This window comes from Mytilus trossulus, chromosome 6 (genome assembly GCF_036588685.1).
Source record: "Mytilus trossulus isolate FHL-02 chromosome 6, PNRI_Mtr1.1.1.hap1, whole genome shotgun sequence".
Classification (NCBI taxonomy): Eukaryota; Metazoa; Mollusca; class Bivalvia; order Mytilida; family Mytilidae; genus Mytilus; species Mytilus trossulus.
Genome location: NC_086378.1, coordinates 4,573,479 through 4,696,708, shown reverse-complemented (window position 1 = coordinate 4,696,708; position 123,230 = coordinate 4,573,479). Strand labels below are relative to the sequence as shown.

Below are 123,230 nucleotides of genomic sequence, written 5' to 3'. Positions count from 1 at the left end.
CCCCAACATCAGACTTCCTCCTAAAAATACACATACAGTAAAGGCAACAGTAGTATACCGTTGTTCAAAAGTCATAAATCGATTGAGAGAAAACAATTCTGGGTCACAAACTAAAACCAAGGCTAACACATCAACTATAAGAGTGAACCAGTAGAACAAGAGAAACACTGCAGTGCAACAAAAACAAATGCCAACATATATAACACAGGCACTAGTCTCAGAATTTATTTTCCCTATATACCTTTATATTACACAAGGAGGTCCTTAACTCGAGCTAGAAAAATTTCAGGCAGTGACGAAATTCCGTTAAATGCCGATTTCTCGACTGTCAACACCACTAACACTTGTTATGTCGTAAATCTAAATCTAAATTCTGAGATGAGTGCCTGTGCCTGAAACTGGGGAAAATATGGTTGGGTTAAACTAGTTTTATATGCATATAAACATCCCCTTTGTCTATCTAGAACATATGATGTGAAAGTAAAACACAACTAGAATTGCCATTGCAAGCAATAGCGGATGTCACCCTTCCCCCAATTGACACTAAGCGGCAGCCATTTCAAAATTGTTGAACAGTGAATGCACATATATGCATGGCAATACATGTTTCTGTAAATTTTCAGGACATTCAGAGCATTTTGAATAATTTGAAATTCTGCTGTTTCCATGGCAACGGCAGCCATTTTGAAAATTTCAAAGTCAAAAGTGTCATCTGTACCTGCCAGTTAACACAAATATCAAGTTTCATTAAGTTTGGAGAATTTTTAAATTTTTTGACATGTCTGCAGTTTCCATGGCAACGGTGGCCATTTTGAAAATTCCAACTCCAAAAGTCTCTTCCAGACTTGCCAGTCACCAATCATGTTAAGTTTCATCAATTTTGGAGCATTTTGAAATTTTTGAAATATTTGATCCTGTATCCATGGTAACATAGTAGTTCCAATGATTGTCAAAATCATACAAAACCTGTATATAGTGGACAACTATATTGTGTAAAAATTTTATGATTTCATGTTCAAGCATACCAAAGTAATTTACCAAACCTGGAAGTTTTTGGAGCATTTTGACCTTTTTGCATTGTTTCCATGGAAACGGCAGACATTTTGGAAATTCCAACGCCAAATTCCACATCAACTAAAGTTGCTCATCGTTATGCTACAGTTTCCAAAAAATTGGAGCATTTTCATATTTTTGAAATTTTTTGAGTAGTTTCCATGGCAACATAGTGGTTCCAATGATTGCCAAAATCATCCCAAACCAGTGTATGGCTGGCACCTACATTGTATTAAAACATGATGATTCTGAGTTCAAGCATCTCCAAATTATTCACAAAAACCAAAAACTGGAATTTTTCACAATTGTTCTGTTTCCATGGAAACGGCAGCCATTTTGTATGGTCTTAGACCCACCTGCAACCCGAAATTTTTAGTTCCTCCCTATGGTGAACTATCATTAAGATTGGTTCCCTTTTACTCCAAAAAAGCTGACGGACAAAAAAAGGTGGAAGAATAATAATAATAACAAAGAAACATAAGAAAAGCAATATGTCACCCGACATTGTCGATCGGGTGACATAATTAGAAATCCTGCTTAGTATACCTAACAACAGGTTGATCACTTACTTCAACACAATTATAAAAGGCAAGCACATAGGATAATTTGGAAAACAGGATCAGAATGTGTTCCTGACTACAAGAAGTAACTACAATTGTTCAAGAAAACAAAAAATCAGATACAGCACCCTTTAAATGATAACATGTTTCATGAAGTATCATGATAATTTAAAAAAAAAACAAGAACATAAATGAAAAAATAAACATTTAATATATGTAAAGCACACAGCTTTGTAATTTTGGTCACCCCTCTCATTTATTGAAGCATGAAATCAATATAACCTTGTTAGTAGAAGGAACAAAGTGTCAATCATTCATCCGGTCAATTACATTAGGAAAAAATTTGTGTTGCAGAGCAAATAATTGAGTCTGATTTTAACTTCCAACTATGCCATTGACAAAACTTTTCTACATGATTATCAAAATAACTATATCCATTTGGAATTACAGACAATCAGCACCGGGGCAAATCGTAATTGGGACAATTTCACAGGTCAATCGCATTTGCAGGAAATGTTTTATTTTGGTGGAAAATTATACCACTGACATTTCTTTTCTACTAGTTAAGGTCAAGTAAAAATAAATGGTCAAGGTTACAGATTTTGGTAAAATTTTGATATAACTTGACTCGTTGAAGAATATTTGAAAATAGATTCTAATAACTTTATCTTTAATTTTCTGAAATGATACTGATTGAATTATTTCACAATAGGTAAACATCGTTGCCAATTTTGTGAGTTTTATGCGACTGTCATACAAATGAGAGGTTTAGCTAGCTATAAAACAAGTGTTAATCCAATATTTTCTACATATGAAAATGCCTGTATCAAGTCAGTAATAGGACAGACGTTATCAATTCGTTAGATGTGATTGAGCTTTTAATGTTCGCCATTTAATTAGAGACTTTCCGTTTTGAATTTTCCGCGGAGTTCAGTATTTTTGTGATTTAAATTTGCACATGAAATCATCGAAGAACGTTTATAAATTTACATATAAATCATTAAAATATCAATTTTTACAGTATAGATTTTTCTTTAAAATTGTAAGTTGCTGATACATCAATTACCGTTTAAACGATAAAAAAATTAGCGACTTCGGGTTTTGTTTTTGTGTGTGAACCAATCCGTTACCTTAACGGCAGCGAAAAACGTCAAAAATCGGTTAACAACGCAACGACATTTCTATTATTTCGACGTTTTGGGGTATCTTCATATCTCTGCTTTAAAAAAAAAAGGATGTATACTGTTTACCACTGTCTTTCCGTCAACCAATCCGTCAGTCCGTCCGTCTATCCCATGAAAATTTTCACCGGATCTTTCTTTTGAACTATATACAAGGATTTTTGACATTTGGTTTCAATGTTTAAATAAATCAGCCTTACCGTATGATGCTTTTTAGATTTATCACTTAACAACTTTCTGTTTACCAAACACTTGTTGTATCATTTTTGGCAGGATAGTCCAGTTAAAAATTTTCGTCACATTTTTCTCAGGAACTAAATTCAAAGATTTCTGAAATTTAGTTTCAGGGTTTTTATATGGGTAAGTCAGCTATACCGTTTGATTCGTTACTCAACAATTTCCTGTTAACCAAAATTTGGGAGGGGGTATCATCAGTGAGCAGTAGCTCGCAGTTTCACTTGTTCACCTAGTGTACCATTTTGATTCATTTCGGTGACTCTTATTAGTTGATCAGCCGTATTTGGCACAACTTTTTTGGAATTTTGGATCCTCAATGCTCTTCAACTTTGTACTTGTTTGGCTTTTTAACTGTTTTGATATGAGTGTCACTGATGAGTCTTATGTAGACGAAACGCGCGTCTGGCGTAATAAATTATAATCCTGGTATATTTTATGACTATTTAACACCACTGGGTCGACATAACTGCTGATGGACGATTCGTCCTCGAGGGGGGGGGGGGGGGGGGATGACCAGCCCAGTAGTAAGCACTTCGGTGTTGAATATCAATTATATGGTAATTTCCTGTTTATAAAACTTTTATTTTTTTGAAAAAACAAGGCTTTTCTTATTCCAGGAGTTGATTACCTAAGCCGTATTTGCTACAACATTTTTGGAATTTTGGGTCCTCAATGCTCTTCAACTTTGTACATGTTTGGCTTTTTAACTGTTTTGATATGAGTGTCACTGATGAGTCTTATGTAGACGAAACGCGCATCTGGCGTATTCAATTATAATCATGGTACCTTTGATAACAATTTAGACGTCTTTTGTTTATTGACACTTTTGTTCTTGAATGTATACCACATTATCTATTATTGCAACGTTTTGAATAAAACACTTATTATTACAGGTCAAGTAAATCAGTACTGAAATACAGATATGAACTATGTTTTACTGGACTGATTTGATATAAAACATCAAAAACTAATGCTTCCTCTTCATGATTATTTATGATTCATTGCCCGATTTAGCTATATTTTTTTCCTTTTTCTGTAATTGTTACTCATGAACGTTTGTATTTGATTTGGATTTACCGATCATTTTGCCTCGATTATCACTGTAAAGACTTTTTTGGTTGGAATGCTCAGTTAGTGAAGAACAATTTGTACTTTTTACAGTTACTATAAATAGACATTCATTAGAAAATAACAAGTATTAGATTTGCACTCTGAAAATATATCAAAATCAAATTTTAATTATGTACATTCTCCCGGACTCTAATTTGCATACATTCTTAAAATTATTAAAACTACATCATACATGTGTTAACGCATTTTTGATTACAGTCACTATGTTTATCCTTCTTCATACAAAATAAGCAATATGTCAACAGATTTCTGTATACTACAAGTCCCTACGAAAGTAGTCTATGCCGTATACTATTTGGTACGCATGAAATAAGTACAAGGAGCATTCATTAGGTAACAACCCATCTGATATTGCTGTCTCGGTGATTAATGTTAGATCATGCAGACATTGTTGACGCTGAAAGATGTCTTGAAGATGATGACTACAAGCGAATCGAAGGTAGTGAATGAATACTTCAGTTGGTAATAGTATAAAGTTTTGCTGAGGTAACCATTGTAGGAGATGATCGTATGTGCGGATATTGTTGACGCAAAAACAAGTTTGTTTAAATTTACTGTGACAAACCAACCTTCTTAGTTGGCTGATGTATTCTTCTAGGTGGTTTAAATGTAAGGTATCTTGCGTAACTTCTATTTCTGAGACAGACGAGATGATTGAGTCACTCAGAAAGGAAATAGATTTGGCAAATTCAAGTACTACGAATGCTTTCTTATAATGACCACAGAGATAAAAATCAAATGCCAAAGAGACCCATCCTGTTACACCCGAAAGCTTTGTGAAAAATAAAGACGTTGATCTTTTTTTCGTATGTTTCCTATACATTTGTTAATTTCTACCATCAATTTCGGAAATTCTTTTCAATGCAAACTGAAAAATTCTTGAAAGAAAAATGGTAAATATTATTCTTACTTTTTTCGGTAAGTTTGTTCTCGTTAAAAGATATATACATTTGTTATAAGATTCAGCAAACGAACTATATTTTACATCACAAAAGGAAAATTCAAAAACTCCAAATAAAGGAAAGACTGCTTTGTCAAACTCTTGATATCCACACTGATGTCGTTGTAAATCTGAATCAAATGTCCATCTGATTAACTTTTTTAAAGAGTTACAAAGAAATAAACTCTCCCATCCGATACCATGTAGAAATGTCATCAAGGCTAGTAATTCGTCCCAATCTTGCTGTGTGAATTGTCTGTCAATCATATTGTGTTGTGGAACGAAAAAATTTGGAATATATCTGTAAACCACCCAATATGTCAATCTACGTAAACACGTAACAAAACAGTATAACAAATGTGTCGGTTTCCACCAAGTTGTATCAATTTCTTCTGATAACCAGAATATAACAGTTTTAAGAAAATACGAACACAATAGATCGGAAATAGTAGAATATTTCTTAATTACATCTTTCAGTAATATTTTTAAAAGAGCATAGCACAACATTTGAGTATGAGTCCAAGTGTGGATAAGTTTCTTTTCGGGTACAGAAAATGAAATTCTCCATTCTAGGGGATGTCCTTTTCCCATATGAGATTTACTTCCTATTGGAACCAAAAGAACAGGTTCATTGGATATTTTGGAAAAAAGGATAGCAGATGGCCAACCTGAGGACCGATGTTCATTTGACCATTTCCTAGCTACAGTCGGCCATTTTTTGCATTTCAACGAATGGGCTACATCAACGGCCCTTGCTGTACTACTTAAGCATGGTCCACAGATATTGCAATGCGGATATTTAGAAGCAAGATTTTGTAAATAAAGATTACTTGAGAAGAAAAGTCCGTCTTCATTTCTAATAAGTGATCTTTTATCGAAGTAATTTTGAGGCTTGTCGTATACTCTAAGTAAAACAAAACCAGGTTGGGCATTTTCATAATCAATGACCAGAGAAAGAATGTTACTGTGATGTAACTTTTTATCCAGTGGTTGTATTGTTTCATGTACGATATGTTCCTTTGAAACAAGCATGATATCAAGATCGCTCCCTGGCATATCAAGTCCTTCGGCTTTACTCCCACTTGCAATTATGCATTTACTAGGGGAGTAGAATTTATTTTGTGCGTATTCGTATGTTTTAAAGAAAAATCTCCTGTACTGCACAACTTTTTCTGATCCGACAACTTCATCACATAGGAACTGGTAAATGTGCTTTGATATGGCTGTCATATCTACGATGAAACAGAGTAAAGCTAATTATCAATGAATTCAATAAAATAGTTATCAAATGTACCAGGATTATAATTTAGTACGCCAGACGCGCGTTTCGTCTACACAAGTTTCATCAGTGACGCTCATATCAAGCCAATCAAGTACGAAGTTGAAAAGCATTGAAGATCCAAAATTCCAAAAAGTAGTGCAAAATTCGCCTAAGGTAATCTATTCATGGGAAAAGAAAAATCCTTAGTTTTTCGATTTATAATTCAAAGTTTTGTAAACAATAAATTTATAAAAATGACCACATATTATATCGATATTCATGTCAACACCGAAGTGCTGACTACACTTTTTTTTTATATAAAAGAGGTAGATCTGTTCAAAAAGGAAAACTTACAAACCTATTGAAATGTCACTTATTCTTGTATATACATTGTATAAGTTGTTAACAAGACCAAATTATTTGTACATTTTTTACGGCAACGTATATAATACATGTAGGCATACTTACATATCAACAATAATAATCGTATATTCTTTGCAATTTGGTAAATTTGTTTATTACATTGGTTGCAATGAATTGCATTGATTTCCAAGTTCAATAAAACCGATAATGCATTTCATATGCAAAATAAACGCGGTTATTTCACTCTCTGACGTCAGACATCATTAAGCGTTGTCAACGGCGTATCAAAACAAATTGTGAATGCGTAGAAAAAAGCTACAAATCCTTACATGTTTTACATTAATTTCTTTAAAAAAAAAAGCCATTTGACAGTGTAAAATATACTACTAGTAATTAAAGAATTCAAGTATCGAAAAATACTTGTGCCCGAACAACACTGATAATTATCTCATGCGCAATTACTTGAATGAGCTGTTTATTAAGAATATGGGGTAGGTCCAAGTTTCTCTTCTTTAATGTAAGTGTTATGTTGTCTGTCTTTTATTGCATTGTCCTTTTCAATACTCACTTCTAAAGTAACTTAATACTCACTTCTGTATGCAGTAACAAAACACACTGTACACCTAATCCTGGTACCTTTGATAACTATTTATTTAAAATGGATTCAAACTGTTCCTGTTATATGTGTTTCTCAAATGGAGATTTTTCAAAGATTATTCATCAGTATCAGTTCCAGTCAAACAGGACAAAATTGGAATGAGTATTTAGCCTTTTAAAAATAGTTAGGAAAACGGTTATCTATTTAAAAATCTTACACAAGAAAGACAAGAACAACCAATGATTTGTTTTCTTTTTTATTTATATCAATGCATTTGATGAAGAACTATGTTCATGAGTAACCACAGCGACCAATAGCTGATGTGTGTCTGTTTCCACATCTCTGTAACTTTTCAGTGAAAATATTTATAATTTTCCGCGTTTCGAAGTATAGAGGAAAATTATTGTACTAACGGTTCTTTCAATATATGTATGGACACGTGATATTAATTGTGGTATCACGTGAATGGTCATTTTGGCGGGTTTATTTCCCTATCAGACCATTCTCTCGCCAACTTTGAACTGGTCAAGTTCAGATTTAATGTTGGTTCATTAATGTTTGATTTTTTTTTCTTGTTTTTTGTACTATATATTATTGGTATTTTTGTTTGCTATTACACATTTTGATGGTATTTTGTTTATGTAAACTTAAGCTAACTTTCAGTATTGTCCAAGTACAACTCTCGAGACGATCTTCCGAGCATTAGGGTTTGGACACAGGTTTCCATATCGACTAAGGTAACTTGGTTGTTGGTTTTTCCTGGCCGGCGGGTTCGTTTATGACGGAGTCAATGTTTTCATTTCGTATTGAAAGCATTGTTTATATATATGTATATAGATATTATTTGCATAAATATTATATTTGTTATGACAGATTATAATAAAATCCGGTGTCCTTCTAGTCTTGTGGGCGATCGGCAATTATAAATTGTGTTTGATATATTTATTGTTATATATAAGTATAGTGTGTACTGTATGTATTACATCTGAGTAATTTAGCATTGTGTTTCAGGAAGAAAGTCATGCTGCATATTTGCATTTTGATGAGTAGTTCAATTTCTTGATCCAAGTATGCTACTGATATATTAAATTCACGCTCTATTGACTTTGTGCAAGTTCGTGATCATTATTATATCAGTAAGCTTAAGTATATAACCATTTATAAAGTATTGTAAACATGAATTTTCTAGAATAGGACAGCATCCAGACTAAATTGTAAAGTGATATGACCTACACTCTATGCTTATTTATTCTTTACCTTTAGGCCTGAGTTGATATCTTGTTCGTCTTTTCGTCAATTATTGGGGTTTTTTGGCCACTGCACTGTCAGTGTTTCTTTGACTTTTAATGTTCCTGTGATATCTTTAACCTTTTGTTTTGTTTCATTGGTATTCATAGAAATTCTCCCTATAAATCATATAATAACAGGCGCGAGACGGTTACTCTGACTTATATCACACTCTTTATTTGCTTTGATTTAGTTTACATAAACGTTTATATCGCAGTATATTAGGCTTTTTTTTTCTTAAAAAAGGCAACTTTGTAATAGAAATTATTTTTAACTTTTAGTCATGATAAGCTATTGTGATGTCTTTAATTGATACTAAAAAGGATATTTTATATAGCAATACATGCTGGTTTTTGATAAAGAACAAATTATTTCATGTTTTCAAGAATCAGTAGACATGCAATGTTTTTTGTGATGTGAAATTAATCACTTTTTATGAGGATATGTAAGTTTTAGTTAGTTTATACATTTGTATGATCATGACAAGGTTCAATGTATTTTGTAGACGAAACGCGCGTCTGGCGTATTAGATTATAATCCTGGTACCTTTGATAACTATTAAAAAGTAAAATAACGACATATCTAACTCGGAGGAAAATTCAAAACAAAAAGTCCCTAATCAAATGACAAATTAAAAAGCTCAAACACATCAAACGAATGAATAACAACTGTCACAATCCGGACTTTGGTATAGTGATCAAGTTTGTATCTCAGATTCTATGAGCAGAAGTTACTATATATATTTGGTTAATTGAGATATTGGCATAGCCATATTTTATTACTTCCAATCATGGAGCTCTAAAAAGAGCAAAACAAGTATATATAGTAACCAGATTCCACTTTCATCAATTAAGTCAAATGCAGTACAGTATAATAAATTATTGTTAGGTGTTATTGTTTGACATGCTTGTCACATCTGACTTTGACCTCCTTTTTAAAGTTAATGAAAAAAGTATAATATCCAAATGTTATAATTAATTTTTAGATATTTACCATGTGACTAGTTATCAAAAGTACCAGGATTATAATTTTATGAAATCAGTTTTTGTAACGTTTATAGATTCTTGTGGCTCACATTTCATATTTCTCTTACTGTATGCTGTATTTGTGTACTGTTACTTGATATTCTGGGGTTTACATGTTGCAATGTACTATCATATTATTCATAAAATGTATATCTATGTCCTGGGCGTTTTTTGCATTTATTTGTTGTGTATCAATATCACGTAATGTTGTTATTTAAGCGGTATTTTAACATTTCCGTATATGCAGGAGGTTTGGCTAGACATAAAAACAGGTTCAAACCGCAATTTGTTCTTTAAATGTTCTTTTCCAAGTCAGGAATATGGCAATTATTATCAAATAGTCCGTTTCTATATATATTGGCGTTTATTTTTGTAGCAGTTTCATTGTCACTGTTATTTGTTTGTTTGTATTCCTCTTAAAGTTGATATGTTTTCCGAAGCAGGATTTATTTCATTGAAACCGATTTATGACTATAAATTATTAAGAAAGAAACTAAGGTTTCAACTCCCTCAGGCAAAGTTGGCTTTAGATGAATTTGGCTATTTATTTTAGGTATTTTTGACATACAGCTCTTCAACGGTTTCGGTACTTATACATCTTCGGATTTCAAATGTTTGGCTTTGAGCGTTCCTGGTGAAGGTAAATCCAGAAAAGCGCTTCGGACGCAAGAAATTAATAACGTGTTGTTTTCAATATATTATATATTGAACTGCGGTATACTAATAAAAAAAACATCGATACATAAGATCCTTAGATAAGTTGGGAAAATGGCAAATCTGTGTAAAAACACTCTCCGAAAATCATTGATTTACAAGTAAATTTTGGGTGCCAAGCTTTTTTTATCACCGTTTAACACCCGTTTAGTCCGTTATACGTCCGGTAGAAATCCGTTTTGTACAGTACTTGTCTGGTTTTTTTCCGTTTTGTATCTGTTACTTGTCTGTTATGCATCCGTTTGAGATCCGGTAGAACCAATTCACCAACGGACATCTACCGGACGCTTAACAGATAAAAACGGATTTGAAACGGATGTGAAAAGGACATACACGGAAGGATAACGTATACAACGGACGCCTACCCAATGTAAAACGGCGAAAGCCAATTGAAATTTCGCGTCAGAAATGCCCTTTACTGATATGTCAGATTATCTTGCGTGTCATGAATATTTTTTATTCGTGATATATCTTTGTGTAAGAGCACGTCTTCGCTACCAAACAGCTCTTATTCAGTCCCGACTCAACTTTAATGTAGCAAATATAAACCTACTAGCTGTTGAAAGCGGAAGAAGGAGAAGACAAAGGATATGGTAGACACGATCATAGCTTAGTCCTGAAAGACGACGCAGCTTTGGTTAATATGACCAAATCATGACCGAATGTAGGCGGGCGGATCGGCAGTCATTTGAACACTTTCTGCGAATGACCACAGAGATGTTCGACGCGATATTGCATCTGGTCGGACCTCGCATAGCAAAGAATAACACCTTTTACAGAAATCCGCTGGAACCAGGACTCAAGTTAGCAATTACACTTAGACACCTTGCTTCTGGAACAAAATATCGTAGCATGCAGAACGGATTGAGATTTCCGCATAACAACCAGGGTTTCCGCTGGCGGTCGCCATTTTCGCAATTTGCGAAAAAATAATAATTGTGGCGATAAAAATTCGTCATTTGCGAAAGAATTTGGCGAAAGAAATATATACAACGATTAATGTTTCTCCATCTTGTTTATTTACTTTTTTCGAGTTTCTCGGACTTTACCCGATCAGACAATACTCGGAATTCACCTTGACCTCATTAAGATACGGACAGAAAATCAATAATCAGCTGATTGCATTTTATTGCTATCGACAACAAAGGACTAATTAATAAAGGTGTTGATTGAATGATATGGTTAAATGGCTTCCGTTAACTGTCACATACAGAATTTATTTACAGCTGTGCGACGCACGTGTTTGAAGCAAATTTTTGAAGTCTCCTCTCCTTTTAAAGATAGTTTAGAAAAGAAATCTGTTGTTGTGACGAAAAATGTTCAAAAGCAAGAAAAATCTCCGATTTAAAACTTGAATACTACTCTAAAGTCGTTTGAGTGATACACGTGTTTCAAGCATAGTTTTTACGTCTCATCCGTTTCACTTACGATGGTCAAGAAAAGAAAACTGTCGTTATGAAGAAATCTATCAAAAAGGTTGGGAACAACCCCTCGAATGAGAGTAACACATGAATTCATGTGAGAAACATGATAAAAGCTTTTGTTTTGTTGTAAAAAACACTTCTCAGTATAAAAGGGCACATCAGTTTTGCACTACGAATTAACTGGTATTATATGGTTATATATTATAAAACATGTCCATTAATTTGTTATATTCCAGGACTTATATAAATCTTCTTTATTAATAAAAGAATAGTGGCACCTTTTGAGTTTGAGAGAATAATCATAGACACAATGGAAAAAAACCCATCTTATTTATGGGAAGGGGGTGGGGGGTAGAAAACAGGTAATTTTTAAACGAAAAATATATTTATTTTACTTGGCGAAAAAAATAATAAAGTGGCGAAAAATATATTGTTTTTGCGAAAGAGGTGGCGAAAAAAAAATTTGACCCAGGGGAAACCCTGATAACAACATATCCGTTTTCATACCAGAGGTACATAATATAAACAAATTCAGAAAATCAACTTAAACTCTAAAAGAATGAATTACCACACTGCTTCTACCTTGATTTTTTTTAATCAGAGTAGTACTATATTTGCACACATATCATGAAAATCAAAACGCAATACAAAAAAATCAACTAGACCAGTTCATTGAGGTGATCCTCGTGTTTAAAACAAAATCAAAAAAAATGTCCTATGTGTTTGGTACGTGTGACCTTCATACCTGTCTTACTGACCACTCTTTCCCAGAAGCAAATATCATAACTAATATACTAGATACCATATCCATCTGACTTGCTCAGTGCTTGTAATCTTTGTTACAAGTCGGGTTCTATCAGTTGTTTGCATGTACTAGTATATTATTTCATGTTTGCCAAGCAATCATTAACGAATATGTTAATGTAGTCATACCATTCTCAAGCACAATGGATGCTTACGATGCACAGCTATGGAATGCATCAGATCTGAAATCTGCAATCGAGGACGGAGACCTTGACATTCCAGACGCCGAATCAATACCACATGATACTGAAGATTTACCGTCCTTTTAAATTGGTAAGTGAACTACTTTGAAAATGGTACGTAGTGGAAAATGAACCAATGAGACAACACTCCAAAATAATAAACAAACAAAACAACAACTACAAATTCAAGGTAAACAAGAGCAGTGCTTAAGGTACCCCGTCTTACAACCAAATTTGGATAAAAATATATATATATATTTCATCAAGTTCGCATGACCTTGATCTTTGACCTGCTGACCAGAAAACCAATAGGTTTTATCAGTATACCACTTGGACGGACGAACAGATGAACAGACGGTGATTCAAAATCTGATTCCTGTGTTTTCGCAAAAGGCAAAGGACAGTAAACAGCAACAGCATCTCCCAACAACTACGCAAAATAAATACATAAGGATATAGCAAAGAACTTTCCGCTTTTGAGAATGTCAGAAGTACGATCATACGTTTGCTTTCTGGATTCTTGATATGATCTTTATCAGCAATCGCCTGGTGCACTGCAATATTTACACATTTAATATGCAATTTCTAGTCTGTTCATTTACAGGTGATGATGAGTTCGGCTTAAGAACATTTATGCAGAAACCGTATGGACACAGAGCATTAGCCGTAGAGGAAAGGATATTCAATTACAGCCTCTCGAGAGCACGTAGAGTCGGCATTATCTCCAATAGGTTCCAGGTCCTTATGAGTACAATGCAACATCATCCATCAAACATTCGTTTGATAATAACAACATGTCTAGTCCTTCATAATCTGATGAGGACTAGATACCCAAGATTATAGAACCGTCTTGTTGAACACGAGGATAAAAATCAAGACCTTGTCCCAGGCGAATGGCGGAATTGACGCCAGATGCGCGATTGTCAGGTTGTAAAGGGACCGAACAGAGACAATAGAGAAGGGAAAAGGGTACGCAATACCTTGAAACACTGGATTAATTCTGAAGCTGGAAGCACTACATGATCTGAGCATAAATATAATGTAACACTAGAAAAGACATATAAATATGTTTATATTTTCAGAGTGTATCCGAAATTCATTAATTAAATTAATTAACTTAAAAGTGCATCTTCATCATGTTTATGAATGTTTATTGCAATAGAAATTTAGGTTTAGAGTTCTAGAGACTACAAAACAAGCGATAGGGAAAAAAAACAATAACAGGAGCAATATATTCACATAACGTTTATTGCTCGTAGGTTTGCATACATCCAGTTCTGAACCTTTATATTTCCACAAACTACTTAGCACGATAGACCAAGTTTATTATATAATCACAGTCAAATAGCAACAGATCATCTTACTGCACACACGTTTTATCAAATAATATACATTTTGGCTTATTTCTCATAACCAGTTCAATATGATAAAAAAAAAAAAATGTTACCAACACTTTTCAAACAAAGACCAAGCATAACGAAGAGAAGTTTGTGAAATTAATCAGAAGCATTCAGTAAAGGCGTTTCTGAGTTATTAAGACTGCACAATGCTGATGAAATCATATCTGGTGTATGTGATGTACTTGCTGTGACGTTTTTGATTTTAACGAACGCAACCTATGTATTACTGGTAAATTATTAAACCAGGGATATCGTTACCATAAATTACTTAAAACCTTTACTAAATTTTTCCATAGATATAAAGATTTGGTTTTGAAGTTTGGTTGTACCTGTAGAAAACTTATTTCAAACGGGATAGCCCATCCTCATTTTCACGGAAATGTTGTTAACCGTGCCCGGAAATTTAGAAATGATCCATGTAAACTTGTTGCTCCTTTAAATAAACTTATTCTTAAAGGTTACCTATTCAACACTAGCTGTGATAAGATCATTGAATATTTTTTTTATCACTAGTAGTATACATATTGACTTTGTTATAAGTAGATTAAAAGCTAACTAAATATCACTAGTATGTTATATACATATACATTTTCATGGATCTACAATCTGTCGATACCTGTAACTTGGCATTGCACAAGGTCATGTTTTTCTCTGGCTGTTTATGACGTCTTTACACTTAATCCATTGTATGTTTAATGTGTACGGATTGATTGCTTAGTCTTAGAGGCATGATTTTTTCAGTATCGTGCGACACACAATGAATGCGGACAAACAGACAGACTGGGATTATACACGATTTGTATATCTACGCACTAGACTTTGGTGGATCCTATAATTTATCAAAATAATATGTACTTAACAATGTCAAAGATGGACTGACAGCAGATCAGATGAAAATATTGTTTTCTGTTCTTTTTGTTCTGTTATTTTATTTAAAGTTACATTTTAGGCCTAAATTTTTAACTGGGGCCCTCGGATGACGAATGTTGATCTTAAAGAATTTGAACCTATCCATCACCCATTTTTCCCTGTCGGTCAGATCTTTGCTCTCGTCTCCTGAACGTCATGAGTGAAGTTTGGTGTTCCAGTCTCTTAAATCGGTGTACTTTCTCTTCAAACTCTCGACTAGAATACATGATTATTCATTAATAATTACATTAGATGTATGTTTCATTATAATACGTTATTCTGATTGGCTAACTAGCAATATCGTGATATTCCTTAATCAATTGCATTACACAATGCAACTTTTCATTCATGATGACACGAGGTCCCACAATAAAGTGCACAGGTAAATGAAAAAAAAATTGATAAAAAGCGTGTTTTCATGATCCTATAGGTAAAAATGTATTATATAAGTATTGAATGCTTTTTTTGTAACTTTATAGGGTTGTTAAAGCGTTGACACCGTGCACACATTGTTTCATACAAAATGTACTTCGGTCGGCGCTTTTACACCCCAATAAATTTACAAAAAAGAGCATTCAATTCTTAAATAAAATTTTAATGTGTATTTTGTCTTTGTTCTTGTCTTATTTTACTGAATAACACAAACCTAAAATGATTCACGAAAAATCGGTCCATTATGAAGTACAACAAAAAGATTTTTTTCATTTTGTGCTGGGTACATTTCGCATCGTAGTATTCTGATAATCGTTTTTTTTCATTAGTTTTTTTTTTATTCCTGGTTTGCTGTCTAAATAAGAATAGAAACATTCTACATAATGAAAATGTTGATGTATCACACAATTAACACGTTTACTCACTGTTCATTTACTACAGATAAAACCAATCAATATCGACTTCATCTGCCTAATCTTGCCAAATTCTATCTTTCATCGACTTATTCTTATATTCTTTTTTTTCTCACAATATTGGATGCTCTTCAACCCATTTTTAAAAGCACTTATGCCTCCTCTTATTTATCTCGTAATCTGGTAGATAATGTCATCAACGGACTTCTACCTGACATTCACGATATGAAACGGATGTTGAACGAATGTGAAACGGACTTCTACCGGACGTTTAACGGATAAAGGTAGCAATACACAGTTAGAAGTTTAGTTTCGCATTATGGCCCCTGTGATTTTTTTAAATATGAAAGTTTTTGAACAATAAAATTGATTTTTAGATAATTGAAGAATAATATAGCCTTCTCAGTGGGTTTATATGAACATTTAGATTGATTTTAACATGTTTTATATGCCATTTCTATGATTCACAGTCCGTATTTTCCTATCCGTACCGTTCATAGGTCCATAAATTATTGTAGTGTTTATCAACAAAGATTTTGCGCTCGATCTTTTTTAATTCAATATTATGGAAAAACGAGCAGAAAGGCATATGATTTTTTTTGGACCACTTGATAGCTATAAACCTATGGAATCAGGAAAGGTATCACTGTAATTCATTGAAATTTTCCTTTAGACCAAATTTTGGAGACTTTTGTGACATGTTCACCCCCCTTTTTTGCTTTATTTTGTATCTAAGACATGCAGATTGTTGCCATGGTTACACCAAAAAGGGATTATATTTCACCCTTATGACCATTAAAAATCAAATCTATGGAAGATTTTCTTTCTACAAGTATATACATGCATAACACACATATAAAGCCTTCTTTGTTAGACAGGAGGAGAAAAAGGGTGTTTAAAAATTATGAGTGTCAATTTTAAGTTTTTTTCCTAACTGTGTATTGCTACCAAAACGGATGATGAACGGATCTGAAACGAATAAATGCCCATTGGAAATTTCACTGTCAAAAATTCTAATTATTGGTATGTCAGATTTCTTAAGGTTTATGAATTCTCATTATTCATAGTCGATCTTAGAGTAAGGGCACGTCTTCACAATAAAGCAGCTCTTCTTCAGACCAGACACTGCCCTTTTGTGGAAATTCGAAGAACAAACCATAACCAGTTACACAGAAACATTTTTAGTTTTTATGCGATTGGAATGTATTATTACTGTGGCCTGTTTAAGTGTCCGTTTTATTTCGTGAGTACATCATTAGACTCCCAACGGATAACAATTTTGTCAACGGACAACTTTTATTGGTATTCGTTAGGCGTCCGTTTGTGTTATCCGGTAAGGTGTTACCAAAGCTTAACGGATGAATAAAGAACAAGTAACAGAAACAGAACTGACGAGTACCGCAAAAATAACGGACGCCTACTGAATGTACAACGGACACTTCATCCTTCAAGAGTTGTGATAAGGAAAATATTGAAAAACGATTTAGAAGAAAAAGACTGGCTGAATATTAATCATTATCGTATTATTGGTCTTGAACAAAAAACTTATGAAAACCCTTTTGTACAGTTCATGCAGTCGATGAAAATATATTTAATAAAATTGAGAATGGAAATGGGGAATGTGTCAAAGAGACAACAACCCGACCAAATAAAAAACAACAGCAGAAGGTCACCAACAGGTCTTCAATGTAGCGAGAAATTCCCGCAACCGGAGGCGTCCTTCAGCTGGCCCCTAAACAAATATATACTAGTTCAGTGATAATGGACGCCATACTAATTTCCAAATTGTACACAAGAAACTAAAATTAAAATAATACAAAACTGACAAAGGCCAGAGTCTCCTGACCTGGGACAGGCGCAAAAATGCGGCGGGGTCAAACATGTTTGTAAGATCTCAACCCTCCCCCTATACCTCTAACCAATGTAGAAAAGTAAACGCATATATACAATACGCACATTAAAATTCAGTTCAAGAGAAGTCCGAGTCTGAAGTCAGAAGATGTAACCAAAGAAAATAAACAAAATGACAATAATACATAAATAACAACAGACTACTAGCAGTGAACTGACATGCCAGCTCCAGAGTTCAATTAAACTGACTAAAAGATTATGATTAACAATGTTTAAGAATAACATAAACGATATTAATTTTATTGTGCCAGATTCAGATACACATTTCTTGTCCTTGATTTGTCAAAAAGATAATGGAAGAGTTTTCCTATCAGCCTGGAAAAGACTTCGGATATAAGCTGTTCAAAGTCTCTGTCCGGTGCTATTTTGTATGTGTAGAATATTTACAAGAAACAACAGAAAGATAAACACATATGTGTATAAAGTAAAATCACAAAAATACTGAACTTAGAGAAAAATCAATTCAGAAAATCCATAATCACATGGCAAAATCAAATAACAAAACGCATCAAAAACGAATGGACAAGAACTGTCATATTCCTGACTTAGTACAGGGATTTTCAAATGTAGAAAATGGTAATGATGTCTGAGTGATAAACCCTTTTTAGGGTAGATCACGAAGAGATTGTTCTCGACAAAAGATGACTAGTTTTGCTGAGGAAACAACTGCCAGATATAATCGTATGTTTGGATATCATTGATGTAAAAATCAGGGTTTTTTTTCAATCTTCTAGGACAGATAACCCTTCGCAGTTTACTGATATTGTCATCAAAGCGCCATAAGGGTGAAGTATCTTGTTTAGTGTATACATGTATGTTTGGTCTACATGTACTTCGTAGCTGATGTTCCCTTTTAAGAAGGTCCTCTGTCACTCACTCATCAAAAGATAAACGCCTGTTTGGTATTGATGTACTGACAACGCCATGGCTAAAAATGAAAGAAGAAAAACAGAAAAACAATAGTACACATGACACAACATAGAAAACTAAAGAATAAACAACACGAACGTTACAAATATGTTGTCAATCAAGAAATCAAGAATCTTGATAGTATCGTTTTCAGAGAATTTTTGTTTGAATCAGAATGATTCTTTACAAAGTAGGATTTATCCCTCCCTAAGACAAGATACTTGTATCTATGTTGGCCATTCTTTTTTATGAAGAAAAGTAATACCAACTCTTTTAATTTGTCTTTTAGTTTGGAATGTGGAATACTTGTGTTAAGAGTAGAAAAGTCAAATGTTTTAATACTGTTACAAGATGAAAGAGAGTTAGATTGTATGTACTCTAAAAGATCTTTGGAATTTTTAAGTATCCACATCTGATTCACGCCGCCTCTAGAATAGTCAGTTTCACAAAAACTTTGAAGCCCGTATTTGATTGCTGATAAAATAGATGTTAATAATTTAGAAAGAGGTTTCGTGGAGCCCTTGGAAGACTCAGCAATAAACCGTTGTTTGTAAAGACACTTATGTAGTTTAGGTATCCGATACAGTGATGGAAGATCCAGTTCTTCATCTTTGGTTGAAATACCAAAAGAACAAAGAACAGACCTATGATTATCCAGGATCTCCTCTTTGGTAAGTGTCGTGAAGGTATATGTTAAGTTTCCAAGTGAATTATCTATACCTAATCAAGCAATTAATGTAATGACTTTTACAGACAAAAATGATGTTATTTGGGGCTTTGTCTGCGGGGATAACAACACATTTATCATGCAGGTCGGATAGGTGTTTAGCAACATTTGCATGCGAATCGAAGATAGTGGGTCAATTCCTCAGTTGGCAATCGTATAAAGTTTTGCTGAGATAATGGTATGTTATGATATTTTTTACGTGAAAATCAGAGTTTTGAAATATACTGTGACATATAACAATCTTCTCAGTTTACTGATATTGTCATTATTAAGACGGCTTGACTTTGAAGTCTCTTGGATCGTGTATCCTGTTTTTGAGAATTTTGAGATAATGGTGGTATTCCGAGAGGAAATAGATTTGGCATAATCAAAAACTATTATCGCTTCCTTAAACTGCCCAAAAGATAAAAATTCAGCGCCAAGGAGACCCATCCTCGTACACCAGCTAGCTGTGATAAAAGTAAAGACGTCCCTTTATTATTCTTGTTGTGCCAATACATTTCTTTATGTTTAGAATCGATTTCACTCGAAACACTATCAAATACAGATTGATAAATTCTTGAAAGAAAAATGGTAAAAAGTATTTTTACTTTTGTAAGTAAGTTTGTTCTTGTTAAAAGACAAATGCATTTCTTTGAAGCTTCAGTAACAGAACTATATTCATATAAACATAATAGAAATAGAAAAAGTAAACACCAAGCAATGGAATGACTGCATTGTTGAAATCTCGATATCCACTAGAATATTCTCGTAAAGGTGGATTATTTTTTAGCTTTTGTTAACTCTTTTAAAGAGTCACAGAGAAATAAACTCTCCCATCCGATACCATGCAGAAAAGTCATCAAGGCTAGTAATGCGTCCCATGATTGTTGTGTAAAATGCCTCTCAATAAAATTGTGCTGTGGAACAAAATAATTTGGAATATATTTGTGAAAAACCAAATATGTCAATCTACCAACACATGCATGACACAAAGCAATCTTATAAATGTATTGGTGTCCACCAAGTTGCATCAAGTTCTTCTGATAACAGTTTTAAGGAAATATGAACATAATAAATCGGAAATAGTCTGATTTTTGCTGAAAACATCTTTGAGTAATATTTTTAAAAGAGTATAGCACAACATATGTGTATGTGTCCATGTGTGGATAAGTTTCTTTTCTTGTACTGAAAAAGAAATTCTCTATTCAAGTGGATGACAATCTCCCGAATGAGATTTACTTCCGATTGGAACTAGAAGAACAGATTCTTTGAAAACCTTCAGAATTGTAACAGCAGATGGCCAACCAGAGGACCGATGTCGATTTATCCATTTTATTGCTACTGTCGTCCATGTCTGGCATTTCAATGAATGAGCTACATCCAAAGCGGCGGCTAAATTACTTAGACATGGTCCGTTTATTGATATTTAAGATATTAAGAAGCTAGATTTTGTAAAAAAAGATTGCTTGAAAAGAATAGTCCTTCATCGCTTCTCAAGATTAAGCTGTCGCCAAAGTCAAATTGTGGCCTGTCGTATATTTTAAGTAGAACAAACCCAGGTTGGGCATTATCATAATCAATTATCGGAGAAAGAGTATTATTTCCATACGATATATCTTCCGGTTGTAGTTGTGGCTCGTGGACTATATGTTCTTTTGAAACAAGCTTGATATGAAGGTCGCTTCCTGACAGATCAAGTCCCGCGACTTTACTTCCACTTAAAATCAAATGTTTACAAATCTTTTGTGTATATTCGTAATTTTAGAGAAAAGTCTTCTGTACTTGACAACTTTTTCTGATCAGACTACTTCATCACAAAGAAACTGGTACATCTTCTTTGATATGTTTGTTATTGATCATGTTGATGCACATAACAGATTTTCCATTTAGATTTAATAATTAATTCAACATTCGTGTGTCCTGTTCAGTATCTAGTTTGGGTTGTATTATCTAAACGTGAATACTTAATATTAAGATGATTTTTTGTCATACTCTTTCGTGAAAAGGATAGGTAAAACTTATTTTGATAAAAAAAAAATCGTTTGTCGTTGTCCAAATTATCGGTGCAACTTGCTCATGTATATACTTTTTTTTTACAGATCCGTAGCTCCACTTTCTTTAACTATTTATAAGATCGAATCGATAACGGTGATATCTTTCCAATTAAATGAGCGTTTCTAATTAAATGAGAATTTTAAGTTGTTTTTCATAAATTTTCTAGTCCGGTTTTCAATGCACAAATTGTGTAGGTCCTTTACATCTTATAATAAGCTTTCTGCTTGTGTTATATGATTAAGTGTATTCTCTCTACTTTATATATTAAACAATATGTGTGCAACGACAAACAAAACGGTACATGAAACATAAAATACATTTTAATTGTTCCAGTTATAATACGAGTTGGGACTTTTTAAAGTTAACTATTCAGTTTCGTGTCCAGTGGTACAGGACAAAATTCTAATGAATTATTAATATCGGACGCTGATAAGATATTGTTTTATTCTAAGAAGGAAATTTATAAAGAACATACTGTCAGTTCATTTTTTAAAGGAAATTGAAGAAAAAGTACAGATTCCTATTTCATTTGTGTCTGGCCTATAATTAATATTAGAAACAACCCGGAAGTGGTGAATGTGTCGGCGTTGACTTAGGCATATGTCTTGTAGAAGACTTGATTGAATCAGGAATTTGTTGCGGTACAAGGTTTTATATATTCTAGTCCGTACAATTTTTTGTGGTTCGCCTTAGTATTTCAAAAAATTCAAAAATTTGTAAACAGTAAATTTATAAATTAATATAACCATATCAACGACAATTCATGTCAGCACAAACTACTGGGCTTGCGATACCCTCGGGGAAATAAATCTCTACCAGCAACGGTATCGACCTAGTGGTTGTTAATACACTCATAATAGACACCAGGACTAAATTTAATATATACCCTAGACGCGCGTTTCGTCAACAAAAGACTCATCAGTGACGCTCGAATCCTAAAAAAGTTAAAAAGGCCAAATAAAGTACGAAGTTGAAGAGCATTGAGGACCAACATTCTAAAAGTGTTGCCAAATACAGCTAAGTTAATCTATGCCTGAGTTGAAAAGCCTTAGTATTTCAAAAAATTCAAAAATTTGTAAACGGTAAATTTATAAATATAACCATATCAATGACAATTCATGTCAGCACAAAAAGTGCTAAGATTGCTTCAACACAAAATTATGTCACACTGATCTTTATTCAATGCGTCTTTGGCATTGCTTGGTTAAGTATATATCTAAATTTGTAATAAAAAAAATAGGATGTAAATCTGTATAAAAATGCATCTTTGGTAGGGATAAAAGGGACTCATTACCATTTCTAGAACCAGCCAATTGAAATCTATTGAGCAGAATAATGCAATTTTGTTATTATACATTTCTTCTCTTTCTAACTTGGGTATACAAGAAAATCTACGTTGATGTCTTTATTGCAACTGAAAATGAATAGCACTATAGCACTATGCAGAATTACATTTTTTGCTTTGTATCACGGACATGTTTTTTTTTCTTCCAACAGAAGTGTAAGACATCACAACAAATTATTTTTCCATGCCAAAACCGATGTATCAAGAAACTGTCTCCCACACTGTCTTGGTCTGTTTATTAATAAAATAGGTTCAATGTCACACACACACACACACACACACACTAATAAGTATACTATTCGCGTATGGTTTGTATTTTAGACTGTATTGTGTATCATTTTATATTTCCATTGTAAGCTAAATAAATTGTTAATAGATTTCTGTGTATTAGATCTTGATCTGCAATCTTCTAATGCGTCGTGCCATGAAAACACACTTCTCAAAGTCTTAGTCGTATGCTATGTGGTATGCGTGGGTTAAATACACGGAATAATCAACAGACAAACTCTTCTCTGACATTAATGTCTCAATGCTTAACGTGAGATCATGCAAACATTGTTGTCTTTTAAATATGTCTTGTAGTTGATGACAGCAGGCGAATCGAAGATAGTCGATCAACACTTCAGAAGGCAATTGTATAAAGTGTTTATAAGGAAACAATTGTAATAGATAGCCGTATGGAGTGATATTATTGATGTTATTTTCATATGTATCAAACTGACTGTGACATATCAACCTTCTTATTTTACTCATAAAACCTTCTAAGCGGTTTACGTGTAAAGTATCTGTCATCGTGTCTCGTGGCATTGTGAATAACGAGATAATGGTTCCACTCAGAGTGAACATATTTTTGGCATAGTCAAGAACTGTAGTTGCTTTCTAATATTGTCCCCAGACATAAAAATGCACTGCCAAAGAGATCCATCCTTGTTTACCAAATGTTTGGGATAGAAATAAAGACCATACTTTATTTTTTTTTAGTTGTATATACTTTTTTTTATTTTCACCTTCCATTCCAGAAAATTTCTCCAGTACTCTTTTATACGGTATTATACTTAACAGAGAAATGCTAAATAATATTCTTATTTTCTTCGGTATGTTTGTTTTTGTTAAAAGACAGATATATTTCTTTGAAACCTCGATACCTGAATATATATACTCAACACCCAAAAAACGTATGTTTAAAACACTTAATAATGGAATGACCGCTTTGTTAAACTCTAAATATCCACTGGCATGCACTTGTAAGGCTGTATTATTTTTTAATATCATTAATTTGTTGAAAGAATCACAGAGAAACACACTCTTCCATCCTATACCATGCAGAAAAACCATGAAAGCTAGTAGTTCGTCCCATATTTCTTGTGTAAAGTGCCTATCAATCATATTGTGTTGTGGGATGAAATAATTTGGAATATATTTGTAAACCACCCAATATGTTAGTCTACCTAAACAAGCAACAAAACAGTCTAACAAATGTGTCGGTGTCCACCATGTTGCATCAAGTTCTTCCGATAACCAGAATATAACCGTTTTAAGGAAATATGAACACACAAGATTGGAAATAGATTGATTTTGATTTAAAACCTCTTTGATTAATATTTTTAAAAGAGCATAGCATAGCATATGTGTATGAGTCCATGTGTGAATCAGCTTCTTTTCTGGTACAGAAAAAGAAATTCTCCATTCCAGGGGATGGCTTTTTCCAGAATGAGATTTACTCCCGATCGGAACCAAAAGAACTGATTCTTTGACAATCTTGCAAATTAGTAAGGCAGATGGCCACCCAGAGGATCGATGTCTAACTAACCATTCACTATAGCTGCTGCTGGCCATTTCTGGCATACCAACGAATGGGCTACTTCTATGGCCCTATCTAAATTACTTAGGCATGGTCCGTTTATTGAAATATAAGAAAACGGATATCTCGAAGCTAGATTTTGTAAATACAGATTACTAGAAAAGAAAAGTCCATCCTCGTTTCTCAATATTAAACTTTCGTCATTGTATGGTCTGTCGTATAGTTTAAGTAGAACAAATCCAGGTTGTGCATTATCGTAATCAATTATCAGAAAAAGAATAGTATCATCAACTGATTTATCTCCATGTTGTGGTATTGTTTCATGAACGATATGTTCCTTTGAAACAAGCATGATGACGAGATCGCTTCCAGGCAGATCAAGTCCCTCGGCTTTACTTCCACTTGAAATTATATATTTACTAGGTGAGCAGAATTTATTTTGTGCGTATTCGTATGCTTTAAAGAAAAGTCTTCTGTACTTCACAACTCTTTCTGATCCGACAACGTCATCACACAGGAACTGGTAAATTTGCTTTGATTTGACTTCCATTTTCAATGAAAAAAGTAACTAAGTAAGATATTCTTCTCAGGGTGCGTCTAAAGCAACAAAATCGCAAAACACGTGTTGTTGTCAGTAAGAAATATTGTTATATCTAATAACTTGTATGTAAAATCCTTTCCTCCTTAGATCAAAGCTTTTTATACAATTTGTACGGAAACGCAAAGTGAGTGTACTTCAATTTATAGTTCAGCAATAACACCCATGTGTCCCTGTCAGTGTCTAGTTTGGTCTGCATAACCGAATGGTGTATACCTTATATTAAGCATGTTAAGATGACACATAAATGTATAGATAATTTTTATCACTTTCACAAACTTGATATACACCAAATAAAGAAACATTATTTCTAAAGAAATCCCCCTTTTCCGTTGTGTTAGTTTTCGATACAGGTCGGAACTCGCACATGCATACACTTTTGATAAATCTATGTCTACATTTTCCCTTACTCGTTCATTAGTACGAATCCATAGCTATGTGATGTTGTTCCAGTCAGTATCGGTATGTCTCCTTACATGTAAGTTGTACCCTGCTTCTCTTGTATTTCAAAACGCAAATTTCGATGTCCTTAACATTTCTTTACAGTTTTTATTTAGCTTTCTGTTTGAATTATATAATTAAACATATTGTCTGTCTACTTTAGATATTAAACGCTTACTGTAATGTGTGCAACGAGAAAAATAACGGTACAAGAAACATAAAATACGTTTTAAAGTTCCTGTTATATATATATATGGAGACTTTTCAAAGATAACTATTCAGTTTCATATCTAGTATAACCGGACATCATTATAATGATTCATTTGACATCTGATAGATAATAATGTTTTTATCATTTACAGGAAATTGATAAAGAACAAAAAATCAGTTATTTTTTGTCTCGCCTGCGTCGAAATTTGCATGAAAAAGACGAAGGGTCCTAATCCGGCAGCGGTGAATGTGACGGCGTCATTTAATTGTATATACAAATTTCGACCTAGATTAGGAAAACACATAAACGGCATCTCAGTAAAGTCAAGCCAAGAGAAACCTTGGTTGATAAAACCGAAACCTCCACATCATCTGCAGATTCCTCAAAAGACGGGCTTATTCTATGTTGTGATGTTATGCTATTGTTTCAGAAAAAGGGAGAAGGTTTGGATCCATTAAAACGTTTAATCCCGCTGCAAATGTTTGCACCTGTCCTAAGTCAGGAATCTGATGTACAGTAGTTGTCGTTTGTTTATGTAATATATACGTGTTTCTCGTTTCTCGTTTTGTTTATATAGATTAGACCGTTGGTTTTCCCGTTTGAATGGTTTTACACTAGTAATTTTGGGGCCCTTTATAGCTTGTTGTTCGGTGTGAGCCAAGACTCCGTGTTGAAGGCCGTACTTTAACCTATAATGGTTTACTTTTTAAATTGTTATTTGGATGGAGAGTTGTCTCATTGGCACTCACACCACATCTTCCTATATCTATTATAAGATATAAGTAAGACAATAATGGAATATGCTTCGACAATATGCTACCCATATCAGTAAAAGCCCAAAGTAACAATAGAAAAAGTACAAATTAAGACGAGCTGGCTGCGCGGTTTGTAAGAAGAAGACATAGGAAAAGACCAAGTTTCATCAATAACTTATATATCATATATATAAAGATATTATAACATTTTTTTTAATCCTGGACAAGACAATACAAAACTTATTGTGTTGTCTTACGCTATTGATTGAAGTTAGTTTCGGGATCCTGGAATTCTTTTTTTCGAGTTCCAAGATGTCCGGTTGTATTTTTTTTTAATTCGGGACCTCGGGATTTCATGTTTTTAAGCCCGGTGGGATTTAGGAATCAGGGCCCCTCCGACCCCCCCCCCCCCCCCTTTTCTTCACAATCTTTACCTAAATACTATTTTTGGAATTATACAATCTTTCCACCGTACTGATTCACAGGTACTTGTCTCTGGAAAAAAAAACACTTAGTACCCAGTGGCTGGTCTATAACTTTGTAGAAGGGGACTACTGAATGACCCAAACAAAGGGGGAACACTTTAATCCGCGGCATGCTTTAGAGAATACTATAGATGATAGTTCAGGCAACGATATAACAACAACTATTCAGCCATTACATTTTATGAGATTCACTTGTTATCGAGTATCGAGTTGCGAGTTACAAAAGTCGAGTTGCGAGTTAAGAAAGTCGAGTTGCGAGTTACGAAAGTCGAGCTGAGAGTTATGAAAGTCGAGTGTAACTGTATATAATATTTTGGAATGATGATTGCTTATAGAATTGTACATAGTGTTGTTGATTATTTTTGTGGTTTGGACTTTATCTGAGTCCTTGTAAAAATAAAATGGACTAGGAATCTGATGTACAGTAGTTGTCGTTTGTTTATGTAATATATACGTGTTTCTCGTTTCTTGTTTTGTTTATATAGATTAGACCGTTGGTTTTCCCGTTTGAATGGTTTTACACTAGTAATTTTGGGGCCCTTTATAGCTTGTTGTTCGGTGTGAGCCAATGCTCCGTGTTGAAGGCCGTACTTTAACCTATAATGGTTTACTTTTTAAATTGTTACTTGGATGGAGAGTTGTCTCATGGGACTCACACCACATCTTCCTATATCTAGATAATAACTACTAAGTACGTATAGTATTTTCTGAAGAAGCAGATATATAACCTTTTGAAATACAGCAGATGGCTTGCAGTTTAATTATTTTTAAATTTCATACAAAGCACCGTCGTATTAAACGTAAAGGGAGATAGCAACTAAACTATAGTACATAACTTTGTATATGTAAAACACCCCTTCTGTAGATTTCGTTTAAAGTGACCTTTTTGGGGCAGCTGCAGAGCCGGGCAATATTCGTTAGGGACCGCAAAATTTATTGTTTTTCAGTGACACTCGAAATTGAGGATGTTAAAATTATATATGTCTTATACCTTGGCTAGAGATGAAGGGGAAATGATGGGCGTGGATAAACCCAGTTTAAATCCGCCGCATTTTTGTGTCTGACCTATGTCAGAAATCTTTAGCCTTTGTTGCTCTTGTATATGTTTTAATTTGGTTCATCTTTATATTTAGCAGCATAGAATGGCGTCTATATTCTTGATCTATCTAATTTTGTGTTTCGGGGCCTGCTCAGGGCTCCCTCTAGGTGTGTGATTTTTCGCTCTGTTGTAGACCCAATGACCTTTGGTTGAATTGTATATTTTGATTTGGTTGCTGTCTCTTTGACTCATTCCCTGTTTTTATTCTTTATTTTATAAATGTAGCTGTCAAAGACACTATTGTAAAAACTACATTTTTACAGGTAAGATTTAATTGGAAAGTATAGATTACTGCTTCATCGTGATTTCATAAGTATTTTTTTTTAAAGTATTAGGTAACTTATTAAACTGAATCACTTAGGTTTAAACTTGAGTTATATAGTGTTCACATGTTTGATATTGTCAATTTAAAGTTATTTTTAACTTAACTTAAGTAAACCGGCAAAATAGCAAAACTCTATGTTAATCGCTATTCTGCTAGAGCTTGTAAAATAGCCCCGAAGGGAGTCAACAAAACAGCCACTGTCATATTTTATACGTTGAAACGAAATATTATTCTAAATAAGTCCCATACATTTAATTCAAGACAGGACATGAACTATAAAATCATTACAATTAGCATTGTTAACAGTGGCGGATCCAGAAATTTATATAAGTGGGGCCCACTGACTGACCTAAGAAGGGGGCCGCTCCAGTCATGCATCAGTGATTCCCTATATAAGCAACCAAATGTTGTTTCCAAAAGGGGGGCCCGGGCCCCTGCCCCCCCTAAATCCGCATCTGGTTAAGTAACATGTATTCATTCACATTTCGTTTAACATCTAAACTTGTAACAATATACACATATAGTTCCCTTAATATTTATGTACAGACACATTCTCAAATATACATAACAAAACAATTTTTTTCTCATTTGAGAGATATGAAAAAATAGCAAAAATACTGAAAAATCTCTCCTTGAAAAACATCTCCCCGCAGATCATCTTTGTACATGCTGGACAACTTGTAATGAAATGTTGTTCATCTTCAACTACATTTCTTACAAATCCTTTAAAATGGTATCTTGCTATATACAAAGTTTTATATCTTGTCTCTTTCTATTTTGAGATCGTGGGCTCAGTACTGATTAGGATTTTACATATGACGACATTTCATCAAAATCTGTTTAATTTGAAATAAAAATCTAATTTTAATACTACTCTTTGTATCTATTCTTTTTGTGTTCCAAAATTTTACCAAACTATAACAAAGTTTTTGCTTAACTGACTTGATAACAAAGTCAAGTTTTACTTCCAAATAATATGAATATTTCAGCTTTTTGAAAAAAAAATGTATGTGTATGGATGAATTAAAGCATTCAATATTATTAGTGAACATGTTTTTGTTACACATAAAGGTATCATATAGTAAACCATCTTTCATATTGTTTTTTTTTCTGAACCGAGATTTCATAATTGATTATATACAACTGAAAAATATAAAGGGAATATATCAAGCTCTCCTAGCACAGCTATAAAGTAAGAAGACTATTTGTTTAACCTAAAATATATTTTAAATTGGATTCATCCAAAAAATCGTTCATATGTAAAGGTGCTGTATTATAAATATTCACTTTCTTTCTGGCATGCTGCAGAGATAGTTTTGAACATACCTGTAATTTCACTGCAGTTCATTAAGATAGGTTTTATTGTATGGTCATATATATATATTAATATATATATCAGTCTAAAGATTTGCACAACGGTACTGATATAAGGTGTTATTAAACGAAAATGTTGTTATAAAATCGTGTTGAGTGAAATATTTCGGCTCAACATTTATAGAAGTTCGTATTTCCGCCCAGGTCGACGTCACTGACAATACGACGTCGACAATCAACATGTACAATAGTTGGAACGTTATGTTCCCGCGATAAGCTCAACAAATACAGAGATTCCCTATATAACCAACCATATTTTTTCCACAAAGGGGAGTGGAACGGACCCAAGCCTCTAAAATTCCGCCTATGATATCTTATACAGTATAGGGAAATATTTTTCAATGTGGGACTGTGCCTGTGACATGGGAATAGCAATGCAGGTGTGTTCGATCACTGTGATTAGTATTGATTGGTCGTTTTTGTTATGCATATTTCTTTTGACTTGAAGTGTGTGAATAACACGAAATATGGGTTATAATACAATCAATAGTATACGACAATTCACCAAATATTGAGACAGCGAAGACAATTATTCTCGTTCCGGATTTTCTGTACCGAACCATCTTCGATCCATCATTTACTATTTCCTAAAAATGGCTGACACCGGGCAGGAACCCGAGTTATTGTTTTTTGATACATTTTCTCACGAAAGCGCTGAGGTAAATGATTTATAAAGAGTGCATTTATTCCAATGTCAAACACAAATATCTGTCATTCGTGTTTGAATCCATTGAATGCAACATAAAATAGCCGCATTTGATGTGTATTATTAGTTTTAAAATGAAACTGGATCTAAAAATATTGCATTTATTATCTTTTTAGTTTGCATTGTTGGAATTGTGTCAAAGCATCATTTCAAATAATTTTTAAATATTGTACAAACTTAAATTATGTACACATTTATTCATGTGCTGTTAATTAGAAACAACTTTGTTGTGTTTTGGTCAACATGGTGACATATGAATTAATTAATACACCTTATCGTTAATCCCGGCTGACCCAGCCGCTTGAAGTTTTGACGTCAACAACAATCACTTTTCCATTGTGGCTTCAGATATTTTGTTTTATGATGTCAAAAATTTACGGGAACCTGTGTGATATCCAGTAATGGCGGACAAATAGCGATCAGGTGTATTGATTCACCTGATTAGATTTATATAGGCACAGGCACTTGTTTCTATCCATGTGATGGTCGATTATCTCTGTAAATAAAAGAAGGTGGCTACCAAAATTTTGTATAGGTCATGACCATTTCCACTTTGGATGCTTTTTGTACCCTTTTATAGTTTATAATGAAAAAATCTCTACCTTATATGAATCGATTTATTGAATATTTTACTATAACACTAAAACAAATCTATATCCCCCACAGTGTCCCTCTTCACACTGGAGACTTTTTATGCAATTTTTTTAATTCTCTTAATAGGAGTTAAATTTAGACTTGGTACAGTTTCCAAGGCCAGTAATAATTCAGGAAATCAGGGTTATCCCCCTTCAAACCAAAGTAGAAGCAGATGTACCAGGAGGTGTAAGGCTAGGGTAAGATACAAGTTACATCTAGTAAAAGGATCAGAATAATGATCTTGATGATAAGATACATATGCATGTACACTCACAAATTTAGTAGTTAGAAGATTACTTCAATGTCTTGAATACAACATACTATTCATGTGTTGACCATGTACTCAGAGCTGCACTTACATGTGGTATTCAAAAAGAAAAACAATAGTATCTTAAAGGGAAGAACTGTTTTTGAAGCTAAATACAAATGATAAAAATACTCTTGATCTGCAGTTCAGTAAAGTTTTAAAACAGAACATAGAAAATAAAACATTCTTAATCTGTTCAATCTATATATTTACAATATATGTTCCTTGGTATTGGTTATTATTGAAACAAGAAATTTCAAATATTTGAAGGGTTTATACTACTGTTGTGACTATGACAAAAAAATGAAAATTATAACATGGCAACCATAAGACCTACATTGCAACAATCAGCAGGATGTTTTCCTTACTATTTCAATTGTAACATTAAGTCCTCAGAGTGATCAAAGTCCAAAGTTTAGTTCATTTATTGTTTTTATCACTGTCCACTTTAAACATGGTGACTTGAAATTCCATTCAAAACTATCCTGATCATAATAAACACATGCTTCCACAAGGATTGTCAGTTTTCCTGCAATATGTCTGTGTTCTCTCTAGGTACACAAGCTTCCAATAAGAATCAATCACCATGATATTGCCAATGTTGTTTAAAGTGGTATTATACACAAAAACAAAACAATTGTGACATGACATTATTAAGTCAGGTACATTTATATAGATCTAGCAAAAGCTTTAATTTTGAAACACCTTGAAATAATAGCAAGTTCCAAAATTCTTTAAGAGATTCTTTTCTACTGTGGATTGATTATTATTGTAAATTCATAAATTATTGCATTCATTTATTATTGCAATTTTGTCATTTTAGACTTTTAAAAATGCAATTTTAATGTTTACGATTTTGAGAAAAATCCTGTTTAATTCATTCAAAATATATTTTGAAAATGCGAGTTTAAATTATTGCATTTATAACTCTGTCGCATTTTTCGCGATTATAAAAACCTTGCAATAATTTCTGAAATTTACAGTATTTGATGAATAAAAAAAATCATTAACATATTGTATATAATTCCATAAGGCATAGCAAGAATTAAGTAAGTAAGTAATATAATTCCATTAATCTGGAATTTTATATTTGACTATGTGCAAATTTTCTATAGTCTTGTAAGAAGATTATTTCAAAACCATGAAATCTAATATCAATTAATGAGCATACATGTACAATATTACCCTAAGCCACGAAAATTGGTATCCAATAAACAATTGACTCAACAGTATTCTTTAATTTTCTTTTTGTTTATTTCAGGGCTACTAACCCATCTATATTCAAATTAGAATTATTTGTCAACAACCTGAGTAAACCTAATGCAGCAACCTTTGAGAGTCTTGGAGTGTAAGTTAGCTAATATTTTAACAAATTTTAAGAAAAAATAAAAACGTTACTTTACATGACCATATCTGTAGCAATTTTTTTCTGGTATAACTTTAAATCTGTTTTTTGAAATTTCTATAATATATTGTTTAATTTTTTTTTTTAAATGTATTACATGAGTTTTCAAAGGTGAATTCAATGCTAAGAAAATGTTCACTAATATTCATGTACAAACAATGTGTTTATCTGTTTTATTAAATGATTGGCGAAGAAAAAAAATAAAATGACAAAAAAAACAAACCTGTTTCCCTGACATTGACCTCACCAGTTACAAGTGATATTTCACCTACTCAATCCCATTGATACATTGCATGTGAAAATTTGTTATACATTTTGTACACACAACAGGACATTTAGCACTGAACCAATCTATTACAGAGGTTTGTTATAAGATATTTGTCATATGCTGCTAGGTTTTCTGGGATAAGTTTGATGTAAAATACTAAAATTAGATGAAATATGAAAAAACAATGAAAAAATATTTTTTTGAAAATATGGACAAGAAAATATGTTCTCGTCTAAGCTGTTAGAGCCAAGGAATTCTAGTTATCAAAAATATCATGAATAAGTATCTTCACCTATGGATATCTTATATTTTTGGGTTTTAAACAGTGAAGAATAAATGGTAGACTTTGTATTTTATTTTTTACATGATCAGGCTGGATTACAAAGAGAATGTGAATATTCAACTGAAGACTGACAGTGAGGTAGGTACATGTACAATACAGGTTAAGTTTATTTACCAAGGTCAATCATACATAAAGATTATGCTTAAATTATATACACTTCATCTTTGTTATTGACAATTCTATAACAATATTTTTTTCTTTTCAAAGAAGAATGAAAATGTAAATATATATTTTTAGCTGGAAAGACAACTTTAAAATGTATACACTGGACAGAATATTTGAAAAGAATAAAAATTCTGTGGCCATGCACACCTCCTGTTGTGAATTAGTTTTAGTTTCAGTTTAGCACTTTATCCCTTTTATTTGTTTAACGTTTTACCGCCATTTACGTAACAATAGGCCCGCAACGTCGTCACTTGCCAATGTCTCTCTTGTATATATATTATAGACTAGTAAAGCATACGAAACATTGAAGACGCTTTTGTGTTTTCTTATATCGATACGTCCAAAACATTGGTGCCGTGGCAAAAACAGAAGAATACGAATTTAAAAGATGAGTACCGCGAATATGAAGACCAGACGAGCTGGACATCGGGGAGTTCTTACAAAGTTACTGAAGAAAGTGGAACCGAGTTCCGAGGAACTTTTGCAGGAATATGACGAACTTTCAACTATTCGAGGACTTATTGTGAAGAAGCAGGAAACGATCGATCAACTAAACGAGAAGATTGTGGAGGAACTATCGGAAGAGGAAGTGAGCGAAGAAATAGAGGAAGCATACACATATGACATAGAAATGAGTGTAACTAAACTTTCAAAAATCATTAAGGAATCGGAAATCACAGTCAAACAGTCAAGTAAGTCATTGCTAAACCCAAATGCACACGAGTTTATTAATTACACAAATCATCAAGAAAGTCAGCCACAACCCAGTTTCATGCACGCAAATACGTCAGCGTCCGTTTTTTCAAACTCCAGCATGTACCACAACTTTCCCAAATTAAATTTACCAACGTTCGGTGGGAATATGTTAGAATGGCAACCCTTTTGGGATTCGTTTAGTGCTGCCGTACACAATAACCTGTCTTTAAACGATGTGCAGAAATTTAATTACTTGAAATCTCAACTGTTCGGAGAAGCCACCCAATGCATAGCAGGTCTACAAATAACTAACACAAATTACGGACAAGCATTACGTGTACTGAAACAAAGATTCAGTCAACCACATAAGATAGTACAAACATACATGCAGAGTTTAATCAGCCTTCCTAGTCCAACGTCAAATATTACAAATTTGAAAAAATTCTACGACAGTATGGAAAACTACATCCGTGGCCTTGAAAGTATAGGGGAGTCTCACGAGTCGTTCGGAAGCCTTTTAGTGCCCATAATATTAAATAAATTACTTGGGAATATACGAGAAAACATGGTACGTGCCCACGGAGGTGACCACTGGAACTTGCCGTCGTTACGGCAAGCTATTCAACATGAGATAACGATTAAGGAAGCGGGTCAGTCGGTAAACGGTGATGATATGGAGCCAAATTACACACCCACATCAGCATTCTTTATGGGTACAAATCGCAACTGCAACTACGCAAATCAGAAAGGGAAAAGAGACATAACCAAGAAGCCGTGCATCTTTTGTCAAGGAGTTCACGCCCCATTAGCTTGTAAAACTGTTACGGAAATTGAAGCTCGAAAACGCATTGTTAAGGAGAAACAGGCATGTTTCAATTGCTTAGGAAATCACAGAGTTGCAGATTGCAAATCAGATAAAACTTGTAAAAATTGTAAAAAACGACACTATACCAGTATTTGTTCAAAGAATGAATCACACCTGTATACCAAGTCTAAAGATAGCAGTACATCAAAACCAGATACCGATGCCGCAGTCGCAAGTATGCATTCATCCACATCATCAGTTAGATCGCAGGTATTGTTGAAAACCACGATAGCGCCTATCACGTATGACAAGACACATTTTAACACCGCCAATATACTATTCGACGAAGGAGCCCAGCGAAGCTTTATCACTCAAGAGATAGCCGATTTATTGAACCTGAGACCACATAGGAAAGAAGCGATAACGATATCCGGTTTCGGTGAATCCAACAAGAAGGTTAGAAATTTACAAATTGCTACTATCTTTATAAAAGGTCTGACAAATATGCTTATCCCTATTGAAGTTCTTATAGTACCACAGATTGCTTATCCAATACATACTTACGCAAGGAACCAGTCGAGTTTTAAGCATTTAAATGGATTGAAGTTAGCCCACACAGCTTTACAGGACGAGGATTTTGAGATATCAGTCTTAGTTGGCGCCGATTATTATTGGGATATAGTTGGAGACAGAGTAATTAGAGGTTCCGTCCAACCGCTGTACAGTCCAAAGTTGGATACTTGCTATCAGGACCTACACAAATGAACTCTAACAGTAACAACCAATCAACGTCATCGATTATGAACATTTTGACCCCACACAGACTAGAAGAATGTGAAATACATAAATTTTGGGAAATCGAATCCATAGGAACAGAAACAGACAGCGAAGTGAAAGCGAAAACAGACTTACAAGAAATGACCACTTACCAAGAGAATAACATTCATTTAAAAGACAAAAGGTACATCGCCAAGTTCCCATGGAAACAGGAACATCCGGAGTTGCCGAGCAACGAGATGATCGCCAGAAAGAGAGCATATAACGTGATAAACCGACTTGCTAAAGAACCAGAGATGCTTAAGATATACGGTAACATAATCAACGACCAAGAAAATCGAGGTTTTATAGAGAAGGTTGAGACCCCGGATGAGACTTCTAATCGAGTGCATTATATTCCGCACCACCCAGTGAAAAAAGATTCATCGACTACACCGATACGTATAGTATATGATTGCAGTTGTCGTCAAGATTCAGAGTCACCCAGCTTAAATGATTGCCTTTCTTCTACACCGCCACAGCTTAATAAGCTAACAGATATACTTACAAGATTCTGCTAAGGGAAATACGCCTTAACAACTGATATTGAGAAAGCATTCCTCCAGATTGGACTAGATGAAGAAGACCGCGATTCCACCCGATTTTTCTGGCTTAGAGACCCAAGCAACTCCAAGAGTGAACTTGATACTTACAGATTCAAGGTAATTTTATTCGGAGCGATATGTTCGCCATTTATTCTTAACGCTACATTATTGAAACATTTGTCAACGGTTACAAGTGCTACAGCTGAGATACTCAAGCGAGATTTGTATGTAGACAACGTACTTACAAGTGTTAATACGGAAGAAGCCGCCTTAAATTTCTTTGAAGAATCTAGAGAACTCATGACAAATGCAGGATTTAATTTGAGAACATGGAAATCAAATAGCAATCAACTTAGCAACGAAGCTACAAAGGCAAACATACTTGATACAGATAGCGAGACGAAAATTCTTGGAATGCGTTGGGTTGTGAAGTCAGACATATTGACATTTGCGAAATTAAATGAAGATCGTATAGATATTGATAATTCACAAGCGACAAAGAGAGAAATATTGAGTAAATCATCGTCAATTTACGACCCACTCGGAATTCTTGGACCAGTGACCGTAAGAGCTAAGCTACTGGTACAAACATTATGGAAAGAAGAATACGATTGGGACCAGGTGTTGCCTAGCAACATAGTTAAATCATGGTATGAAATTTTAGATGACATCCGAGATGTAACAGTTAATACGAAAATCGCACGACATTATTTCAACAATCAAAATGAGAACGAAATTGAGAAAATCACATTACATGTCTTTGTTGATGCCAGCCAACACACTTATGGAGCCAGTGCCTACTTGTGTAAAGGAAACACTTCTTCTCTCGTAATTGCAAAAAAACGGATCGCTCCGCGATCTAAAATGACATTACCAAAGCTAGAATTGATGGCTGCAGTAATAGGAGCTCGAATAGCTAAAAACCTCACAAAAACCCTAAAACCACAACGCACAGTACTATGGAGTGACAGTCAGATCGTTCTGCACTGGATTTCGTCTTTAAAATCATTTGGAAGATTTGTTCAGAATCGTTTGCTAGAAATTAAAGAAACGACACAAAACTACGACTGGAAATACGTACCAACAGACTCAAATCCAGCCGACCTTCAAACTAGAGGAATATCATCAACGCAATTCAAAGAATCGACTTTGTGGATGCAAGGACCGTCATGGATATCAGATGAGAACAGTTGGCCTACATGGACCCCACAAATTAAACAAGAGACTCTTTTGTTAACGACAACAGATGACAGCGAAAAGACAAAACCCTGTGCTTTAAATGGAATTTCGAAAATAATCGATCTATCAAGATTCTCGTCATTGAAGAAGTTATTACGAGTTACATGCTACGTGTTTAAATTTGTGAATATATGTAAAAGTTAGCGACCGTATAACTTGAGAAAATATGCTAGACACGGAAAAGATATAACAAAAGATGAAATTGACCGCGCAACTCGTACATGGATTACAGATATTCAAAATGAAAAATTCAGTAATGAAAAGCAGCAACTCGCAAACCCGTCACATGACAAGAATCTACCGTTAGTAAGACAACTGCGCTTATTCATAGATACAGAAGGTGTTATTCGATGCGCCGGGCGCATACACAATTCACAGTTAGACGACTCCGCTAAGTTTCCAGTGTTACTACCGAAGAAAAATCAATTTACGGACTTAGTTATATTGAACGCGCACCTGCAGATGTTACATTCTGGTGCTGGACAGACAATTACGCAAATCCGCCAATCATATTGGATACCTTCCATTAGACAATGCGTTAACCACATCGTACAGAAATGTGTAAAGTGCCGAAAAGTGACCGGAAAAGCATTTCCACAGCAAATTTCGCCTCCGCTACCAAAGGATAGAGTCACCGATATGATACCGTTTACGACAACTGGTGTTGATTTCGCTGGACCACTATTCGTTAAAGATAATGGACTTGTTGCAAAATCGTATATTTGCCTATTCACATGTGCTTGTATTCGTGCCGTACACCTAGAACTTGTTACAGATATGACAATCGAATCATTCAAATTAGCGTTTAGACGATTCGTAAGTAGGAGAGGAATTCCGAGTACTGTGTATTCCGATAATGCACCAACCTTTGTTTCTGCCTCACATGAAAGGAAATGAACATTCAAATTAATTGGAAACTTATTCCGAAAGCAGCACCGTGGTACGGTGGATGGTGGGAGAGACTAGTTGGAATTACGAAAACGACATTAAAAAAAGTGCTCGGAAAATCACAAGTAAATTCTTACCTATTACGAACAACTTTGATAGAAATCGAACGGGTAATCAACGATCGTCTGATTAAGTATGTGTCGTCCGACATTCGAGATCCAGAGCCGCTAACACCGTCACATCTACTGCAGGGAAGAAGATTATCGCAAGACAACAATTCTGATTTAGAGGACAATAATTTAAATGTAGATTTCACAGAAGCAAACAAACGTTACAACCATAAAGTAACTTTAATTGAACACTTTGCAAAACGATGGAGAATGGAATACCTCACCGGATTAAGAGAATTTCATCGCGTCGCCGGAGACCAAAGCGCACATGTGAAAATCGGTTCCGTCGTACAAATCATGGACAATTCACCGAGAATGATGTGGAAACTAGCTGTTATAGAAGATTTGATCACCGGGAAAGATGAAGTCGTAAGAGCAGTCAAACTTCGGACATCAAATGGACTGATTACCACAAGACCAATTGTGAAACTGGTGCCACTGGAAATATGAACTTTAATTGTTAAAAGTGTTTTTTCAATACCCTTTTTATGACCAATACATGAACAGTAATTGCATTTTGCGGCCCCCAGAATGTTGTGAATTAGTTTTAGTTTCAGTTAAGCACTTTATCCCTTTTATTTGTTTAACGTTTTACCACCATTTACGTAACAATAGGCCCGCAACGTCGTCACTTGCCAACGTCTCTCTTGTATATATATTATAGACTAGTAAAGCATACGAAACATAGAAGACGCTTTTGTGTTTACTTATATCGATACGTCCAAAACACCTCCATTTAAGGCCACGGTTTTTTAATTTGTTGGTTTACGGATTTTTCGCATAAAAAAGTCCGGTCGGTCGGTCGGAAAAAAAAAGAAAAAAAATATCTTTCAAAACAGAAAAAATACGCAAAATAAATATATATTTCACCTTACTAACAAAATGTTTGTCTTATCTGCTGTTTTGTCATCATTTCTTAACATTAAGTTTGATGAAATATTATTAATCAGTGATCATGAACATTGCATGACATCGTTTAATAATTTCCTGTAAAAAGGGGGGGTTGCACGGACAAAGACGAAATTAAATCGTCATTTCACAAACAAGAAAAACAGATTCGCGTAGCTCTCAATCAATTCCAGAAAACTTGGTGAATAATAATCTTCAAGCACAAAAACTGATAAAGTAAAAAAAAGAAAAACGTCGTACAAAAATAAGTTTCAACACACGTGTTGAAAAACGTAATAGACTTGTCCACTGGAAAAACGACAATATCGGATTAATCAGTTGTCATGCAATCCGGTTTTTATCCCAATGATCGATATTTTTTGTTATCTATGAAACAAGAAAATTTCAAAAGATTTGTTAATATTCAGTACTTTAATTGATGTATTCCACCTGTCCACATTTGGACAAGTCTATTTCTCTGAGATGATGCATCTTACGGACTGATGACAAATAAGGGAAACGAACTTATTTTGTAAGTGATTTTAAACACAGGTTTCGTTCCACAAAATTATTTGCTCAAAAGACAATTCAAGGTCAGTTATAATTGATTTTTCTATTTTTAGAAACGTAAATTGGAAGTTTTATCGTTTTATTTTTCACAACAGAAAGTGTTACAGTCAACTTTGTTAATGATTAATGCATTTCATTTCATAATAAAGAAAATTTTAATTATTTTACAGGGATAATGCATTTAAAAGGGTCGGCGGGAATAAAAAAAGCATGAAAAGTCAATTTTATTTTTATTCTGAAAATCGGCAAAATCGGGTCGGCGGATCCGTAAACCAACAAATAAAAAAACCGTGGCCTTATGTGTTTGAACATCAGTAAAATAAAAAAATCATTTTAAAATATTTATATTATGTTTATCTTGGTTAATAATGTTAATGATTATGTATTGCAGGTACCAACAGATGGACTGATCTTAAAGGGATGGTACAATACTATCACTGTTGCTATCTATGGAGAACTGACCATTGTGAAGCAGGATCATCATTCATCCCCACCCCCTCCTCCGCCACCACAGCCCAGGGCTAAACCTCAGAGTAAGTATAGAGAACTGACCATTGTAAAGCAGGATCATCATTCATCCCCACCCCCTCCTCCGCCACCACAGCCCAGGGCTAAACCTCAGAGTAAGTATAGAGAACTGACCATTGTAAAGCAGGATCATCATTCATCCCCACCCCCTCCTCCTCCACCACAGACCAGGGCTAAACCTCAGAGTAAGTATAGAGAACTGACCATTGTAAAGCAGGATCATCATTCATCCCCAACCCCTCCTCCGCCACCACAGCCCAGGGCTAAACCTCAGAGTAAGTATAGAGAACTGACCATTGTAAAGCAGGATCATCATTCATCCCCACCCCCTCCTCTGCCATTACAGCCAAGGGCTAAACCTCAGAGTAAGTATAGAGAACTGACCATTGTAAAGCAGGATCATCATTCATCCCCAACCCCTCCTCCGCCACCACAGCCCATGGCTAAACCTCAGAGTAAGTATAGAGAACTGACCATTGTAAAGCATGATCATCATTCATCCCCAACCCCTCCTCCACCACCACAGCCAAGGGCTAAACCTCAGAGTAAGTATAGAGAACTGACCATTGTAAAACAGGATCATCATTCAACCCCACCCCCTCCTCCACCACCACAGCCAAGGACTAAACCTCAGAGTAAATATAGAGAACTGACCATTGTAAAGCAGGATCATCATTCATCCCCACCCCCTCCTCTGCCACCACAGCCCAGGGCTAAACCTCAGAGTAAGTATAGAGAACTGACCATTGTAAAGCAGGATCATCATTCAACCCCACCCCCTCCTCCTCCACCACAGCCTAGGGCTAAACCTCAGAGTAAGTATAGAGAACTGACCATTGTAAAGCAGGATCATCATTCATCCCCACCCCCTCCTCCGCCACCACAGCCAAGGGCTAAACCTCAGAGTAAGTATAGAGAACTGACCATTGTAAAGCAGGATCATCATTCATCCCCACCCCCTCCTCCTCAACCACAGCCCAGGGCTAAACCTCAGAGTAAGTATAGAGAACTGACCATTGTGAAGCAGGATCATCATTCATCCCCACCCCCTCCTCCGCCACCACAGCCCAGGGCTAAACCTCAGAGTAAGTATAGAGAACTGACCATTGTAAAGCAGGATCATCATTCATCCCCACCCCCTCCTCCGCCACCACAGCCCAGGGCTAAACCTCAGAGTAAGTATAGAGAACTGACCATTGTGAAGCAGGATCATCATTCATCCCCACCCCCTCCTCCTCCACCACAGCCCAGGGCTAAACCTCAGAGTAAGTATAGAGAACTGACCATTGTAAAGCAGGATCATCATTCATCCCCACCCCCTCCTCCGCCACCACAGCCCAGGGCTAAACCTCAGAGTAAGTATAGAGAACTGACCATTGTAAAGCAGGATCATCATTCATCCCCACCCCCTCCTCCTCCACCACAGACCAGGGCTAAACCTCAGAGTAAGTATAGAGAACTGACGATTGTAAAGCAGGATCATCATTCATCCCCACCCCCTCCTCCTCCACCACAGCCCAGGGCTAAACCTCAGAGTAAGTATAGAGAACTGACGATTGTAAAGCAGGATCATCATTCATCCCCATCCCCTCCTCCGCCACCACAGCCAAGGGCTAAACCTCAGAGTAAGTATAGAGAACTGACCATTGTAAAGCAGGATCATCATTCATCCCCACCCCCTCCTCTGACACCACAGCCCAGGGCTAAACCTCAGAGTAAGTATAGAGAACTGACCATTGTAAAGCAGGATCATCATTCAACCCCACCCCCTCCTCCACCACAGCCCAGGGTTAAACCTCAGAGTAAGTATAGAGAACTGACCATTGTAAAGCAGGATCATCATTCATCCCCACCCCCTCCTCTGCCACTACAGCCCAGGGCTAAACCTCAGAGTAAGTAAAGAGAACTGACCATTGTGAAGCAGGATCATCATTCATCCCCATCCCCTCCTCCTCCACCACAGCCCAGGGCTAAACCTCAGAGTAAGTATAGAGAACTGACCATTGTAAAGCAGGATCATCATTCATCCCCTCCCCCTCCTCCGCCACCACAGCCCAGGGCTAAACCTCATAGTAAGTATAGAGAACTGACCATTGTAAAGCAGGATCATCATTCATCCCCACCCCCTCCTCCTCCACCACAGCCCAGGGCTAAACCTCAGAGTAAGTATAGAGAACTGACCATTGTAAAGCAGGATCATCATTCATCCCCACCCCCTCCTCCTCCACCACAGCCAAGGGCTAAACCTCAGAGTAAGTATAGAGAACTGACCATTGTAAAGCAGGATCATCATTCATCCCCATCCCCTCCTCCGCCACCACAGCCAAGGGCTAAACCTCAGAGTAAGTATAGAGAACTGACCATTGTAAAGCAGGATCATCATTCATCCCCAACCCCTCCTCCACCACCACAGCCAAGGGCTAAACCTCAGAGTAAGTATAGAGAACTGACCATTGTAAAACAGGATCATCATTCATCCCCACCCCCTCCTCCTCCACCACAGCCAAGGGCTAAACCTCAGAGTAAGTATAGAGAACTGACCATTGTAAAGCAGGATCATCATTCAACCCCACCCCCTCCTCCTCCACCACAGCCCAGGGCTAAACCTCAGAGTAAGTATAGAGAACTGACCATTGTAAAGCAGGATCATCATTCATCCCCACCCCCTCCTCCGCCACCACAGCCCAGGGCTAAACCTCAGAGTAAGTAAAGAGAACTGACCATTGTTAAGCAGGATCATCATTCATCCCCACCCCCTCCTCCTCCACCACAGCCCAGGGCTAAACCTCATCGTAAGTATAGAGAACTGACCATTGTAAAGCAGGATCATCATTCATCCCCACCCCCTCCTCCGCCACCACAGCCAAGGGCTAAACCTCAGAGTAAGTATAGAGAACTGACCATTGTAAAGCAGGATCATCATTCATCCCCACCCCCTCCTCCTCCACCACAGCCCAGGGCTAAACCTCAGAGTAAGTATAGAGAACTGACGATTGTAAAGCAGGATCATCATTCATCCCCACCCTCTCCTCCTCCACCACAGCCCAGGGCTAAACCTCAGAGTAAGTATAGAGAACTGACCATTGTAAAGCAGGATCATCATTCATCCCCCACCCCTCCTCCGCCACCACAGCCCAGGGCTAAACCTCAGAGTAAGTATAGAGAACTGACCATTGTAAAGCAGGATCATCATTCATCCCCACCCCCTCCTCTGCCATTACAGCCCAGGGCTAAACCTCAGAGTAAGTATGGAGAACTGACCATTGTAAAGCAGGATCATCATTCATCCCCACCCCGTCCTCCGCCACCACAGCCCAGGGCTAAACCTCAGAGTAAGCATGCAAGAATATAGCCATAAAATTATTTCCTAAATCAAGAATTTTTGTATAAAATTGTAATTAGAAGTCAGTTATTTTCTTGTAAGGCACTGGAACTGATAAACGTCAATGAAAAGTCAACAATTAGCTGTTTTTAATCCCTGGAGAAAATTGATGGCTGAAAAAGCAAAGTAAGGGAAATAAAGCCTACTTTTGTAACAATGTCACCCTATAGTGTGAGCCATGTCAAATGAATGAAAACAAATATAAGAAAATAGCTTCTGACAACTATTTGTGAAAGGAAAGACAAAAAACATTTATTTCCTAAATCATTAAGCAGATTTTTCATAGCTCTTACACAGTAAAATACATCCTTCCTCAAACTTAATATGTTCTTTTTCCCCTTTCATGTTAATAGCTGTTGAACCAAGAAGTGCAGTGTCTGGAGAAATACCACTACAAGAATGGGAGACAACTCGCCCAGGTGCCAAACCTCCACCGGCACAACATCCACTGGACTATATACAAGAGCAAGTCAACTTACAGAAAAAACAGCAGGCCATGGTTCAAATGTCACATCCTCCCCCTCAAACTGGTCCTGGTTCACAGAGACAGATGATATCACCTGCAGGGCAGACTGCTGGAGAAGGATACAGGGGACCAGAGGATCGTCATCCACCACAGCATAGAGATATATTAGGGGAGTTTATACAGAGTCCGAAGTTAATGGGTCATGGTGAAGGCAGTGGTTCTCAAAGAGACTTTAAAGATGACAGACGTGAAAGGGACTTTGATAGATATGATGATAGGTCAAGGGATTCTTATGATTATAGAAAGAAAGACGAATATGAACGTTCCCGTGAAAACTCACATGATCGGGATGTAAGAGATAACAGCAGAGAAAGGGAAAAAGAAAGAAGAAAAAAGGAAGCTTGGGAAAGATTTAGGAAGAGAGAAAATGAAAAATCTAGGGATTATAGTGAGAGAGATTGGAATAGAAGTCCTGCAAGAAAATCAGTATCAAGGTCCCATTCAAGGTCAAGATCTAGATCATACTCAAGATCTCCTGCTAGATCAAGGACTCCTAGACGATCTATGTCTCCACGACGTACAAGATCACCTAGAAGGTCACCATCAAGGTCACCTAGAAGATCACCAAGGAGGCAAAGGTCAAATACACCAAACATGACACCTGTTAGGTCACCAGAGCCAGCACATCCAAGGTCACCTTCACCATCACCACAGAGGTCAAGGTCAGAATCATTTGAGGAACCACCAGTTCATGCAGTTCAGGTACCAACAGTTATCCATCAGCTTAGAGATGCTCCAGTACCTATTGGTATTATACAGCCTCCACCTATGAGAGAATTTCCCATAATGCCACCAGTAGAGGAACATAATCCAGGTCTGTATTATATAAGATAGTCTTGCTATGCCAGGCATAAAGATATTTAATTATTTTATATGAGTTTTGACATTTACTGTCATATGAGATATGTTTATCAGCTTGTCTCAAATTCTCATATTTGATTCATTATTACATACTAAGATGTATATTCAAACAATAAAATCAAATATTGAGTGAGTGTTATGATGAATTTAATGATTTATTGTGTTTAGTTGCCTAAATGTCAAAAATTTTAATGTGCTTTTTTATTTAATTTCTTTGAACTGTTAATTACTGTCATAAAAATTTGAACAGTAATATAGAAACATATATTATCTTTTAAGGAGTAGTTTAGGAATATGTAATACCATTTTAGGAGTAATGTAGGAAGTATGTTCCTATAGTAATTTAGGAATTAATATTATTTTTTAAGGAGACATTATGGATGATGGGGAACAGGAATATCTAGAACCACTGACCCCTGACCAGGGAGGAATGTTTGAGACATCTGATGGAGAACTACAGGTAATGTATTTGCTTATCAGATGGTGAAATACAAATTGTAACATGACGTCCTTCAAACGCCATGAGTACACACCCGTGGTAAAATATGAATATATTGTCAGGCTGTTCCAATCATACTCCCACGTCATATGTTTTTTTATGAATGAGATACCCCAGATCATAGAACGATGACGCAAGAATATGAACATTTTACGGGAAAATACACACTTGCCTAAACAAAAATCATCACAACAAGGAAACGTAAACAAACAATGCTAAATGTGGTATAAGCCGATGTTTTCAAACATATAAGGCATTATAAGTAAATTGTAATTTAAATTCACTTTCTAAATATGTTACTGTAAACACTTTAACTATGTTACTAATTTAGTTTGCTCCATTCTTTTACGCTAATTTAATAGTGCGTTTACTTATGAGAACGGCAAATATTTGCCTCAATCTATAGCGCTTCAATCCAAAACAATAGCCGTATTTGTCCTATTAGAATCAAAATAATTCATGGGGGCTTGAATATATCATGATTTTACAACGGGTTGTCGCTTTATTGCCGATATTTTACCTCTCGCTTCTTAATTAATACATTTTGTTTGTATGCTTTTAAACACTCATCAGATTGTGAATTATAGGTAATTCAAGTACTCTTAAGGTGGTTCCTAACACTACAGGGAGATCATTCTGTAAAGTCAGCTTAATGTTTTAATTACGTTGTGTTGTAAAAGGAAGATTAAGCTTCTTAATGATCAAAATTGGTGTTTGTCAAATTGCTATATAACCAGTGTAATTTTTCTGACAAAACGGTTAGTTCAAAATTTTTAAAATTTAAATTTTGTTGTTAAAGTGTCAAAGTAAATACTTTGATAAAATTTTATGAAAATTAAAGGAGCCAAATTAATTTTAGTGAAAGTGTTGGGTACCACCTTAAGTACTCACTCCTCTGATGATGGGTTATATCTTACTCATATACTTTTCATTTTGTAAGTTAAAGAAATTCAATGTTGAGTAAAGCATATGTTTTCAAGCCCAGAGCAGACCAACAAGGCTTATGTAATTATGTACAATGTACAGAAATATTAATATTTTAATTATATACACTACTTACAAATGTACATGATTTCCCTGCCTCTTCAAAATCTCATTTCTTAAAAAATTGTCTTTTATCACATAAAGTAGACTTAAGGTAAAACACAAAGTTTAATTTTGTTTATTTTACTTTCAGGATGATAATTATGAAAATATCTCATCAGATGAAGACATGATGGAACCATCAGAACTTGCTGTAAGTGACCTTTGTTTCTATAGTAACTGTTTCTATAGTAACAGTCTGCAAAACTGAAACCAGTCTATTTACATTCAGTCAAAGCTATTGAATTTTTAAAGGCATAAGTTCACAAAGGGTTAAAATTGGCTGTAAGAATTTGATGTTTTTCTTATTCAGCCAAAATATTACAAATTTCACACAGATATAGTTTATATATAATTATTTATACCAAATAATTTCTTTTTGGCACATCACCTTAAAAATGATGAAGAAATGAATACTGCAGTAAGCATTAATTAAGTTGTAACAATAGATTTGGTCAAATTTTCAATGATTCTTTACAGTTTTTAACTTATTTTTCATTGGCCCCATCCTTGATCTTAAAAGTTTTACTGATTCAATATCATCAACGTCAATTTTTAGCTGCAGAACATTTTGGATCCTATTTTGCAGCCAAGAGTTTCTTCAAGCTTGCATGTCCCACAAATGCACAAATCAGAATTATTTGAATGATATATATATCCAAAATGTACTGACTTTATAGCTTATAATGCAATCTATTGAAGATATTTGATATTTAAGTACATGAAGTATAAGTTTTGAATTCATTTTAGAACCAAATTATGGCTGTTTTTATATTTTAAGATAAAGTTCGAATTTCAAGGTCATATTTGGCCCATCTTTATCAAATCAAATGATTAAACCATCAAAGGACAAACAATGGTTCTGATGACTGTGTTATGGAGGTGTATTTAATATTTATTAGAAGGAAAACATGTCTAAATGCATCCAATGAAATTTATTGTTCAGTAAAGTTTAATGATTGATAGTAATGTTTCATCCTTCACTAGCTAGCTGTCCTATATAAAAACAATCAGTTTTAATTCTTTTTTCTAAATTGTATTGTTGTGAAATATCATCAATTATCATATTCTTAAAATACTTTTAAAAAAAATATTAAGATATGCTTATCTTAAAAAACAAACAAAATTGTGTTTTGAACAATGTAATATAATATCAACATGAATGGTATTTTCAAAAAATGAAAATTCTATTTTTAGAGTAGGGAATTGCCCAAAAATGAAAATGAAAGTAGAATTTGTTTACACCTTTAGACATGAAAGAGTTTACATTAGATATAGTATTGTCAATGTTATTACAGGGTATGGATATGTATGAGATAACAGATGAATTAACAGATGATTCTTGGACATATGATATTGGCAATTATGATCCATTTAGAGCTGAAGTCACACCACTTACTGTAAGTCTATAAATATCCTTCCTGGATACTTTAAGGTATTAATTCAAGTGACTTTTTTTAAGTTTTTCTTCTATGAAAAAAGGTAAGATAGTGAAAAAAGTGATTCATTTGACAAGTAAAAGGGAAAATTTGTGATATTTATTTTTGTTTTATTTCATTAATATGGTTAAGTCTTGTACCAAGTTGTTCACATCCCCACTGTTAGAGGAGAGAATTTTGTTTACCTGTTGGAGTGATATCACCTTGTTTGTTTATTCATATAACAAATAGTTTTGCCATACTTTTCCCATGTTTGACAACACATAGAATTATAAATAGACGGTTCTTAGCAAGACAACATGTGAAACTTCTTGTTTAATTTGAAATTGGTAAACATTAATTGAAAATTTTAGTGAAATATGCAAACTAACTATTTTGTTTGTTTGTTTTTTTCCAGCTTTATGGAAAAGTTGTTTGTACTTTCATAGAACAATAAAATCTCAATCAGTTTTTTATCTCTGAAAACTGGTTTATTTTTGACTGAATGATCAATTATTTTGATAGCATAACTAGACCTAATTATGTTGATCAAAAAAGGAAAAAAATAGAGTAACAAAAACTCAGGAGATTAAGCTTATTTGTTTTGTTATTAAGATAAAGAAATTTTTGTTTTCTTTTTACAGACATTTCCTGACATTTCTCAAACGAAATTTGAACAGGAGAAACAAGTTTTGATTAAACACAGAGAAAAGCCAGAAGAAGCCGTTACATTACTGACTTTTATTGAACAGTTTACAGATGCTGATCACCATGCTAAGTAAGATATTCTATGAACTCTATTTTGTTTTATAGAATGTTTACAGAAAATCAGGCAGATGAAAAACATATTATTGGTTTTTTTTTAAAAAGCCTTAAGTTTAAAATAATTCTACAGCTCCCACTTATAGCAATGAGATAAAAAAATAAAAAATGTTTCAGATTTTAATTTTTCTTCTGCATCAAAATATTATTTTCTGCTTTCCCTGACAGCTGATATGTTTTAATTTCTCATTATTTTGTTATTTTTTTTTTTAAATCAATGATTAATTATTTTTTAGATGGATTGAATCGATGGAGAGTGTCCCTGGTTTGTTACCAAAAGGACTGTTTTATTTGTTATACAAGGACAACAGAAAAGGTAAGGATTGTTAAAATTTCAAAACCGTACAGATGCATTTTGAAATCTCTACTTTGGATTGTGTAAGGCAAATCTTAGTTCACCGGAAATTTAAAAGAATTTGTGAAATTGCCTATTACAGTTGTTTCTGCCATTATTTTCCTTCTCTAGGTTTTTATTTTACTGAAAACTATACAGCTTCCCAATCTATTGCTGTGTTATCTCTGAATATACAATACAATATAATATCAGTATAAAATTTAAAGGCTTGAAATTTCATCTTATCTATGGGATAATTTTTTTTAGATCATTGATTTTTTAAAAGTGATTTTATCTTTTGCAAGGAAGCTTCTCAGGTTTGGTTAGAAGATTATCTATTTTGACCTATAGTTTACTCGTAAAATCTTCTGATTCATTCATAAAAATATTTCTTTTATTTACAAATTTTCCATTTTCTACAGATAAAGTAGAAGTTCAGACGTATTTTATTACAAATGAAATATTTTGGATCAAACAATTAAATTGGTCATTGTGTTTATAGATGTTCTTGTTTTCTATTTCAGATATCTTAGATACATTGACAGAATGGACATTAGAGGGTTTGAATCTAGAGAAGGTTATCAGCCAGCCTGATGCAGCCTATAAAGTGCGTCATTTAAAGATGGGTATCAGAGTGGCTGCCAGTCTGTGTAGCTGTGATGAAGCTGTAGCTACAAACGTTCTGGTGGGTTTCTTTATATTATTAGTAAATACTATAAACAGGACTATTTATTTAAGAAATGATTCCTTCATGTCATGCACTATGCTCATTTTAACATGGGTAGGCATTATATTTGTCGATATTTTACACTGAGCGTTAGCGAGGTGTAAAATGTGGTCAAATATAATGCCTACCCATGTTAAAATGAGCATAGAGCATGACATGAAGGAATTATTTCGATTCTAATAGGACAAATGCAGTATTTTTATAGGTCGAAGCGTAAGAAAATAGAGAAAAAACGTTTGGCTTTTCCCGTTTCCTCCTCGAGGAGTCAGTGCATTACAATTCATATTTGATAAGTTTAAAAACCGCATTCAGGGTAAATATATGTTGTTTTATAAAAATATATGATAAAAGTTTATGCTAGCTACTAAAATGTATACATTTTAAAGGATAACGATAGAAATAATAACACAGTAAGTTCGTGCGCATGTGTCAAACATATTTATTATGCTCATTAGAAAACGGCTTTGTTCACAAACCGTAATAAGGACGTCATATTAGAATAGATATTACTATTAGTTTGAACATATTTATTATATACTTAGTAAATACAGCTAAATTGTATGTGTAATATAATCAATGGCAAGCATGCTGTATCAGCCAACCGTGATAATATCAATATTAGCACAGTGGCAAAGGCTTTATCAAATCCCTAATCTGTAGAGAGTCTTATAACAACAACACTTTAGGGACTGCTGCAGAAATTTATTGATTGACATGTTTCCGTGCCTAGGCACCGTCATCAGGATAAAAACAATACATAAAATCATGTTGAAGTACAAAATCAGGTTGTAAAAATTTAAACGTCGCAATGTTACAATGGTAAGTAACGTTATTAATAGCAACGTACTGAAAGTGAAAGTGAAAGGTCATTGTAAGGCCACACCAATTTGATTCCTTGTTCGACGGACCCGCCCGCACCTATTTTTTTCAAAACAGAATTTTTTTATTTTTATTATATTCCTGCTTCCCGCATCCGGAAATGAAATCATGTCCATATCCAGCACCGTTTTTGTTTTGTAAATATTATAAAAAGATCGCAACATTTGTTTATAAAATCACAGTCTAGCCTTTATATAACGATTTTAAACCTATCAGTACCCCACAACGCTGTAAATATCTGCGAGAATATTTGTTTCAGCATGAAACCAATTTATTTCACCTGGGAGTGCTCCGATATAAATATATAACCGGAAATACCAGTACAGAACAAAATGTTGGTTTCTTTCCCCCTAGCTTGTATTCCCTATAAAAAATGTTCGTTGTTAAAATAAAGTACAAAAAACTTCTGAAGGATTTGCCTTCAACTGCAATTATAATGTATGGTGACTATCATACCCGCTGCAGGTTTGTGCACCTGTCCAGGTTTATTCAGGTACCTGTCGTTCAGCCGTTATTGTTAGTTGATGTGGTTCATTGGTATTTTCCCGTTTGGAAATATAAATTAGATAGATGGTTTTCCTGTTCGAATTGTGTACAATACTAAGTTGTGGTCCCTTGTAGGTTGCTGGTTGGTCTGGATCAAAGCTCTCTGTAAAAGGCCGTACTTTGACATATGTTTGTTATTATCAGGTTGGGAATAACCTTCCCTCATACAAGGGCCTTGAAGGGGTCATTTTACCATGTTTACTGATGTAGAAAAGAAAATAGAAATACTAAGGATTTGTATAGTGCTACTATACAAAACCTTTGACAACTTAGAATGTTTTACTGAAAAAGAGGAGAAATACATTATATTTTAAACCACTTTTCTGAAATAATTTTTGAATAATATTAAACTGTTTAAGAAAATGTGTTTATAACATGGTTAAAGTCCGGGAAATTTATATTACAAAATTCTTGGACACATTTTGACCATTTAATACCAAATATTATAGTTCTTTGGGAAAATATTAGCCCTTTTGTACTTTAAGTGTTTTTACAAAACAAATATATTATAACTTATATAATGACCCCTCATAAAAGGGATATTCATAACATTAAGGGGTTGTTCTGAACCTGATTATGACTTGGATGGAGAATTGTCTCATTGTCAGTCACACATACATGACATACATAGACCAGATTTAATTATTCAATTATTTCTTGATGAACAGGGAAAAAATATTTCATAAATTAAAGAAATGTCAAGGTACAAGTGATAAATCAAGTTTTAATATAGTCAAAACCTACTATTTTATGTTTACAAAAAAAATTTATAATCACTCGCCTTTACTTTTTAGGCTTCGCCTCAAAAATTTTCAAATTAAATATTTTTTTATTAAAATTTTCAAATCGCTCGCTCGCCCCAATTTTTGAAGTCTAAAAATCTGTAGAACAAGATATTAAATTGGTGTCGCCTAAGTATGTAAATAAACTATAAAAGAAATTAAAATAAAATAAAATGTTTTTGTTGTGAAAATGTTTGTTAAAATTATTCTGCCAACATGTGTCTGTCCTCTTGCATCGTGGAAAGAATGATACAATAAGTTGTCAGGTTGTGTATAGACTGTATAGGTTGTGTGGTCTGAATGTTCTGTTAACTTTCTTCCCCAAAATAGATGACATATTATCAGCAATTCCGTACCATTTCAACTGGCTTCTCTTGGCCAGAGGTACTGCTTCCAATCGCATCAGGAATGCTGTAAAATGTTTCGGTCGCCGAGAGTTAAGGACAAAGTATGAATATCACTGGTCTATGTTGAATTTTTACTATGTGTTCATTCATCAAACTATCGGGAATGGCCAGTAATCTGTAAAAGTGGTTATATCTCGAGGGTTGTATGTTTGGTTAACATATTTTCTGGAGCATCAGATTGAATTTGAAGAATACGAAATCGGGTGCATTTAACCGTCCTGGTTGGTTTCTTTGTATTATTAGTTAATACTATAAACAGGAATATTAGTATTAGTTTGAATATATTTATTATATACTTTGTATGTGTAATACAATCAATGGCAAGCGTGCTGTATCAGCCAACCGTGATAATATCAATATCAGCACAGTGGCAAAAGCTTTATCACACCTTTAATATGTATGATGTCACATCATCTATTGCAGTCACTGTTGCAAAGGCTTTATCAAATCCCTAATCTGTATGACGTAATGTCAAACCTGTAATTTGTATGACGTCATTTCAAAACTCCTTATCTGTATGATGTCATTGCACATACAAGAAATCTACTTGAGGTATATGTATATAATAAAGTGTATATGATATGGCTTTTCAATATCACACACCGTATCAACCCTCAATCAAGCTCTTGGGATTATATTGGTGTCCTGGGTTGATACAGATGCGATATTGAAAAAGCCCTATGATATTCTCTATTTATTTATAGTGGATTGGGAAACAAGTATGGCAACTTATATTAATCCCTTTCCACTTTGTGGGTGAGAGTGCTGCCTTGTAGCGGCATCAGCATGCTCTTTTTTGGAAATCTACAAGTGTCTTTAAAGTGCAAGTCATTAATGAAATGTAGTGTAGACCTGTTGGTGACCTAGTGCTGTTGTCTGTTCTATAGTTGGGTTGTTGTCTCTTTGACACATTCCCCATTTCCATTCTCAATTTTATAAAAAAAAATACAGGGCAATATTAAAAGTGAACCTTTTATAGCTGACTATGCGGTATGGGCTTTGCTCATTGTTGAAGGCCGTACAGTGACCTATAGTTGTAAATGGTTGTGTCATTTTGGTCTCTTGTGGACAGTTGTCTCATTGGCAATCATACCACACCTTCTTTTATATATAAAATTAAATATATATCCTCCTCTTTGTTTTCAGTCCAGAGATGTACAACATAAGCTGTTAGACATTTTTACAGACCAGTATACATCTTTTTCTGTCAAACTACAAATTGTTCAAGCTCTAGACCAATCAACAAGGCTGTCTTGTGGTATGGATTGGTTACTAGGGAAACATAGTCTCCAAGACAACACAGGTCAAGAAACTTGCTATCAAAGAATCGTAAATATAATGCAGACAAAACAGGTATTTACTATTGTAATTGTCATAAAATATAAGATCATTGATATTATAAATTTAATGGTTGTTTTCAGAGTTTTCCCTCTAAACACTTTTTAAGATGGGGAATTGCATAAAAGAATGGTGGTCATGAATTGAATTTGGGCTTATACAGCAAGTGATGCATTAATGTATGGGATTCTTCTATTCATAAATCAGGGAGATTTAGGGGTGATGAAAACAATTTTTTTTCACTTAAAAGAGGGATGAAAGATACACGAGGGACAGTCAAACTCATAAATCAAAAATAAACTGACAACACCTGGCTAATAATGAAAGAAGACAAACAGACAAACAATAGAACACATGACACAACATAGAAAACTAAAGAATAAGCAACAAGAACCCCACCAAAAACTAGGGGTGATCTCAGGTGCTCCAGAAGGGTAAGCACCTAAAATTCACTACATAAAAGTTATTTCTGAATCTATGAACATTTTAAAGTTGCTTTTGATATGAATGTACATATTCACTTACTCAATTTTAGTAATAATTTAATCTGTATATAATATAGTAGCAATTATTTATCTACTTAACAGGTTGTTAGAGTTATGGTAGCCTTAACAGCTATCATTAAGAAAGTCCATTATTACGAAATTATGAGCAGGTTAACATCATTCACTGAAAGGTAAATATAGTAATCCAACATTTGGAGGCTGTTTATTACTGTAGATTCTTTATTATTAAGGTAGCACAATACAAAGATTTTATAACTCCAACTACTAAGTTTTAAAAAGCTGTAACTTTCTTAATAATGCTTGAAAATTTATAAAAGTGGTAGTTTTGGATAGCTTACAGATTACTCTTTCAAATTAATGCAATGTTAGCATTATGCAACAATTATGTAACCAATTATATTGTTAACGGTGTCTAAAATATTTTTTCCCCAAATTTCCACTTTCAAATGAAATTAGCTTCTGCATAGGTATCCCTAGAGGCTTGATTTTATTATATGTTGTTCCTATGGCCATTATCTACAAAAGGGTGTCTCAGATTTCAGATAGAATGTATAGAACAAATTTTACACCTAATTAAACATTATCTTCTTTTATGTGGTAATGATGTTTCACTAATTGGAGATTTATGAGAGAATAGAATACCATAGAGACAATCTGAGACACCCTTTTGAAGCCCATGATGTGTTGATTAAGATTTCGTTAAAATTTTCTGTATAGTTAAAGAGATGAAAGAGCTAAATTCATTCAAGTGACCTTACCCAGATTTTGCCACTTATTACATAATAATTGATTACATAATGATTCAATAATAAAAATATTACATTCATTTAAAAGATTAATCTTTTATCTATCTATATGTACCTCTTTTATTATTTTCTATGCATTCATAAGAAAGTTACAGCATTTCAAATGTTAGTGATTGGAAGAAAAAAAATCTTTGTATTGTGCTACCTTAAAGGATTCTACAGTTAATGGTTAACCACAAATTTTAAGGTTAAATGAAATACAAATTTTCATAAGGCTTGTTTGCATAATTTGTCAAAACCAGGAAATCATCGATAGTAGAGGAGCATTATGTTTTCTGGCCTGTGTGTCGGTCTGTTCGTTCATCTGTTTGTCCGTCTGTCCCGCTTCAGGTTAAAGTTTTTGGTAAAGGTAGTTTTTGATGAAGATTAAGTCCAATCGACTTCAAACTTAGTACACATGTTCCCTATGATATGATCTTTCTAATTTTAATGCCAAAATTAGAGTTTTTACCCCAATGGCGTGGTCCACTAAACATAGAAAATTATAGAGCAAGTGGGGCATTCGTGTACTGGGGACACATTCTTGTTTTAAATCTGGAGAATACCTGATGTTGTTTTTCTCTCTCAAAAAACATGGAACTTGTGCATTAAAAATTATTCTGACACACCCTCAGTAAGAAACTTAGAATCAATAAAGTGTCTCACTGTCTTTGGAATTCAACTTTATACATGTGAAATCTGTTAGTAGTTCTTTGAAAATTGTGTGTCCCCTTTAAGTAAATATATGTGGATTAGCAATAATCCAATAAACTGAACAATTAGTCTAACAACTGTATTGTAAACTTTTTAACTTGTTAAAATTTCTTTCTTTTTTCTGTGATAGGGTTATAAGTATTGATATCAGCAAAGATGACAACATAAGTAATGAGGACTGTCAGGAGATGATCAAAACCATAGCTGACATAACTAAAGTCTTCTCTATAGCACCGCATTTAATTGTAAGTATGAGTGTTAACAGACATACATATATTTAATTCTATTCTTTTTCACCACATTTGGAATTATAGACATGAAAGCTGGTAGCAAATTTACTTTAAAATTGAAAAAAGTGTCAATAAGCCATTACTTTAAAGCTACAATCTCACATGATTTTTCTTTTTTTTTAAGGTTGGGGAAAGGTTCTCATAACAAATATATAAGTTTTTGCATGTTAAAAGATAAATTTAAAACATCAGTGTACACATCAGAGTTTGAAAAAGTTTTTTTGTTTTGTTTCAGTCCCAGCCAAAGAGAGGATTGCCAGGGAAGACCATGTTTGAAGTAGCTGAGCCAATCAGTGATCCGTATCCTAATCTGTATCACTATGCCAACAAATGTCACCTGCTACAGAGTCTACTGGTTCTTATTTCTTCACCTGTTACAGGGAACCATCCTATAATTTTGTCCTCCATTATAAATCTGTTGCAGTTATTTCTACACACTCATCATGGACTGTTGTATCTCAGCTCTCAGACAGAGGTCACGAACAGTATTGTTAAATTCCTGATTCATGGACCAGTAAGTATATGTGTACTAAATGATATGGCAGAATAAAAAGGGGAGCTCAAAGATGCTCTTTGGTTGGGATGTTGTCTCTTTGACACATCCCCCATTCATGCCATTTCCTTTCTCAATTTTATTGTTAAGACACGATATCAAAGTATTTAAGAAAATGAAAACTAAATTATAAATAAGACAGCAATCCAACATCAACAGCATCAACCAAAACTTAAAACTAAAGGAGTAAGAGGTTTTAAAGATCTTGTACAATGTTTCCACAATTTATAAGAAGACTTACATTGTAAACCAAACAGGCATTGAATAACAAAATAAAACATTTTTATAAAGTTTGATTTTTCATAAAAATGTACATTAGGATTAAGTTTCAGCTTAGTTTCTAGGGCTAGTGTTAGTACTAGGTATACAATAAGGTTTACATGAGTATAGTCTGACATAGGTAGAGTTTCATAATGTAAATGAAGGCCAGTTTAAGTTCTGTGTTAATTGTATTTGTATTGGTGATTGTAGGATTATGGCCGTGATGATTCGGATGACAACCCACTACAGATATTTGGAGTAGAGGTGATACATCATCTACAGACACTTCAATACATAGATCAACTTAATGAGTTCCATAATAAAGGTAATTAACTTCCTGAATTTTGTTTAAGTTCTATAGAAAATTGATTGCTTTACATATCAACCACCTATGGAATGGTTTTAAACATTTTAGTCAGAGCTATCAAGGTTAAAACATTGAAAAATCTCAATACTCGAAAATATAAGGCAGTAAGATCAAAAGGAAAATATACAAATTACCGATAATTCTTTTAATTACAGAGGATACTGAGCTTGATGACAGTGGAGCTTTGGCCACACTACATAACTTATATACCATGACAGTAACAGCTGTGGGAAGAGACGCCCTTGTCAGAGTGTTTAGTGCTGATTATAATATCAAATCTTTATTACCATTCATTGAACTTACTGGTAAGATTAGAAAAAGATATGTGGTAGGGTTCTGGTTGAAATATAGATAGCCCATTGAAAATATGATCTTTATTTAAGCTTAATTTAGATGTTTATTGGTTAAAATAGAGTAGTCTCTTTAAATAGATATTAAACACATTTTTCCTGACCTGTTGAATAAAATAACTTTATATTTGGACAAAGACTGTGCAGTGATGAGCTCTTATGTGTGAATCGTATTTGGATCTGTCAGCCACATACTTAATGTTTCCGATACTTTAAATGTGGAATGTGGAATGTGCAGCCCGACAATGCATACATTATTCTTTCTTAATTTTAAAAACATAAGAGAAAATTTGAATATTAAAAAAATGTCATGGCTGTGAAAGGATTTAATGGGTTAAAAACCATTGAAAAATGTGTGTACATTAGATACTATTTTGGTACTGGTATTTAACATAGACAAAAACAGAGCAAATATTCATTGAAAACAATAATTTGATGACAACAATTGTCTAAACATATACTTTTGTTTACGTTATAGGAATTGAAGAGAGAGATGCTAAGTTAAAGAAGAGTGTGTGTGCCAGTTATAGTTTACAGTTACTTCTGTTGGTGATCAGGAACTCGTGTGATGTTGGGTTACTGGAGAAGTTTAGTAACAGACTTGTACAGATTTGTGAAGCAGGTACTGTCAAAAACTATACATCAGTATTTTTATGCCCCATTTATGGGCTTAATGTTTTTGGTCTGTGCTTCCGCTCATTTATTCCTCCCTTCTTTTGTTTACCTGTCTGTCCCGCTTCAGGTTAAAGCTTTTGGTCAAAGTAGATTTTGATGAAGTTGAAGTCCAATGAACTTGAAATTTATATATGTTTCCAAGATATGATCTTTCTTGTTTTAATGCCAAATTGGCGGTTTGACCCAAATTTCAAATCCACTAAACATAAAAAATGATAGTGTAAGTGGGGCATCCATGTACTATGGACACATTTTTGTTAGATAGACTGTTTTACAAAATTAATGATTATGTTAGGATTGATAGTGATGTTGCAATTCACAGTTCATTAATAAATGAAATCATTGTAGTAAGTCTTGATTAGAATAACTTTTTCATTTGAGTTTACAAAAGTAACATTAGTATTTGTTTTGTATAGAGAGAAGAAAGTGAATATAACCATTGACAACAATTTTTTTATATAGTAAAAATGAAAGAAGAATAGGAATAAACTTAAATGACAGACCACACCAACCACGAAAAAACTCTTTTCAGAAAATATGCAAACAAACAAAAGATAAACATCACCTGACAACACTTGATCCAGATAACCTGACTAGTCACAGTATGTGATTGGGTTAAACCATTAAATGAATGCATTCAAACCAAGATGTATAAAGAAGAAACTTTAAAAAAAAACAATTAAAAACAATATGCTCAATCTAATTTAGCCCTCAACACTATTTACCAAAAGATAATCTGCATTTGTCTTCTTTCTTATCTTTTTTTCTTTTTTTTAGACATAAAGGTGTCTTTTTTAGGGAAGTTTGTTTTATTCCTTAGTTTCGAGTCAACTTCATTTTTGATCAAAGTTTACAGAAAGCCTGTTGATATTTATGACTTTGTCTTTGTAGATTATAGTAGTAAACTTTTAGAACTCCAGGAATGGTTGGCTCCAATCAAATACATTACATCTTACAATTATGATGGTGTGTCGTCTGCTGTACAACAACTAAAACAGGTGGTCGAAGGAATGCAGAAAATACCACGCCCACTCATAACTACATGTAGAATACTGAGACATATGACCATACCTAAAGAAACAGAGTACCCCGAGGGTAGGTTCATGTACAAAATATAACACACCCACTTACAACTGTTGTATTCCATGTGGGAAGAATTTTTAATAAAAAAAAAGAAACATGACCATTAATGATTGAATGAAAAGAATTTACTCAAATAAAATTAAAAAACAACCCAACCAGTACAAACATGAATTTAATCTCCCTCCCCCCCAAAAAACAACATGAAAAGATATGTATATCAAAATTGATAGGCAGACAATTCTATCATTGTTTTTCTTCTACTTTTTGTATGAAGGGGTTTCTTAATGATAAACATTTATAAATACATATTAAATTTTCATTTCATTTACAACAAACCAGGAAAGTTTCTGTCATTGTACAATATTTATTTAATGTATCTTATTTCATTCTTCAATATTTTGGTATATAGTGAGATGTATTGTAAATGCTTTTAGATGTCCCAGAAGAAATAAAATATAAGTATGCTTTACTTGATGTTTATGGAGAAGATGCTTTCCCTATCTTTATAACAATTCTACAGGTAAGATTACAATGCATTTTACTTAATTGGCACATGTTTGTCTGTACTCAAGGATTTTTAGGTGAAAACACAGACAGTGTCCAGTTATTATCATGAGCCTTTTTTGTATCACAAAATAACTACCATGTAATCTAATGAACAATTAAAAAACCAAAAGACCCAAAATATTTTAAGCATTCACAGATATTAAATAAATCGTTTTAATGCATTTAACTTGGGTCATACTATAGGGCTCTTTTATGCCTTAATCATATACTATTGTTGAAAGGGATAAACTGACCTTTTAATTCTGAAGGCTATATATCTATTTACTAAGATGATATATCAATTTGCTATCAAATTGCATTAAGTGTGCAAGTAATAGTCATATCTTTGGTTAGCTTGCTTGCTAGTTGAACTGTGAAGTCATTATTAGGTTAGGTAAATGTAATTTCACATGTTTAACTGATACAGGTATTTTTAAAGAACCATAACATTAAATCTGGTTTTATTTGTTCCAGAAAGTGAATGATATATTGATCAGAAAATGGCAGCAGGGATGTCCACAGAGTTCAGAAAATATGACTTATTATCTGGCTGTTGTTAAACCTTGTCTAGAAATTGTCAAGTCTACTTTGTGTTTCCTGATATCATCCAGAGGAGGGGAGGTAAGTAATATTTATAATTATGCTACAAACTATATTAAATGTTAACCAATGGAGGAGGTTCTTTCTGGGCACTCTGGCTTCCTCTACCAATAAAAAGTGGCTGTCAAAAAAGTCCAACAGTGCTAAAAGTGGTATTAAATGTCATTTAATCAATAAATGTTACATGTCTTGACTATTCAAACAAGGTTTGTGAAAGTTGGCTATTATCCTTTGCTAAGTATATTTCATAGATTTTGATTGGTTCACGCACATCGTTACAAAATCTTAAGCCGTTGGATGTTGCTTACCCATATCCTCGCAAACACCCATTACATTAAGGGGAACTTCATGCACAATTTCCAAATCATTTACGCTCATTTGGACCAAATGCATCACTATGCTGCCACATTGTCAATGAATGGGACTACTGACCTAGCTATGCAAATGACCCACATTGATTTCATGTCGTTAATGATGTAAATCTCACAACATTAGTTTAAACATATTTATTTATAGTGGATTGGGAAACAAGTTTTGCAACTTATATTAATCACTTTGCGGGTGCGAGTGCTGCCTTGTAGTGGCATTAGCCTACTCTTTTTCGAAATCTACAAGGGTGTCTTTAAAGTGCAAGAGATATAGCTCTCTTAAAACGGGTCATTCATTCATTGAGTGCCAAATTCAACCCATTTCAGTTTCTTTCTCTCTACATTAAAAATTTCTTATATTTGTCTACCTGCAGGGTCCACCAACCTTGTTCAAAATATGTCAAATTCCCAAATATCAATAAAAAATGAAAAAAAGTTGGTTTCTTGTAAAACTTGGTGGTCGAATTTCTCAATAAATTTGTTATCTACGTTCATATCCATAGATATTGATATTTTAACACCCTTCAGTACCCTGCACACCTGTCTGCTGCACCTCAGTGTGTTAAAATGTCCATATGTATGGATATGAACATAGATTACTTATAATAATCACTGAAGGCTGATCAGGAAATTGCATTTGAAAAAAAAAAAAAAAATGTATTTTACTGGTTAATGGCCTAATTTTTGGTAGTCACCATACACTTTTGCTGTGCAGAAGCAATTGCAGACATGGCACAGTCTTTTGTAAAATTTTAGATCATTGGAAATGTCACCAGACATTGCAAATAGCATTTTTAGAAGGTAAAATGTAAATTTACCTGATCAAAACAATTCAATCAAAATTGTCTTAATAAACAAATTATTATGTTATCACCATTATATATTTTTTGGATGCTTGATAGTGTAATATTTAGGAAATTGATCAAATTTATTTATTTTAAGAGATACTTTGTATATTTTCTAGTTTAAAGACCTTACCAGCCTCTCAGTTCTATTTGAACTACATACAATCATGTGTTCTGTTCCCTTATCATCATACTTTATTGAGGATATCCACCAGATACAGAAAAATGTGATTGGGACATTATTGGCCTACACACAGCCTGTTATTACAGCTAAGGACACTGATGAAGGTAAGTAAATCCATTATATTTGCTCACACTTTCTGTTTTTCCAAATGCGTTGAATAGCAGGTATAGGGTAATGATTTTCTCCTGACTGTACTAGCCACATCAATACTAAGAGACCATTTGACAGAAACCTTTTTCTTACTTTTAATGATTTTTGCAGGAGTTATGGGACAATTTGATTTTAGTATTGTGACATTAAGACATTGTGAGTGCAACTCCTCTGAGAACGCATTGTGACACACCATGTAATTCCTCATTTAAGATCTTGTTTAAAATGGAATCTATATCTTCTGAGCCAAACAGTAATATTTTACATCATGTTGACCATGTCTTTTTGGTGTTATTATTTTCCTTTTGGATTGCTGTTTTATTGGCATATCTTTGATATTCAAACACAAAGATTTTCTGACTTAAATGTGTTTGGTAAATTTTTGTACAATGAAATATGTTAGGTAGAAGTATGCTTTATCATTTCTCTCTCTTGATCAAATATTCAATAGGCTGTCTTGTATTAATTTATAATTTGTTCTTTTTTTTTGTAGCACTAACTGAGAGTCTTTGGACCAAGACTATGAAAGAACTGATTAAGTACACGACAAAGGCACCATATACCTATCTGAGTGGTCTGTTGATGATTTCAGAATTACTTCCCTTGCCTTTACCTCTCCAGACAGAAGAGGTAAGACATGATTTGTGAATCTTCTTATCAGGTCCATTGTGAGGAATTTTATACATTCAACTTTTGTTTAAAGACATCATTTCAAAGTTCACTAACAATTGTGGAAATTAATTGAGATTTTGAAGGAATAATAAACGATATCTATGGAGGATTCATTATTGTTTGTAGGGTACGTACATATTTTTGTGGATTTTCTGGGAATAGATGACCTATGAGTTTAAGCGAAATAATTTTCTTTTAGCTTGTTAGCAGATTTTGCCAAAATCAAGTATTCTAAAAGATAGTCTTGTGTTTGTTATTTCAGAAGCTAACAGAGATAGTCTTGTGTTTGATATTTCAGAAGCTAACAGAGATAGTCTTGTGTTTGTTCTTTCAGAAGCTAACAGAGATAGTCTTGTTTTTGTTATTTCAGAAGCTAACAGAGATAGTCTTGTGTTTGTTATTTCAGAAGCTAACAGAGATAGTCTTGTGTTTGTTATTTCAGAAGCTAACAGAGATAGTCTTGTGTTTGTTATTTTAGAAGCTAACAGAAGAAGAGATAAGCTTAGCAGTGAATACCAGGAAGTTGTGGAGTGCTCATCTTCACTCGCTCTCACCACAGATACAAGAGATGATCAGGATCTTAGCAACATCTACTTGTCAGCCATTACAACAGGTTCTTAGACGTGTCTGTTGGCAGTTGTCTGATCTATCAGCTTCTGCTGCTACCATGGTAACAAAGTAAGTCTTAACCTTATCTACTTGTCAGCCATTACAACAGGTTCTTAGACGTGTCTGTTGGCAGTTGTCTGATCTATCAGCTTCTGCAGCTACCATGGTAACAAAGTAAGTCTTAGCCTTATCTACTTGTCAGCCATTACAACAGGTCCTCAGACGTGTCTGTTGGCAGTTGTCTGATCTATCAGCTTCTGCTGCTACCATGGTAACAAAGTAAGTCTTAGCCTTATCTACTTATCAGCCATTACAACAAGTTCTTAGACGTGTCTGTTGGCAGTTGTCTGATCTATCAGCTTCTGCTGCTACCATGGTAACAAAGTAAGTTTTAGCCTTATCTACTTGTCAGCCATTACAACAAGTTCTTAGACATGTCTCTTGGCCATTGGCTGATTAACCAGCTTCTGCTGCTACCATGGTAACAAAGTAAGTTTTAGCAACATCTACATTTTGTCCATTGCATCAGGTTCAAAGAAATGTTTGTTAAAACTTAATTGCAGATCTACAAGCCTCTTAGAGAATCAGCTAAGGAACACCTGTATATTTTACAAATTAAATATTATTGTGTAAATTTTGCTACTGAGAACAAATTTGACAATTTTGTAGTTATAAAACCAATTTACAAGATGTTTCAGCCTCTTGTCTTTATCACTTTCTTGATAATCCTTCTAATCTGCAAAGCTGTGTACATATTCCAATAACTGAAAAAGCCAATGTTTTCGGTCTCTCCACTATTTTGCAATTTTGTTTAAAGGGGAAAAGAAATATTTCAGTTTCAGAATGCTTCAGGTTTAGCTCTGAACTTGTAGTAAAAGCATATTATGAGATCATGAAATTATTTATTACTGATAAATATAATCACATTGCCTTTTATTTCTTTTAATAGGTGTGTGTTGGATATGGTAGTTGTGAGTTTTGACACACTGGGAGCTAAACCTTTTCCAGTAGAAGGGGCAGAGGAAGGTGGAACGCAAGAAAGTAGAATTGAAAGGGTTGCCTCCCCTTATGCTAGTAAAATGCTGAACTTACTGGCATTTGTATTGGCACATCCACCTATAAAATGTGCCACACTACATCTGATGCTGAAAGCAGGGTTTGTTGACCATTTCTATTATACTGATACATTTTGCTCTCATCTTTCAGTTTAAATCATTGTCCTTACTTTATTTTCTACAATCTAGCAAGAATTACACAGAAAGCTAGACTGGTTTTACTTTTTTAGGTGACTTAATACTGTAAACCCAACTAATTTTTGTGACTTTCGCCGAATAGAAAAATATCACATATAAATCGTTATCAATATATTATATTTTGATCTTCTTTTATATTCATACAGAAACAATGTTAGAAAATCGCTTAATATATTGTCAAATCTAGGAAAACAATGAACTATAGTTTCTTCAGTAAAAAGGCCCCACAATCTTTTATTTGACTCTAATTCTTATATTGATTTATAACATACTAAAATGTATATTCAAATAAAAAAAGTCGCAAATAAACAATTTACGATACATAAACTAGAAATTATGTGTCAGAATTTCGTGTGTATTTTAGTCTAGACGCCATCTAGTTTACCATCAAGGTGACCTTCCGATGACTGTCAACATTAATATCTTCCAATGTAAACATAAACATTGATATTAATAGATAGGGAACTGGTGAATTTCGATTTTTATAGGTCTTCATGATTTCATATTATAGGTTAAAATAATATGCTAATAAACATTTTTACCTATACAATAATGAGTTTTTGTAGATCGAATCAGCTGTCAATCAAATGATTTACCCTTTTGTCTCTTTCAATCTTGACATTCTTTTCCTTTTACTAGCCAACCACGCCTATTCCATAAGGAACCTATCTCTAACTAAGAGGTTCAAATGAACTTCATATGAATATGAATTTAATTAGGTCAAATTATTCACTTGCAAGTGAAATAATTCACAAGCAATGTTTCTTTTCTTATTTCGACAAAACTGAACCAAACTGGCTGCTAAAAGAGAAATTTAATTCACTATTTTACTTTTATTAATAATCAAACACAAAACATAAAAAATATTATCAAATTATGTGGACTGTTTTCAGAACTGGCTCTGATGAGAAGTATGGAGAGCTATTAACCCAGTTCTTGGAAATCTTAAATTCAGTATGTGACAGGCTTCCTCATGTACAAGCTCAAGAATGTATTGTTGTAAGTACACTATGAATATAACTGTATTATAAATGGTAAGAATCTTTAACCTTACCATTTAAAAATAGTTCTGTCTTGTAAATCTACCACCAGGATGGTTAGGATGTTCAACCATTGCATGTAAGCATAATTTATATCAAATTCCAAGTGTTCAGAACAGATTTTTAGTAATAATATTTTATGTCCCCATTTACGGGCATTATGTTTTAGGTCTGTGTGTCCGTACGTTTGTGTAACCGTCTGTTCATTCGTTCGTCAGCTTCAGGTTAAAGTGTTTGGTCAAGATAGTTTTTGATGAAGTTGAATCCAATGAACTTGAAAATTAGAACACATGCTCACTATGATATGATCCTTATACTTTTAATGCCAAAGTAGATTTTTGACCGTCCACTGAACATAGAAAATGATAGTGCCAGTGGGACATCTGGTTACTATGGACACATTCTTGTTCATAATGAATAATTTAATTTGGGATGTAACGCATCTTCTGATTGGCTGACATTGCTTTGTCATGTGACCGTGAAGTCATCAATGTTTTTTCATGATTTACTCCGGTTTAAAATGGAATTTAGAATCAAATTATAAGAAATGACTGTAATATTTTTTCTGTCTATTCTAATTAACGTAAAAAATGTGGTGCCGGGAAATACAAATGAAGTCTATCACTAGAAGAAATACTTAAATTTCCGACAGGGAAACCAAGAGATACTTTTTCAACAATGTTTTTAACTGAATATCAAATGTCTTTTCTTTGAAGTGTAATTGATATTGAAAAAGAAATTTATCATTTGTAACTTTTAAATTATAAGCAGTCAATCACCCTTCAGATATATGTACTGTAATAGATACTTTTCAATAGTGTTGAAATTTGAGGTAGAGTTATCTTCCTTTGTAAAAAGTCTTTCATAAAGCTTGTTTTCCTGATTGCTGGACTAATAGAATGTTGTTTTCGTTTGTTTAATATAAATATAAGAAGATATGGCATGATTGCAAATGAGTCAACTCTCCATCAGTGATCAAACGACATTGAAGTTCTGTTTAATTCATCACTATAATTTAGTTAGGAGTTTTATTCAGACTTGCTTGTACTAAATTTTGTTTTGTTTAAATTTGGTAAGTCCAATAATAGAAATCTACCTGTTAATTGAATTAACTCAAAGTTAAACTATATCAATGGCAACTGCATTTGCCAGCAAAAAATAAGCCTCAAATACTTATTCCTAAATATATACTTATTTTATGGTGTTTATGAAGTTTGACAAGAGTCAAAACTTACCAGAGTCGTTTTATAAATTCCTTTCTTTAATTTTGGACTTTATTGATTATGTTGTCTGCATTTTGGTTTGGTTGTTGTCTCTTTGACACATTCCCCATTTACATTCTCAATTTAAAAAATAGAACTGGTTCCTTAAAGATTTAAAATCAATAAGCATGGGAGATAACTGCAAAAATAATATATGGCACAAATTTGATGAATATATACATGTGTTGTAAATAAATTTCAATGTTATTATTAACAAGATAGGTTTATTGCCTTGTCTACATTTTGTATTAATGCAAGTATTATGCTTGTTTTTTGCTTCAGTTTTACATGAAATGTTTATTGACAGAAATTTCATCTTTGTAAGCACTTATTGATACTGAAGCTAGTGATGAGTCCAATCATAAATACAACCATGGAAACTTTATAGGTAGATGGCGCCTTCCCGGCTGCGACAGATGGACAGTTCGGTCCTTGACATTCCATAGTTTCTAAAATATCAAATAAAAAGTATGCTTTAAAGTTGTATCTTAATATTTAATTTTTCTGGTAACTACATGTATTTTATCAACATCAATCATAATTTTTGACAGTTTTTAAAGTTCTGAAAAGTGTGACAAACGAAACTCTTAATTAGGGTAAGAAATATAACTGTTTAACTTCGTCCATCTTGTTAAATATTTTTGGGATTCTGACTTCCCCCAGATCAGGCAATAAACTGGGAATTCACCTTGAACTTGTAACAATAGAAATTATTGTCAACTTTTTTTTTAACTATAGCCCAGAAAAGAAAAATTTTTAAAAGTAAGAAAAACCTCTGACTTTATCCTTCAACTATTTGGGATGTATGTGATAGACTTATTGTATTGAAGATTTAATCCTGAGTTCCCAAAACAAAAGAAATATGATTTTATGGTCTATATTGTAATTTTACAGTATCTTTTAGAAAATAAATGTTTGTTATAAATGAGTGTCTATTTATTACAATGTCGATTTAAAAGATAGATATATAAAATTATATATAACAATGCTGCACACTGAATTTGGTTTTTGTTAGAAAGAAGGAAAATTTTAAACAACTGTTTATGTAATACTTGGCATAAATAAATTAGAGCGACAAAAATATATTTTTTGGCGAATGAGGTGGAGAAAAATGAAATTGACCCAGGGGAAACCCTGATCTTTACTCTCCAAAATTCAAAGTAAAGATAAACAAGGCCCTAATAGAATACTGTCCTTTACACTATTTTCAAATTTAAGAATATTCATAATAAATATCTATGATGCACAAAACACACACACTGAACATTTCCTAGGTAATGACCAAAAGCAGAACAATGACAGCTTATGATACATAATATACATACCAAAAAGTTGAAATTGAGCTTGACCTTCTCCATATTTGTTTTTGCCTGTACAATAATAATCTCCATAATCATTTCCTTGTACATTTTTTATTTCAAGTGTGTACCATTTTTCATCAGCTTTCAATCTCTGATCATCTTGTTGTTCTAATTTGTATTTGTCATTGTCCTGAATTTGTTCTTTTTCTTGTGTTGCTTTGTTTTCTTTGTACCATACAACTTCTGCTCTAGGATTAGCTAAGTATAAAAAATATACATATATGAACCACAATAATGGCATATTATCCTTGAAATTTCCGATGACAGTAGAAAAATCAATTTAAAATAAAGGTCAATATTTATACTAGTATGTCTAAAAATATTCTGTGATTCATTATTATTCCTGGGATACCTATTTTTGTGGAATTCATGGGTAAAGATGAACCAAGAATTTAAAGGTTCAACGAGGTCAAATTTTTTTATAGACATAATATAGATTCTGCTGAGATATTCAATTTTGAAAGTACTGTATAGCGGGTTATTTTCGCGAGGTGTAAATTTTCGTTGATTTCCGCAGATAGAACAAACTCCCGAAACCAAATTCTGCCAATTGAAAAGTGTACATGCAAAGGTATTGATAAAACTTTTGAATTCGCCAAAATAATAACCGCCAAAATATTTCATATACCTTTGTTCAATAAATTTTACACCAGGAAAATAACTCATTATACGGTAGATTCTGCTGAGACATTCAATTTTGAAAGTATATAAAAATAAGGAAACATGTTTTGATTTGTAACAGTAAGTAAATACTGATAAATTTTAACAGTAAGAAAAATACATAAAAGAGAAATTGGAATTAATATCATTTATTTATCTATGTATGTTTAAAAGAAAGGTCGGCAGGTCTGCAGTAGGCACTTATTGGTCTACATATGGTTAAAAGTAAGGTTGGCATGTCAGCAGTAGGCACTTATTCATCTATGTTTGCTAACAATATTAAAAAAGAAGATGTGGTATGATTGCCAATGAGACAACTGTCCACAAGAGACCAAAATGACACAGACATTAACAACTATAGGTCACCGTATGGCCTTCAACAATGAGCAAAGCCCATACCGCATAGTCAGCTATAAAAGGCCCCAATTTGACAATGTAAAACAATACAAACGAGAAAACTAAGTAAGTAAGTAAATAAGATCCGCAGGTCGGAAGTCAAAACTTTTAATAAGTGCTGAACTGCCGACCACTAAATATAAAGGTATTACTACGTCATAAAAACATATTTTCCAAATTTTTAATAAGTGCCGACCTGCCGACCATTAAATATACATATTATATACTAATATTTAAGAAGTGCCGACCTGCCGACTAGTATATTTTTAAAACACTAAACTTAACAGTCATAAAAAAGATCCAATATGTCCTACTTTAATGAACTATTTAATCATAATTCATACCGATTTACCTAATTAGTAATACCGTTTTACTCATTAAATGTTCATTCCACCAGAACTATCTACCCTTATACCCTACTTGAACCTAAAAGCTTACCTGCTACCAAGCACTCCAATTTTGCATGAAACCTCAAATTCTGTGCTTGACCCACGGTATCCTGGACAGGTGTACAGTAAGGAGCGAATCTGACTTCAAGCTGTACTGTGAAGGATGCTGGTGGTTTAACATTGTTATCAGCGATGCAAATAAACTGTCCACGATCTGTAGCCTGGATTTGGTTTATGTCGTAGGTACCACCCTGAAAGTGATGTAATTATATTTATCGTTTGATGCATAAATACTTCTGAAGCAGAATTGGTAAATGTGCTTTCTATTCTTTCATCCTCTTGTTATAACTGTGAAGGGAAAGACTAGTTGCTGCTCCAGATGGGGTGTGTGGTCTAGAGGATTTTTTCCAGAATGATCATTTATTTTCATGTTCCACATGAAAAAGTTTATTGGTACTTTTGTACACTTTTGCATCCTGCGTCTTATATTGCAGAACATTTATTTCCATCCTGTCTTGTGCCAACTTTTCCCCCCAGTTCTTATAAGGCAAAGTTATACATTTTCAAAATCCTATTTCATTCTCAATTTTATTTTCAACATACAATATGAAATAAAACAGATCTAGAATGAACCCATTTACATGGTCAGTGCAGCTGGCATGAGAAGCAAATATATTTTTGTTTTGCCTTACCCTTTGTTGGAATCCACCATTAGGCAGTGGGAATCCATCTCCTCTTCTCCATGTTATATTTGGGGCAGGATTTCCATTAGCTTCACAAACCAGTGTGACATTTTGTCCTTCCTGTACGGTTATATCGGCAGGATGTCCAGCTTTTATAGTAGGAGGAACTGGAAAATTTGTGAAGACAAAAATCAATTTTAATTTAAGATTTTTGTTGTTGATTTTTAAAAAAACAAAATGATTTAAAAATTCTGTGCCATCTGATCTCAGTTTTAATGTAAATATTTCACATACATCAAAACATTTTGTATCAAAGGTTTAGGCCAAGGGTTTCTTCAAGCTTTTAAGTCTGAAAAATGCACACAAAGTCGTCTTATTTTTAACAAGATATCCAAAATCTTCTGAGTTTGAAGCCTAGGATGTACTCTTATGAAAAGATTGTGAAACCTAGTAATAAGGCCTTTAAAATAGACCAATATTAGAACAAAATTATTGCCATTTGACATTTTTTGATAAATTAAGTAAACCTTATTGTCCTTTTCCCTTAATCATATTATTATTAAACAATAGAATTTTTTTTAAATACTGATTTTTTTCAAATTTTGAATAGGTCTATTCACAAAAAATCTTTGAGAGTTCCAGAATAATTTTTACATACTGATTTTTCCATATTTTGAATAGGTCTGTTAAAAATAAATTTTGAGAGTTCCTAAATAAAAAGAACCATCATACTTCATCTAAAATCAAAAATTTTAATTGTACCCAGCTCCAAATAGGATAGTAATGCTTGGCATAGTCTCTTATCCTACCTTTTTCTAAGATTTGGATAAATTTATGATATTAATTTTATATTTTGAGACAACGTACATGTATAGTTACCCTGGACAATTTTATATTATTTTTATATTATAAAAACATTATAAACCTCCTTTTTTCACATTATATATGACCAAAAAATTATAATTGTTTAGTCGACGAAGTATATATGTGTATGTATGTATCACTGCATGGGTTAAAATGATGTCAACCAATGTCATGGCAAACTTTAATCACCTGTTACAACTTACTTTGCACAGTTAAACTCCCAGACTCCCGAGGCCATTCCGTGGAATTCTGATTTGGAAGATAGATCTGACATGTATAATTCCCTGCATCAGTCTCCGTTAATGATCCAACAATCAGTTGGTATATGTCGCTATCGTTTGATCCGTATTTCACCACATCATATTTCCTTTGTCCTTCAACAACTTCATCAATAAGAACAGTTTCATTTGAGGAAATGTGTTTTGGTTCACCAGTTGGTGTGGTCTGTTTTAGCCATTGCAACTGTTTAAACATAAATTAATACTGATAAAATGGATAAGAGTAAACAGTGGATTCATTTTAATTCTTGGATACCTTTTTTAGTGGATTTGTGGGTAAAGGTGAACCATGAATTTGAATCTTTGAGGGATGACAAATTTTCTATAGGCTTGTATGCAAGAGTTCCCCAAAAACCATGAAATTAGATATCCAAGAACAAGCAAGTTTTCCTTAATCCACGAAATTGGTACGGATGAAAACAATTGAATCCACAGTATGATAAATCAGTATCAAAATCATACAAAAATTTTAAATACAATGATGAATCTCTCTTCTCCAGCCACAATATTTGACCCCGACTGAATATGCCATGTTTGGAAAAGGGTCAAATTGTTGATTTTTCAATTAGTGCTATTTTCAGTTTAAATAGCCAAATAAACATGTAGCTGAAATAGATATCGAACTGGCCTAGCTAGCTAAATTTTTAGTATTCTTAATAGTAAATTTTATAGTCCTTGACCATCAATCATATCTACCATGACTATTTTTATGTCCCCTGCATAACGCTTTTCGGGAAACATCTGTCCGTGTATCCATCAGTCCAATCTTGTAAGTGCTCTCACACCTACAATTCTTGCCAAATTTCTATAAAACTTATACTATAGGTATAGAAACCCCATGTTTATTTTTGGATAAGTTTTGCAATCTTACTAGGAGATTATATGTAGATGTACCTGTGCTGGAGACTGTAAATTTATAACAGAACAATTCAGATATGCTGTTTGACCTTGTTTTTTAACCTCTGGTAAAATATCATCCACTATTTCTGGTCTTGCAGCATAAACTGTAGGGAAAAAAAATGAGATTTTTAATTAAATACATTAAGAACATGTATAAGTATGATTAGGCCGTCTCTCCAATCAACTTGTTAAATAATTGGGGACTATACATGAATATTTTATTTGTCCAAGTATTATCCCATATGGGTGTGACTTTGGATGAGAGATCTCATCTATGTTATGTTTTAATTTGGACACTTTGGTTTTACCACGCTGTTTCAGGAAAAAAAGTAATTGAAAATACTCACCTGAGCAAAATATTGAAGAAAGAACCACTGCAGATAACACATTTGTCATTCTGATTAACATTTCGGGCTAATTGAATTCAGTAAAATTTTGATTTCAACTTATTTCCTTTTTCGTGCCACTGCCACAGGTAAACACTCTCTGGTTTAATTTGTCGCTTATTTGGTCATGTGATTACACAGGTAATCAGGTAAATGATTGATTTATGTATTATCACCAATACAACAAGCCTCTTTTAAATGTAAAACCTGAATGTATCAGAGCACTATTGCTACGTCAAAAGAAAAAATGTCTCTGATCAAAACAATGTATTTTTTTTTAAATAATACAAGTTTTTTACATCCTTCAAACAGGACATGTTATTTCCTCCCTAATTACGATTTATACTACATATTAAATCAACAAAAAACAAATGTGTCTTCCTTCTTTTCTAAATTGACCTTGGATTGTCTTTCCCCTTTTCCTGTTTTAATATATGAAGTTTGTTCCAATTTATTGTTAAAGATATAATCAGTAATATAGATTAGACTGTGGGTTTTCCAGTTTGAATTGTTTTATACTAGTCATTTTGGGGCCCTTTATAGCTTTCTGTTCGGTGTGAGCCCAGGCCTCATGTTGAATGCTGTACTTTGATCTATAACTTTTTACTTTCTATACATTGTGGCTTGGAAGGAGAGTTGTCTGATTGGCACTCATACCACATCTTCTTATTTATAAAGATAGGGAAAACAAAGTTTTTGCATTTTTCAAATCAGGTGTTCTCAATTTATTTTGGCAGTGTTCTCAATAAGACCCATCAACCAGCAAAATCTGCTGCCTATTGCATGTTTTGTGCCAGCTATAGATTTATTGACAAAAATATGACATAAGCGAAAATCGCATAGTCTAGTCAGGATCTGTAGTACATCTTATATCTATTAACTGGTTCAAATTTATCGGCCAGGCGTAAATAATACATAGAATCAGATGAAGGAATTAAAACAATTTTGAAAAAAAAAAATTAAAAAGAAGAACAATTGAAAATGAAAGAAGCCATTATTAATGAAAATTTGAAGAAAAAAACCGAACATTACAGATAGATAATATAAAGCAGAATTTTGAAATATAGAACTGAAAATACAACCAAAACTTTGTACACCAGGATAGAGTCTGTATGGAATGTTTGTTATATTTCTTTTTATTTTAAGTGGTGCTTGTTTGATAAAGTGATGCAAGTTATTTGGCTCCATGGCTCTCCATACATTTGGAGGTCAACTTTTATTGACATTTATTTTGAAGTGTATTCTCAGTTCTAATGTTCATTTTGAGCTCAAATATGAACTTCAAAAATATAAATTGGATGTAATTGGTTTTGTGGAGGGATGGACTTCCCTTTAATGTAGGACAAACGAAATTCATTTGGTCTCTAGTGAATAGTTGTCTTATTGGCAATCACACCGCATCTTCTTTTTATATTGTCAGTTCTGGCATAGTTAAAAAGGTTGTTGTTTTGAACACAGTTTGAAATTTATAGTTATTTTCCTTTCTTTATTTTTTAATTGCTAAAGCTAAAATTTAATTTTTCAGTCAATAATCCAAAGTTTATGTGATGTTGAAGTTTCCATGTTGACAGGAAGTAGTGAATTCACCGACAAACAGGTGAGTAAACTTAATGTAATAGGTCATAACCTGCTAGTGAAATTTTTTAACACTAGCTAATTTAGTATACTGTGGATTCATTATTATTCGTTGGATACCAATTTTCGTGGTTTATGTGGGTGAAGGTGAGCCAAGAATTCAAATGTTAAACGAATAATAAATTCTCTATAGGCTTTGTATACAGAGATTGGCAAAACCATGAAATCTAATATCCACGAAAATGCTGGTTTTCATCAATCCACGAAAATTGATACCCACAAAAATAAAAGAATCCACAGCAGTAGAACTTACTGTTCAGTTGAAAAAGTCTTATGATTGCTAGCCATACAATTCTTATGGAAAAAGCTCCACGATTTCTGCAGAGTAAAGAAGCTTATCAAAGTAATGGTAAAATTTGTTGGTTTATTAACTGTTACAGAGTAATAAATTCACAATTGTACAATCAAGATATTGAAAATTATGTGCTTGTAATCAATATTGAATCGACTAGAAAGAAAGAAATTCACAAATCGACAGAGACAAAGACACTTAAAGGAACATTGAATGATAAAAACTCACACCTTACAAAAGCTGAAGACTTATGTCCAGATATTATCCAAACAGTGCAAGATATCTTAAAATGATAGTATATGTTTTGATTGGATATCTGATCAACATACAAAAATCTATCAAACAATATCAGACATGAAATGTATTATTTAAGGAATGACTGTAATATTTTTTCTGTCTATTTAAAAATAACATAAAAAATGTGGTGCACACTGAAAAACGCGTGTAGCGGGTTATTTTAAAGTGTGCACCACATTTTTTATGTTATTTCGAATAGACAGAAAAAATATTACAGTTATTTCTTATAATTTAATTCTAAATTCCATTTTAAACCAGAGTAAACCATGAAAAAAACATGGATGATGTCACGGTCACATGACTAAATTATGTCTATGGGCTGATAAACTAAACTATGTCAGCCAATTTAGATAAAAATCCATTTGCATTACGTTTCTTTGCAGATTGCATATTCCCTGCCACAGCCTAGTGATATGGTAATGATAACAACAGCTTTACTTGACCATATGGGAAGTGCTGATCACAATTACGCCTCAATTCTACCGTGTGTTAAGACCCTTGTCATGTTAACAGATCATGATTATGGATTTTACTTCTTAAAAAAGTAAGTAGGGATGTATAAAAATTGGCTCTAAATGTAGGATGTATAAGGACTTGCTGTAAATGTATGATGACCAAGAATTAGCTCTTTATAAAGGATGTACAAGTATTTGCTTTAAATGGAGGATGTATAAGAATTTTCCATAAATGTAGGATGTAAAAGAATTTGCTCTAAAGATTTGATGTACATGAATTTGCTCTAACTGTAAGATGAACAAGGATTTTCTATAAATGTAAGATGTGCAAGAACTTGCTCTAAATTTAAGATGTACCAGTAGTTGCTCTTAATGTAAGATGTATAAGTGTATGCTCTAAATGTAGGCTGTATAAAAAATGGGCGAAAGATACCAGAGGGACAGTCAAACTCATAGATCGAAAATAAACTGACAACGCCATGGCTGAAAATGAAAAGACAAACAGACAAATAATAGTACAGAAGACACAACATAGAAAACTAAAGACTAAGCAACACAAACCCCACCAAATATTGGGTGTGATCTCAGGTGCTACAGAAAGGTAACCAGATCTTGCTCCACATGTGACAATCATTGTGTTGCTCGTGTTATTACAAACCTGGTTAATAGTCTAATTCGGTATGTTACATTCGTGAAAAGGGAACAGGATTGTATTTACGACATAAGGCTAAGAATTTTCCTTAAATGTAGGATGTACAAAATTTTTATCTAAATTTATGAAGTGCAAGTATTTGCTCCAAATGAAGGATGTGCACGAATATGCTTTGCATTCAAGATGATAAAGAGTTTGCTCTAAATGATGGTTGTACACAATTTGCTCCAAATTTAGTTTAATTCCAGCAGTACCATTATAAATAAAGCAATGACCGCAGCATACATCATTCAGTATATATTTATTGTGTATTTATCAGGGTTTTAGAACAGAAGACCACTGCTTTAGGACGTCTAATGGTTAGAATAAATACAACGTTCAGTAAAGACAGTTCTGATTGTTTATTAACTTTATCCACGTTACTGGAATTCTTACGTCTGCTTGTCTCTGTGGAGAGTCCCATGGCAGGAATTACTGTGACAAGAACTTATACATTATCTCAGAAAGAACTTCACCAAGTGTTGTCATGGAATCCAAGCATGGAAAATCATCCATTATTAGATTTGGAAAAACTCTTAGAGGTAAAGTACACAATGTGTTAAAGTACTAGAGGTAAAGTACACAATGTGTAAAATAACTAGAGGTGAAGTACACAGTGTGTAAAACTAGTAGACATCTGTAAAGCAGCTAGAGGTTTAGAAAAGTACATAATGTGTAAAGGTACTAGAGGTAAATAGACAATACACAATGTGTAAAAGCAAAAGAGGGAAAGAACACAATGTGTAAAAGTACTAGAGGTAAAGTACACAATGTGTAAAACTAGTAGACAATGTGTAAAACTACTTATGTATTCTTTCAACACTTGAAGAATACTTATATTAATCATTGATCATTTTGAAAATACCATAAATTTCATATTTCAAAATGCATGTTGTGCATATACAAGATGTATAAACTAATTTTAAATACAAAATTTAATCTGTGATGGCATTATATAACATTAATAGGATTATACTTTTTTCATATATATATATTTCATATTTTCGCTTTCATAGGAAATTGAATAAGATTAGCTTGTCTGTTACAATCTTCTTTAAAGAGAGACTGTAATCCTAATTCATGTCTTTTTATTATGGCCTTGTTGACATCAAGGTTGAGAAATTGCATCAAGGTTGAGAAATTGAAAGAAATTTGATTTTCTTATACATTGTACACATATATATCTATAACTTTAAGATTTGTTAATTTTAGAAAATAAATCATAATCATAACTAAAAGAAAAGAATTAAAATTTTAAATTTAAAGCAGAAACTAAATTGACATGAATAAAATTTGTGATTTGTGTAGGAATTTGCCAAGGAGGATGAGGCAATGAAGAGTTTACTGGACAGTATGACAGCCTTAATGAAGATGCTACGAGAACCTGAAACAGTACAGGATAAGAAAACAAGTAATCCCACAATATCCATTTATGTGACTCATCCAGCCAAAACTGCCAAAACAGGGGTTAAGTTTTATTTTGAGAAAAAGGAGAATGAAAAGGAAACAGACTCAGGTATAAATCAGTGTAGTCTGTAACCAATTTTATTTAACTTGCTTAGGCCAAAAAAATAATAATACTAGTGTTTCTGCTGACCCTACCTACCCTAAGCTTTAAATGCCATTTTGGATTAAGCACTGTTAAAGTCAGACGGATTCCCCTAAAGGTAATCAGCTAAAAAAAATGATATTGCCTTCCTACCTACCTTCCCTATTTCATTTTCAGCACATTAGCGCAAACACATGTATTATTTTTTTGGCCTTATTTTAAACACTGAATTTATTGGGCTTAACAAATTCTGTGCTTTCTTTGTTTCCTACCCAGTTTGCTTTTTTTCTATTTATTCTAACTGATAATGATTATACATGTACTTCATTTGATTTCTCAAAAGAATATATTTGGCTGGATGTGTCACAAGTTTAGAAGTAGTAATTATTTATTTTTGAACATTTGCATGTTTTTTGTATAAATATATATATTTACATACATATTCATATATATACATACATTTTCATATATTTCACCATCTTATTGATAGATACTTTCCAAAAAAATGTTCACCCTTTGACTTCAATAGAATTATGGATATTTTCAGAAGTTTAAATGTTTTTCTTACGCCAAAGGCCCAAATCCTGATATTAAAGCTGCATCATTTTGTTTTTTATTATTCTTTTTCTATATTGAAGCTTACATTTTAATGTTTAAACTGCATAGTCAGAATTGATGTTTGTCAACTTAAACACCTTGCCCTAACTACCCATCCAAAAAATGTTTGGACTTCTTGGTATGCTGTTGACGGCGACGGCAATGTCAACAATATATTAGTTTGTGATTAGGTCTAGTTTATGGTGAACCACTAGTGGTAGCTCAAAGGTGTTTGGTATGCAGTTGTATTAGCATTGGCACATCTCATTACCATGGAAATTATTTGGCACCGCCCCCTCAGTAATGGTCTATTGACTTTGAAACTTTTGCTTAGTTTTCATGTAATAGTTTGTGATTAGGTCAGTTTATGGGGAACCACTAGTGGTAAGTTTATGATAATTGGTATGTAGTTGTATAAACATTGGCATATCTCATTTCCATGGAGAATTGTTGTCTCTGCCCCATCAGTCAAGAACTATTGACTTTGAAACTTTTGCTTAGTTTTCATGTAATAGTTTGTGATTAGGTTGGTTTATGGATAACCACTAGGGGTAGATCGTCAATGATATTTGGAATGCAGTTGAATAAGCATCAGCATATCTCATAACCATGGAGTTTATTTGACCACGCCCCCTCAGTTATGGTCTATTGACTTTGAAACTTTTGCTTAGTTTACATGTATTAGTTTGTGTTTAGGTTTGTTTAAAGGGAACTACTTAAGTCAATGGTATTTGGTATACAGTTGTATTAGCATTGGCACATCTCATTTCCATGGAGTTTGTTTAGCCATGTATTTCCAGTCATGGTTCATTGACTTTAAATATTTGCATGTTAAAGTATTGATATTTTAATTTCATCATTTGCATCATTTGCATCATCGAAATTACAAAAAAGCAAGACATATCTCTGTGATAACAGTTTATTTATCAATTAAAATGAGAAGAAGACCAACAATATTTGTAATACATAATCTTCACAAAGTATACATATCCATCAGATAGGGTTGACCTGGTGTGGATCCAATTTCATAGTTCAGTGATCAATGTCAATATTTATAAAAAAAAAAAGGTATATAATAATGGTAGGTGCACATATCATGTGGCAGGGTTTATCTGACCTTGACCTCATGTTCACATAAATTGGATGCTTTCTTATATGGGTCATAATGTTGTAAACAAAATATTTTGAAATGACCCATTTCTTTCGTTGCATGATTGTGTTTCAATAAAATGCCACTCCTGTAATCTCTATTTATAGTTCTATCCTTCTTTTCTATTTAGTACTCTCTTTGATGGTCAATCACAATAATAAAAATTAGATATGTTTAGGAGAGCAGCTTGAAAGTAAAACGTTGTAATGTTGAGTTCTTAGCCTTAGACACTGCTATCCTAACAATTGCTTGTATCTCAACCACAAACACTCAGGTCAATCTTTATTCATCCATAATTTGATTGTGTCATTCATTATTTATTGAAAAAAAAAACATTCATGGAAAATTGTTATTTTGAATTTTGCAGTAATAATATTTGTTGAAATAACATAGTACATGCCGAGTCATTAAACAAAAATTCTAGACTGACAATTTAATTAGAATTTTAATTAACAGTTCCAGAACCAGCTAATATTGAACCAGAGTCGTTATCTAACTTATTTGTGATGAGGTCTGTATATGAGATAAGTAATATGGAGGATGAACGACTTAATGAGGCCTATTGGCTGTCGAATCCTATCACAGATGAGGCAGATGTAGAACCAGACCTGATTAGAATGGACATGGAGGAGATCTGTAGTAAATATTGTCCTGATTATAACCTAGAAGAAGAACTGAAGAAAACAACTGTGTCATCAAATGAGGAAGTAACTAAACCAAGGAGGTTAAGACATGGGTAGGAAAGTTTTCTATGTTTGTAATTTACAGCCAATGGCATTGAGAGTGTAGTCAAAGGTAATATCTTTGGTTAGCTTGATTGCTAGCTGAACTGTAAAGTCATTTTTAGGTAAGGTATACATTTACTACCCTCCTTTTGAAGTAGCCTTGTCCCACAGATAGGTAGATTGGTTATCTGTCTACTATTAAAAGAGAGTAGTATACCTTACCAAATAATAACTTCACGGTTCAGCTAGCAAGGAAGCTAACCAAAGATATTACCTTTGCCTACACACTCAATGCAATCGGCTGTAACATTGACCAAAAGAGCTCATTCTGTTTTTTGATATTTTGTAATGAATATTTTTCTTGATATAATTTTCCCCTATGTAGTATTGGATGTTTACCTCGTTTATTTATCCTTTTGAAACTATTGAAACTGTAGGAAATTTAACTCTGTTCTCTTAGTCATTAGTCCTAGCCATACAATACTTCAGAATTAATACCATCGTAAAGTACATATCATATAATGAAATGTAGTATGATTGCCAATAAGAAAACTATCCAGCCAGAGAAATCAAGTTCAGAACTCTAGTTGTAATTTGTAAATATAAACTTCATACTTTTTTATTTCACAGAGATAGAAGAAAATCACAAGAAATCAATCTGTATAGAGGCAAAGGATTAAAAAGACCTTTTGGTTAGTATCAAATTGTTATCTACTATTGATGCTCAACAGTAAGCTACATTACTCCTTTTGTCAATTCATGGAATTTAAGATGTAAAATGAATTAAGTCATTCATGGATGTTTTGATTGACCTTGTCATTTTTCTGCAAATAAGAGTTTAAATTTTTGCAATTATCTCCCTTTGTTGGTTTATTCATATAAGAAGAAGTAAGTTTGAAATATTAACAAGTATATATATTTGCTTTATCATTTGACTCCCTAAAGTTTCATAAAAATGTTAGATAATTAACAAAAAAATGATTTACAGAACAAGTCTTCACGCTTAACTTGTGAGTCCAGAAGCTTAATTTGAAAAAAAAACAGTTGGATTCAGTTGGCTTGTAGAGAACATTTTTACAAGCCTGAAAGCAATTTTACAAACCATGGCAGTAGGACTTGTGGTCAAGCGTGAAGACTGCAGTACTAGACGGATTTAAAATTTTAGCTCAATGTATTGTTATAAAAGTTTTCAACTATGATTCAATAATTCTTTTTTTTAAACATTCTAAATTGAAAAAGTAGATGTACATTATTTAAATCTGTATATATTTTTAGTGGCCCCAATGAGAGGACGTGGAATAACCAGAGGCCTACTTAACAATAGTGGTAGATCTGATAACTTCCGATGTCGACCACCTAACACTAGTAGACCACCATCAATGCATGTTGACGATTTTATGAAGTTAGAGAAAGGTGGAAATTATGAAGGTGGGGCCGGAGGTGGTGCTCAACCTGGTCAACCTAGACAAGAGGATTTCAATCGTAGAATGGATTTCAAGGTATTTATTATATAGTTATTTTCAACCTAGTCATGTGGGTTTCACTTGTACTTCAAGATAAGGATAAAATTCAGGTCACCCAAGTCACAAAGAATTCTCTCCGTAAACTGTTTTTAGGGTAAGGATATTATCATAGACAACCAAGTCGTGAGGATTTCTCTTATAGAATGGATTTCAAAGAGAGGATTAAGTCATGGACAACCAAGTCGTGAGGATTTCTCTTATAGAATGGATTTCAAAGAGAGGATTAAGTCATGGACAACCAAGTCGTGAGGATTTCTCTTATAGAATGGATTTCAAAGAGAGGATTAAGTCCTGGACAACCAAGTCGTGAGGATTTCTCTTATAGAATGGATTTCAAAGAGAGGATTAAGTCCTGGACAACCAAGTCGTGAGGATTTCTCTTATAGAATGGATTTCAAAGAGAGGATTAAGTCCTGGACAACCAAGTCGTGAGGATTTCTCTTATAGAATGGATTTCAAAGAGAGGATTAAGTCATGGACAACCAAGTCGTGAGGATTTCTCTTATAGAATGGATTTCAAAGAGAGGATTAAGTCATGGACAACCAAGTCGTGAGGATTTCTCTTATAGAATGGATTTCAAAGAGAGGATTAAGTCATGGACAACCAAGTCGTGAGGATTTCTCTTATAGAATGGATTTCAAAGAGAGGATTAAGTCATGGACAACCAAGTCGTGAGGATTTCTCTTATAGAATGGATTTCAAAGAGAGGATTAAGTCATGGACAACCAAGTCGTGAGGATTTCTCTTATAGAATGGATTTCAAAGAGAGGATTAAGTCATGGACAACCAAGTCGTGAGGATTTCTCTTATAGAATGGATTTCAAAGAGAGGATTAAGTCCTGGACAACCAAGTCGTGAGGATTTCTCTTATAGAATGGATTTCAAAGAGAGGATTAAGTCCTGGACAACCAAGTCGTGAGGATTTCTCTTATAGAATGGATTTCAAAGAGAGGATTAAGTCCTGGACAACCAAGTCGTGAGGATTTCTCTTATAGAATGGATTTCAAAGAGAGGATTAAGTCCTGGACAACCAAGTCGTGAGGATTTCTCTTATAGAATGGATTTCAAAGAGAGGATTAAGTCCTGGACAACCAAGTCGTGAGGATTTCTCTTATAGAATGGATTTCAAAGAGAGGATTAAGTCATGGACAACCAAGTCGTGAGGATTTCTCTTATAGAATGGATTTCAAAGAGAGGATTAAGTCCTGGACAACCAAGTCATGAGGATTTCTCTTATAGAATGGATTTCAAAGAGAGGATTAAGTCATGGACAACCAAGTCTTGAGTATTTCTCTTGATCAGCTTAGGATTGAGGATTTGTGCTTGTAGGTTTGTTTTAGAATGGTTCACAAAGTAATAACATAGTCACATTGTAATGAAAGTACAAAATATCAGGATTTCTCTTTTAGAATGTAATGAAAAGGTTACAAAAGATAGAAACAATCCTAAGTATAATAATACTGTTGACTAATGTCTTTTTTGGCACAAGTTTATTATTTTCAAGCCTATTTCACTTCAATTTTTTCGCGTTTATTTTCTCACTCAAAATTTTTATAGTTGTTTACATTGATTTAACTTAAAGGACTATACATTCAGTAAATTGTCTTAAAAAAATCACTCAGCCGGTAGATGTATAATTGCAATTGTAATTTTTTTATCAATTCTTCATAGGAGATGGGTAGAGGTGGTTTTAGAGGTCGAGGTTTTGATAGAGGTCGTGGTAACTACAGAGGCAATAGAGGAGGAGGAGGAGGAGGAGGATTCTTTACACCACCTGGCAATATCAGAAGTCGAGATTCATCTAATAATATATACAGTAAGCTACAAATCAATATTTACCATGACTTATTAATTATAAGAGATAAAACAGATAGACATTTCAGTTTAATTAATTTTCAGTTATTCATTTGTTTCTTACATTTTATGATTTATGGATTGTAAAAAAAAAAACTCAAAATAGGCTGATTGTAACATTACATTTTGTATCTGTATTCTTCATTGTATTTTCCAATGATGATTCTTTTTTTTTCTTCAGTTACTCAAGGAGACAGTGGCGGTGGTAGTGGCGGCGGCAGTGGTGGTGGAGGCAGAGAATATGATAACAGACAGAAAACTAATTTCACACGACCTTTCAGTAGAGGGTATGTTTAAATCATAGAAGGAAATAGCATTCATAGGTCTTTGATTGTGTAAAAATGGTGCAAAGACCACACTTTAATGAAGGAGCAAAAAAAAACCGAAGGCCAGCAATGGTCTTCAACACAAGGAGAAAATCCAGCATCCAAAGGCAGGCTTTAGATTGCCCCTAACAATGATGATATCAAAATGGATGCAAGACTAAATTTCAAACAAATTTTAAAATATATTTTTTTTGTAAATGAAAAAAGATTTTGTCTATGTAATAAAGAAATGAACTAAGTTCTTACATATACTGAAAAGCTTTTAGAATCATAGAAGTAAAAAAGCACTGATTATTTTCCAGAAAAATCTGAACAATGGTTTATTTTAGATAGAATTTTCAAATTTTGCATGCTCACTCAACTCTGTTGAATATGTAACTCATTCATTTTTTACATGCCCTTTAATATATAAAAGAAAAATAAGAGAACCATATCTTAATTAAATTTTTTATAAGCTTCATAACTAGAGATTTTACATGGAGATGATCTTTTGATCTGGATCATTTCAAATGATGACAGAGGTAATTTATATTTGAATTCAGTGTCCATCTTAATTAAGAATGGAATGCTTCTTTTTGTAACTTCATTGGGGTGTAAAAGCGTTGACCGAAGTTCATTTTGTATGAAGCACGGAAGCGCTTCATTCTAAAATTGTGCGCACAGTCAACGCTTTTCCACCCCTATGAAGTTACAAAAAGAAGCATTCAATACTTATAATTACATTTTTTAGCTATGATCATGAAAACACGAATTTTATATTTTTTTTATTCAATTCACCTGTGCACTTTATTGTGGGACCACATATTATTATGAATGATAAGTTTTATTGAGTAATGCAATTGCTTAAGGAATAAAACTTGATGTGCAGTTAACCAATCAGAATAAAGTATTATAATGAAACATACATCTAATATAATTATTTGTTTATATAAAAAAAGGAAGGCTAAAGATCTAAAAACAAATGTTCTACCTTGACCAAAAAAATGTAATGTTTTTCTATCAATTGATGTGACCCAGGAGTTATACTCCCTATGTATACTGTATGGACTGACTCTTTACTCTCCTTTATTATTTTTTTTTTTGGGGAGGGGGGGGGGTTCACTTGTTAGTTGATATGTTTTGAGTGAAAATAGATTAAACTGTTTTTTTACAAATAAAAACTCATCATTGATATTAGGATTTGCATTGTGTACACCAGCTTTGTTCTTAAAAGTAATAACATTAAAACATGCTGTATGAATAATGAGATTTCAATAGGCTACATAAATAATACATAAAAAGCATTATAAAAAATTAGTGTTTGTTATATGTAGTAATATAATCATTAATATATTTTATTTTCTGTATTGATTGTTATGCTTGCAATGAATACGATTAAGAAAATAAAAAATATTGTATTGTATATGTATATTATAGGAATAATCGCCCAAGTTTTGATGACCGTAGAGGACGAGATTTCCGTTTTTCTCCTCGAGGTGGGAGAGGGGGTGGAGGTGGAGGTAATAATTACTGGCAGAATAAAGAATCAGATGGAGACAGGTAAGGTTATTACAGATATTTAACAGGTACACTATATAACTTGAATGATCAATCAGGTAGGTATGTTTGATACAGATAGTGATGGATGCACTTTTTAATATTTATTTTTTTATATCGGATAAATTCTTCACAGATATCGTTAGAAAACTTTAAAACTTATTTAGAAATAAAAAAAGTTTTTAGATATATTTTTCTCAATATCTTAAATCAGAGAATTCATTTTTTTTTAAATTAGGCTTTTCTTTAGTTTTTTAAAATTCTCTATTTTCCTTTCAGATTTAACAATTCCTCCCAGTTTTATGGCAGAAGAGATGAACACAATCCATCAAGACATGTTCGATCATTCACCAAATAAAAGACATTGCTTATAAAGACACTTAGATCATGATCAAAACTCATCAAATATGATTTTATGAAATAAATATTGTACATTCAAATATCTTCATGTCAAGGCCAAAGAAAAATCTGTGTCATTTTTATTAGTTTGATCACTCACATTTCCATTATCAATAAAGGAGTAGAACAATTTGCCCTGCTTTTAGCTAACCTGACCTGTAGGGCCATGTTAGCTATTGCCACCACTTGGCATCCTTCATAAGTGTAAACCTTTTCAAAGATTATCTGAAACTACTGAACAAATTTCAACCAAGATCCTTTTGGTATTTAGTATAAAATTTGTATATTTTATTCCAATCAGTCACAAACATGGCTGCCATTGATAAAAATAGAACAATGGGAGAGCATAGTAATGATTAGGTTGCACCTCCATAGGAATAGAAGAGCATAGTAATGATTAAGTTGTTCCTTCATAGGAATAGAAGAACATAGTAATGATTAGGTTGTTCCTTCATTGGAATAGAAGAGAAAAGTAATGATTAGGTTGTTCCTTCATAGGAATAGAAGAGCGTAGTAATGATTAGGTTGTTCCGTCATAGGAATAGAAGAGCATAGTAATGAAAAGGTTGTTCCTCCATAGGAATAGAAGAGCATAGTAATGATTAGGTTGTTCCTCCATAGGAATAGAAAAGCAAAATAATGATTAGGTTGTTCCTCCATAGGAATAGAAGAGCAAAATAATGATTAGGTTGTTCCTTCATAAGAACAGAAGAGCAAAGTAATGATTAGGTTGTTCCTTCATAAGAATAGAAGAGCATATTAATGATTAGGTTGTTCCTCCATAGGAATAGAAGAGCATAGTAATGAATAGGTTGTTCCTTCATAGGAATAGAAGAGCATATTAACGATTAGGTTGTTCCTTCATAGGAATAGAAGAGCATAGTAATGATTAGGTTGTTCCTCCATAGGAATAGAAGAGCATAGTAATGAATAGGTTGTTCCTTCATAGGAATAGAAGAGCATAGTAATGATTAGGTTGTTCCTTCATAGGAAAAGAAGAGCATAGTAATGATTAGGTTGTTCCTTCATAGGAATAGAAGAGCATATTAACTATTAGGTTGTTCCTTCATAGGAATAGAAGAGCATAGTAATGATTAGGTTGTTCCTCCATATGAATAGAAGAGCATAGTAATGAATAGGTTGTTCCTTTATAGGAATTGAACAGCATAGTAATGATTAGGTTGTTCCTTTATAGGAATAGAAGAGCATAGTAATGAATAGGTTGTTCCTTCATAGGAATAGAAGAGCAAAGTAATGATTAGGTTGCTGCTTAATAGGAAAAGAAGAGCATAGTAATGATTAGGTTGTTCCTTCATAGGAATAGAAGAGGATAGTATTGATTAGGTTGTTCCTTCATAGGAAAAGAAGAGCATAGTAATGATTAGGTTGTTCCTTCATAGGAAAAGAAGAGCATAGTAATGATTAGGTTGTTTCTTCATAGGAAAAGAAGAGCATAGTAATGAATAGGTTGTTTCTTCATAGGAAAAGAAGAGCATGGTAATGATTGGGTTGTTCCTTCATAGGAATAGAAGAGCATAGTAATGATTAGGTTGTTCCTCCATAGGAATAGAAGAGCATAGTAATGAATAGGTTGTTCCTTCATAGGAATAGAAGAGCATAGTAATGATTAGGTTGTTCCTTCATAGGAAAAGAAGAGCATAGTAATGATTAGGTTGTTCCTTCATAGGAATAGAAGAGCATATTAACTATTAGGTTGTTCCTTCATAGGAATAGAAGAGCATAGTAATGATTAGGTTGTTCCTCCATATGAATAGAAGAGCATAGTAATGAATAGGTTGTTCCTTTATAGGAATTGAACAGCATAGTAATGATTAGGTTGTTCCTTTATAGGAATAGAAGAGCATAGTAATGAATAGGTTGTTCCTTTATAGGAATAGAAGAGCATAGTAATGAATAGGTTGTTCTCCATAGGAATAGAAGAGCATAGTAATGAATAGGTTGTTCCTTTATAGGAATAGAAGAGCATAGTAATGATTAGGTTGTTCTCCATAGGAATAGAAGAGCATAGTAATGATTATGTTTCTTCATAGGAAAAGAAGAGCATAGTAATGAATAGGTTGTTCCTTCATAGGAATAGAACAGCATAGTAATGATTAGGTTGTTCCTTTATAGTAATAGAAGAGAATAGTAATGATTAGGTTGTTCCTCCATAGGAATAGAAGAACATAGTAATGATTAGGTTGTTCCTTCATTGGAATAGAAGAGAAAAGTAATGATTAGGATGTTCCTTCATAGGAATAGAACAGCATAGTAATGATTAGGTTGTTCCTTTATAGTAATAGAAGAGAATAGTAATGACTAGGTTGTTCCTTCATAAGAACAGAAGAACATAGTAATGTTTAGGTTGTTCCTTCATTGGAATAGAAAAGAAAAGTAATGATTATGTTGTTCCTTCATAGGAATAGAACAGCATAGTAATGATTAGGTTGTTCCGTCATAGGAAAAGAAGAGCATAGTAATGAATAGGTTGTTCCTTTATAGGAATAGAAGAGCATAGTAATGATTAGGTTGTTCTCCATAGGAATAGAAGAGCATAGTAATGATTATGATGTTTCTTCATAGGAAAAGAAGAGCATGGTAATGATTGGGTTGTTCCTTCATAGGAATAGAAGAGCATAGTAATGATTAGGTTGCTCCTTCATAGGAATAGAAGAGCATAGTAATGATTAGGTTGTTCCTTCATAGGAAAAGAAGAGCATAGTAATGATTAGGTTGTTTCTTCATAGGAAAAGAAGAGCATAGTAATGAATAGGTTGTTCCTTCATAGGAATAGAAGAGCAAAGTAATGATTAGGTTGCTGCTTAATAGGAAAAGAAGAGCATAGTAATGATTAGGTTGTTCCTTCATAGGAATAGAAGAGGATAGTATTGATTAGGTTGTTCCTTCATAGGAAAAGAAGAGCATAATAATGATTAGGTTGTTCCTTCATAGGAAAAGAAGAGCATAGTAATGATTAGGTTGTTTCTTCATAGGAAAAGAAGAGCATAGTAATGAATAGGTTGTTTCTTCATAGGAAAAGAAGAGCATGGTAATGATTGGGTTGTTCCTTCATAGGAATAGAAGAGCATAGTAATGATTAGATTGTTCCTTCATAGGAAAAGAAGAGCATAGTAATGATTAGGTTGTTCCTTCATAGGAATAGAAGAGCATAGTAATGATTAGGTTGTTCCTTCATAGGAATAGAAGAGCATAGTAATGATTAGGTTGTTCCTTCATAGGAAAAGAAGAGCATAGTAATGATTAGGTTGTTTCTTCATAGGAAAAGAAGAGCATAGTAATGAATAGGTTGTTCCTTCATAGAAAAAGAAGAGCATAGTAATGATTAGGTTGTTCCGTCATAGGAAAAGAAGAGCATAGTAATGATTCGGTTGTTCTTTCATAGGAATAGAAGAGCATAGTAATGATTAGGTTGTTCCTTCATAGGGATAGAAGAGAATATTAACGATTATGTTGTTCCTTCATAGGAATAGAAGAGCATAGTAATGATCGGGTTGTTTCTTCATAGGAATCGAAGAACAAAGTAATGATAAGGTTGTTTCTTTAAAGGAATAGAAGAGCATAGTAATGATAAGGTTGATCCTTCATAGGAATAGAAGAGCATAGTAATGATAAGGTTGATCCTTCATAGGAATAGAAGAGCATAGTAATGATTAGGTTGTTCCTTCATAGGAATAGAAGAACATAGTAATGATTAGGTTGTTCCTTCATAGGAATAGAAGAGAATAGTAATGATCCATTTGTTCCTTCATAGGAAAAGAAGAGCATAGTAATGATTCGGTTGTTCCTTCATAGGAATAGAAAAGCATAGTAATGATTAGGTTGTTCCTTCATAGGAATTGAACAGCATAATAATGATCAGATTGCTCCTTCATAGGAGTAGAAGAGCAAAGTAATGATTAGGTTGTTCTTCATAGGAATAGAAGAGCATAGCAATGATTAGGTTGTTCCTTCATAGGAATTGAACAGCATAATAATGATCAGATTGCTCCTTCATAGGAATAGAAGAGCAAAGTAATGATTAGGTTGTTCTTCATAGGAATAGAAGAGCATAGTAATGATTAGGTTGTTCCTGCATAGAAATAGAAGAGCATAGTAATGATTATGTTGTTCTTTATAGGAATAGAAGAGCATAGTAATGATTAGGTTGTTTTTCATAGGAATAGAAGAGGATAGTAATGATTAGGTTGTTCCTGCATAGAAATAGAAGAGCATAGCAATGATTAGGTTGTACCTTCATAGGAATACAAGAGCATAGTAATGATTAGGTTGTACTTCATAGGAATACAAGAGCATAGTAATGATTAGGTTGTTCCTTCATAGGAATACAAGAGCATAGTAATGATTAGGTTGTTCTCCATAGGAATAGAAGAGCATATTAACGATTTGGTTGTTCCTTCATAGAAATAGAAGAGCATAGCAATGATTAGGTTGTTCCTTCATAGGAATTGAACAGCATAATAATGATCAGATTGCTCCTTCATAGGAATAGAAGAGCAAAGTAATGATTAGGTTGTTCTTCATAGGAATAGAAGAGCATAGTAATGATTAGGTTGTTCCTGCATAGAAATAGAAGAGCATAGTAATGATTATGTTGTTCTTTATAGGAATAGAAGAGCATAGTAATGATTAGGTTGTTCTTCATAGGAATAGAAGAGGATAGTAATGATTAGGTTGTTCCTGCATAGAAATAGAAGAGCATAGCAATGATTAGGTTGTACCTTCATAGGAATACAAGAGCATAGTAATGATTAGGTTGTACCTTCATAGGAATACAAGAGCATAGTAATGATTAGGTTGTTCCTTCATAGGAATACAAGAGCATAGTAATGATTAGGTTGTTCTCCATAGGAATAGAAGAGCATATTAACGATTTGGTTGTTCCTTCATAGGAATAGAAGAGCATAGCAATGATTAGGTTGTTCCTTCATAGGAATTGAACAGCATAATAATGATCAGATTGCTCCTTCATAGGAATAGAAGAGCAAAGTAATGATTAGGTTGTTCTTCATAGGAATAGAAGAGCATAGTAATGATTAGGTTGTTCCTGCATAGAAATAGAAGAGCATAGTAATGATAAGGTTGTTCTTTATAGGAATAGAAGAGCATAGTAATGATTATGTTGTTCTTCGTAGGAATAGAAGAGGATAGTAATGATTAGGTTGTTCCTGCATAGAAATAGAAGAGCATAGCAATGATTAGGTTGTACCTTCATAGGAATACAAGAGCATAGTAATGATTAGGTTGTACCTTCATAGGAATACAAGAGCATAGTAATGATTAGGTTGTTCCTTCATAGGAATACAAGAGCATAGTAATGATTAGGTTGTTCCCCATAGGAATAGAAGGGCATAGTAATGATTAAGTTGTTCCTTAGGTTGTTCCTCCATAAAAATAGAAGAGCATAGTAATGATTAGGTTGTTCCCCATAAGAATAGAAGAGCAAAGTAATAATTAGGCTGTTCCTTCATAGGAACAGAAGAGGATAGTAATGATTAGGTTGTTCCTTCACAGGAATAGAAGAGCATAGTAATGATTTAGTTGTTCCTTAGGTTGTTCCTCCATAGAAATAGAAGAGCATAGTAATGATTAGGTTGTTCCCCATAAGAATAGAAGAGCATAGTAATAATTATGCTGTTCCTTCATAGGAATTGAACAGCATAATAATGATTAGATTGCTCCTTCATAGGAATAGAAGAGCAAAGTAATGATTAGGTTGTTCTTCATAGGAATAGAAGAGCATAGTAATGATTAGGTTGTTCCCCATAGGAATAGAAGGGCATAGTAATGATTAAGTTGTTCCTTAGGTTGTTCCTCCATAGAAATAGAAGAGCATAGTAATGATTAGGTTGTTCTCCATAGGAATAGAAGAGCATAGTAATGATTAGGCTGTTCCTTCATAGGAACAGAAGAGGATAGTAATGATTAGGTTGTTCCTTCACAGGAATAGAAGAGCATAGTAATGATTAGGTTGTTCCTTCATAGGAACAGAAGAGGATAGTAATGATTAGGTTGTTCCTTCACAGGAATAGAAGAGCATAGTAATGATTAGGCTGTTCCTTCATAGGAATCATAGGAATAGAAGAGCATAGAAATGATTAGGTTGTTCCTTCATATGATTAGTAGAGCATATTAATAATCCGTGTGTTTCTTCATAGGAATAGAAGTGCATATTTTAAATGATTAGGTTGTTCCTTCTTTGGCATAGAAGAGCATAGCAATGATTAATTTGTTCCTTCATAGGATTAGAAAAACATATAATCAATCCGTTTGTTTCTTCATAGGAATAGAAGTGCATATTAATGAATAGGTTGTTCCTTCTTTGGAATAGAAGAGCAAAGTAATGATTAGGTTGTTATTTCGTGTTAATAGAAGAAACACCAGCTATGATTAGGGTGTGTCTTCATAGGAATACAAGAGCATTCTTATGATTAGGATTTTCATTCATAGGAATAAAAGAGCATAATAATGATCAGGTTGTTCCTTCATAAGAACAGAAGAGCATAGTGAAGATTATGTTGTTCCTTCATTGGAACAGAATGGCATTGTAATGATTATATCTTCTTATTAACAGAAGAACATGGTAATGGTTTGGTTGTCCTTAGATACAGGAAAATATAATCAAGATAATGGTGTCCTTTCTTTGTTACAAAAGAAATGTATGTGCCTGTCCTAAGTTGGGAGCATATTATTCAGTGGTTGTTGTTAATCATACTTGTTCTTCGTCTATTATTTTGTACATAAATCAGACATTTGTAGCTTACCTTACAGTATTGATTTTGCTCATTATTTGCCATACAGTGATCTATTGTTGTCAACTTTTACGTTGTTTGGTCGTTGGTCGCTGATGTAGAGTTGTTTCATTGGCAATCATACCACCTCTTCCTAGTTTTGAAAAGGTTGCCACTATTAAGTTGCAGTAGATCGATGGTGATAGCAAGATTGTCACTTCTTAGAAAGAGAAAAACGTAAAATCGACCAAGTTGTCCTTTCTCAGGAACAGTAGAACATACTCAGAATCAGGTTGTGCTTTCTTGAGAACAGAAGAACAGATGCTAAATAAGGTTGCCTCTAATTAGAAAACAAAACAATGTGGTAATAGACAGTTTGTTCTTTAATAACAGACTAAGATATTAGTAGTACTAATCTTGTTATTCCCCCTCCAGAAAAACATAGCTATGATCAGGTTGTTTCTTAGTTACAAAAGAACATGCATACAATAATGATCAGGCTGTAGCAGAAGAACATGGTTATGGTCAGATTGCTTCTGCATAACATAAGAACAGATTGTTCCTTAGTAACAGACGATTATAGTAATGATCAGATTGCTCCTGAGTAACAGAAGAACATAGTAATTGCCAGAGTGTTCCTTAGTAACAGAAGAACACAGTAATGGTCAGAGTATTCCTTAGTAACAGAAGAACATAGTAATAGTCAGAGTATTCCTTAGTAACAGAAGAACATAGTAAGGGTCAGACTATTCCTTAGTGACAGAAGAACATAGTAATGGTCAGAGTATTCCTTAGTAACAGAAGAACATAGTAATAGTCAGAGTATTCCTTAGTAACAGAAGAACATAGTAAGGGTCAGACTATTCCTTAGTGACAGAAGAACATAGTAATGGTCAGAGTATTCCTTAGAAACAGAAGAACATAGTAATGGTCAGAGTATTCCTTAGTAACAGAAGAACATAGTAATGGTCAGAGTATTCCTTAGTAACATAAGAACATAGTAATGGTCAGAGTATTCCTTAGAAACAGAAGAACATAGTAATAGTCAGAGTATTCCTTAGTAACAGAAGAACATAGTAATGGTCAGAGTATTCCTTAGTGACATAAGAACATAGTAATGGTCAGAGTATTCCTTAGAAACAGAAGAACATAGTAATAGTCAGAGTATTCCTTAGTAACAGAAGAACATAGTAATGGTCAAAGTATTCCTTAGAAACAGAAGAACATAGTAATGGTCAAAGTATTCCTTAGAAACAGAAGAACATAGTAATAGTCAGAGTATTCCTTAGTAACAGAAGAACATAGTAATGGTCAGAGTATTCCTTAGAAACAGAAGAACATAGTTATAGCCAGAGTATTCCTTAGTAACAGAAGAACATAGTAATAGTCAGAGTATTCCTTAGTAACAGAAGAACAAAGTAATGGCCAGAGTGTTCCTTAGAAACAGAAGAACATAGTAATAGTCAGAGTATTCCTTAGTGTAATAGTCAGAGTATTCCTTAGTAACAGAAGAACATAGTAATGGCCAGAGTATTCCTTAGAAACAGAAGAACATAGTAATAGCCAGAGTATTCCTTAGTAACAGAAGAACATAGTAATGGTCAGAGTATTCCTTAGAAACAGAAGAACATAGTAATAGTCAGAGTATTCCTTAGAAACAGAAGAACATAGTAATAGCCAGAGTATTCCTTAGTAACAGAAGAACATAGTAACAGTCAGAGTATTCCTTAGTAACAGAAGAACATAGTAATGGTCAGAGTATTCCTTAGAAACAGAAGAACATAGTAATGGTCAGAGTATTCCTTAGAAACAGAAGAACATAGTAATGGTCAGAGTATTCCTTAGAAACACCTTAGTAACAGAAGAACATAGTAATGGTCAGAGTATTCCTTAGAAACACCTTAGTAACAGAAGAACATAGTAATGGTCAGAGTATTCCTTAGTAACAGAAGAACATAGTAATAGTCAGAGTATTCCTTAGTAACAGAAGAACATAGTAATGGTCAGAGTATTCCTAAGAAACAGAAGAACATAGTAATGGTCAGAGTATTCCTTCGTAACAGAAGAACATAGTAATGGTCAGAGTATTTCTTAGAAACACAAGAACATAGTAATGGTCAAAGTATTCCTTAGAAACAGAAGAACATAGTAATAGTCAGAGTATTCCTTAGTAACAGAAGAACATAGTAATGGTCAGAGTATTCCTTAGAAACAGAAGAACATAGTAATAGCCAGAGTATTCCTTAGTAACAGAAGAACATAGTAATAGTCAGAGTATTCCTTAGTAACAGAAGAACAAAGTAATGGCCAGAGTGTTCCTTAGAAACAGAAGAACATAGTAATAGTCAGAGTATTCCTTAGTGTAATAGTCAGAGTATTCCTTAGTAACAGAAGAACATAGTAATGGCCAGAGTATTCCTTAGAAACAGAAGAACATAGTAATAGCCAGAGTATTCCTTAGTAACAGAAGAACATAGTAATGGTCAGAGTATTCCTTAGAAACAGAAGAACATAGTAATAGTCAGAGTATTCCTTAGAAACAGAAGAACATAGTAATAGCCAGAGTATTCCTTAGTAACAGAAGAACATAGTAACAGCCAGAGTATTCCTTAGTAACAGAAGAACATAGTAATGGTCAGAGTATTCCTTAGAAACAGAAGAACATAGTAATGGTCAGAGTATTCCTTAGAAACAGAAGAACATAGTAATGGTCAGAGTATTCCTTAGTAACAGAAGAACATAGTAATGGTCAGAGTATTCCTTAGTAACAGAAGAACATAGTAATGGTCAGAGTATTCCTAAGAAACAGAAGAACATAGTAATGGTCAGAGTATTCCTTCGTAACAGAAGAACATAGTAATGGTCAGAGTATTTCTTAGAAACAGAAGAACATAGTAATGGTCAGAGTATTCCTTAGAAACAGAAGAACATAGTAATGGTCAGAGTATTCCTTAGTAACAGAAGAACATAGTAATGGTCAGAGGATTCCTTAGAAACAGAAGAACATAGTAATGGTCAGAGTATTCCTTAGAAACAGTAGAAAATAGTAATAGTCAGAGTATACCTTAGAAACAGAAGAACACAGTAATAGTCAGATTATTCCTTAGTAACAGAAGAACATAGTAATAGTCAGGGTATTCCTTAGTGACATAAGAACATATAGAAAGGGTCAGATTGTTCTTTATATACAGAAATACATGATTATGATCAGGTGTTTTCTTAGTAGTAGAAGAAAGTAAGGTCATGTTATCATTGAGATACAGAAGAACAAAGTAATAATCCAAGATGTGCCAGACAGAAAGACATGTAGTTTGTAGGAGGCATAAAAAGTATTACATTAGTTTTAATTTGGACAATTATGGTCTTAAGGGTTACAAAACTGTGTATTACAGCTTGGTATGATTGTTGTAAAAGATGAATACTAGTATATAAAGAGATGGACAAGACATCTAGTCCCTTTTTTAAACGATCTTGAACAAGGGTAGATGATTCTGTGAACGAGCACTTTATTGGCATTTTAACCACTTAAAAAAGGTACTCTAAAACACAAATAATTTGTTTCATTTGAATCTGGCTATTAAACAAGTAGAAATTAAATTAGCTTGTTAGCATATAGAACTTCAATTATTGATTCTTTTACTAGATATGGCCTAGTTTAAACGTATATTGCAGGTAAAACAACTATTTATGAATAAAATATTTATTACATCATAAAAAGTATACAATGAAAGAGTATTTCTGGACTTTTAACTTACAATATGGTATTGTATATTTGTAGGTCAAATGAGGTCATTTCAGTTAATGTACAAACTGGATAATGTCGTACTAGTCAGTAGAATCTACTGTTATCACCAAATGTATGGATAAAGAGGGGATTACTGTCCAATGATAAATTCGTTTTTAAATACCACAAATATTTCAGATTATTTTCAAATTTTGACACACCTAACCACACTGAGAATTCACTTGTTCGGTCAAAAATAATTACTTTTACATTGATTCTTGACATTCAACGGGTTGGGGTTTTTCATTGTGTGGTGTGTGTTTTTCAGTCTAAACAAAAAAAAAACGGAATAGCATTGCCTTGTGACGGGCAAATTTCAAATATAAAAAAAGATGTGTTATGATTGCCAATGAGACAACTATCCACAAAAGACCAAAATGACACAAACATTAACAATTATAGGTCACCGTACGGCCTTCAACAATGAGCAAAGCCCATACCGTATAGTCAGCTACAAAAGGCCCCGACAAGACAATGTAAAACAATTCAAGCGAGAAAACTAACAGCCTTATTTATGTAAAAAAAATGAACGAAAAACAAACATGTAACACATAAACAAACGACAACCACTGAATTACAGGCGCCTGACTTGGGACAGGCACATACATACATAATGTGGCTATAAATAGATATAGGAAGATGTGGTGTGAGTGCCAATGAGACAACTCTCCATCCAAATAACAATTTAAAAATTAAACCATTATAGGTTAAAGTACGGCCTTCAACACGGAGCCCTGGCTCACACCGAACAACAAGCTATAAAGGGCCCCAAAATTACTAGTGTAAAACCATTCAAACGGGAAAGACTATTAAGAATTATCAGAGTTCAATATCATATAAGTACCGAGTCGGTGTCTGCGAGACAAACTGTTTACTCTTTTCAACAACATCTTCTTACAGTATAACTAACTACGAGTACTAGAAGTTGAAATTGAGATAAATGATGCATGACATCAAATCCAAAATTGGAAGACAAAATACATGTATATTCAACTCACACCAAGTATTTATCTTTTATACATGTGTTCACTTTGAATTATATTGTTGTTACTTTTCCATGAAGTGGTGAACACCGTTTACAATGTGAGACACTAGCATTAAGACTAGCAGACGAGGATGGTTCATTTTCCCGCTTATTTGTATCTCGTAACACTTCCATTAATTCCTTTTTCTCAAGTTCCAGTTTCTCGACATCTTGTCTCCTTTGAATTTCCAGGTCCATCATTAATTTCAACTTCTGTGAAAGCTTGGAGATTTCTGATTTCATATCATCTATCTGAGATTGCATTGTTGCTTCCTTCTGTACCATGTGACTTCGTTGCATATTTAAGCGAAGTTCCATTTCTCTTTTTTGTTCCTCGTATTTACAAGAAATTTCAGACCTTAGTACGTCCATTGCCGTTTTGAGTTCAGTTATACAATTATGAGTCGTGTCCTCTGGAGTGACCATCAAATAGCCACAACCACTCGGACATTCCATGGCATGAAACTGGCATGTCTTTAAATGGTCTTGTAGGTCTTTTCTCATTACGAGAGTAGAACACTTCACGTTGGTGCATTCGATTTGCTTGAAAGGACATTCCTGTTGATGTCCGTGTATGAATTCCAGATCACTGATATAGTCACACCCGGTGCGATAGAATTCACACCGAATCTGAAGTCGATTCAAGTCATTCCTCATATATCTAAAAAGCGGTCGTAGACTTAAAGATGATAGAGGTTTTCGGTCTTCTGGACAAATCGTTTCGTGAACCAACCACCCTTCAATGCAGGCTCTGCAGTATGCATGTTCACATGGAGCCTGAACTGGGTCTTCTAGTACGTCACGACAAATGCAACACAGCAATCCTTCATTTATAGTCTCCAAAAATCTGTCCACATCAAACCCCATGTTGTGATGTGTCTGTAATGAAATCAGGTCAAATAAGAATACTATCAAATGCAAATGAAAGAGTATGTTGTGGTGACACTTAAACCATGCATACAAACTAGTAAGTGTTTGGTCAGAAAGGCTATAATGGAAATATTGTTTATAACATACTTGACTTTGATCAAAGGAATCAAGTTAGTTCTGAGATCTTCTTAAAGTAAGCATACTATGTAAGTATGTATATCAAAGATGACCGAATAGTTTATGCAAATATATAATTTAAAAGGCAGTTTAAATATTTGCTCCATTTGGCAGTAAAATTTGTGCTAAGTAATTAGATTGAATGCCATAAAAGTTCAATCCACTGGTTTTGTAGGTTTTTAATTTCAATTTAGAATGACAAAGATATAAGATGACAGATGTTTTATTATGTTTATTCTTTTTGGTTTGATATCCTTTAATAACATGTTTGAAAGTCTATAAATTGTATATTGACCATATGATAAAAATAATCGGGAACTCCTTTAATTTATTGTTCATCTGGAATTAGAAACACATACTGTATTTCATAAAATTTCTTCTTTGTTTTTGTTATTGTTATGTTAAATCTGAAATAACAGCATTGGACAATGGTAACTAGAAATATTCATATCCTACAAGTTAAACAATTGTCGGAAACAATAACTCATATGACTTTATTAATTGTAAATCATCTTATATGGCAATAGACATATCCATACATTTATATTTCATCCGAAACATACTGAAACAATTTTAAACCATTATCTTTAAGCTGATGATACAAGAAAGCAGAAGACAATGAGAAAAAAACATAGAAAAATTTGCACACAACACTATATTGCACACATATAAACCTATCAATAATTGATGTTGTATGTAAAACGTTTAATTTACATTTTTTCATTTAAACTTAATTAGCGTACTTACCTGAAAGTTTCCCTTTCAAAACAGCTGATGTGTAGCAGGTCGACAATGTTTATATTCTCTTGTTTAAATGCTTATTAAAGTACCAAGTTTTGGCAAACAATGGGGTAATTGAGCTTATCTAGATATAACACTTTGTTAAGCGCTTGTTAGATATATTTGACATTTCGGATGGATTCACCCCCTTTTCTATTTAAATCACAATTGTAATCTGATGAGCCGTACATTACAAGTTTTAATATCATGTCATATCGAACGAAATTTTAAATGTGAAATCAATTAGAGCTATTTCCCTAATGCATGTAGTTTAAAGGTTTGCTTGACTTGCTTGTTTTTTTTTCTATAACTGTTTGCTCATGTATTGTAACTAAGTTTTACAGTTGCTATCAATAGATGAGTTGGGCTCCAGCTTTTATGATGCTATTAGATTCTTGAGCAAACATGCATATACAAACAAAGCAACCAACCAAACCTTCAAATTACATGCAGTAGAAATAAAGCTATAAAGAACAAATTTTTTTTTTTGGGCGTTTAAATTTGAATTCTAGGGATAAATCGTAGTTCAAATTAAGCAACATACTGTTTTTTTACATGTATCAATATATTCTTAAAAAACGTACCAAAGTTAATAGGCTTATATTTGTGTAAACCAGACGAGCTACAAAAGATCATCAGTGATATTCAAATAAAAAAAAGTTAAAAGGCCGTACGAAATGTGAGGTCCCACGGAAACAGAAGTAAAATCTTTAAATATTATTTTTGTCAGTTCTTATAAATAAGGAGATGTGGTTTAAGAGTCTATGAGACAACTATCCATCCACAATTTGTAAAAAGAATACAATTATATATCAAAGTATGTAGGTCTACAAAAGATCACCAGTGATGCTCATGCAAATAAAAAAAATTAATGCAAGAGGTGCAAATATAAAAAAGAAAATGTGGTATGATTGCCAATGAGACAACTATCCACAAAAGACCAAAATGACACAGACATTTACAACTATATGTCACCGTACGGCCGTCAACAATGAGCAAAGCACATACTGCATAGTCAGCTATAAAAGGCCCCGATGAGACAATGTAAACCAATTCAATCGAGAAAACTAACGGCTTTATTTATATAAAAAAAAATGTTACTGAGTCGGTTTTTGTCTCTCGTGGATGAAGTCGAAAAAGGTGACTAAGAGATTATGTTTCCGACGACGGCATCAACAATTTATTAGTTTGTGATGGGAGTTCTTTGATGTGACTAGTGGTAGGTCAATGATAGTTTGTATGCAGTTGTATTAGAATTGGCACACCTCATTTCCATAGCGATTATTTGGTCCATTTTTTACATTTAGAATTTGGTTTAGTTTACCTGTAAGTATAGTTTCAATTGGAACTTGTAAATGTATACTCCATGTGCAGGTGCACGGCGATCAGTAATATACAAGTCAGTTACACATAAATCAAACTTGAGTCACAATGGCAAAAATTGTATACTTTTTTTGTTAAGTTTTGTCTATTAACCGATTCTCATAATCAATTTCAGTCCAGCTATATACTGTTTATGGACGTAATGGCAGTATGGACGTCCTGTCTGCCTCGTCATAGCTGCATCTGTGATATTTTTAATTTCAATTCATAAGAACTCATATGCGACTGTGTCACAACTTCAACTTCTATATTGATTCTTTATTGTCTGCTTAACGTCCAGTGGCATATATTTCATGCATGTTTAGGACCGGAACAACTACCGTATAACCAATAAACTATACTGCTTGAAATTTGAATTGAGAGGACATCTTATGAGTGTGGGTTGAAATGTAAAGTTGAGGGATAATGCTAGCCCATCTTCATTCTTCTCGAGAAACTCGTAAATAAATTTACCAAATTGAAACAACTATACGGTAGGTTTTAGTGACATTGTATGGATTGGAGTTATCTTTCTTGCACCGCCAGCTTCTTCTTCTTCTTCTTTATGTAAATCCCTCCAGCGTTGGAGCACACACAGCTAGCTGTGTTTCCTTAACCAAGGATTTGTATAGTATAGTCTAACTATACAAATCCTTGCCTTAACGGATTAGTTTTTAAAAAGTTAACATATTCACAAGTTTTTCCAAATTGTAATGAAATCCTCCACCAGAACGTTGCACATGCACAAAATTTATTTACAGAAATGTACATATTATATACACGGATGACCCATTCATTATCCAGGATGTAGATACGGCGATAAAAGCAATGTCTAGTTAAATAAGATCAATTAACTATTTTGGCTGTTAAATTCACTGGATAGAGTTAATGAATTAAAAGGTCTTCATTCATATGGGAGCCAAGAAGAGCAAGCCAAAATACTATGCATTTAGAAGATGCTACAGATGGTTATTTGCTATCTAATGTTGATATCTCTGTTAATAAGCGATGATATATTTTGCGTTATAAGAGTTAGTTCTACATTGTTCTAAAATTTTAAAGTCTTGCAGTACACACGTTCAGGCTTGTATATATGGTGTATATTATAGTTAAGCAAGCAGATATTAACGTTCTAAATAGTTATGCATAAACATCACACTAAAGTTTTTTTTAACGGCAAGTATTTTACTATTTATGATATATATCTGATAGACACATTGGTGATAAATATTGTCATTAGTGTCGTTATGGGGAGCTGTAATACCTAGGGAAGTGTTATATCTCGGCTGATAGTCTCTTTTTGTGAATTTCATAGCAGTATTTTCTGGACATATTTTCAGTCTTTCCAAGTATTTCTGGGTTGTTCGGTATAATGTTCAGATTTGTAATAGATAGGTTCCCGTTAACATGCGGCTTTGCAATTGCTTTTCTAATGTCCGAGACTGATGAAGAAACTGTAGCCCAAACTGGATGTGTGACACCTATTGTTAAGTTCGAAATTGCTAAATTTTGTAGAGTTGATTTTTCTTCACATTCTAGGCGTAGTTTGTTAGTCCAATGACCGTTTATTGCTGATTTTGTCCGTTTTTTCCATTCTATTTTGAATACTTCTTTTCGACTAATTCCAGAAAGAAAGGTAGGTTGTACATCTCTAAATTTTCTGCTGTTTTGGTGAAGAAGCTTGTTGAGCCAGCTGGCTCTCACAAATATTGTCATAAAATAATGTTTAATGAATGCTTTTGTCTAAAATAATATAAACAAATTTTGTTTTTCTGTTATTTCTTGTTCTTATGCGTCCTTTATTTAGGAAATAAATAATTTCAGGCATATGATTAGAATTGAAGTACAAACTTTACGGGACTAACCTACACATATTATCCTTTTCATTTGGACTGGATTCCTATATTCTGATCTGGTATCCTGTATACAGTAACGTCACACCTTTGCCTTTGGTTTCTAGAGATAAAGTTTCAAGTGAAAGAGGAAGATGTCTAAAATGTTACCGTGAAGTGGATTATGTTTCACGCCTGTCATGATGAATGGAGTGACTACAAACGGGACCCCAGTCACACCCAAGAGTGAAGACAAAAGCAAGAGAAAGGTTTCTAATCTATTTATCTATCTAAACTTATAGTACACTCACTCACCTGCTCACTGCACAGAAAGAAGTATTGTCTGTTTTAAAAATGATATCAAAACAGTAATTTTTTTATCACATATTTCAAATATTTGTAACGATAACATTGGAATTTGCAAATAACTTGCTTTAGTGTTATTTCTGCAATGCAATGTTTCCCCTCCTGACATTTGACAAGCTAGAGGGGGAGCTAGTCCAAATAATTATGATGTCTTGAAAGGCTATTATGATTTTTTAGGGGGAGCAGGACAGGATCAGGTGTGTTTAAGTTCGGCATATTGGGATTTGATGTTTTTAAAAGTCGGAACCTCTGAACATACGAAAATACGAAATATTTTATTAAAGAAAGCTATGTTCAAGGGTCTGGATGGAGTGGTCTGTTATTCTGTAAACATTTAATTTTCACCCCTTTTTTCTCTAATCTTAAAAAAAAACCTTTTTTCTCTAATTTTCATTTTTTTTACCCGTTATTCTCTAATTAAGAAATAATTCCTACATTTCATGCTCTATATGCTCATTTTAACATGGGTAGGCATTATATTTGCCGATATTTTACACTTGCTCATTTTAACATGGGTAGGCATTATATTTGTCTGTATTTTACACTTGCTCATTTTAACATGGGTAGGCATTATATTTGTAATGTGGTCAAATATAATGCCTACCCATGTTAAAATGAGCAATTAGAGCATGACATGAAGGAATAATTTCGACTCTAACATGACAAATACAATGTATTTATAGGTCAAAGCGTACGAAAATACTGTTAGAATTTTTGGCTGTGCTCGTTTCCTCCCCAAGGAGTCTGTATATTGCATTTCATATTTGATAAGTTTAAAAGCTACGAGCAGGGTAAATAAAATGTATATGTTGTTCGATAAAAATATATATTATAAAAGTTTATGTTAGCTGCTGAAATGTAAATATTTAAAAGGATAACGATGGAAATAACGTTAATATAAAAAGTGCGTGCCCATGTGTAAAACATATTTTTTGTGCTCATTAGAACACGGCTTTGTTAACAAAGCGTAATAAGGACGTCATATTAGAATCTTTATTTTTCAAGGGCGTTATTCTTTAATCATTTAACCCAATCCAAACCCTCATTTTCCGTATGCATAGTGACCTTTCTCGTAAAAATCTGGTGATTGCAATACCCATGGATATGTCACTAAAATAAACTATTATCTGATTATTCCTGTTGTACACATTTTAGATATCAATGCTTCTTTGTTGATTGTTTTCTATAAGGTGACAATCAGTGAAACACGACAATGAATGAGTGCGCACAGATCTTAAGTTTTTGTGCAAGGCCTTCAAAAATTGCTCCTTGGGGATCCCCGGACTTGTAAATGAGCAGTGTTTTGAAGATAACAGTCGAATGGGATTTTCATTGTCCATGAAATTACACTTAAATGATAAGTAAAGACATCTGCAAAGGGCAGATTATTCAAAATTCTATTAGAGCAAAGAAATCATAAGAGTTCAATAAAAGAAGATAGGATGACTTTTTTACTTCTGTAAGTAAAAAATCTGAATGTCTAAGGGACATAACTCAGCCAATATTTTTTTTTACCTATACAAGTTAATAAAATTCACTTGTATAAGTATCCTACAAATTTACTTACATAAGTATATTTATATTACTTCTTCAAGTAATTAAAAATAACTTGTACAAGAAGTACATTTGTACCCCTGACTAGGATACATTGTGTGTTTGCGTAAAAAATGATAAAATCATGCACACAAGACTAAGTTTTTGATACACCTATATATGTACATGCATTAGTTCAAGAATTGGATAAACATTATTTTTCACCAGTCACTTTTTTCAAATGACTTTAAGGGGGGTCTAAAATTCAGTTTGACAGCTTCAGATGTACTAATTTGTGACCTTCTTTAACTGGACCAAATCACAGCTTAAGGGGGTTCGCGGGTCTAAATCATTTATATAGGATTTCTCTATATTTTTCTATAAATGAACTTTATCTTATTGTTAATAGAAAAATAAAATAAAAATGTGGGGTCACCGTTCATTTGCGCTCACAATCTGCCATCGAAAGAAGCATACATTTTTGTAAAGGTGTTTTTTTTCTGTTGAAGTAATAGGAGAAATAAAGGTAATATCGAAATAAAAAAAAGAAATTTATTACAGAAATCGCTAAAATTTTACAATAATTTAGTTTTAGTACAGCTTATATGGAAATTATATTAAAAAAGATAGGTCACCGATGAGTTGAAAAAGATATTTCAATTTTAGAGCCAAAAAATGGCATTTTTCCACCAAAGGGAGCTAATTTGGAACTTTTTCAATGAAGTATACATTTTGAAAGTCAACTGGGGCCAACACGAATTGATTGTTTTGAATGATTTTTGTACCATATGATCAAGTAACAACTACAAAAGGAAATAAATAAAATTTGTAATGACAAACAAATGTTTGATTTTTTTCTGAAATTTTTATACCCTCGAGCCTCCTTAACAAGAAGATTCAGCACCCACATTATTTTAAACATGTAATTTCATCCTATCATGCATTAATATCAAAAAATTAAAAAAAAGACTAACACTTTCCATCTGAAAGTGTATGGATATCTCTGAAATAGTACCACAAAGTTCCATTTCACTAAGGGAATGTTTGGATTGAGTTTAGGGGTACTGGCTCCCCCAAGGATCAGGGATTAAGGGCAAAAAGGGGCCCAAAACTTTTTTTTTTCTAGTTTCCAGGCATGCTGCATTTGTTTACACTTATCCTAAGTTAGGAATCTGATGTTTGGTACATTGTAGTTGCTGTTTGTTGATGTGGTTCAGAAGTTTTTCTCATTTCTTAGATTTTTATATAGATTAGATCATTGGTTTTCCCGTTTGAATGGTTTACACTAGTCATTTTCAAGGCCCTTTATAGCTTGCTATTTCGTGTGAGCAAAGTCTCTGTATGTGTTGAAGACCTTACTTTGACCTTTAATGGTTTAATTTTACAAATTGTGACTTGGATTGAGAGTTGTCTTATTGGTACTCATATCACATCTTCTTATATCTAATAACGTTAAGTGTTTAAGTGTATGGATCCCTTTGAATTTGTGATACAAGGTTCCATACAACAAAGGATAGGCTGGGATTATAGATCCGAGGAGTGTGTTAAAAGTATGGAAGGAGTTTTATTTAGGGGGTTCATACTTTTTGTTCTCGATATTTTGCCATTTTTTTTTTTTTTTTCCAAATATTTTTTTTGGGAGGGGTCACAATCCAAATTCAGATAGTATCAAGCTTTAATGTTGTGTCCAAACTTGCTCTAACTTTTAAGGGTTTGATATCTGCATTCCTATAAGGCTGCACTCGGCGAAGCATTTTATTAAATTAGTCAAGAAGATCTTAATCATTTTAATGTACATTGTAATACTGGATATGGAACGTTAGAAAATGTCCCCAGGACGTTACATATTGTAGCCCAGTCTAGTTTTCTAAACCACTTGTCTGGTCTAATGAAGGAGGTCAGAGCCCATAATGCCATTTTCAAGTAAAATTTTTAACAAGAGTTTGAAGACCACGCCCAAACCATTAAGGCTCTGACAGTCTTTATTTTACTTTTCATAGTCTTAAATATCTAAAAGTTGTCCAATCCTTTTGATTAAACAGAATGAACTGAAGAACATAATGCAACATATAGTGAATTCAATAACAGGGACTGTGAAAGAAGTATGTTATTCAACATGTTTTTATGACCCATCTATGGGCATTATGTATGTTTTAATTTCTGGTCTGTGCATTCGGTTCGTTCATTTGTTCATTAGTCCGTTCGCTTCAGGTAAAAGTTTGGTAAACTGTTAAAGTTTTTGGGTGAGGTAGTTTTTAATAAAATTGAAGTCCAATCAACTTGAAACTTAGAACAATTGTTCCAATGATATGATCTTTCTAACTTTAATGCCATATCAGAAATTTTCCCCCATTTTGACTGTCCACTGAACATAGAAAATGATAGTGGGGATGGGGCATCCGTGTACTTGGAACACATTGTTTTCAAGATATGCTGTCAGAAACAATTCTTTTTTTACCAAGGGTACCTGTAACAATGTAACATGCATTGTCAGAAACTTCCATTTTCAATGAACTAGTACACAGTTTTATGTAGGGGCCAACTGAGGACCACCTTAGGGTACAGGATTTTCTTGTTGTGTTGAAGACCCATTGGTGGTTGTTGTCTCTTTGACATATTCCCGATTTCCATTCTCAATTTATTTCATGAAAATTATGTGATGCAATGTTTATCACTGTTTCTACAGCGTCTCAACAATACATGAATATAAAAATTGATTCTTGCATGCAAGCAGTAATTTCTGCTCACATTAACTTTTATCAAATAAAAGACTTTGCAGTTATGTTGCAGGATTTGATGTCCATTTTGACATACAAAGTGTGAAAACATGGAGTTTATTGCATACGATATGAATGTTTATGAGTGTGTTTGACGACTTTGGTGGAAAGAGAAGAGAATAAAAATTATTTGATAGTGTTGTCATTATATAAAAACATGTTTTAATTCAAGGTTGAATTTTAATGTGTCAACCTTCTGCAACATCATGTATTACAGGTAGTAGTATTCGTTATAATCCTCAGGCAAAAACTGTCAGTATTACCACCACACTTAACAAGCACTAGTCTTTGGATAGTAACACTTCTCTCTATCTATCCTATAATTTTACACGATGGGTTACACAATTATTTGATGAATCTGATGGATAATATAGATTTAATCATTGGATGTTATAATATTAATAATCATAATGTAGGTATTTCTGTTATTTTAAAAGGGAAAATATTTTAATTATTTTTTTTACACATGATGTGTGTCTTTATTATCTCTATATAATAGTATTTGACATGGTTCACTAATCATGTTAAATTCACTTTTGAATTGGTATGCGGAAATTTAAATGTTGTGGCCTTTTTATGTGGACTGTTATTAAATTGTTTAAAATTTATTCAGTTGGAGAACTTTATTGACAATAATGACAAGATCAACTGTAATTAGTGAAATTATATATTCCGTTCCCACATACAATGTATTTATTTCTAAATCTCCAATAAGATGCTTAGAAAGGTTTATGGCGGAAAAGTATTTTGGCTTATTGACATGTTTACAATTAAAAAAGCAAAAAAATTAGAAATCTATTTATTCATACTTATGTTATGAAACTTAATACAAGATATTTGTGACATTTTATTATTGATCAATATTTAAAGAAAAATATATTTTGACAAATTTAAATGTGATTTATTGAATTTTAAATGTCACATTAGATTTGATTTTAAACATGGAATGGTTGTTATCAATGCATGTAAAACATTTCCGATCTAATTAAGGAATGTTTGACATTCAACATGTACAAGCTCATCCAACTGTCACATCAAACCTGTATTCTTTTTCATAGTCAGTCCAGGGAACTGAAGATCAACAGATTTATTTGAAACAATGTGAAATTGTAGTTATATAAGCTACTGACCATTTTATTTGAATTATTTAAGGGTCACATGCATTGATTTGTATACATGTAAAATCTTCATGGTTTAATTTTTCAGGGGTCAGATCCTTTGATCTCTACTGCCAGAGGGAAGTTACAATCACGAAGATCTAAACTCAATGATCAGATTAATCGTGAACTACGTATGAGAAATGGAGCAGAGAACCTATTTAGGTAACTTTTCTTATAAATGAGCAATTCCATGCAAAATGAACAAAAACACTTCTTGATAAAACTTACAGTACTTATTATTAAAGTTTTGAAATATTTTTGAAAATCATATTTATTCATTAAAAAATGTTATTGATATCAACATATAACTATTTGTTATCCACAACAATGCTATATGTTGCCGAAATAAAACCTTTATCAATGTTTATTACTCTATAGAAAAAAATATTAAAAGTTTTCACAATTCTTACTTATTTATGCCTGAAGATTGGAACACAACAGTTAAACCCACAGGAACATGTACCAATGTATTTTAAGATGAATTATATTTGAAATAAAAACCTAATATTCAGAACAGTTTTTTCTTAAAACACTGTACAGTGGAAATTTTCCAACATCTTGCTTTAACTAGTCCTAGAATATGCCTATCCTTGCAAAAAAAATCTGAGTATTCCAACACCCTGCTTAATCAGACATTTTTTTCTGGTCCCCAGTGTGTCGTATAACACAGGTTTCACTGTACTTCGTTCATCTTTATGCAACACTTATAATTTGTTTGTACAGGGCAACTGGCAACAAACGACTGAAGGAGTTGGTGGCTGTAGAGTTATCTTTCTTTAATTCTAATATACAGTTATTGAAAGAAGAACTCTCAGATCTAAACAGCAATGTAATCGTTTACCAGCATGAAAAGTATGTACACATCTTATAAGTACAACGTTATGTTTAATATAAATTGTAACCTTGAAATATAAACATTCTCAACAGATAAAAAGATACATGCAACTAAATTGTAACATTTAGCTTATAACAGGTATTAAAAATGTCACTTTAAACTTTACATTTTTATCGATTTCATTTATCTGGGCTTTTGTAAGAAATTCAATTTTTATGCCTCAGTTTCAAAGCTTTCCTATATTTGTTGGTGCACAAACGATGCCATACAGTGGGGGATTTTTCAGTTCCACTTTCAAATAGTTTAATGTAAACATTTAACGACAGGTCTTTTAACAAAAGGTCAAATAATGCAAAATGGATTTATTAACTATCTTGCTAAAACAATTGCCTCAGAAGTGATACCTATGATTATTTATTTGTAACTATACACTTCTAAATTGAATATGTGATAGTGCTTCATGATTTTACTGTTACAATGTATCTTGTGAAAAAATTATTAATTATTTAGATTTTTATGAATCTTTAATTGTATTTTAGCTGTACCAGTAATGTACCTATGATACCATTAGGATTGAAAGAAACAACAGAATGTGACATTGAGATACCTATAAAGGTAATCAACTAATACAATACATACTAAGGATTTATCTAGAAAAAATAACAAAATTCACTATATAGAACATACATCTTCTGATCAAAACGGAGAGGGAAAGAATGAAACATTTACTTGTTTAGGCCTTTACCTAATAGCCATTAATATAGGGATGTGGGGTGAGTGTGATTGGATAAACTCCTTTTGTAGATCTCCTGTGACAATACAGTAATATATTAGATACAGTGAGGGTAGCAATTATCTATGTTGAATTTTGAAGTATTGCGTACAGTTTTTGTAATGTCTACTCAAACTTTTATCTATCAAAGAACAGAATATTTACCTATTTAGTTAGGCTATTGGTCATGGTACCTCCCTTAAGCAATGCTAGGACATTTCTGTTTTTTTTTTGTTGTCCTGGTAAATATAAATCATGTAATATAAATATGAAATGAACTTATGTAGAAGTATGTTGTATTGCAGGACTTTATATTGGAACATTACAGTGAAGATGGCTCTGTTTATCAGACTGAGATAGATGAACTATTACTGTTTAGAAAGGTATATATCTCTTTTGAAATAACATATTGGTTTGTTGGTTTGTTAAAATACACTCTTTATACACAAGATATACTAGGTGACTCAGTTAAACATCACTTCTGATTGTCATACATGTGAAACTCCCGACCTGAGTACAATAATCCTGTTATCAGGGGTCTCCTCCCTTCCTCCTGTTTAGGAGAAAAAAATCCTGTGTATGAAAAATTTCAAAAGTTCAGACTGATTAAAATCCTTGTCAGCTTTACTTCTTTTTAATAATGTGATATCATTCAAATAGAAAGGCAACAAGGGTACTATAAACATAAAACATTTTGATGGAAATTCGAAGAAAAAAAAAAACACTTTCAAAAACAAATTCTACATGATACGGTTACATTTACAAAATTTATGTCAATAAAAACCACCTGATCTGAGGTCCAAACTCCTGACCAAAATATCCAAATCTCCTAATCTGAGTATCACAGTCCAGCACATGTATGGATTGTGAATTTCAACAGTAAATGGGTGTTATCAGAAACATCAGTCAGTCTATTCTATAAACTGTAGGACACCTTTACCCACGAAATCCACGAAAATTGATATTCCACGAATAATGATTAATCCTCAGTTTTTGCATGGCAGGATAAAAAAATCTTGAGTGTTGTCACTCTAAATAACCCTATTTCAATCTGAATCACTTGATCATCTTGGGTATACTGTATTCATTGTGTGATGTTATCATCAATGACCAACAAAAACAGGCAAAGGGATAGAAATATGTTTCAATTTTGGATTAGTCAATTTCAAAAACAAAATCAATGTTGTGTAAGCAAATTAGTTCACAAATATTACAAAAAATCATGATTGTATATACTCTTATTAATTGCAACACTGTTTTAAAAGATTTGCATGTACATATATCATTTCAAAAAGATTTGTGACCATAGGTTGAAAGTTAATTGTTCTTTTGTAATTCATTACTCTGGCAATTGTAGCATGTAGACATAAAAAGGAAAACTAAAATAAATTATTGGCTGTGGTTTCTATTTAATTTACAAATTTTAACGCTTGTTGCAGGCAATAAGAACTCCACAGAGAAATGAAGAAGGCGTTGAATTGTTAACGGAGTATGTAAATCAGTTGTACTATGTGGAGAAAAGATTTTCTGATAAGATGACTGGCTTACATTTTCACTGGTAAGAAAAAGTTGTTTTTGGGGAAAGACGGCTTCAAGCCGTCAATCCCCTATGGGGTTGACCAGAGAGACACTCCCTCACATCATTCATTTTGATTTTATACATGTTATAGTGTGGAAAACCCCCCAACAAATCTTACTTAGATTGAAGAGAAGGAGACCCAGAAATGAATAGTTTGACTTTAAACACTTTCATACATGTGATTCTTCCGGCGGGAGTCAAAATCTCCCGCTTTTCAGACCCTCTTCCGTCCCTCCCGTTAAAATTTGAAATCTTCCGCTTTTTGAAAATGTCAATCTCGAAAATTTCAGTAGACATGTTTGTTTACAAAATTTTATTACAGACAGAGAAAAAGTCCGAGAAACCCGAAATTTATATGGGAAAAGTCCGAGAAAACCGGAAGTCACGATTTTCTGTTTTGATTTTGTTTGAAAAGTAAATATTCAATTAGCGTCCTGTAATCAATGAAGGTGTTAAGGATTACACTGTGTATACAACAATAAAAGACAATTGGCAATACCTGGTGATAACTAGCAAGTTTAAGATACATACCAGGATGATTAAAAGTGAAATATTGACAACAGATTAGTTGTATAAACAACGACTTTGTGCTTTAATTATTTTGAATGTGTTGATAACAATTCTGCAAGGATCAGTTACTGAATCTCAGAGACAAATGAAAGCAACTCAAATATGATATTTATGGCTTGTATTCCATCCAGTATGAGTATGTTAACCTTGGACAACTCTAAAATTTAATATTTGACTAAATGCAAACCGTATGTTATCACCAAATACCCCAAGCAGCAAATTAAAGAAGACCAATTATCTAACCAAATCCAACTCTGCCTGGAGATCTGAGTTCAAATGGTGCAACTCCAGTGCATAAGGTCAATACCATGCTTACTACACTTCATGCAAAGCTGACTATGGTGGCACTAATGACTTGACCAAATATGGAGACAGCTACCCAACAGAAAACCAACTACAAATGTTTATCATTTCAACACCTTCTGTTACTAGCATGATTAGTAGTGGTACCAAAAGTTGACAATGTAGCTTAAGCGGAGATACTTTTTGCCAACTATGTATCATGGCTATCCACTTACTCTTGAACTATACATAGTAATAAATATTTGAATAACCCATTATCTTTATTTTTTTCAAGTAAAAATGGCTATGCAGGTGTTGAAAGGTATGGAATCATTGCTTTGTTAACAAAAAAAGAAGATATATGCAGTTTGAAAACACATTAAAAAAACATTGCGTGCGTCGATAAAAGGTCGATTAAAAATCTCCAGTTATGAAGCCCAAACTCCAGCTGAAAATTTCCAAATCTCCAGTTGTGGCTTGACAACTCTGTCACATGTCTGCACTTTTTTACACATTTCCCTTCTGTTTCTCACAAAATTATCGTATCTTGAACTCTCCTTTACACTATTTACGTTTATTTTACAATTCGGAAAAATTAGTATGACGAGATATTCTAAATATATCCAACCTACATTGCATTTTATAGTGACGTCATTCTTGGAAGAAGCAGGGATATCCTTCACCAGTTCACTGGTGTAATATTTCAATCATTCTTAGAGATCGTGCACTAATTACAAATTTGTATTTGTTAAATCTAAACATAATATTGTTTACTGTAGATGATTTAAACATTAACATACAATACTTTAATTTGTAGGTCAACAACTTTCAAAATAAACAAAGATAGTGGGGTTACATGAGACAGGGGAAAGAAACGATTTTATTACTTTTTTCGAGTCCTACTAATCAGAGACAAGAACGTCAAAAAGCGACAAGAAGCGTCAAGAAGACTATTTAGCGACAAGAAAAAAATCTTCTTCTTGTCGCTTCTTGTCGCTAATTAGTGAGACCACTTTTTCTATAAAAATTCTGAGAATCTTCCTCCAATTCAGGAGCACCTCAATTGATGAGTAATTATCCACTAAAATAAAAGTTAATGTATTTAAACACTTCAAATGTAACATTTCATTGGATAAGTAGTCTTCTATTAAAACTAAATTTTGGTGTACCTACATAATCATTGTAATGGTAAAAAAAAAAATTAAAAAAATTTGCATTTTGTAGTTTAAACATATTTATTACATGTTGTGTATTTACAAATATTTCAAAATCAAGATTTGGAAACAAGCTTCACACAGTTTACATCTCTCATATTGTTTTTTTTATTAGTACCTGATTCCCTGTGATGAGAGTTATAACTCTGAACTTCAACAATGGAAATTTAAAACTGAATAGATTTTTCAGTCCACACTTTCGAAAGAAAAAACCTAAAAATCCAAGAGAACTGTCACAAAAAATGGAAAATGGCCCAAGCCTGCAGTTCAGTAGTACACAATCAAGATTTCAGAAAATATTGTAGTTGTTGTGAAATGACAGAATTCAGTTGAGTTTTATAATTAGCTATCAACTTTAATCAAATGTTTAGATTTAGAAGATGCAGATCTCTTCCATTGGTCCAAATTGAATCCTAATCTAAGGAAATGAAATTACATAAACAACAATTGATTTCAATATTGACAACCTTTCTACATGTTCTAGCTGTTCTCTTTTTCATTCTTCATATGAAAACTATCAAAAGATACCCCCCCCCCCCCCCCTTTTCCAAAAACATAATTAAATAGAAACAAGGGCCGTCTTTCCCCTCAGAGCTATTCAGCTCTTTGATTTAAGAGAGGGTGTTTGAATTCACTGTTTGTTGGTAATTTTTGGCTCACCTGGCCCGAAGGTGTAGACCAAATGTTGTTACTTTGTAGCCGATCCATCATCCAAAATGGCCGCCAGCGGGGGACTCAGTTGAACATAGGACCCTATGGGAAATATATACAAATGACTTCTTTAAGAGAACCATTGAATGGAATAAAACCAAACATAGCATGAATGTTCCCTATGAGGTGCTGACGAAGTGTTGTTACTTTGTAGCCGATCCATCATCCAAGATTGGTGCCACTGGGTGACTCATTTTATCTATATGGGAAACACATACAAATGTCTTCTTTAATAGAACCACAGAATGGAATGCAGTATCAAACCAAATTTGGCTTCAATCATTATAGAAGTATCTGTGATGAATTTTATCTGTTTTATATGACTTCAAAAACCCAAGTTGAGTCAGGTGAGCAACTCAGATTATTGAGAGCCTCTAGTTGTAATTTATTATAAACCTTATTTATTTTTTCTCTTTAATTATGTTTTCCTTGTATATTACAGGTGAATTAATCAATATTTTAGTTGTAGCAGTAGTACATTTGATTGGTCTTTTATTTTTTCAATGAGGATAGTTTCGTTGAACAAGGAAACCAAATTTATATCTTCTTTCTTTCAGTTTCAATATGACTATTTTGCATGAGTTTTCAGGTCAGTTAATATTCATAGAATTATTGACTGGAAGAAATTGTTTTTGTATATCTTTTGAGAAAAAAATGATCTGTTTCATACAGGTATCATAAAAAATAGTTAACATTAAACTAAAAACAGAAATTCGATAAAAATAAAATTTTCTTTCATTCAGGTATGATTCCTTAACTGGTGTGCCAAACACACAGAAAACCATAGGTTTTGAGAAAGGCAGTGTGCTGTTTAATATTGGTGCTTTATATACACAGATAGGCTGTAAACAGGTTTGTAGAAGACTTGTACTGTTTAGTATCTTTGCTTCATACAAAATCATTTCAATATACATGCACTGAGGTACTTTTTATATACAAAGACAACATATTTGATATTATCAAGGGTGTTAAATATAGCAACAAATTTCAAATAAAATGTTATTTTTATGCCCCATTTATGGGTATTATGACTTCTGGTCTGTGTGTCTGTTTGTCTGTCCTGCTTAAGGTTAAAGTTTTTGATCAAGGTAATTTTTGATGAAAGTGAAGTCCTATGAACTTGAAACTTAGTACACATGTTTGTTACAATATGATGTTTCTAATTTTTATGCCAAATTAGGGTTTTGACACCAATTTCACAGTCCACTGAACATAGAAAACTGCATTTGGTTTTAGTTGGACTTTTGCTGTCAAACTAATGAGAAAAAATACATTTAGGCAAAAACAGATTTTATTGAACTGGTTTATTTAAGATTGTTTGATAGATGTGTAAGTAGATACAGTGTTCTGAGAATGCAACTGACAGCCTTGAATGTCACTTAATGTAAATGATAGTCTTAAAAAGAGTAAATTTAAGAATAAAGATTGTTTGATAGACATTCTAGTAGATACAGTGGTCTGAGAATGCAACTGACAGCCTTAAATGTCACTTAGTGTAAATGATAGTCTTCAAATGAGTAAATTTAAGAATTTTTCATATTTTAGGATAGAACGAAGGAATCTGGAATAGAATCTGCTATAAAGAGCTTCCAGTTAGCAGCAGGAACATTAGGGTACATACACAACCACTTTACAAACCCTCCCAGTATGGACATGCAACCAGAATCATTGACCATGTTAGTACAGCTCATGATGGTAGGTGGCGCTTCTCATTATAGGAATAAGGCGTTAATTATGCAGAGAATTTTTATGTGAATTTATAGTGTTTAATATACCATGAAATTACATTTATATTATACAGAATATGTTTGCTTTCACAACATGTTCTCATCGCTATTAACTAGGTGATTAAAAATTACATCCATGAGATGTACTCAACTACGTTAAAATTTACCTGAGATTTCAAAAATAATCATTTTTACACAATCTTGCTCTTTTAACACAATTTCAGTTTGAATAGAGATTTGGCTAATACATCAATGAGACAGCAACCAAACAGCTTCTTTCACCAATAAAAACTGACTGCCAAGAAATAGCCCAACAGTATTAGAGGTTGTGTATAACACCAATCAATCAATCAATATACAGTGATAGCAGTGGTATGAATAAATTATGTATTTAAAACAATGTCCTAATCATTTATATAATTTCAGTGTCAAGCTCAAGAATGTGTATTTGAAAGATTTGTCATGAAAGATCTGCAGGATGGAATGGTGCCTTATATTAAAGCTGCTCAAGAAGCCATGATGGTAAGATGTATTTTCAACTTTAAGAATTATTTATAGATGAATAATAAGTATCTTTCATTTTCAGGTAATTTTTGTTCAATTATAACAGTTAATATTATATTAATGTATCTGCATTTTCAGTGTTTTCAGTGAACCATTTTTATCAGTATTCATTTAATTTAACGATGACATAAACTTTTTTCCCTTGTAACCTGTGTTTTAAATCTAGTTTACTTATTTTTCATTTATCTGCGTTAATAGCTATATTTGTTAATTAAAATTCCAGGTATCTGTGTATTATGAAGAAACAGCATTATTAATGTCCTCTGACCCAGTAAAGGACTACATACCTTACTCATGGATATCAATGGCTCAAGTTAAACATGAGTATTTCAAAGCTCTAGCTCATCACAACATGGCTTGTGCAATATTAGATCCTACCGGTGAGAAAATCCTTCAAAATATATAAGAATGCTTTAATGCTTTTTAACCTGGAAAAGTAAAAATCTAGTAATGGTAACATAATTTATTCTATATTTTGCTTATAAATACCTGAATTTTTCACAAGTTCATATATTCAGCATTGAGATTTTTCTGTGACCAACTTTTCTGTATTTTGAGATTTAAACTGGTGATTAATTAATTTTCTCATGTTTGTATAATCAATATATTTCTACTCTGGGTGTTCTGAAACAAGTTTTTTTACATTACAGATGTAGAGGATGAGTATTCACTTCAGTATTTCCTTTCTGCTCATCTTAGTACAGAAGAAGATACAAACGAGAATAGTAAGATGAAAATCCCACGTAGTTCTGAAGAAAGAATTCAAATAGGTAGGTTTAGTGAAAGTATTTAAGAAAAAAAAAAATTTGCTCTTAAAATCCGAATGTTTTGACAGCATAAAAGAACATTCACACCAACGCCCAACTCTGAATTAAAATTGAAACAGAAAATATGTAACGACCCACAGTTACAGACAAAGAACAACAAACATGAACAAAGACTAGTGTTTGCTGCTTTTAGAAGTAAGAGCAAGACTGGTCAGACAAGATTCAGAATAATATGTGTTCAGGTAAAGAAACAAATTTTCTTTTATTGCATTGTGGGTAAATTATCAAGTTGTGATTGGTTTAACGCCGTCACGTGGTGACCCCCTATGAGTCTGTTGGGGGGTAGTAAATTTCATTGGGGGTCAATGACGTGTTAATGGTGACATCATCTATTGATGCTGTCGTGTTTCATTGTTTGTTCTTCAACAAAACGCAGCAGAATAAGTCCACTGTGCAATAAATTCTTTATATGGTTAACTATGGTTAACTACTGACCGACCCCCTACAGCCTCACCCCCTATGGATTTTACTAACCCTCTATGGTTCGTAGGGGGTCAGTAGCGTGCCATATAATTTATAGTGGGTTGTTCCCTTGTAAACAAGCTTGATAAAAAAAGTAAGGTTTATAATCATTTCATGTCAACATTGTTTTGTCCTGAAATGTATGTTAATATTAACAATTTATTACCCAATCATCAATCCATTCATCCTTTATTGTGCTCATTATTTTCTTATTGCTATGTTTATAAAAGATATAACATGAAATTTTTAATTTTGGATTTTCTTTATTTTTAGGGAAAGCTCATTTGAAAGAATCGTTGAACTGTTATGAAGAAGCTTTACGTCTTCATGATTTATGTAAACAACTTAGAAAGATTGACACCTTCTTAGATATACTGAAAACTTCTCATGATGAGTAGGTATTATTTACATGAAACAGTTAAACACCTGTAAACATATTTATCTTACCTCCTATACATTTCTAGGAATATTATTGGTTTAAAGCAACCAATAGAGACCCTTTATATTTCACACTACCGGTAGGTAAGTAGGATGGGCTAATTTCAATTCATGGCTAGTAGTGGTGTTACATCCCTTTATAAAATCAAAACGGTACAAGCAAAAAGAGATGATTTCAGCTGCCAATTGTTAACTTTTCATTTCTATGTAGCAACCTTCCAGCAGCACCTGCATATGGAGTACATATCTCCCAGTTGATACCATACATTCCAGAGCCATTAACTATTACACTTGTCTTTATTTATAGATGTTTAAAGAAGTTTTCTGAATTGGAAGAAGAAGATAACTTCAATTTAGATCTTGTTCTATCACAGACCATCGTCCCCAGGTCAGAGAGAACACTGGAAACACTTACACCAGACTTCAAAAGTGTCAAGGTTAAGGATATATTTGCTAGACTGGTAAGTTTTACTAACCAAAAATAAATAGTGTTGTACAGTCAAACCTACATTTAAAGGTGACTATTGTATTAGGATTCAAAATACACAGCATAAAAAAAAGTGACCTGACAAGACAGGTTTTTGTTTAACGAAGGTTATCTATATAGCAGATTTGACTGTATTATATGTTGGCCAGCTACAGCTTTTCTAGAAATGAAGAGAATTGTTGTGAAATATACTTTATGAGTACAAGCATGGTAACAGTACTGTATCATCTAAAATTTATTTACTTTCTAGAATTGAAGATATGAATATCCTTTAAAGACCTATAGCTTGGTTTCATTATATAAATTCTTAGTTAGATTATAGCCAAATTCATTCTTTCAGTAAGTAAAATTTATGCAATGCACTTTAGATATTTATTCTATCGATTAAATATACATTGCATTTGTTTAGATCCTACAACATTATTTGATACTAATAAATAAAAACATTAATTGAAATCTTAGGACCTAAATTCAATATTTGATGCTCATAATGATCTATACATTTGATTTTAAGGGTCCTATTGCAATATTCAATGCCAAGAATGAGTGGTCTGCTCCACGTACTGTGATTCTGAAGAAGAATCATGAGCAAGGATTTGGTTTTAGTGTTAGAGGAGATTGTCCTGTCAGGATTGCTGAGATAGAACAAGGCAGTGTTGCTGAGGTAAGTGTTCATTTTTAGGTTATTTAATTGGAGGCTATACACACATCAAAAAGTCATACAGACAAAACTAGCCATAAATACCAAAAACCTTGGTAACCAATAAAAATAATACACCATGTGGATATCCAGTCAAGAATACCAAGCAATTCTGGTTACCAATCAAAAGTATACACAGTGTAGGTAAAACTAGCCAAAAATGCCAAAAATGTTTGTAACCAATGAAAATTTCACAGAATGATAATTACCACTCATAAATAACCCACATTATTGGACATTCAGTCATAAATATTACACAATGTCAATGAGCAATTAAACAATGTCAGAAACCAATAATGAATATTACACATTGTCAGAAACAAGTAATAGATATTCTAATACAACAACGTTTGTAACGTTTAGTTTGATTGGATAACGTCACTTATTTACATGGCATCAATTGACAATTGATGCCTTGGGACGTACGCGCAAGCGCAGACGGCATATTGCAGATTTTAAATACATGTTTTAACGTTGTTTTCTGTCAGTTTCATTAGAATGGAGATAACAATATTGTATTTTAAGCTCTGACGGCATCAATTGGGGATTTGATGGTCGCAAATACCCGTTTACTGTCTCCGCTAACGCATCGCCAGTAAACTTAATTTGCAACCATCAAATCCCCAATTGATGCCGTTGGAGCTTAAAACACAATACAGTTATCTCCTAATTACACATTGCAGAAACAAGTAATTAATATTTTACAATGTCAGAAGCAAGTAATGAATATTATACAATGTCAGAAACCAGTAATAAATATAACACATTGTTGGCAGCCAGTTTTGTATATATATCTGATACTGTGTTTTCCAGGCTGGTAGATTGAAGGTTGGTGATTTCGTAGTGGCTGTTTGTGGCAGAGACACTAAGTGGGCTAAACATGAGGAGGTTGTTAATATTGTTAGACAGTGTGGTAATTCATTAGAACTGAGACTGACAACACCGCTGGAAGTCCCTGATTCCTCACGGGGGTCATCATCACCCTGTACCCCAAGGTCACCAATGAACATGAAGGGTGACAGTTTGTCTAGTCACAGTATCAAAAGTAATCGTAGTAGACTTAGTGCTCCATGGATTTTCATGAGGAAAGGTTCAAAAGAAAAGTCAGACAGGCCTGAAAAGAGTAAAGAGTTAGAAGATGGAGAAATATTTCTAAGATAACAGTTCTGTATACTGGTCAATGTTGGTGGGATAACTCACTTATAATTTTGAATTATTTTAAGCAGGTTGTAAAGTAATGAAATTAGTGAAAATACTTTACTAATGATCTGTTGCCAAAATGTATTTTTCTTACTTACCATATTAAAGTGTTTGATAATAATTGAATAGTTTTCACTTATTCAACTTATTTCTAATAACAGATATAGAAGAATGAAATTTTATATTTAGTCATACACACTTTTGGAAATTAAGATAAATTCAGTAATGATCAGATGTTTTACTTTAATGATAAATATGCATGTTCAATGTTTATATGTAAATGCATTTCTATTTTACATTTTTTTGGAAAGAAAAAAATAATTGACTTTATTTTAACTATTTTTATGTGTATTTTTGATTTATGGTATTGTTAAGTTTTGATCAAGAGAAAATAATGGGTGGAACTGTTTACCAAAGACAGCATTGTGTTTATATCTATGTTTAGACTAGTAATCAGAAATCCATTGAATAGATTGCACATGGTATGATATATAGTAATTTATATATAAAAGTAAAATGTGTAATACATGTAGATGTCAAAAGTGTATAAATGTAGATTTTGTAGTGTATAATAAAACAGTCAGGGTAATTTCAACTTTCATGCCAGAAAGGTTTTAATTGGTCATAATGTTATTTTTGTAATGATGTTTTTACCTACAACAAAATGTTATATAAATAAATTTGTAAACGATCTAGTTGCTTCAATCAAAGGGCAACATTTTGCAGATACTTGTCTGTGCATGAAATTTTGATTGTTTTTAAATCTTCTGATACAAAATAAAACCACTAACATAATGAAGTGCCCCATTTTTTTTTCATTTTTTTTTTAAATATTTCTAAAAAAAAGCATAATTACACAGAGATACATACTGCCAGTACTGCAATATTGATTTATAATGAACATTTATCTAACTGTGCAATAACTTTACCATTGTATCAACAAAACCATACACAATTTGTCTTTTATGAACATTCATTTATTAGAAAATCTATAACTACTTTTAAATTCTTTGTCAATTTCTCATCAGTATGATCTTCTGATGTATGACGGCTTCTTTGTGTATATTGATTAAAAATGTCGTTCTTTGAAAATGATTGCAAATGGTCAAATTTGTTTTAAAAATTTGAAGCAGAAACTTATAAGAGGATTCAATAAGATTTCTTATTCTCTGCATTGGTTGAAGAAAACAAAAAAGTTGTACTGTAATAGTGAAAAAAAACTTATATAGTTGATTTTTTTTCATAAAAGATTATATACTTTTCAATGATTTTAGCACTGTTTATGTCAGCTTTGTATATATATTTCTGCAATGATACACTTAGCACATGATTTTTAACATCACTTGAAGTTGTATATATTACATTAATTGTGTGCCATGAAACAATCAAAATTCCCCTGTGTCAAATGAACAAAAATCACTAGTTTTTATAACACATCAGTGCTATATATATATATTCATGCTTTTTATGTCATGTTTGTGTGCTGATTGGTAATTTGTTAAGTTTTGCATATTTTGTATTTGTTTAGCTTAGTTATCGAACTTTTAATACATATATAAACAGAATACATTAATAAACCCAAGTTGAAGAAATCTGTGAAAGATGAAAGATTCATTAAATTATAAAAGCTGTGTATGAGTTTCTGACTTGACCTTTGCAGAGAGAGGCAAAGGACTGAGGTTTATACATAAATTTGCAAGAATTTTGTTCAGCTAGTGCTTCTATGAAAATTAGAATCACAAAAAACTGAACTGAAAAAAAAATCAAAAAGGAAAGTCCATAATCAAATAGCAAAATCAAAAGCTCAAACACATACACATATGATGTGTACTGATAATTCTGTCACAGGTTTTTATGAAATAAATTTATTATTTCAA

The 123,230-nt window shown here is 33.2% G+C and overlaps 4 protein-coding genes across 4 annotated transcripts; 2 read left to right on the top strand and 2 right to left on the bottom strand.

The window, feature by feature from the left end:
- The first annotated feature begins 30,501 nt into the window (after nt 1-30,501).
- On the top strand, nt 30,502-86,612 carry LOC134722275 (protein virilizer homolog). Its single transcript, XM_063585885.1, has 40 exons — nt 30,502-30,591; nt 31,359-31,471; nt 32,843-32,929; nt 33,627-33,675; nt 40,771-42,732; nt 42,832-43,596; nt 43,642-44,239; nt 44,643-45,629; nt 46,045-46,136; nt 47,353-47,412; nt 48,557-48,658; nt 49,321-49,454; nt 49,735-49,814; nt 50,357-50,517; nt 54,320-54,526; nt 55,099-55,187; nt 56,647-56,761; nt 57,042-57,320; nt 57,831-57,945; nt 58,143-58,292; nt 58,816-58,959; nt 59,904-60,107; nt 60,530-60,615; nt 61,116-61,262; nt 62,574-62,742; nt 63,282-63,418; nt 63,939-64,138; nt 65,019-65,225; nt 66,216-66,321; nt 75,067-75,138; nt 76,149-76,309; nt 77,192-77,453; nt 78,220-78,427; nt 80,664-80,943; nt 81,563-81,624; nt 82,208-82,431; nt 84,128-84,272; nt 84,492-84,597; nt 86,053-86,175; nt 86,452-86,612. Exons 1-40 carry the CDS (start codon nt 30,526-30,528, stop codon nt 86,528-86,530), a joined length of 9,333 nt encoding a protein of 3,110 aa, XP_063441955.1. The 5' UTR covers nt 30,502-30,525; the 3' UTR covers nt 86,531-86,612.
- LOC134720626 (lachesin-like) lies at nt 67,806-73,812 on the bottom strand. The gene is made up of 7 exons (XM_063582988.1): nt 73,503-73,812; nt 73,150-73,259; nt 72,181-72,439; nt 71,123-71,280; nt 70,480-70,681; nt 68,950-69,183; nt 67,806-68,073 (listed from the first exon to the last, which is right to left on the bottom strand). Exons 1-7 carry the CDS (start codon nt 73,561-73,563, stop codon nt 67,937-67,939), a joined length of 1,161 nt encoding a protein of 386 aa, XP_063439058.1. The 5' UTR covers nt 73,564-73,812; the 3' UTR covers nt 67,806-67,936.
- An 11,299-nt stretch (nt 86,613-97,911) lies between the features above and the next one.
- On the bottom strand, nt 97,912-100,016 carry LOC134723149 (RING finger protein 151-like). Its single transcript, XM_063586785.1, has 2 exons — nt 99,923-100,016; nt 97,912-99,007 (listed from the first exon to the last, which is right to left on the bottom strand). Exon 2 carries the CDS (start codon nt 98,993-98,995, stop codon nt 98,141-98,143), a length of 855 nt encoding a protein of 284 aa, XP_063442855.1. The 5' UTR covers nt 98,996-99,007; nt 99,923-100,016; the 3' UTR covers nt 97,912-98,140.
- A 3,214-nt stretch (nt 100,017-103,230) lies between these two features.
- LOC134720625 (rhophilin-2-B-like) lies at nt 103,231-122,784 on the top strand. Its single transcript, XM_063582987.1, has 15 exons — nt 103,231-103,418; nt 109,032-109,147; nt 109,709-109,837; nt 110,360-110,435; nt 110,898-110,975; nt 112,032-112,150; nt 115,692-115,800; nt 116,494-116,643; nt 117,102-117,197; nt 117,463-117,619; nt 117,890-118,009; nt 118,802-118,922; nt 119,274-119,427; nt 119,968-120,117; nt 120,967-122,784. Exons 1-15 carry the CDS (start codon nt 103,350-103,352, stop codon nt 121,312-121,314), a joined length of 1,992 nt encoding a protein of 663 aa, XP_063439057.1. The 5' UTR covers nt 103,231-103,349; the 3' UTR covers nt 121,315-122,784.
- The last annotated feature ends 446 nt before the right edge of the window (nt 122,785-123,230 follow it).

Bases quoted from the DNA above. Each gene is read 5' to 3' on its own strand.
- LOC134722275 (XM_063585885.1), top strand. From the start codon at position 30,526: ATGGCTGACACCGGGCAGGAACCCGAGTTATTGTTTTTTGATACATTT. The intron at 31,472-32,842 runs GTAAGATACAAG...TGTTTATTTCAG, and splicing joins CCAGGAGGTGTAAGGCTAGG to GGCTACTAACCCATCTATAT. The intron at 47,413-48,556 runs GTAAGTGACCTT...ATGTTATTACAG, and splicing joins TGGAACCATCAGAACTTGCT to GGTATGGATATGTATGAGAT.
- LOC134720626 (XM_063582988.1), bottom strand. From the start codon at position 73,563: ATGTTAATCAGAATGACAAATGTGTTATCTGCAGTGGTTCTTTCTTCA. The intron at 72,440-73,149 runs GTACATCTACAT...ATGTTTAAACAG, and splicing joins ATTTACAGTCTCCAGCACAG to TTGCAATGGCTAAAACAGAC. The intron at 69,184-70,479 runs GTAAGCTTTTAG...TTTTATACTTAG, and splicing joins ATTGGAGTGCTTGGTAGCAG to CTAATCCTAGAGCAGAAGTT.
- LOC134723149 (XM_063586785.1), bottom strand. From the start codon at position 98,995: ATGGGGTTTGATGTGGACAGATTTTTGGAGACTATAAATGAAGGATTG.
- LOC134720625 (XM_063582987.1), top strand. From the start codon at position 103,350: ATGATGAATGGAGTGACTACAAACGGGACCCCAGTCACACCCAAGAGT. The intron at 118,923-119,273 runs GTAGGTATTATT...CTTTATTTATAG, and splicing joins CTGAAAACTTCTCATGATGA to ATGTTTAAAGAAGTTTTCTG. The intron at 120,118-120,966 runs GTAAGTGTTCAT...TGTGTTTTCCAG, and splicing joins AACAAGGCAGTGTTGCTGAG to GCTGGTAGATTGAAGGTTGG.